At 39.1% G+C, this 116,508-nt stretch overlaps 4 protein-coding genes, 4 long non-coding RNA genes and 3 other non-coding genes across 15 annotated transcripts; 2 read left to right on the forward strand and 9 right to left on the reverse strand.

Moving 5' to 3' along the window:
* Window positions 1–38,448: 38,448 nt before the first annotated feature.
* On the forward strand, window positions 38,449–38,555 carry LOC131321552 (small nucleolar RNA R71). The gene has a single exon (XR_009198583.1). It is a non-coding gene; the product is annotated as a small nucleolar RNA R71 (small nucleolar RNA).
* Window positions 38,556–41,038: 2,483 nt separating this feature from the next.
* LOC131318400 (pyruvate kinase 2, cytosolic-like) lies at window positions 41,039–80,163 on the reverse strand. Its single transcript, XM_058348119.1, has 9 exons — window positions 80,143–80,163; window positions 79,153–80,044; window positions 78,142–78,365; window positions 77,709–77,786; window positions 77,318–77,449; window positions 76,288–76,432; window positions 45,438–45,524; window positions 42,391–42,593; window positions 41,039–41,765 (listed from the first exon to the last, which is right to left on the reverse strand). Exons 2-6 carry the CDS (start codon window positions 79,154–79,156, stop codon window positions 76,397–76,399), a joined length of 474 nt encoding a protein of 157 aa, XP_058204102.1. The 5' UTR covers window positions 79,157–80,044; window positions 80,143–80,163; the 3' UTR covers window positions 41,039–41,765; window positions 42,391–42,593; window positions 45,438–45,524; window positions 76,288–76,396.
* On the reverse strand, window positions 53,925–56,150 carry LOC131318405 (uncharacterized). Its single transcript, XR_009197694.1, has 3 exons — window positions 56,091–56,150; window positions 54,550–54,661; window positions 53,925–53,981 (listed from the first exon to the last, which is right to left on the reverse strand). It is a non-coding gene; the product is annotated as an uncharacterized LOC131318405 (long non-coding RNA).
* On the reverse strand, window positions 58,337–64,165 carry LOC131318403 (uncharacterized). The gene is made up of 5 exons (XR_009197692.1): window positions 63,998–64,165; window positions 60,847–63,824; window positions 60,066–60,221; window positions 59,699–59,778; window positions 58,337–58,448 (listed from the first exon to the last, which is right to left on the reverse strand). It is a non-coding gene; the product is annotated as an uncharacterized LOC131318403 (long non-coding RNA).
* On the reverse strand, window positions 62,526–62,630 carry LOC131321436 (small nucleolar RNA snoR103). Its single transcript, XR_009198482.1, has one exon. It is a non-coding gene; the product is annotated as a small nucleolar RNA snoR103 (small nucleolar RNA).
* LOC131321439 (small nucleolar RNA snoR103) lies at window positions 63,120–63,227 on the reverse strand. Its single transcript, XR_009198486.1, has one exon. It is a non-coding gene; the product is annotated as a small nucleolar RNA snoR103 (small nucleolar RNA).
* Window positions 65,392–66,721, reverse strand: LOC131318404 (uncharacterized). Its single transcript, XR_009197693.1, has 3 exons — window positions 66,334–66,721; window positions 65,781–66,010; window positions 65,392–65,586 (listed from the first exon to the last, which is right to left on the reverse strand). It is a non-coding gene; the product is annotated as an uncharacterized LOC131318404 (long non-coding RNA).
* Window positions 68,703–71,574, reverse strand: LOC131318402 (uncharacterized). 3 transcript variants are annotated; one of them, XR_009197689.1, is made up of 4 exons: window positions 71,386–71,574; window positions 71,079–71,152; window positions 69,585–69,679; window positions 68,703–69,010 (listed from the first exon to the last, which is right to left on the reverse strand). It is a non-coding gene; the product is annotated as an uncharacterized LOC131318402 (long non-coding RNA). The 3 variants fall into 3 exon arrangements; XR_009197690.1 differs by having other exon boundaries at window positions 68,705–69,010; window positions 69,585–69,675; XR_009197691.1 differs by lacking the exon at window positions 71,079–71,152 and having other exon boundaries at window positions 68,712–69,010.
* On the reverse strand, window positions 71,804–76,279 carry LOC131318401 (uncharacterized). Of its 3 annotated transcripts, XM_058348121.1 has the most exons (5): window positions 75,887–76,279; window positions 73,931–74,031; window positions 73,781–73,840; window positions 72,859–72,912; window positions 71,804–72,768 (listed from the first exon to the last, which is right to left on the reverse strand). In XM_058348121.1, the coding sequence occupies exons 2-5, from the start codon at window positions 73,944–73,946 to the stop codon at window positions 72,563–72,565; spliced, it is 336 nt and encodes a 111-aa protein (XP_058204104.1). In that variant the 5' UTR covers window positions 73,947–74,031; window positions 75,887–76,279; the 3' UTR covers window positions 71,804–72,562. The 3 variants fall into 3 exon arrangements, with proteins under 3 accessions (XP_058204104.1, XP_058204103.1, XP_058204105.1); XM_058348120.1 differs by having other exon boundaries at window positions 73,931–76,279; XM_058348122.1 differs by having other exon boundaries at window positions 73,730–73,840; window positions 73,931–76,279.
* Window positions 80,164–101,739: 21,576 nt separating the features above from the next.
* On the forward strand, window positions 101,740–105,265 carry LOC131318406 (protein PSK SIMULATOR 1-like). The gene is made up of 2 exons (XM_058348124.1): window positions 101,740–102,026; window positions 103,200–105,265. The coding sequence occupies exon 2, from the start codon at window positions 103,250–103,252 to the stop codon at window positions 104,969–104,971; it is 1,722 nt and encodes a 573-aa protein (XP_058204107.1). The 5' UTR covers window positions 101,740–102,026; window positions 103,200–103,249; the 3' UTR covers window positions 104,972–105,265.
* Window positions 105,266–107,159: 1,894 nt separating this feature from the next.
* On the reverse strand, window positions 107,160–110,563 carry LOC131318407 (iridoid oxidase-like). The gene is made up of 4 exons (XM_058348125.1): window positions 110,098–110,563; window positions 109,604–109,750; window positions 108,629–109,021; window positions 107,160–108,040 (listed from the first exon to the last, which is right to left on the reverse strand). The coding sequence occupies exons 1-4, from the start codon at window positions 110,476–110,478 to the stop codon at window positions 107,396–107,398; spliced, it is 1,566 nt and encodes a 521-aa protein (XP_058204108.1). The 5' UTR covers window positions 110,479–110,563; the 3' UTR covers window positions 107,160–107,395.
* Window positions 110,564–116,508: the final 5,945 nt, after the last annotated feature.

Genomic DNA, 116,508 nt, shown 5'->3' on the forward strand with positions numbered 1-116,508 from the left:
AACAAGGGTGGAGCCCGCACACACTACACATTCAGTGTGTGTGGGCCCCACCATTATTGTGAGTGTGGGTGTGTGAATGGGTGTGTGAGTGGGTGTGGTGTTAGAATTATTGTTTATAGATATTTTAAAAAAAAATATCCTTAAGGAGAAAAACCAAATTTAGAGAGATTTATTTACAACTTAAATTTAGGAACAATTTAAGAGTGGAGAGATTTGTTTAAGAACAAAGATTAGGGAGGTGAACCATGTTAGTGTGGCATACACCTGATGGCAATAACGACATGCAAATTATAAGAAAAGTAATTTTGTTTTGGAATGAAATTGAATATAGCATGCCATTTCTCTGGAAATATTTTTGGTCATTTAAGGCAACACCGATATTTTGCTACACGAAAGTCATTATTTATTGGAGTAGTTGTAGTTTAACGAGATTTGAAACTATGTCTAATTCATGAGCTTATATAGCACCTACCACTTGCAACACCCTTATCCACCACACATTTTTATGGAGCTCAGTACTACGTTTTTTGACATGCAATATCAAATATTTATTTTATATTTTGGATAATGCAAGGTATCCCTGGCCAGCTTGCGCGTATTTCGGATTAATCCCTACTGCCTCTCTCACAGCTGTTTCACACGCTTATGCGTGGAGTGAGGTGGCCCCAAGAGTTGTTAACAAAGAGAATAGAATATGAGACCTTTAGAATAGAGCAAACACTTAAGTCTCAGACCAACTCCTTGGGGTTAATTTTTTCTATTATTCCCTTCAATGTAATCATATATATCTAAAATAATAATGACCGTCAAACTCAAGGAAAATCACTAAAAATCTGTGGAAATATACATAGGAAAAAAGTGATAAAAAAAAGTGAAGATATCCAAATGGGTCATTTCGTAATATATAAAAAATGTGGTTATTAAGGGAATCTCTATTACTACAAACAAAAACAAAAACAAAAACAAAAAAAACGTGGAATGGAGAAAATGTTAGGTAAAGGTCGCCGAGCCCCAAAAAGAAATAAATTAAGGTCAAAGAGGGCTTACATACTTTAATGGTTGTCCTGCACAAAGTCCAATGCTGATTAAAGTCCAGCATGCATTTTTCTAATCATGAATTTACAAAGATTTTTTAGATGTGAAAGAGAAAATCTTGTTTACGGAGCAGCTCTAAATAAGTGTTTACGAATTTCAATATTGGCCGTCCAAAAGTATTTTGGATGGTTCGGATTTTTAAAAATTTATTCGTGTGAATAGTTAAACTATTATAGCGAATAGGTTTTTTTAAAAATTCGGACCATTGATCGGCTGAGATCGCTCAACTTCGTAAAGAGCCACTTATAAGTTTCTCCAATAAGTCTAGTTTCTCTTTGTATTTAAATAAGTAAATTCGGCAGATTATATCAAAGTTAGTCCTTCATAAACTAGGGCGCCGCTATTCGCAGCCTTTTATTTTCTCCCGTAGCCCACTACATTTCGGTAAATGGTTGTTGAAAATCATAAATAACATTTCGGTAAATTGCCGTTGAAAATATGTTCAACTTTCGGTAAACAACTGCCGAACATGCATTTTCAGTAAACATTTGTTGAAAAAAATATGATATTTCGGTAATTAAATGCTGAAAATATATCTCAATTTCGGTAACTAACTGTCGAGTATAATTAGAAATTTTTAACGGATTACGGGAGTAAATAGAGGGCTGCAAATAGCAGCGCCCATAAACTAAAGGGTAAATTACCAAAAGCTCACCCCAGATTTCTGCAAATTACCGTTTTCCCCCTCACGTTTAGGAAGAAGTACAAAATACCTCCTGTCTCATAACAAATTAAACTCTCGTCGTGATATAGCCGGTCGAAAATTTGACAGTATCTGTGTGACATCATCAAATTCTCATTACAATGGACCACACCATCCTTTTTGTAGCTTGTGAAAGGCTAAATAAGTGTAAAAATCATCTTTCATTTCGGGAAGTTGTGGAAAAGAGGGGACGAAAAGTGAAAATAGGCAAGCAAGTGTGGAAGAAGTATAGAAAAGTCTTAGAGGCCATTCCAGATTCTTAGGAAATGAAGGTTTAGAAAAAAGAAGGTAATTTCAATCTCAAAAATTATGTGTTTATGTAAATAATTTTTCTACCAATATGGATCTTGTTTGATAGATCTCATTGATATCTTTTAAATGGTGCAAACAAAATCAAAAAATAATTTCTCTTTTTCATTATATTTAAACTTGAAATTACCTTCTTTTCATTATATTTGTGCTTAATACTTTGTTTTGCTACTTTCTCTTACAAATATTCGAAAAGTCAAACCTGGAACCCCTCATTTCCTAAAGTTCCAAACAAATCTTTAATGATATGCTTGAGAGATGAAGTGTACAATGACCATGCGGCTCTAGATTGAAATGCATTTGCCGGTGAGCCATTCGTGGACTCTTTTCGAGTTCAATTTGGAATCGAAACTGTTTATTTTTCAGATCTCTTTGTCAAAATTCGTACCGATTGCACGTCCATCAATATGATTTTGAAACATTTTTATCTTGGGAAAATAGAAGCACACAGTGCAAATAAATCTTGTTGTTGCACTGCAAAGTGTTTCGATGATGTAGTTTTTGAAATATGGTTAATGAGATTTTTGAAAGACCAGCACTCTTGACGAGCTCTAAAAGATAAAATTGTTCCAAACATTCAAGTAGACTCGAGAACGACTACAAAAAGCCACGTTGGTATGGTCCAATCCCTCTCCAAGTATAACTAATAGGGTTGGGGGATACGAGGAACCGTTTTCAAAGTCTATAAAATATGTAATAACCATTCAGAAGAACAATTGCTTTAAATTAACCGGAGGAAGAAGGATTATTCAGTGCCTCTGGTGCACCGCCTGTAACGCCCCGATTTTTGGGAACGTTAATTTAATAAATTTTTCACATTTATTAAATAGAAAGAAACATAAAGTCATTACAAGCCAAATTATCCCTAAATTCGCGTTACACTTATTTAAATAGATAAGGGAGGGGTACTAGGGTAGCTTTTACTCCTCTGGACGTTCGTCTTCTTCTGCATTATCCTGCTCAGCACCGAACTCTTCCAAATTATAAAACTCCCCCTGTTCGTCACTAAACTCTGGCATAAGATGCCAGTGTCACAAAAGTAACACCGTGAGCAATTAAGCCCAATAGCTAACTCTTACCCCTATGTCCCATACACTAACAAAAAATAACATATAACAATTTATCAAAAATAAAATTTAGCATCACACAAATAATCAAAGGTGTCGGTGTCTTTCAGAGTTATCGCAGCGTATCATAAACTGTGTCATCATTTTCCAAGTATCAATTTCACTTTCCATTTTATTCTCTCGAGCACTGGTTTCGCTGACCATCTTTCAGGACCTATCAAGCTCCCAGGCTAAGTTCAGATTTTGCCACCCAAAAGCACTGATTCCGCCGACCGTCTCTTTCAGGACCTGCCGGGTTCCCAGTTTTTAATCATTTCCCATTTCATAACGCATACAGGGCACTAGTTCCGCTGACCATCCTTTCAGGACCTACCGGGCTCCTAGGCCACACACACACACTCGAGCCATGATTCCGCCGACCATTCTTTCAGAACCTACCGGGCTCTCATGCTCACACGCGCACACTTGAGCCATGATTCCGCTGACCATCTTCCATGGACCTATCGGGTTCTCATGCTCACACAATCATTAATCTTTTCCACATTTCATTTCTCGTTTCTCGTGTTTCGTAGACATGCATCATTTTCTCGCGCTCACATTATTCTTTCAAAGTTTGCTACAATTATCCAATAATAATAAATCACTAATTTCATGCATTTCTATTTTTGACAACATTAAAATTTTAACATCACAACTTATCAACAAACATGCAATTAATTAAGCATTACAATGATAAAATCAACTTCTCAACTTAAACAATTTAATCATGTGATATCATAAAAATAATGAATAAAATAGTTAAACATATAGCACATTAACATTATACTTAGGTGAGCAGATAAGAGGTTTCTTTCGTTCTTCTTGGCGGTAGAGCAGCTACGGAGTAACGTCGTTTCGGCTCAACCGAAGAATAAAAAGAAAGTAGTTTTCTTTTTTTAGAAAACAAATATTTCTAGAAATTTTAAAAATCGGAATCAAAGGGTGACTTGAATGGTGTAGGAAAGGTGGCAAGGTGATGGTGGAATTGAACTAATTTCTTCCTCTCTCTTTTTTTTTTCTAGTCGAAACCTCTAACTCTTTTGCTCTCCAAACTCACACTAGTGAAGCATGTGAGAAGTGGATGATTGGTGGTGTGTGTGTGCTTGTGAATGTGAATGTGAAAGGCATGCCTATTTATACTAGTGAATGAATAATCTAGATCATATCTAGAATATCTAGCAAAATCTTAACAAAATCTAATCTAATCTTCTCCTAATCATATCTAAGGAAATCCAATCTAATCTTATCCTAACCATATCTAATGAGATCCAATCCAATTTTATAAAATCTAGGGAAATCTAGGAAAAATCTATATCAAATCTCTCTCTCAATCTCTTATAATTAATTCCTTCCTTAGATTGGAGGGAATCAAAATCTTAGATTGAATATCATATCTAGATTTTCTAGGATCCTAACTAAATCTTGGATAAGATTTTATAGGATCCCTTAGGATAAAAATTATGATTCTCTCCTTATCTATATCTATGCACTATGATTAGATTTGGATATCAATCTCTCCACTTGCTAGAATTTTGTACAAAAAAATCTAGGTTAGGGTTTGCATGTACACATATACCTATATATAATAGGGTTTTAGTATTTTCTTTTCTTAAAATTTTTTTTATATCATTTACTAAAAGAATAGTAGATGAAAATATAAGAATTGCAAGATAAATGTTTAGTTTTTATTATGAAAAATTAGGGTTGTTACACCGCCAGGGGCCTCTTATTTATGCTATAGATGAAAATAATCAATGTGGGTCCAATATCAATCATGCCATGTGAAAAAAATATGAATTCCATGTCAATGCTGTTGCTTATCATTTTACCATGACTTTAGAGTACTTCTCAATCTTTATGCTTTAGGCTGTGATATTATTTGCCTCTTGTTCAACTGAAATAGAAGTTCCCAAAGAAGTCAACAAAACCATCTAAAGCCTAGTCAACTATTGCGTTGCTGTCAAAGTAAAAAAGCTCGCTTTAAGTTAATGCATTGGGTGTGTTATTATTAACAGCATAGAGAAAAAGTTTTTTTTTTTCTCCAGCCGATAGATGTCTAACCTACTCATAAGGGAATGGGAAAGAAATACCACTAAGCGGCATACAGGTGGGGCAAGCCCAAGGGCATCAACCACCACACTAAGCATTTGCGCTCCTGACTAGAATCGAACCCTTACCTTCCAAATATATGGAAGAGGTGATACATTTCTGAACTTAAAAAAAGAAATCCCCATTAAATTTATTTATGCTATTTCTTGTTTTTGGTTTTACTCCCACCATGTCCATTTAATAGCCATTTTTGGAAGTTCATGTCACTTTTCAATTGCTTATATCTCATAATATTTTATGTAATTTTAAAAACATTGTCTAATAAGAACTAATTGAACTCTATAAAACAATATCCATATTGCATACAAAATTTATTACCGATTTAAAGATATATTTCTTTTTTTATCCAGTTAGAATGGAACGAAGGACCGTTAAATGGGGATAGAGGGAGTAATTCGAATGGATGTCATTTTGAATTGAACAGACATAGAGAGGGACAATTACGCCCATTTGTCCTGAAATTTCGCTTGATCAGTCAATTCTTTCTCTAATTTTTCATCATCATGTACTATATTTTATGGATGGTTTAAATAGGCTCCTATTATAAAGATAAAGATGTTTGTAGTCATTATTTATTTCTTCAACTCTTAAAACTCAATAATATCCATACAAATTACTCTATTTGAACAGGTCTAAATTTTGTGCTTTTGAAAATATCTCTTTTCTAATCTTCTCTCTTTCGAAATATTACAATCAAATCCTGGATAAAAAATATGTTTATGAATACTTTCAAGGCTAGAATGGGAAACATAGACCTAGAGTAATAAATATATACTCCTCAAGCTGATAACTATAATCAATATGACATCATCAGGTAAGAAAATTTATTGAACAAAGTGTTAAATTATCAAGTTAAAAAAGAAACTTAATAAAATATGATAAGTTTTGTCAAAACAACAATGGAGTATCCAATTGATATAATTTTACCAATTTGCCACATGGCCGATTTCAATAAGAGCACGATTTTTATGTGACTAATATTTATCACGCCCATTGATTCGTGGTAAAAATGCAGTCAAATAGTTTTGTGATAAAATCATTTGTTTTTTTAAAATTTTTTTGAAATGATTATGATTCTATATCTGCGAATTGTTCTCTAATGTAAGTAACGCTCTTTCTATTGGCATGCATGCTTAAAAGGCATTTAACTTCTAAAAAAATTCACAAACGACTTAAAAATGATTATTCGTGCATACTCCGGAAGTTATATAGAAAAACAATTAAAAATCTCTCTACCTTGGACAATCAATATGTTCTATTAAATAAAAGTGGTCATTTATTTCTTTTGCTTGACAATACTCATCAATACCGAACCGATGAGCACGCGGGGCAAGGTGACATAATAATACTATTTAATTAATCGGATAATTATTAACTTATCAAGCTCAAAAAGGAAACTTATCCTAAATTATATAGGATATATCGATGAAGTATTGAACTGATGAAATTAAAATATTTTTCACATGTGGTCAATTTGAACAAGAGCACAAGTAATTACACGTGATCAATATTTATTGTGTCCATCGATTCTTTGTAATAATGAAGTCAAATTATCTTGTAATGAAATCCATAATGATTCTGTTGGAAAATTTCAACATGATCAATTAATGTTACACAAGATATAGAACAGAACAGTTAAGGAATTCAAATTCTTGCATTTTTTTCTATTTTTACAACAAAAAAAAGAGTCAACTAATTTCAACAAAATCCCATCAATCACTCTTCGAAAATCGAAATGGTCAAAATGCAAGAGACATTGATATCTAAATATGAATAAGAGATACTAGCAATAAACTCGCGCTATAAATGGAGAATGGGTTAATGTATAGTAGTTCTACAAATAAAAATGTGTCTGAAGCTGTTTGATGAACATAAAATTCAAGCTTATCGAACAATTGACGACATATTTATGTCCGAACAGCATGTGGGCCAACGAGACATAAAAATTTTTAACTTGTAGGGGTATGGTTAAGGTTAATGGGCAAAAGAAAATAAGAAATCACAGACAATATATTTACTTAATGACGAGAAAAAAATATGCGTATTAAGTAAAGTGTGATAATTACTTCCCTAATATTAACAAGTGGGTTTTTTCAACATGCCTTGGGAAAAAAATATTAATAAGTTGGTATGTGAAATTACCCTCTTACCCTCCTTCAAAACCTCTTGCGGAGTCCCAACAAAAAAAAATAAAAAACCAAATTAAATACAGTAGTACATATCTTTAGGAAGAAGGGAAGCCCATGTGCTTGTTACTTGTTAAACCAAAAATCATAATGACTTGTGAGAGTATTTAGACCTTCTTCTTTTTTTAATGATTTTTTTTTTTTTTTTTTGGAGAGAAGCAGCAGGAAGGGAGGAGTAGGACCACAACAGCTAACTCTAAGTTATTACTAGTTTTCTTTTCTTTTGTTGTCAAAACTCAAAAGAAACTAAATGAGGAGGCATGAAATAAAGCTGCTGCAATGGTGATAATTAAAGTGATACTTAAGGATTTCAAACCCCTTTCGGCTTCTTTCCCATGTGATTTGATTCTGCTAATTCCCAAGTCTCTGCCTTCATTTTCTCAACGGTCCGGCGGAAATTTACATGAAATTGTGTGAGTCTTAGGGATGGGTCCTAGACAAATGATACGAACCGTTCAACTAGTTTTTTTTTTTGAATCAGTCAATTTCATTACACTCGAAGGCGAAGATTACATCGCAAAATACAGGAGTGCACCAAACTATCTAATCCAGGACCCTAGGACACTCTGCAAAAGCAAATCAACACGAGGTGCTAATATGGAAATCCCGTCTGGGACAAGACAGAAAGATCTCAAATGAAATCCCAACACAAACCATTACACTACAAGGAGCAGATGTAATCGAAAACAACAAACAAAAAACAAGCGTAAAGGAAGAAACAACCCTCATGGCCAGACCACACTGGCCACTGGCCGACTGGAACATAGACCATTCCAGCAGAAGAGAAACTCCGGGGAGACTCCATGGCAAGCCTCCGCTGTCACGCGAAGCTCCGGACGCGAGAGCCAAGGCAAACCGCTCAACTAGTTTAAAATACTTATTTAAGGGTCTTCAAAAAATGAGCTCAATTTATTCAATTTTTGGTCCCTGCGAATTACGTGTAATAATTTATGTGTATGTTGCATTTGACGATGTTTTAGAGAGAGAGAAAGAGTCAGTGGTAATGTCCGAAGATAGGATAATTAGTTTTGTAAATACCCATAACTTTATTGAATGTCTATTGATCACTATTGTTAACATCTATGATAAGACCGATTTTAATGAACCAGGCCTTAGAGAGTCGAATCAATAATTATCTAATAAAAAAAAAAAACTGATTTTATCACTCCCTTATTTATTAATGTCGCTCCACTTCTTTTTTTAATTAGGTGAATTTACTAAAACATCCTCGCACTTTATGATCCCAAAAAAAATGCAAGAGTGTTTTAGTAAATTTGCCTGATAAAGTGCAATGATGTTTTAGTAGGAGTGACGTTAACAAATAGGGGAGTGACAAAATTAGCTGCCGAAGAAGAAGAAGGAGGGGATATAAATTGAGAGTAATAGTTAATTATTCCTTTAATTGTAATCAATTCACAAGATCATGTGTACGTTATCTATTTTTAGAGTAGGTAAATGATTATATTTAATAGCACATGATGAATTGTATGTAGCACGTGCCGACACTAGTTATTTACAAAGCAATAATTTCTACGCTTTTTTGGTAATGATTTTCACGCTAGTTTTTTCTGATAAATGTACTCCATTTTTTTGTCCTTTAGTGAAACTTTTATATGTGAGATTTTCACTAAAAGATAGAAAATGGAGTGCATTTATCATAAAAGAGAGAAAATCATTTTTTTTGCATTTTTTCATAATATTTTACTTTATATATCTAGATCAACGATTATAGGGTAGCGTAAAAAATAAAGCCAAAACCAAACTACAAGTAAAGGTTTTTATTTTATTTTATTATTCTTCAGTATTTTTTTTCTCTAAGTAGCTTTAATGGTAGGTAATTTAGATTGTAATAGTAACCCAACAAGTCCATCTATTCGAACTTGAGACCTCTTCAATAGACACTTAATATAACGCCCCGCTATTTTCTATAAATAAACTCCAAAATACACTGTATTTTAAACACTTCTAGGCCCCTATTCTCTCTATAAATAATTTACATCACCAAAATAAATTAAGCCACCAGCTAAATAATCTTCTAGATCCTTCAAAAATTATCAACTCTTCTAAGACCTCTCCAAATTAACAGAAATGATATTGGTACCGACGGGGTCGGTACCGAAATCGTAGGGACGGCCGCGCCGGCCGTCCTCCGGCCACCGGACGGCCGATCCGAGCCGTCTAAAAATTCTAAAAAAAAACAACGAGGGGGCCCTCGCGGGAATTAACGGCATCAGAGGTGTGTAAGGTGCTCGATGCCGTCGGTACCTGTAGCATCACTCCCAAATTAATCCTATGCTCCGATTCAATTTTCACTAAGCCGGCTCCACACCTGAAAAAGAAATTATTCAGGAAGTATACGATATAACAGAATAACAAAGCTCAGAAGTGGAATCAAGAAACGATAATCGACCAAGTCGAAGCAACAATCACAAGGAACCTTATACCATATCCTCCTCAGTACATGACCTGTGATCCTCCCCCAACTCCTTCCTCACCGGGTCATCCTTGACCCATTCTGGCTATTGGATAGGCTATTGGTGCATGAGTTCACTCGATCCATATACGAAACAATTCCATAGTACTCAATCAACAACATCATATTCAATACCAATTATTCTACTTTTCAACAATATTCCACAGGATTGAACGAAAATCACGAGATAATCAAAAGGAGTACAAAGGTGGGAGTGAAGAAAAGATTCCGGAAATAGGAAGCATATCGTATACTACCCGGATTACCTCAAATATGTTGTGAACCATATGAATAACCGAGTATCACTACTCCATACCAATTGAATTCGGTCTATCGTAAAACACCTTGGCTCCTCCCCTATTTTCTCTTCTTTTTCCGACGACTCTTTCTCACTTTTTTTTCCTCTCTCTAAAAACTCAATCAAAGAAAACAAGAAGTGAGGAGGTGAGGTATGATATGCATGGGTGTGAAGCTTGCCTATTTATACTTGTAAGAAGAATAATCTAGATCGTATCTAAAGAATCAAATCAAATCTTTATAATATCTAAACATAATCCTATATAATCTAATCATATCTTATAAAATCTATATAATATCTAATAAAATCTAATCCAATCTAATCCAATCTTTATAAAATCTAGGGATATCTTGGAAAAATCTCTCTCAAATCTCTCCTAGATTTCTCAAATCTTTCTTAGATTGTTAGGATCACGAACCGAAGGTTAGGGTTCCACAATAGTTGGGTACAAGAATATCATGGTTCAAGATACAAAAAAAATAAAAAATCAAATGATATCAAAGGGTTTTTAATGGCTAGCTCATAGAGTTAAATAATAATAATACAAACACTTTAATAAATCATAAAATAATTTTTTAGTAAAAGAATTATAATAAAATATTTAATTAAAAAAAATGACATGAAAATTCGGGTCGTTACACTTAAATTCCTCTTTACGCCATTGAGCCCAAGGTCGTTGGCTCGTAAAACTTTAGTATGATAACAATAGAATGTTCCAGTGAATCCAATGTCAACTAAAATTGACCTTTTAAATAAGACCCAATTAGAAAAAAGAAAAGAAGAAATAATTCATGTTTTACAATTTTTGCAAAATACGGGAAAAAAAAAAAGGGCACAGAAATAAATGGGTTAGCTTCAAAACCTTGTTGGTTTGAGTATGAACTACTTCAGTTGTGCAGACTGAAAAACTGGACTACGGCCCACTTTGTTTGCATTTTAAAATTTCAGCTTTGCAAAAACACTTACAAAACTTGCTTAGGAAAACAAAAAACACATTAGTTTTTTCCAATACTCCATCTTTTATACGAAAAATAGTTTACAAAAACGTATTTAAAATTTTCTCCACAATATGAGCACTGAATATTTTTTTCCCTTTTGGTTTGACGGTTAGGGATAGGTCATCTAAGCCAAGACTAGAGAATTCACAAAAAAATATTTTATTTCGGCGTGACCCCAAGAATTGAACTTTGATCAATTGTGTTAGGAGCAAAACCCATTAACCAACCGGACTAATCATTAGGACCAGTGCCAGCCCTGAGACAAACTTGGGGGGGGGGGGGGGGGGGGGGGGGGGTGTGGGGAATATATTCTTATGGGAAAGGAAAAAAGAGGTGCCTATGACTTGAATCATGTACCTATTGGATAACAAAACTAGGCTTTTCTGTTGGGCTAGCTAGCTCATTTTATATATAAGCGCTAAAGTAAATATATATTGCATACTAGTGTAACGCCCTGATTTTCGGACATGTTAATTAAATCCTTTTTAATCGATTTAATAATTTATAAAACTGATTTAAGAAATAAAATTTTATCAAACAGAGTTTAACAACGAAAATCTCAAATACTAAATTCAAAACTATTTAATTGTCTTACAACTCAACAAAAATAAAATAGAATTTGACAAATGTTACAACACTTTTAGAAACTCAAATAACGGTACTTCAAATTAATAGAGCTTCTAAGGGTAAACATCTAAGACTCGACAAACTTCCCTTCCTTGGATAGGAGGTCTTCAATCTGTTATTAATCATCTTGCGAAGGATTCTATTCTTCGGTCTCCTGAATACCTGACATGAAACACCAGCCCAACAACACTATAATGAGTTTTGAAACTTAGTAGATAATCTCAACCCTACTAACCCCTTACCTTACGATTAGCAAATCAACAATATAATAATTCATAATACACAGAAGGTATAGATTAACAGCACATCGTCCTTTTCTTTATTATCCATCGACTTACATGAAATCTATGGATCATCTCCACAAGATCATTTCTTCCCACATCCACTAATTATAACCGTCTCATGGGTCCACCATTCCTCTTGCTTATCCTATACCAGGGTCTTGGTGAGCACACCAAAATTATGTATCTTGTATGTTCTCACTTAAGACCATAACAGGGGGATCGAGTCCTCCCATGATGTATTGTACATTAGGGTCAAATATCTATGTTACCCAAATTATGCAACCTAGAGGGGGGGTGAATAGGATTGCTAGTAATAATTACCAATAAAAATTTATCTCTAACAATATATGCAAACAATAAGTATGCAATCAAAATAGAGAGATAGAGAGATAGAACCCGTTTATAGTGGTTCGGTCCGGATTTGTCCACGGTCCGGCCCTACTCCACTTCTCCTCAAGCAATTACTTGAAGGTTAGACTAATCTTTAAAAGATTACAACTTGTAAGTCTTGCGGGTGCTTACAAGAACCGAATGCCTCTAGCTTTCCCGAGGAGCTAGCACAACCGCAAGAATTTTCTCCGAAAACTTCTCAAAAACAATAACACCCAAATTCCAACCCGAATTTGGTCTTCTAAGCTTTCAAGTGTTTGACTCAAACACTCACTTAGGAAATACAAGTATGTGAAGAAGGTATGAAAATTATCGCTCACGACTTGTACAAATTTTCTCTCAAGAATAATATGAAAGTGGAAGAACAATGAGAATTTTTGGCTTTGATCTTTTGAGAATTTGCTCTTGCAATAATATGGAATGTTGTAGCTTGTGTGTGTACTCATTAATGAGTTCTTGATGCCTTATATAGCCATCCATATGCTTCCTAGCCGTTGGAAACTAGCCGTTGGAACTAGCCGTTGGAAACTAGCCGTTGGAAACTAGCCGTTGGAAACTAGCCGTTTGAAACTAGCCGTTGGAAACTAGCCGTTGGAAACTAGCCGTTTGAAACTAGCCGTTGGAAACTAGCCGTTGGAAACTAGCCGTTTGATAGAGTGGTCATCCGGGTGGTCGTCCGGTTGTCACAGCTTTCTGTTCAGACAGCCGGCTTGTCAGCCGGTTCGTCAACCTGTGGCTCACAATTTCATCTAAATAAACCGTTAAAGCATGTATTGAGCTCAATAAAGTCTTTGTAAATATAAATCATGAATCCAAGAGACTTTATGCTATATTTCAAGGTCACGAAAATATTTAATTCGGGAATCGACTTTTCGATAATTTTGTATTTGCCGAATAAAAATATCATTGAATTAATCATCAAAATAATTAATAGAGATGCATATAAATTTTCACAAATTATAATGCATACATTTTTCAACAATCTCCCCCTTTTTGATGATGACACAAAATGATAGTTTTTATTCAAGTAGGAGTTATGCCAATCTCCCCCTTAATACATGCACCAAAGCAGTTATCTATGATCAACGAGTAATAGCAATAATCATCAGATCATAGCAAGCAATTTTTTAAATTTGCCCAAAATGGCAAGATAGATCAATTAAAACTTGGCTTTTTCTCCCCCTGTGACATCATAAAAAAAAAACTAAAAAGAGAAAAACAATAGGGCCATGGTTCCAGCACCATGCCGCTCTTGCCCTGTAGCACTCTATCTTCGTTCATTGAGAGCTTGGCGTCCTTGATTTTCGTATTCTCGAATAATGGCTGCTACAACGGCAGCTATAATGCCAATCCAATACCACAGAGTATCCACATTTACATTCCACCCGAACCATGGTGGTATTCTTATTGTAAGTAACGCACACAGCAGAATGAAGATAAAGAGTTGCATCCAAATGGTTTGGATAAACAACCTGAACTCTGCTCGTTCGGCATCTCTTTCGTAAAACTCAAACGGTAACCCTTGCGGTATGTTTGCCATTGCTTGATGAGAGATTTAGGCCGAGAGAGAAGGAAAGATAGATAGATGAGGAGATAGAGATTGTGTTGTTGAATTTATAGAGTATGAGATTGCCGAATTGTTTGAAATGCTGCGCCGAATTGTTTGAAATGCTGCGCCGAAGTGTTTGAAATGGTGCGCCGAATTGATTGAATTGCTGCGCCGAAAGAGAGATAATAGGGGATGCGGCACCGAATAGAGATAGGATAGGGGATGCGGCGCCGAATAGAACAAGAATAGGGGTGGCGCCGAAAAGAACAAGAATAGGGGAAGAAAATTGTGTTCGGGTGTTTATTGTTGTGTCCCCTTAATACATGCTCCCCCTAAAAGAGAGCTTTTTAAAGAATGCGAGGGGTATTACCGAGAATGATTATCCCTGCAAGCTTAGAGACAAGAAATTCATATCGGCGAAGTATATAAGAGACAATTTAAGCACTAAGCCATGAAGTTCATACAAACTAAGTGTAACAGACTTAATAAATCAGAGTTAGCAACGCAAAAGCTTGAATAAGTCTCAATCCTCACGGTTGTCCGGTTGGACATCCGCTTGGACATCCGACTGACTGTCACGACCGTGACCCGCCCCTTGAGGTCTTAATCATGACAAATGCCAGTGATTTCTAGCAGAGGGCTCCCAAAAGACAGATTTCCAAAACCCACGAAATTATCAGCATATAACAGATTTGTTCAAGACTCAAAATAAATGATCAAACTTGATTCTTGTACATCTAACCAACACTTAAACATGTAAAGAAGGTAGGAGATCCCTACCTCGAGGGTTAGAAGCAAGCCCGAACATGGAGGAAACCTCAAAGTGCTCCGATCATGATTCTTCTTCGATCAATAGGAAGATCTCGTCGCGTAGAACAACTTTAGTACTTGGGATTTTTCCGAAATCTCATTCTAAGGCGATGAAATCGAAGAGAGAAGTTTGGAGGAGAGGTGAGAAAGAGAGAGAGTCGGTCGAGGGAGTAGAGAGAGAGAAACGTGTGTGTGTCTGCCCGAAAAAGAAAAGAAATATATGTGGGGGAGAATTATCCCCTACACACACCTTCACTTATACACCCATGCATATTACACTTGCATCCCGAACTTCTAAATTCTAGCACATTCGACATCCGAACTCATTCTCCATTTTATATCACAACTCATGCCTTAATAAAACATAAAGAATTATGGAAATAAAATACGGGTCTCTACACTGACAAATGCAGGTTAAGTCCAGAAAACGTTTAAGAGGAGTAGCATTAAAGACCATAAAACTGTTTTTCTGCATACCAAACACAGGAAAATGAATCATATGATAAAATGTTTGGAGGGTGATTTCTTTATCAAGATCATTTGTACTCTCCATCAAGTATGATATTTACGAATTCAATCAACTCAACATTGAATCCAAAAAAAAAACTTTTGACATCAAGAACACAACTTTTTCATAAATGATTAGACATGCCGAGTTCTCGTCGAATGAAACAAAATTGTTCTTCACCAAGGGGTTTTGTGAAAATGTCCGCCAATTGCTTGTCGGTACTAATAAAGTTAAGTTCAATATCCCCTTTTTGAACATGATCTCTTATAAAATGATGTCTAATCTCAATATGTTTTGTTCGAGAATGTTGAATTGGATTCTTGGTTAAGCTAATTGCACTAGTATTATCACATTTAATAGGAATATGATCATATTGCAAATTGAAATCCTCCATTTGTTGTTTGATCCACAATATTTGGGCACAACAACTTCCGGCCGCTACATATTCCGCCTCGGCGGTAGATAGAGCTACGGAATTTTGTTTCTTGCTATGCCAAGACACTAGAGAGTGCCCTAGAAATTGGCAAGTCCCACTTGTACTTTTACGATCAACTTTGAAACCTCCAAAATCCGCATCCGAATAACCAATTAAATCAAATGCAACTCCACGTGGATAAAACAATCCTAAGTCATGAGAACCGGCAACATATTTAAAAATACGTTTAATAGCTTTTAAATGCGATTCTTTAGGACATGATTGAAATCTAGCATACATGCAGACACTAAACATTATATCAGGTCTACTTGCCGTGAGATAAAGTAATGAGCCGATCATACCTCGATACATCTTTTCATTGACGGCCTTACCATTCTCATCTTTGTCTAGCTTAGTTGATGTGCTCATTGGTGTGCTCGTTGGCTTTGATCCTTCCATGCCAAACTTCTTAATAAGTTCTTTCGCATACTTGGCTTGGTTGATTAGGATCCCCTCATTAGTTTGCTTGATTTGAAGTCCGAGGAAGAAGTTAAGCTCCCCCATCATACTCATTTCAAATTCACCTTGCATACACTTAGCAAACTCTTTGCACATATTATCATTAGTTGCACCAAAGACAATATCATCAACATATATTTGAATAATGAGCATATCTTTACCTTTGGCTTTAATGAAAAGAGTAGTATCAATTTTTCCACGAGTAAAGCCATTGTCAAGCAAGAATGAACTAAGTCTATCATACCATGCACGTGGTGCTTGCTTCAAACCATATAAAGCTTTTGAGAGTTTAAAAACATGATCGGGGTATACATGATCTTCAAAGCCGGGAGGTTGTTTGACATAAACTTCCTCATTTATGAACCCATTCAAAAATGCACTTTTCACATCCATTTGATAAAGCTTGAAATTTTTGAAAGATGCAAAGGCAAGTAATATGCGAATAGCCTCTAATCTAGCTACCGGTGCAAAAGTTTCTTCAAAATCAATACCTTCTTCTTGATTATAACCTTGAGCAACAAGTCTAGCTTTATTCCTAACAATATTTCCGGATTCATCTAGCTTGTTACGAAAAACCCATTTAGTACCTATAATAGTGTGATCAAGAGGCTTAGGTACTAATGCCCAAACTTTATTCCTTTCAAATTGATTTAACTCATCTTGCATGGCCAAAATCCAATTTTCATCATCTTGAGCTTCCGGAAAGTTTTTAGGCTCAATTTGAGAAACAAAAGCTTGATTTTCACAAAAATTTCTATGAGACGAGCGAGTGGTTACCCCTTTCGAAACTTCTCCAAGAATCAAGTCCTTTGGATGGTTTTGCACGAATCTCCAATCCTTGGAAAGATCTTGGTTGTCTCCCATGGCATCTTGAGGTTGATTAATAACTTCATCTTCTTTGATTTGAGAGCTTTCTACTTGAGTATCACCATCAACTTTTTCTTGAATTGTCAAGTCATGAATCTCATGTGTAATTTCTAAGTCATCATTATTAACAACATCCTTAGTAGCACAAGGATTAGATTCATCAAAGGAAACGTGAATAGATTCTTCAACAAGATTAGTGCGCTTATTATAAATTCTATATGCTTTGCTAGTAAGAGAGTAACCAATAAAGATGCCTTCATCCGATTTTGAATCAAATTTACCCAAGTTATCTTTTCCATTGTTTAATACATAACATTTACAACCGAAGGCATGAAAGTAATTAATGTTGGGTATTCTACCATTCCAAAGCTCATAAGGAGTTTTCTTGAGGATAGGCCTAATTAAAACTCGATTCAAAATATAGCATGAGGTATTAACGGCTTCCGCCCAAAAATATTTTGGCAAAGAGTTTTCACAAAGCATAGTGCGGGCCATTTCTTCCAGAGTACGATTTTTTCTCTCTACTACTCCATTTTGTTGAGGAGTACGAGGTACGGAAAAGTTATGACCAATACCATGTTCATCACAAAACTTTTCATATAAAGAATTGTCAAGTTCTTTTCCATGATCCGTACGAATGTTAGAAATAACAAATCCTTTTTCATTTTGAACTCTTCTACAAAGTTTAGTGAAATTAGGATAAGCCTCATTCTTATGAGCTAGGAACATCACCCATGTATATCTAGAGAAATCATCAACAACAACAAGACAATAATAGTTTCCACAAAGACTTGGAGAGCGAGTTGGTCCAAACAAATCCATATGAAGTAATTGCAAAGGTCTAGTAGTTGAAACAACATTTTTGGACTTAAAAGAAACCTTGGTTTGTTTTCCTTGTTGGCAAGGACCACAAAGTCTATCTTTTTCAAATTTGATTTTAGGAAGACCTTTTACCAAATTTTTTCTAGAGAGTTTTGAAATAGCATCCATACTTGCATGTCCTAGGCGCCTATGCCAAAGCCAACTATTTTCACTCAAAGCGGAAAAACATTTTATATCACAATTACTTAAATCATTGAGATTAAAAACATATACATTTTCAAGTCTTTGTCCAACGAAGAGTGTCTTGTTGCTTTTGACATTTTCAATGATACATTTGGATTTTTCAAAGATAACACGATTTCCTCTATCACATAATTGACTTATGCTAAGAAGATTGTGTTTTAAACCACTAACAAGTAAAACATCTTCAATAATAGGAGAATTACCTATATCACCGATTCCTATGATTTTGCCTTTGTTGTTGTCTCCAAATGTGACATGTCCACCATCTTTAGACGAAAGAGAATTGAAAGCCCTCTTGTCACCGGTCATGTGTCTTGAACATCCACTATCAAGGTACCAACTTCCTTCCTTGAGAGAACTTTTGAAGCATACCTACAATAGCACATCAATTCTTGACTTTTGGTACCCAAATCATCTTGGGTCCTTGAAGGTTAGCATTGATACGGTTCTTAGGAACCCAAACCTTTTTTGCATTAGAAGATGAGTATCCTTTCATAGGACATGTAGGAGAAATATGACCAATTTTACCACAATAATGACATGTCAATTTAGAATGGCTAGAAGGAGGAACATCTTTTTCAAAAAGATTTTTGTGTTGAGTGGGATTATAACCAATTCCGGCCTTGTGAAAAGAAACCATTTGTTTTCCAAGAAGAATGTCTAAACTTTCTTTTCCATTAGTGAGTTTTGAAAGAGAATTAGTTAAATCATCAATTTGTTTTTCTAAAGATTCGTTTTTGGAAGTATCCTTCAAATACTCTTTTTCTTTTTCCAAAGAGGTTCTTAAACTTTCATTTTCTTCCTCCAAAATATCTTTCTCTTCAATTAAATCATCTATTTCTAGTGAAAGATCTTTAGCAACCTTTTTAAGAAATTTGTTTTTAGAAACAACCTTTTCAAATTCTACTTTCAACTCTTTATAGGCAATAAATAATTCATCAAAGGAATAGGATGAGTCGAGATCTACCTCGTTTTCTTCGATGGCCATGAAACACAAGTTAGCGACCTCTTGTTGCTCATCGTCCTCATCGGAGCTACTATCGTCACTATTGTCCCATGCGGCCATCATAGCTCTCTTTTTGTCCTTCTTTGAATATTTTTTTGCATATGGACATTCACTTTTGATGTGGCCGGGCTTCTTGCACTCGTAGCAAATGATTGGATCCTTTTTACTATTTTCTTCTTTGCCTCCATCTTTTCTTGAAAATCCTCTGCCTTTGTGAGATGCTCTATTTTTGAGGAGTTTCTTGAACGTTTTTGTGATGAGCGCCATTTCATCATCCTCACTTTCGTTGCTTGAATCCTCCTTGCTTTTTGATTTGCTTGTTGTACTTTTGAAGGCAAGATCCTTAACTTTCTTCTCTTTTTCACCCTTGAGGTTGTGATGCATTTCCTCCGTCATGAGAGATCCCATGAGCTTGTCCATCGTGTATGTTGAGAAATCTTTGGATTGTAGGATGATGGAGGTGGTAATGTCCCAATTGGTTGGCATGGAACGGAGCACCTTCCTTGTCATTTCGGATTGACTGTAAATCTTTCCAAGAGCTTTTAAACCGTTAGTAATACTAGCAAATCTAGCAAACATTTGAGATATAGATTCATCCGGTTTCATTTTGAAGAGCTCATAGCTATGCACAAGAATATCAATTTTGGACTCCTTAACTTGACTATCTCCTTCATGTGACATTTCTAACTTATCCCATATTTCTTTAGCCGATTCACATGCGGAAACACAATCATATTCATTGGGAGTAATAGCACAAAAAAGAAGGTTCATAGCTCTATAGTTCTTTTCTATTGAAGCCTTTTCCAAATGACTCCACTCATAATCTGGTTTAGGCATAGTCTCTTCTCCAACTTTCTTAGTAGGAATAATGGGACCATTTTTGATAATTTTTCATAGATCATAATCCGTGGATTGAATAAAGATCATCATTCTATTTTTCCAATGAGAGTAATTTTCTCCGGTGAACAAGGGAGGTCTATTGGACGATTGACCTTCGATACAAGAAACATTACTAGTGGTTGCCATGGATCTTAACTCTTAGATGGTTAAATCTACAAACAAGAGCCGAGGCTCTGATACCAATTGTTACCCAAATTATGCAACCTAGAGGGGGGGTGAATAGGATTGCTAGTAATAATTACCAATAAAAATTTATCTCTAACAATATATGCAAACAATAAGTATGCAATCAAAATAGAGAGATAGAGAGATAGAACCCGTTTATAGTGGTTCGGTCCGGATTTGTCCACGGTCCGGCCCTACTCCACTTCTCCTCAAGCAATTACTTGAAGGTTAGACTAATCTTTAAAAGATTACAACTTGTAAGTCTTGCGGGTGCTTACAAGAACCGAATGCCTCTAGCTTTCCCGAGGAGCTAGCACAACCGCAAGAATTTTCTCCGAAAACTTCTCAAAAACAATAACACCCAAATTCCAACCCGAATTTGGTCTTCTAAGCTTTCAAGTGTTTGACTCAAACACTCACTTAGGAAATACAAGTATGTGAAGAAGGTATGAAAATTATCGCTCACGACTTGTACAAATTTTCTCTCAAGAATAATATGAAAGTGGAAGAACAATGAGAATTTTTGGCTTTGATCTTTTGAGAATTTGCTCTTGCAATAATATGGAATGTTGTAGCTTGTGTGTGTACTCATTAATGAGTTCTTGATGCCTTATATAGCCATCCATATGCTTCCTAGCCGTTGGAAACTAGCCGTTGGAACTAGCCGTTGGAAACTAGCCGTTGGAAACTAGCCGTTTGAAACTAGCCGTTGGAAACTAGCCGTTGGAAACTAGCCGTTTGAAACTAGCCGTTGGAAACTAGCCGTTTGAAACTAGCCGTTGGAAACTAGCCGTTTGATAGAGTGGTCATCCGGGTGGTCGTCCGGTTGTCACAGCTTTCTGTTCAGACAGCCGGCTTGTCAGCCGGTTCGTCAACCTGTGGCTCACAATTTCATCTAAATAAACCGTTAAAGCATGTATTGAGCTCAATAAAGTCTTTGTAAATATAAATCATGAATCCAAGAGACTTTATGCTATATTTCAAGGTCACGAAAATATTTAATTCGGGAATCGACTTTTCGATAATTTTGTATTTGCCGAATAAAAATATCATTGAATTAATCATCAAAATAATTAATAGAGATGCATATAAATTTTCACAAATTATAATGCATACATTTTTCAACAATCTATTATCTCACGCTAACTATAACCGTCTCATAGGACTCATTCCCTTCTCCAAAGAGAAACTTCCCATGATGTATCATATAGTAACGTCTTACTAACTATAACCGTCTTATGGGACCCATTCCTTTCCTCGAAGAAAAACTTCCCATGACGTATCATACGTTAGTGTCACAACATATGTCATCACTGGGCCCCGCAGGTAACCTTTTTCAACACAGGGCACCATTGGTTACCCTTTTCAACATAGGGCCCCATTGGTTACCCTTTTCATCATAGGGCCCTATTGATTATCCTTGTCATAGCCATAGTTCAAATCACAATCCATAATCTCACACCTGAACACTTTATCAATTTGCCATTTACTTAACTTCGTCTACATGAATCACTATTTGTAAACCACCATGTGAATCTATGTTTGACTAGCAAGTACATCATGATACAATCAATAACCTCTCAATTCATAACATGATACATTTCAATGAGATAACAATACGACATTTGATAGGTGCAAATAATTAAACACATAAGGAATTTGGATTGGGCCAATGCCTTTTGGATTGTTAAAAATTCTTTATCAAACAAGTAGTTAGTTATAGTATTAACTTGAGAAAATCAACAAATTATTTTGTAGGCCCTAAAGTGTTTTAGTAATCTCTAATAATAATACTAATATGCTACGTGTAGCTTGATGAGCTTTTGAGGCTTCTAAGTGTAATCTAATGACTGCAGGGAATTAGTTTCAATTGTACTGACTTTTTGTAGTAATCAAGTATAACTTAATCGATTTCCAAAGTGGTCTAATAAATTATGTAAATCTAGAGTTTAACTGAATGGGTTAGCTTTTAACTTTATCCATAAATTTTGGAAGCCTAGTTGTTTTGATGTCAACTTATAGTAACTTAGTGAATACTTAAGTTGGCTAATAGTTTCACACATTTTACTATTGACTAGTTTTGTATATTAGCCTAGAACAATTATTGATTCTTTTTTTTTTGTTCGCATCGTTTCAATTAAGTTTTCTACTCTCTTTTTTTTCTACTTTATCTTTACAAATAACTTATATACTAATCTTTTGGCCAAAATCGTATACTTTAATACCTTAGGGGTTAAATCTGAAATTTTAATTTAATGGTTTATATTCTAGTAGGGCCGAATTAAAAGACTAAAGAACCACAGGGGGATAACTGTAATATTAGCATCATCTTTATTAAAAACCCAGCGTCCATGTACAGTAAAAGAAAAAAAAAACAGGGGAGAAAGACCAGTTCCGGCTACACGACTTTGGGTAAGGCTGTAAATGTAAATGAACTGAGCCGTTCGTAAACTGTTTGAGGCTCGACTCGGTAAAGGCTCGTTTGAGTTTGATTCGTCTACTAAATGAACCGAACTTGAACCTCAATTTTAGGCTCGTTTCATAAATGAGCCGAACATGAACGCAGCAGTATTCGGCTCGATTAGGCTCGCGAACCTGGAGTATATGTGTATCATGGGAATTTTATATTTGACTCGGCTTGTTTACAGCCCTAACTTCGGGGTCCATTTCTTTCATTCCGAAACTTTAAAAATCTATATGTAAGCACATAATATACTTAGGAGAGAGTAGGAAAGCGATTATTCTACCTCGGTCCCAACCGAAAAAGCGAGTAACGGTATTCCGGACAGTTTCGGACGCCTTCAGAAAAATCGGGCAAGAAGACGGAGCAACGGGATGCTGGCGCTAACTTCGGATGATTGAGGATTCGTTTGGAGGTGCTCGGGGTCGTTCTAGAAGATGGGCAGTCAAAATGGGTGCTCGGATAAGCGTAGGATCGAAACCCACTTTTACATTCTATCTTTGAACCACAATTTTTTTTTGGAACCTAAGCTCTGGCTCTCCTCTCTTTCTTTTTCTACCTATTTACAGTGGTGGTGGTGTTAATGATTTGTGAATTTCGGAGGTGAGGAGGGCTTGTATAGGAGGGAGTGGAGAATGAAGAGAGAGGTGGTGTGGTGGACAAATATTGGAGTAAATAGGGAAGGTAGGAGATGAGGAGGAGTAGGAGATAAAGGTGGTTCGGCCAAAGGAAGGAGAGAGAGAGAGAGAGAGAGAGAGAGAGAGAGAGAGAGAGAGAGAGAGAGAGAGAGAGAGAGAGAGAGAGAGAGAGAGAGAGAGAGAGAGAGAGAGAGGAGGAGGAGGAGGAGGAGGAGGAGGATTGTGGGAACAAAATCCCACAATTTGTGGGATGATTACTAGTATCTATAATATAAATATAAGATATGCATATATAGTTACAAGTTGAATTAAAATTTTGCTAAACTAATTTTAGTCACGAAAAATTAATCTAGGTTCTGGTTTAATCTAATTACATTTTTAAATAATTAATCGATTACTATAAACTATTTGATTAAAATTAATTTCTTTATTCAAAAAATAATAGGACAAAAATTCGGATTGTTACAACCTACCTATACCTATCTGAAACCCTTATTTTGAGCAAAAATTCGAAGACTTGAGTCCGTTGCCTTGTCTGCTTGAACTCAGGGCCGGCGGACTACAAGCACTGAATATACTCTAGAGGCTAAAAAGTGTAGTTTGCTTGCACCTGGGAGTAGGGATTGATTTAATTGAATGATAATGCAAATAAAGCTGGTAGCATGCTCCAAGAAAGTTGACCATAAATCTTAGTACACTGTACACGTACACCAAGGCCTCACTTATTTCAGGTCATAACTTTATTGGGCTGAGATGAATAGCAGCTGGTGTGTCCTGGGAATAGGGATCAAGGATTGAAGAGCAATCTTACCGATTAAACAAAAAGGGAGTAAAAAGCAATCTCCCAAAATAAAATAGGAAAATAATTTTGGCCCACTCCACACTTAGCCATCTGACACTATTTTTTTGTTTTTATTCTATGTGAAATTACCAAGTTATCCTTCATTTTGTTAGTATTCATCCTCTTTCTCACACATAGCAAAGTGTGTCGGATTAAGCAGATTCTTCGCAGAGGCCGTTGAAAAAGTGTTTAACATTTAATGAACAACTTGGAACATCTGTGCATGATCTGTATTTGGAAAGTCTGTGTTAATAGACTTCCCGATCATAAACACTATGTTCTACTTACGACCGCGCATAACACGTCGCGTAAAGCCCTCAGCAAGATAGCGGCCTCCCCACTCTCGAGATGACTGCAGGAGGCAAGGTTGCTGAACATGGTCAAACATAGTACGTTCGTGGCCTACAAAACCAATACGAACCTTGTGGCTCACATACAACATTACCAACTAGCCATTTGGGCATTAATAAAGGATAAGAATTACTTTGCACCTTGAACTTGCACCTGAAAAAATTGAGATTTGTTAGAGCAGCACTCAAAGTATTCTGCAAATGCTAGATCTGATACTTCCAACCAGCCTCGATGACTACTGTCTTAGGGTTGAAATAAGCATTTCTCGCAGCCTCAACTTCTGGCGTCCCAATAAGTTATTGCGCACCTCAAATTCAAGTGACGTAAGGCTATCAACTGTGAAAGCTTATAGGTGAATCTGTTTAAACACAAAACAAACTAAATACCAGGGTGAGGCAAAAGTGTAACAACCCACTCTAGGAGGCTTAGCTAACTAGTCCAAAATTACCTAATATATCAAAGATTTCTCCACAAATGCAAAACAAGATCAACTAAGTAGATTTCAACCAGCTTCTAAGACAAAACAAACAAAATGAGAGCTATACAAGATGTGTTATGTGTCCACGAGTCCATATGTTACAAACTTTTTCTCAAAAATATATCACAATATGTACAAGGCCAAAAAGGACACCAAGTCAACTCCCAACTCAACTCCTAGTAGTAGACCAAACCTCTACATCATTCACCTGAAATGGTTAGTGAGTGTTACTGCTCCATTCAAGCGGAAAGCATAAAAATAATTTATAAGAGCAAACAAAGATCGAGTAACGCTTCTAATCATACATAGCAGGAAACATACTATTTTTCACAAAACTTTAAAGTATGCAACAATATTTCAAGAAGCCATAGGGTTGCTTCCCTCGCAACCAAGTTATGACGGTACCGTGACTGTGTACAGGGAACTTTCAACAATTTATACACCTTGTTTGTGTACAGTAAATAGACAATTTGTACCATTCTTGTGTACATCAAGAAGAAACAAATCCAACAAGCGTTACAGCTATGGCATGCTCTTGAAATAAAAGCACATTTCAAGTACTTGATCCATGTCCACAATCGTCAAAATATTTCAACATTTGCAGAAAAAGTATAAGTTTAATATTAGCTTGCCACTTCAATAAAACAACACACTCACCTTAAAGATCCAAAAAGACAAAAGCGAAAAGCATCCTTCTCAATTTTGAGGCAGAGACATGTCCCACAAACCTAACATATGAATGGCACTATACTTAGTGTATTGCTCATGCTCAATTTATGTCGTAATGCAATTGAAATACATGAACAACCTAACATCCATTCCTAATTCTTATTCTCTATCCCCTAGTATGGAACCAAATGCAACCAATGCAATAAAAATGAGGGATGATGTGTTTCAATACTCCAAAGATGACTCAATTAGGTTAGACACAAGAATTTCCAAGAATGAAGACTTAGTCCATGGCCAACATATACTGTTTTGACCATACCAATACAATAATGTGAATTTAAGAATGACACTAAAACAGTTGAAAAGTAGACTTCTTCCTCTTCGAATCGACAGGTCAAACATCAAAAATGGAGTTCGGGTAACCTTACTGTGAGAGCTCATCTTGGGCATGTTAATCCCACATTGGTAAGATGTGGGAAATGAAAGGAACTCCCTCCGTCCCAATTTGTTTGTCCAATTGTCAAAATTCGTGTCTTTCAAAAATATACTTAAATCTTACATTTTATAATATTTTTTATGATTTGTAAGATTTTGTATAATAAAACTAATTGAGATTTACCAAACAAGATCCATATTGCATATTAAAAACATTACGAATTGAAAATTATCGACAATTTTTTTAGAGGTCAAATGCTCTCAAAAAGTCAAAAAGGGGACAAACAAATCGGGACGGATGGAGTATAATGCAATGTGTCGAGCCACTGTATAACATGAGGTTAATCTTTTGAGCCACGTGGTTAGGCTAACCCAAGCAAGTCAACTGGCGCAGGTTGTTACAGATGGTTTCAGAGCTTATACCAACCGGAAGTGTGAGGCGGGTCCCGCTAAGAGACGTGCTTGGGTGGGCCCAACAAGGAAGAAGCTTGAGGTGTTTGTCGTGCTTGGGCTGGTGCCACATGAGACGAGCTTAAAGTGCTTATCATGCTTAAGCAGGTACTCATCTCACATCGCTTGGTGGGTGGAAGTGGTTGGACCATTGAGCGCAATGAGGACGGTGTGATCCTAAGTGGGGGAGATTGTGAGAACCCACTAGGAAGGTTGGAGTCCCCACATCGGGAATTTAAGGAAGAATGAAATGTTATATAAAGACTTGCGAGCAGCTACTGTACAATCTGAGGTTAACCTTTTGCGCCACGTGGTTAGGCTAAGGGTACGTAGGTCAACTGGCCAGGTCGTTCAGGTGGTATCAGAGCTTACACCAACCGAAAGTGTGAGGCGGGTTCTGCTAGGAGACGTGCTTGGGTGAGCCCGACAAGGAAGGAGCTTAAGGTGCTTGTCATGCTTGGGCGGGTGCCACATGAGACGAGCTTGAGGTGTTTGTCATGCTTAAGAGGTACTCGTCTCACATTGCTTGGTGGGAGGAAGTGGTTGGATCATTGAGCGCAACGAGGACGTTGCAATCCTAAGTGGGGCAGATTGTGAGAACCCACTAGGAAGGTTGGAGTCCCACATCAGGAATTTAAGAATGAAATGATATATAAGGATTTGCAATAGCTACCGTATAATTTGAGGTTAAATTTTTGAGCCACGTGGTTAGGCTAAGGGTGGCGAGGGTCGTTCAAGTAGTATCAGAGCTTACACCAATCGGAAGTATGAGACGGTTCCCGCTAGGAGATGTACTTGAGTGAACCCGACAAGGAAGAAGCTTGAGGTGCTTGTCATGCTTGGGCGGGTGCCAAATGAGACGAGCTTGAGGAGCTTATCATGCTTAAGCGGGTACTCGTCTCACATTGCTTTGTGGGTGGTAGTGGTTGGACCATTGAGCGCAATGAGGACGTTGCAATTCTAAGTGGACGAGATTGTGAGAGCCCACCTTAGGCATGTTAGTCCCACATCGGCAAGATGTGGGAAATGAAAGGGATATATAATGCAATGCGTTGAGCTACCGTATAACCTGAGGTTAACCTTTTGAGCCACATGGTTAGTCTAAAGGTAAGTAAGTCAGCTGGTGCGGGTCGTTACAGGAGCCTCAGGTTATACAGTAGTTTGTTGGAATCACTTATATAACATATTCATTTCCTAAACTTTCCCTATGTGGGACAACCAATTCAGATTTTGGATCATAAGGAAAAAGTTCTTCGAAACAAATCCATACCGCTAGTGAAGGTATTATGGAGGAGTCGTTCAACAGAGTATGCAACATGGGAAACAAAAAACTAATATGCGGAAGCAATACCCTCATCTATTTGGACAAGGTAAGTAAATTTTGAGGACGAAATTTTATTAGGAGGGGAGAATTGTAACACTCGTCCCGAGCATGCACGTGCATCGCATTTGACACTTAATTCCATATTTTATTGGACATGCTATTTGGTACACGCTTTTTGTTATCATCCACATATCATTATCTAGTGATACATGATTAAATTTGAGGGCTTAATTAGGTTAATGAAAAAGATTGGTCTTAGCAGGTGGAATGAAGGGTAAAGATGAATAATGGCCCATTTGAACCCATACACTCAACCACATGGGATAACTTTTCCCTAATACACTTTCTATACGTTATTCTAACTTTATCTTCACGCTTCCTCCACCATTTATTGTATAACGTAGAGTGAGAGAAAGAGAGAGGGGGGGAATAATTGGGGGTAAACCCTATCTTATGCCTAATTTATGTTTTGGGTATTGATCAAACATGCATGCATACTTGTGTAGTTTAAATCCTAATTAGGTCATAGGAGAATGGATTTTACCTTACATACATGCATACTTGTGTAGTTTAAATCCTAATTAGGTCATAGGAGAATGGATTTTACCTTAGCAAATCCGTTTGGCTTATGGGTATGTCAATTAGAGCTTGAACATTAACAAATTTTTCTCACAGACTTTCCGGCCTTAGGTCATAGGAGAATGAATTTTACCTTAGCAAATCTGTTTGGCTTTCCAACCTTGTAATTTTCTGATATTTTTACTGGAGATGGCTATACATCTCCCACAACCACGCAAAACTGCAAAACTGGAACCCAGAACGAGTTTTAGCAGTGTACATGAGACATGGATGTTGCTCAATGAAAGCAATAAATCTAACATCACCAATAAATATGCGTACGCAAATAATCGACACGTAGTCATTAAATCGACACAAAGTTATCATCTCGACACGAAGTCATTATCTTGGCATAAAGCCGATGAATTGACACGAAGTCGGTATCTTGACACAAAGTCAGGAGCACGACACTAAGTCCAGCCATTGGCTGTTATTGCTTATCGACACAAAGTCACACAGTTCAATATCACAAGTTCCATCAATTTGAAGAACATCTATGAATCGAACACTCAACTCGGTTCCCAACAAAGTCACTCGCTATGTGGAGTTGCGGTACTCATTGTCGCCTCCGAACCTAGCATATAATCCACACATATGTGAGCACAAAATTTAAATACTCATAACAAAGAATTGAATAATCGCACCAAATGCTTCTACTGGCTCCAACGCCGGTCTTTACCAATTCTCAATAGCGTAACATCCAATTCAGTCATGTTTACAGCCTAAATTTTACTTCCAACAGATATGTCAACATTTTGGATCACTTTTCCATCGAATAAGATCAGTTTTAAGCATCTATTCACCAAATTTCAGCACATACAGTCATATCCGGCATCTAACTCTTATTTCCAGCAATTATAAACTAGCAATTATAAACACATCACAGCACTTAAAGGCATGTTCACAAGAATTATAGCAAAAAAAGAATACAAGCGTCAAATACACAGTTTCAGAATTCAAAAACCCACTTTCTACACCTAAATAACCATTACTTACAGCTCTAAAGTCGCATTTCCAGCAATTAAGCTTCAGTTTCCAGCACGTTTAGGTCAATTTCCAGCACTTTAAACCATAATTTTCAGTTTATAAATCATGTTTCCAGCTCAAAGGTGCAGTTCAAACAATCAAGAACACAGGTTTCGACATTTTTGGCAACCTAGTTTCCAAAATCAACTCTTAGCATTAAATTATTTTGCTTCCAATCACAAATCTCAGTTCAATAAGGAAAAGCATGAGGAATAGCAGTGATTAGGGTACTTGAACTCAATTGGTATACAAAACCCTTAAACCCAATTCAAGAACATGAAAGTTACCTAGCTTATTCAAACACAATAGGTATCAAGGGTATAGAGGAAACATACCTTATTGTTGTTTGTTCCTCTCTCTCTCTCTCTCTCTCTCTAGTTCCTCTGTTTCTATTTTCTCTCCATCGTTTTATGATTTTTTTCTTTAATAGATATGCATAACACATACGCTAACCCCTCCCACAACAAGCCACGTGCACTCCAGGACACCAAGTTTTTTTTAGTTTTATTACACCTACACCCCTATAGTTTACAGAAACTTCATAAAAACCACACAAATAAACCTCATTTTTCTTTTTAATCCTTAAATAAAAGACAAGGGTCTCGCACTTACTACGGCCTCGCAATTATTACTCAACATAATAGTAAAACTGGTGCAGAGACAGATTTTGGGTCAACTTCAAGTGCATATCTGTTATTGCTCAAACATAATTACAGTGCATGGGCTGTATCGTTGGAAAGCTCTATGTGTCTAGTTTCTAACAAAACAAGCGGAGTGTGTTTTTGAGTCTCGAGCTAGGAGATATGACCGTTTTCCCAACTGGTGTCGGTGCAGTCAGCATTGCAAGTTTCACAATAGGAGCTAGGTGTACGAATTTTAACTTCTTCCCTTCTTTGAGTTAAATTCTAAAAAATTTACCCAATAAACTAGACATATATAGCCATCTCCAGTAAAAATATCAAAAAATTACAAGGTTGGAAAGTCTCTGAGAAAAATTTGTTAACAACATGACAGATTCAACCATGTTCAAGCTCTAATTGACATGTCCATAAGGTGAACAAATTTGGTGAGGTAAAACCCATTCTCCTATAACCTAATTAGGATTTAAACTACACAAGTATGCATGTATATCCATGTTTGATCAAATCCCAAAACATAAATTAGGTATAAGATAGGGTTTACCTCCAATTAGGTTTTTCTCCGGTTCTTCTCTCTCTCTCTCTCTCGCACACACGCACACACCTATAACCTAATTGAAGGGCTTAACTATTAAGGGACTAAATTAGACAAAGCAATTCGGTGCACTTTCTTTCTTTTTATTTTTGATAATCAGGTGCTCGGGCTATGCAGAAATGTTCGTGTTTCTAAAGCAACACATATATCTTGAATGTCTATGTTGGGATACCAATAGCAGGGATATCAAAATCTAGATAGGAGGAAATCACTAGGAAAATTAAGCTTCGATTTCAAAAACAAAAAAGAGTTCTAATTGTAAGCTTAAGATTTGGTACATATAGATTAAAAAAAAAAACTACTTACAAACGAAGAATATAAATAGAAAACAATCCCACTAATTAACTAATGTTCTCTTGTACTCTTGTTACTTCTTCACTTTAAATTTGTCGACGATGATATATACAAACTACACAATTTTGTCCTCTATAAAAAATTATACCAGTGTCTTAAGAACCACCACATGGTGCCTAGGGTTTTTTTTTCCCCATGATATGTGATTAGAAAAATTCATATTCCTCCGAGTCACCGTACCCAATTGTTGGCATCTTTCACAAGTTTTATAGAATTCAAACGCATCATTGAAAAGAGTCGGCCAATAAAAGCCGTATTGAAGGATTTTGGCGGTGGTCTTCTTGGCGGAGAAGTGTCCACCACATGCCTCGGTATGACAGAAGGACAGGATTCCCCATTGATCATCATCGGGGACACATCGGCGGATAATTTGATCCGGGCAATACTTCAACAAATAAGGATCATCAAAGAAAAATCTTTTCACCTCAATCAAGAACCGTCTCCTATCTTGGGGAGTCCAATGGCTCGGGAGTTGCCCTGTGGCAAGATAGTTGACTATATCTGCAAACCATGAGCAACTTGAAACACCTAACAATTACTCGTCTGGGAAAGTTTCGGTAATCAGGAGATTTGAGGAATGATCCTCGAACTCCAAACGAGACAAACGGGTCGGCGACCACGTTTTCCACCCTCTTCTTGTCTTTGATTGTGAGATTAAATTCTTGAAGCAAAAGAATCCACCGAATGAGCTGCACCATAGCATCTTGCTTTGTGAGCAAATACTTAAAAGCGGCACCGTCAATTACAACTACGATAGGAGAGCCAATCAAGTACGACCGGAACTTGTCCAAGGCAAATACCACTACGAGCAACTCCTTCTCCGTAGTGGAGTAGTTCATCTGAGCATCATTCAAAGTCTTGCTCGCGTAGTATATCACACAAGGGTTTGTCCCTTCTTTGCCCTAATACTGCTCCACGGCGTAATCACTGGCATCACACATGAGTTCAAATGGGAGGTTCCAATTGGGGGTTTGAGCAATAGGAGGGGAGGTAAGACTTGATTTCAACTTGTTAAATGCCGCCTCACATGCACTAGTCCATTCGAATGGAGTGTCCTTGGAAAGGAGGTGGCATAAAGGACGGGAGATGGCACCGAAATCTTTGATAGAGCACCGGTAGAAACCGGCATGCCCAAGAAAAGATCGGATATCCTTGACACTCTTGGGGGTCGAGGAATTGGATATAAGATCGATTTCGCTTTGTCCACCTCAATCGCTTTCGAAGACACAATGTGACCCAAGATGATACCTTGAGTTACCATGAAATAAAACTTCTCCCCGTTAAGCACAAGATTCTTCTCCTCGCATTTCACTAAAACTTTCTCGAGGTTATCCAAGCAAGACTTGAAGGAGTTGCCAAACACCGAGAAATCGCCCATAAATACTTCGACGATCTTCTTGATCATTTTGCTAAATATGCCCATCATGCACCTTGAAAAGGTGCCGGCGCATCACACAAGCTGAACGGCATGCGTCGATAAGCGAACGTCCCGAATGGACAAAGTGAACGTCGTTTTTTCTTGATCGGCCAACGAGACTTCAATTTGGCTGTACTTCGAATACCCATCAAGAAAGCAATAAAAGGCATGGCCAGCGACTCTTTCCAGGATTTGATCAATGAACGGGAGAGGGAAGTGGTTGTGGGCAAGACGCCCGGAAAAATGATTTTTTTTCGTTTTTATCGCTCCTTTTTGTATTTTTAGTTTACAAAAAGGAAAATGTTGGTTCGTTTGAGAGTCGCCACCCGGGTTTTGAAAAGGATTATCACCTGAGAAACCGTTTATTGAAAAATGTGACTCTTTTGCCCTTTTTTTTTTGAAAATGGGATTGGTCTTTGAAAACAGAGAATTTTGGGTTCAGGAGCCAGGTTATGAGAAGAGAAGGTTTTTTTGGAAAAAGCACCCCCCTCGCCCGATAAAATCGATTTCTACTAATACTTGTGGGATTTGAAATTCATTTTATTGCCTAACTTTACTCATGTAAACAGTTTATATCACGTAAGGAGATTAACTGGCATGCTTCAGACAAAAACAAGTAGAGAGATACTTGCATAACCATTTGATTGCAAAAAATAACTAAAACAACATACTGTTCCACGCAAAACTCCACCGCACGGCAGAGGTGTGTGCCATATGGTACTCATTCTCGTGGTTAATATTGCACAAAGGACAGCTTTAGCATGTGAACAGGTTATATCAGAAACAAGTATTGGTAAGCATGCTTTGATTAAACACTTAACAGAAAGAAGTAAATAAAGAAACTTTTCCACAGCAAACACCACCGTATGGTAGAGAGATGCACTGTACGGCACTGGTTCTCGCGGTCCACAGCATCGAGTGAACTAACAGAGCATATAGAGACCTAAACAGGCATGCATGCTTATGTATTAAGTAAACTATACTCATGTCAGAACATGACAAATGACTGATTTAATAGCATGGAATAACATATTGATTTTAATAAATCAAAAGAGGAAAAGGAGCTTGAGACAGAACTGTTCCCTTGGAAACACTCTACCGTGCGGCAGTCATGTGTGTTGTACGGTAGAGATGCGCGGGATACCAACTTTGATTTCTTGCAGATGTTTGAACCTTTTAGGCCCAGGGCTGGTATGAGGAACAAGCCTGAACTTAGTGGTTCCCTTCAGCGTTTAAAAGCAGAAACTCATACCTTTTGGATTGAGAGCCTTTCTTTGGAGAGTTGGGATTCAAGTGGTGACTTTGGTGCGAACTTGGATGAGTATGCAAGCTTTTAGTACACTGGAACAGTAGTATGCCAAGGTTTTTGGAGTGCTTTGGCATCTTTTGAAAGGTTTTGGGCTTGGTTTTTGGAGTGGGTTTGGTATTTGGAAGAAGTATGGAAGGTTGGTATTAATTTTCAAGGCATTTGAGGTATGATGGACAGCTTTCTCTCTAGTTTTCTCTCTGTTTTTCCGTATATCTTTCTCTAAAACACCCTAGGTATTTATAGGAGACCTTTTCAAAGGTTTTTGCTTGGTCTTCAAGCTTATACCGACCTGCTGCAGGGCTATGGCGGGCTAAGGGATAGAGAATGGCTGCCTAAGATGCCTTGGTTGTTAAGTTTGAAAAGGCGGCACAAGTTCCCATGTACCGTATGGTGGACCATGTATCGTACGGTGGACATATATCTACCGCATGGTAGAGTTTTTAACCGCCTTAACTTAAGTCGGTTGGTATGTGCCATACGGTGGACATATGTCTACCGTGCGGTAGAGATGACTGATCAGCAGGCCGAACTTCGCGAGGACGCCCCGGACACTCCCGAACTTGGTTTTGGTTGTTTTTTGAACCGTTGGAAAGCTTGTCCAGTCTACTTTCTAACCCAAGTGGTTTGGATAAAAAATATTTTGTACATCAAAAAGATATGACAATTTTACCCTCAGGTGGTCGAAAAAGAAGTCATTTAGGCAAAATCCTTGTATCTCCCTCATTTCAAATCGGATTAAGGCTTATCATATATCGATAAAGAGGGTTTTGAATGTACTAAAAGATGTGGAATCCAACCATAAAAATAAGAAATTTTGATTTATGAAAAATGGGCTGAAAGCAGACTAAATTGAAGACTATTGGTGCCATGATGGCCAAAACACGTACTCACTCATTCTAAGTGTCACTTGGCACGCTCATACCAAGTTCTAAGGTGTTTCCTAACTTCTTTGAGTACAAAGAGCATTGTTTGAAGCTTTCAAGGCACATTTTCGTTATTAGGAAGCTTATCTGCCACTTGTCTACTGTTTTTGAAGGGTAGTACTCCAAAAGGTTTAGATCAATCCAAAGGTTTAAATCATGATTTGTTTATCATCATTGGGGACTTAAAAGGTGTCCCGGATTTCCAAATTGGGGTGTCTACAGTGGTCTTTGCTGGTGCATGCGTTGAGCTTTCGATAATCTATGCAAACACACGAACCAGTTGTGACACGGGTTGGAATAAGCTCATCCTTGTCGTTTTTAACCACCGTTACCCCGGATTTCTTTGGAACCACTTGGATTGGGCTCACCCATTTGCTATCCGCGATAGGGTAGATGATCCCACATCCAACAACTTGAGAACCTCCGCCCGCACCACATCTTTCATGATTGGATTCAAGCGGTGTTACGGTTGGCGGGACGGCTTCACATCATCCTTAAGATAGATGTGGTGAGTGCAAAGAGAGGGACTTATCCCTTTGATGTCGACAATAGTCCACCCGATGGCCTTCGTGTGCCTCTTCGAGAGTGTAAGCAATTCGGCTTCTTGGTGATCCTCGAGAGTGGAGGAAATCACCACGGGGAAAGTTTCATCTTGGCCTAAAAAGGCATACTTCAAAGTATCCGGGAGGGTTTTCAATTCAAGTTTTGGCTGTTGGATGCTTGAGGGAAGGATCTTACACTTAAGAGGAGGCAACTCTTCAACTTTTGGAGACCACACACATCTTTTGTATCTAGCAAGGAGTACAGGTACTCCACCTTCGGTGAGTCTAGAAAAGTCGCCTCTTCGGCAGTAAGCTATGTAGTACGAACACGAATACGAACATGGCAATTCTAAAAAGATAGAATTACAGACACGGCAGGGAATACGTTACGTGTATAAATAAATAATAAATATATATAAATTTTTTTATGGACCATTGTATATGAAAAATTTCACAAATTGTATAATTTTTTTTTCAAAGGCTTGATTACAATTTAACCCAAATATTTTAAATAATTTCATATTAACCCCTAAAAATAAAAAAATTAGATTGACCCACAGCGGTGTCCTTGGCGTGTTCCCCGCATGTCCCCCATCAAAAAAAATAAAAAATATTGGACACGCCGCGTGGTGTGTCCAATACGTGTCCTCGCCGTGTCCCAGTGTCCAGTATGTGGATACGACGCCCTTTTGGAGTGTCGGTGCTTCATAGGCGGTAAGGCATACTTCCAACGGGTCCTTGTACAAGATAGTGTCCACATGCTTCTGAACCAAAGAGTCAATAAGATTGACTTCATAGATAGACTCGTCATCCCCCATTTGGCTTCTGATATTAAAAACATTCACCTCCATCTTCATGTTGCTGAAGGTCATGTTCAATAACCCGTTCTAGCAATGGATCACCGCATTGGATGTTGCAAGGAAAGGACAATCGAGAATGATAGTAGTCGATGCTCGGGCGGAAGGTACGGGGCAAGTGTCCAAGACAATGAAGTCCATTGGATAGACCAAACTGTCCACTGGCACAAGTACATCTTCCACCAACCCTCACAGAATCCAACACTTCGGTTGACTAACGGGAGAGTAACCGGAGTTGGCTTCATTTTCCCCAATCCCAATTGTTCATAAACAGAATAAGGCAACAAGTTCACGCTAGCCCCAAATCCAGAAGAGCTCTCTCAATCCGCTTCCCCCCCAATCATGATGGATATCGTGGGACACCTGGGGTCTTTGTATTTGTAAGTGACATCGGTTTGGATTATGGAGCTAATTTGATTAGTGCACAAGTCCTTCAAAAATTTCGCATATGACGGGATTTGCTTGATCTCGTCCAATAAAGGGATGTTGATCTTGACTTGCTTTAAAAACTCGTATACCTCCGCATTGTAAGGGGATGGAATAGAAGAGATGGGCACATTTGGTTCCTCCACTTGAGGAGCTCTAGAATTCTTACCAACGGGAGAAGGCTCCGAGGTTGGTGAGACAATAAGAGGAACCGAAGCTTGCAAGACAAATGATGTAGCCGGAGGATTGATAAGCTTGGTAGGAATAGTCTTATCAATCTCCTTGCCACTCTGCAACGTGATAATAGATTTGGCTTACTCAGGGTTTGGCACCGAAGAGCTCGCCACGAAGTGTTGACCTTAGGGATTTGCTTGGGGTTGAAACGTAAACTTCCCCTTCTCTTGTCAGAGGACCCCTACAGAGGTAGTCAACCTTCAAAAGTTGATTCTTGAGATCTCCCATCATTTGGGAGTTAAGCTCATTGATGGTTGTTTGTCCTGGCATGAAAAACTGCATTGTATCCTCTAAGGATTGCCTCTGTTGCGGTTGGAAAGAATTCGGACCTTGATGAGGTTCGGAAGGCGCAAACCCTGGAGGTTGTTGATTTTGATGGAATCTTGGCACTCTTGAGCTTGAGGAGGCCGAAAAACTTGAGATTGTTGAGGCAAGGTTTTGACGCCACCCCAGTGTTTTAAATGGCAAAAGACGCACCGAGGCGTTAAGGTCCCTTGGAGCTTTAGCGCAAGGCGAGGCGTGCGCTTTTTTGACGCGTGGTGCAATTTATTAGAACAAGTTTTCAACACAAACACTTAATTACATGTCATTTACGATGAACAAATAGAAAAGATACCATAAACGAAAAAATACCATAAACTGCAAGTAGAGAGCCGAAAACAAAATCTGTAAAAGAAACAAAAATAATAGTAGTAGGTGAAAAAGAAAAACAGAGCTGGAAATTATTTGTGAGAAGAAGAAGAAAAGGAATTGGAAACAAAATTTGAAAAAAAAAATAGTACCAGGTGAAAAGAAGAACAGAGTTGTAAAAAAAATAGCAGCAGGTGGAAGAAGAAGAAGACACAAGAGAAGAAAGGAGGAGGAGAAGGAGAAGAAGCTTAGGCGTTGTCGCTGAGGCTGCTGTTATGATCGATCCTCTCTAGGTTGAGATTGATTTACATAGAATAAAATTATTCAGCGCATCAGAACCTTTTTGCATCATAGATCTAACGGCTGAGATCGATTTTGGCTGGAAAATCAAAAGGCAATCGCCTCAGTGCCATGCGCTTCAGTGCCTTTAGTGCACTTTAGCGTTCTGCGCCATAGCCCACCCCCTCGAAGCGCAGCCCTTGCGCCTCGCCTCAACGCCATGGCTTGTAACTCCACAAAGAACACATATTTCCTCTGCCTTGGCCACAGAGGCCACTTCGGCAATTTTATTGAGTTTCGATTATGAGTGAGCTGAGCAACCTTAAGAGATAAGTCGTTTTGCTCACTCAGGTTAAACTTCCCGGAACCACTCAGAACCGGATTAACAACGTTCCCTTCGGAAAGGTCCGAGTAGTCCCAAGATTGCATGTTTTCTGCCAAACCTTCAAGATAATCCCACGCCGCATCAGGGTTTTTATCTTGGAATCCTCCATTGCACATTGTATCAATAAGTTGTTGACTACTTATGGAGCATACTCCCAAAAAGTAGTCGATCTTTTGAAAATTTACGAATCCATGATGTGGGATTGAATTAAGCAAGTCCTTAAATCTTTCCCAAACCTGATAAAACGACTCCCCCTCCTTTTGTTTGAAAGTTTGGATTTGAGAGATGAGAGCCTTCGTTTTATGTGCGGGCAAAAACTTCCCGAAGAATTCCCTATATAAATCCAACCAAGTCCCCAATGATTGAGATTTCAAATTATTTAGCCAAGTCTTGGCTTTGTCCTCGTAGAAAAAGGAAAGAGTTTTAACCGTGCAGACTCTAACTGATCCGGCGTGGACATTATTGTGGCCACGATTTCTTCGAAAGCCCGCATATGATTGTACGGGCATTCTTTATCTTTACCATAGATAGAAGGCAACATCTGAATGTGACATGATTTAACTGTGAAAGTATTGGCGGCGGTTGTGGCTGGCAGGACTATGGTGGGTTGTGGAGCAGCGCGACCTGGATTCAAATAATTCCTCATAATCTTTTCGACCACAGCTGCCGGTGTGCCATCACCCTCAGTCTGTGTTACACGGATCCATGTTTTTGGGCGAAGTACCTGTGTCGACACGACACGACACGGGTACGGGTACTCGTGCCGGATTTGTGGGAAATAATCGGACACGTTCAAAGATTATGGTGATAGTGAAGACTGAAGAGTGAAGACAGAATAAAAAAAAGCTTGAGAATTCGATGAACTCTACCTCCAAATCTCTAAATGGGCTTTTCTGGTGGTGCTTGTGTGAGGATATGGATGCTCTGGCTTTCTTTTTGAACGGCCATGTTCGTCGGAGCAGATCATCGCCGTCGAAGGAAGAGCCGATCGTCACCGTCGAGCGAGAAAGCGAGAGAGAGAGACCTGGACGTCGAAGAGCTGCTGCTAGGGTTGGGCTGCTGCTGCGTGTAGATATATGTTTTAGGGTTCTGTAATTTTGTTACTATGTAGTGGGTCTTTCTTTGTTTGGGTTGGGCCTAAGTGGGCTGGCTCAACTAAGACTTGTATTTCTCACAGAGTTGGCCATAAGACATCTCATTTATTAATGGACCATTAAAACATGGGTTTATCCTTTATTATTTAGTATGCATCTTTTTTGTATTTGTTGGAATGAATAAAATTTCAAATTAAATGATTATATTTTGGAAAATAATTTTATATATTTCAATAAATAATATAAAAAATTCTATATATATAAATATTCAGCAGATCCCCGCACCCGTGTCCAAATTCGGATACATATCCCCGAATCCTCTATTTTCAGTTTTGAGGTGTCCGACCCTTGGATATGTACCCGCACCCAATTCTCGTACCCGTGTCCGTGTATCATAGCCCTCAGCAACCATTGCTTCCATTACTTTCTGGGCGGTTACATGCTCCAGTCTCCTCCACCGATTTCTGCAGTAAACACCGCGCATGCACTAGAGGTTGTACCTTCCCCAATAGTTCACAATGCGATAAAAGGAAAGAAAAGGAATACTTACAGTGCGTTACAAAGCTTACACTCTGAAGTTTGCTAAATTTGGCTCCCTGACAATGATGCCAAAAATGCTTGCGACCTAAGTATGCAATGTAGAAGTTGTTGCCCCAAGAGTAGGGCTAGGTCAATTGTAGCATAAAAACTGAAAGTCCGAAGTCGAATCCACAGGGAGCACGGTCATAGCTTGACCGGAGGTTTGCTTTAGGTAGGCGGTTTAGCATTAAGATGACCAACTTTTGGGTTTGATTTGAGTGGCGGAATTCTCTCTATAGCTCCAAATTTGATAAAAACGAAGTTTGACTAGAAATTTAAAGCGGTAAGGTCTAGGGGATCAAACCACCCATGATTTAGCCGTTTTATGGCTCTCTTTTATAACTCAAGTGAGAGCCGCAGTCAAACGCTCTCACTCGGTGGATTTAGCATTGAAATCACGTGTATCTCATAAAAGGGAGTCTGAAAATGGAACGAAACTCATTTAGACATTTTATCAAACAGATGAAGTGCCATGGTTCCAAGCATCGTGTGTGCCAAGTGAGCTTGTCTACACACGATCAAAGAAGTTAACTACATGCTTTGATCAAAGATAAGAGCTTTAATCCATTCACAAACTAACATTTAAGCTCTAGAACAAGAGAAACCAATAAAACAACCAAGTCATGGGTAGAAATCACCCCATGACCAAGCCTAATCAACTACTCAATCATAGAACAAGAACAAAGCATAGGTAAAAAGAGAGAAACGCAATTCATGGACGAAAACGAAAATAAACTTTAGATTAATGAAGATCTCAACCGTACCTACAACAATAATGAAGACGAAAGGCTTGAAATCCCAAAGTCTTCAATCTCTTTTGAAGAGAGATGAAGAAGATGAGATGAGAGGGAGGTAGAGAGAGAAAGCTCTAGATTAGGGAAGTATAACCTCTCAAAATGAGGTTAGAAACTATTTATAGTCCCAAACATGCCCCTAGACTAGTTCTTGGTCGAGCACAAAAATGCCAAAAATTTCCAGGTTGGTACCGGTAACGAGTTTTGAATGGTATTGGTACCAAAATCTCTGATGTCTAATTTCTATTGACCAGTACCAGTACCAAGTTTTGAATATGGTACTGGTACCCAACTTTCGGATGGCTAATTTGTTGTTTTGGTACCGAAACCAAGATTTGAGCGGTACTAGTACCACCTAGGCAATTTCCCCACTTCCTTACTTCTTCGGCCATTGACTCTTGGGGTCCCCGAGCATGCTTCCTAGCTTTAATTCATGACTTTTGGGACTTGGCAATGAGGTACCACAAGGCCTCGGGCCTTGGACGCTATTGGCAGCCATCCATGGCGTCAACACATGCCTTATTTCCTACAATTTACCTGTAACACAAAAAACACAACCTTCCACGCAATATCAAACAAATCTAACAAGTTAGGCGCATGTGTGGCAAAAATGAGTGAGATAAGCCCCGTTATTTACACTATTGAGGGCTTATCAGGTGCCCTTTGGTAGGCCGCTTGATTGGAAGTATTAGGGTAGTTAGGTCGTGGTTGTGCAAAAGAGGGGCCGTTTGGATCTTATGGCCTCAAATAGAAATTTCGGTGATCTCTCCAACCAGGATTGTATGTGCTAGAAATCAGTCATTACCTAGCCTGGAGAACCCTTTTATAGCATTAATTTGGTCTTACACACATCCCCAATATTGGGAGGCAGATGCGCTGACGGTGATGTAATGCATGAGACTCGCACAAATCCTACGTGCCTTCTAAAAAGTGGGCTGGTGTTGTCTCACAGAAAGAGGGTTTTGACCCGAAGTGATGAACGGCATAATAATTGACAACTGATGTTTTCTCGTATGCAGCAAAGCTTCTTATGACGCTATTCAGAAATGCGGACAGAAGGTAACTCGAGAGGTATAAATTATGGATTTGCTTACATGGTAAGTGTGATGAAATAAGGGATCATAATTTTTCCACTGCCATAAACTGTAGAAAAAGGACGAAATTTTTCCACTACATTGTTGAGCCCATTTCTTAACTACTTAAACTTTTGGGACAATTGGCAACTTAACATGGTATCAGAGCTAGGTATCAAAGATTGGTAGGGTGCGTTTCGCTGGCCTGTACGCGATAAGTGTTGTCGAGTGAGCACGTTACGCGTAAGGGAAGGTGTGAAGTGAAGTCCCAAATTGCCTGAATACCAAAGTAATATGAAGTATATAAGCGTGAGGGCACCCTCATTTCAATAACTAGCTTTTGGGATTGAGTTCTACCCATGGCCGTGTAACTAGTACCACTCTCCATGCAACTTAGATAAAAACAAGAAAGAAAGTCACGCCAAACAAAATCTTGCCATTGTGTAATTATTGCTCCTAACCCAGCTAGATTTCAAAATGGTCCATTTACAAGGAGACAATGATAACCAATTGTTGTGCATTAGAAAATGAATTAAGGGAAACAAAAAAGAGGATAGAAAATTATACGGGTAAAGAAATCAGGCTTACCTTTAGCTCTGTAGGCGGCAGCTTTCCTATCTAACACAGAGATTTTCTGAAAACATGGGAATGTAATAGATTCCAAACATTTTCAATAACCCCCCTCGACAAAGCATGAAATGCTTGTCTTCCTACCGCACGACGTGCTTCCAGAGCTGTCGAGTTCTTGAAGAGTTCACCATGAGCCTTTCAAGCTCTAGTTTCCCGGAAACCTGCAGATCAGTGACACTTTAGAACTTCTCAAAAAGGAGGAAAAATAATGAATGGATATATAAACAAACAAATTACAACATAATAATGAACAGTGAACAACTGGATACAAAAAAGAAAATATGCGGACCGATAAACCTTGAGTAGACCACTGACAAACTGGTTACTTTATAAGTACAAATTCAGAGACTAAATTTCTATGGAGAGGATACACAGAGAGAGTATAGCATCTGTAGATAAATATGTAGATAGGCATTATCTGCAATACCATCTGCTCATTTTCTTGAAGGAGAAAGAAAAACTGCTCCGTTCTACGCTATGAAAGCATATACTTTGAGCTTCAAAAGAAATTAAGGAAAGCAGAGCAAGACACTGAACTAGAGTAGATAACTTGTGTCATATCAACAGTGCTTTTAGACCTTTCACTATTCCACTCATATTTTTCGATAATTGGAAAGTGCTACCTACTAATACAACTACAGACTAACTACCAGCTCCCGAGATGAGACTTCCTTGGACATGAGATGCCCATCATACATTTTACCGACACAATTCAGAAACTTTGGAAACACTTCTTGACCCCTCTGAACACGTCTTATGAGTGAAATCCCACATTTTTGGGACACTAGAAGTGTGAAAAGCCATACAAAACCAACGCATGCTTGCTACTAAGTCACCTGGGCTGAAACATTTTCAGTTCTGTGGATAGACCAACTTTTTCATGTTACTGGACCCAAGAGCAGATTTGCTTGACAATTGGGACAAGAGCCAACCCTAGCCCCGTAGAGGCTCCAGAGCGTAAAGGCTCTAGAGATGGGTAGAGGCCTTGCGTAGTGTACCCTGTACACATTATAGCTTGCTTGCTACCAAGTAACTTGGGCTTACGCATTTGGGAAGATATTGGCAACCCACTTTATTCAGGTTACTTGGCAAGCTATGGTCGTGATGCTATATGACGAGACTCTTCATAATAATTGCGTTATGTGTACTATGAATCACAACTTATGTCCCTCCAAATAAGTTTCGAGACATTATCATATAATACTCACGTATTCATGTGTAGTTGAACATTCTGCATTTATTTTGCTAGTCTCAAAATGCAATTGTCAAATGAATGCTATCTTGCGTGTTCAATTACTGATATGTATAAGAGGTGGCAAACGGGTGGGTTCGGGTGGATTTGGGCGGGTCAAAAAGGGTTATGGGTTGAATATGGGCGGGTTAAATATGGGTCAATAGGCGGGTTAGATATGGGCGGGTCAAATATGGGTCAAGTCATACCCATAAAAACTCGACCCAACCCAATCAGCTGCCATTTCTTTCTCCTCTTCACAATGTTCTTCATCCCCTGTTCGGCTAAGTGCTAAACATATTGACTTCCAAACAACTACGATCATGACAAGACTTCCCATATTCAGCCCCATAAATTAGAATACCCACCGAAGTCCTTGCCGGAGACCGATGGATTCCAGCCGTTCTTCGGTAGCACAATCTTCTTCCTGAGCAGCTTGATCGCGGTGTCCCTTGTCTCCTTCATAGTTTTTGCAAATTTCACAAGCATAAAATCATCACTAAAAGTTGGTGATTTTGATGCATGCATTCTAGATTTTTTATTTTTGATATCCAATAATTTGAACGTGGCTTCCAGATGAAATGAATGAGAGATCCTTGCGTCTTCAGATAGAGAGAGAGAGATGAAGGAAATAATGGGCTGGGCCAAAAGCTTCACTAATTTTGGACAATTGGTTTATTTTTAAAACCTTGGACCCCAAACCAATGTAACCCATTTGTAACCCACATAAACCCATATATAAATGAGTTTCTATGGTTTAACCCAATTACAACCCGTAATGAAATATGGGCAGATATGGGCAGTTATAAGTGGGCGGGTTATCAAAAATGGGTTGAGATTGCCACCTCTAATATATACGCCTTTGAAATTAAGTAGTGTTGTTCTCCGTAATTCCTCACACTTAATTAAAGCATTTATAAGTTTCCAAAGTGTCGCACAATTGTCGTGTCTTGCAATTTTCCTGAATTGACCCGTCCGTGTGTTGTGTTCCATGTTTTGTGTTTGTTTGGTCGTAGATCATGCCAACCAACATCCTCATCTAACACCATTTTTTCAGCATTTATAGACAGTTACAAACCAATTGACAAACAATTGAAAATCCAATAACATGTTATTGGATTTTTTAATAGGACTTGATTAGGGCTTGGATCGAATCAACTCCAATGACAAATTTTTTATTGCAACTATGCCAAGAATCATGTTCTTAAAGGTCTGTAGTTGCCAAATACAAAATCCCAAAGCAGACTTCAAGCATCATGGTGTTTAGCTATATAGAAATTCAGATTGCCCAAATAATTTCTCCCTATACAAACAGGAAAAAGGTTTATTCGCACCAGGAGAACTGACAGAGGATTTAACTGTCTCATTTCTTATACCATATGGGCGAAATGCCCAACATGATGACTTGTACAGAAAGCTCCTAAAATTATCAAAAGCACGTATGAAAATGAGAAGGGATTTTAAAGGAAAACTAACCGGTCAAAACAGCACACCCAGCTGCAACTGCTTCTGAAATGTTATGACCAGTTAAATCAAGAAAGAAAGAACCTCCAATAACGGCAATTGGTGTTAACCTGTAAAAATATCTTAGTTCGCCACCAAAAACGAGACATGATCGACCAGAATAGTTAATGTTTTGTCACATGACAAAGATTTTCACTTCTCAAGTTGGTCATCAGATAAATGAAGAAATGAAGAAGGTTAAAAATGCATGTGCAACATGAGAGTGAGAAAGAGAGGGAGAAAGAGAGAGAACAAGTCAACAACTACTAACCTAATGTGTCCACCACGTATTTGTTCCAGGCATAAGCTTGTCAGCACTAGAACTTAGTGCTACACTCACTCCCTCTTTCTGTAGTTCCTGTATTATTAAGGATGTCCCAGATTCTATCATGCATCAAGGGAATTATTCCATAAAATAGAGAAAATAAAATGAGAATACGAGCTTTATGGCCTTGGGGTCATCCTTATGTTCATGCAACAAAGAGAGATCAAGACTAAGAATATGATGCTTCCCGCATTATAGCATTATGGTGGATACTGGATAGAGATGCTAAAACAACAGACTTATTTCATTCTGGGGATGAGTAGGAGTTAAGCAATGTGACATTTTTGCAAGCTTGGGAATTCAGTGACATGGAGAGTTTCTTAGCAATTTTATACCGGGTGACTACTTGGGCAACAAAGGGATGTTCTAATATGAAATCTTGCTAAATTAGGCAAGTTTGAATTCTTTATTTCTCAATGATAAATAGATTAGACATGTTTGAATTTGAAATTACTAATTGCTTTGGTGGAAAGGTCAGATTTCTTCCTTGAATCCTTGGAAGGAGATTTGGCATGCCAATTCTCCCTCTATTGGTTAGCCATAGCATGGGAGGAACTTTATGTTAGATTAGGTCATTTCATTCAGCTCAAGTGTTTGTCGTCAATAGGTGCTGCATGTGTAAGCAGTAAAGATGATGTAGTCCTTGAATCACAAACTCATTGCTAGATATCTACTTTGGAAAGCAGGCATAAAAGCTCAAATGTTCAAGCTAGATAACACATGCCACTTTGAAACCACGGCATAAATGTTGGCAGGATAAGGCACATGCATCTTACCTGTGCAATCTCTTGTCCATGCTGTGGATGACGAGGCACAACAATGGTGACTACATCAGGATGCACTTGGTTTAGCACTATGTGAAGTCCTAGCATTACTGGGGATACATTCTTTGTGAATTTCAGACAAAAATTTCAAAACTAACAAGCTTCATTAGTTAGTCAGCGAAAGGAAGATTTTTAGTTGCCCGTGCAGGAAAAAAAAAGAAGCTCTATGACATGCATAAGAAGGCTCCCCACTCCCCACCCTTTCTAGCAAAGAGATAAGAGAGAGAGAGGCAAATAAATAGATAAGAAGATTGGATGGAAGGAGGAAACATAGTGATTTTTTTAACCTTTGTCATTGCTATTATGCACCAAAGAGCCATGCACAACTCAAGAGAAAGTATTGTGCTGGAAATATTGCAAACTGAAAATGTTCAATTTCAACAAATATGGACGTTTGGTGGATATAAATTTGCATACACACACACACACACACACTTTATTACAACAATATAAGACTTGACAGAAGTTCCACAATTCTATCAGATTTCTGAGTTAAAGATGCTATTCCAGCAAAGAGCAGTTGCTACATAATGATAGTGGAGAAAAGTCACTAGACTCACTACTATAGAAGAGGTTGAACAAAATTTAAAAAAAAAAAAACCAATCAACCTTGAATAAGAGAGACAAGTAAATAGCACATAGCTTCGCAAACAGAAGGTCTCAAAATCATGAGATGTAGCCAAATTTCAGCCTCAGACTTCTATAGGCATTAAAATTTCAAATGCCATATTGGCGACACCCTTCATTAGCTGTACATCAGCCAAAATTCCAAATAATTCAGCATTGAAGGTGCTAAATGGGTCACTCATCAAATTGTTTGCTCATACAGGAATCAGACATTATACAGAGTAAACGATTACATGAATATATACATCATACACGCATACAAAAGAGACAAATTTATATTTTCTTACTTGCTATGTGAACTTATATGTACAAATATATTTCCCTAAAAACATGTACAAGTAGTTAGTTACTAGATTGTCAAAACTCAAAAGTATAAATACCATCACAGGGACTCAAAATGAAGGATCCATAAGAAAGCACAAGGGAGCTTCGCTTAGGTACTTATACAGATGAGTGTGTGACTGGAGACCAGAATGCCAAGACAACGCTGTGATTGGCCAGATGGCCTAAAGCGGTTCTCTACCTCAAACAGTTAGAAGGTAACCCAGCTGAGTCCAATTTGTCTAATGGGCTTATTAGTCCAGACTCCAGCCTTTCAGACCAGGCTAGTTTAGTTTAATGTGGTAAGCTAATTTGGCTAGGGGTCAAAGCAATACAGTCATTTGGCCAGCAGGTCATTCAGCCACTATGGTAGTTTGCCATCATTTCATGAATACTTTTAATACGACCCTTGCTCCTCACAGTTGCCATTCAGGTTTCGTTGAAACCACTGAATCCCAAAGCTTTTCATATTGGCGACACTTTTCATTTGGCCATTCCAAGTTCCAGCTATCTCTACTTTAGAAGATTTAGATTTACACCTAAACCTTTGTTCGCCTTTCAAGAAAGATTGAGCTTCACAATAAAGAAGTGGGAAGGTGACTTTGTAAGGGGTCAACTAGGCTCAACTCAAAGTCTTTTAGCCTCTGCCCAAGAACACCCAATAGTAACTTCAACTCAAGCTCATACAGTTACCACATGCATTAGAGCTTACAAAGACTAGGAGAGGTTCAATCAGACATGAAATAACCCCTTGATTGCTGATTGAGTAAAATTACGCCATGACAACAGAAAGAGGGAGCAACTCACTCCATTAACATTTCATGTTAGATGACAGAACGTGAAAGTTAGAAAATAATATCCCCCTTATCATGATGAATTTCTTTTTGTGATAGCGAATAGGCAACATTAGATTGTGACCACAAAATTAATGAAGAAGAACCAGAAGAAGAAAAAAAATCAAATGGAGCACTTCCAATAACTTACTATATATTTTATAGTAACATTCTTGGACACAATAGTGGAGGAAGCATGACCACAACAGGGGCAAGTGCCCTTGGGCCCCCACTAGAATTTGTTTTTACTTTATTCATTAGTCATGGTTTGCGCCTGCTAGATTTGTTTTACTTTTAACAATTAGCCAGAGTTTTACCTAAAACTTTCTCAACATTCTTAAAACTATAAGCAGAATCAGTGGCGCAACTGGACGCTGACCAATGGACAAGTGATAGCATGATTGCATACATTCAGTGAGAAATTTGCAAGCAATGACAGTGAAAGTAGCATACCAAGCTTTCAAAACATGAATACTTGTCGCCGTCTCTTGTAGAAACTTACATTAGCAACCTTATTTATAAATATCAGAGTTTCATTAGTATTTTCATGCTTAATTGCAAGGACACCCCCTCAACTATCCCAGTTTGTTAACATAACCCCCTCAACTAAAAAACTCATCAACCTCACCCCCTCTTTCGTCCAATTCTGTTAAGAAATGTTAACTTTATAGTCTAAATTGGAAGGAAAAACAAAATTTGACCCGAAAATACCTTGGTTTTGGGCGGTAAATAGCCATGGGGTATTTATACCTCTTAAATGTGCATTACATACACCAAAACCCATACCTATACACACACAGACTCTCTCTCTCTCTCTCTCTCTCTCTCTCTCTGAAAAATGAAAACCCACCATCTCGCTCTTATCTCTAATCTCTACTGCTCTCTCTACTCCCCCATGATTTTCAAACCTGAGATTTTGAAAACCAGATTTTATCCTCGCCTCTCCTCTCCTCCACCTACCCTCCCCACTCATCTCCTATCTACTTCTTACGGTTTTTACAGTGTTCGTTCACAAAGGTATGCATATATATACGTAAAATATTTTTAAAAACTCCAATATTTTAACTTTTTAAGTACCCAAACAAAACCCCCAATTTTTTAAACCCATAATTCGTACTTTCAGGGTTTGAGTCCACAATTGTATGCACGTATACATAAAATAAGAAAATCCCAATTTTTTTTGTACTTTTAGGGTTTCAGTTCACAACCCCAACATTTCGAGTAAAAGCACGTACTTTTCTAGCAAAACATTTAACAACTTCGATCAAAGATTTATGGTTCAAAATCGTACTTAAAATGAAAAAATATGTACAGATATATACATAAATGGTGGATATACAGACTTACGGGGCGGACATCGCAAAAACGAGCTCGTTCGTCCAAGCTTTAGGGTTTTCAAAGGTGTACCAAATTTGAGCGAGAAGATGAGATGAGGATGCAATTTGAGGGTTTCAAACGATAAGATTGAGAGTGAGATTGATTGATTTCATGTGGGTTTAGGTTGATGAGTTTTTTAGTTGAGGGGGTCATATTGACAAACCGTGATAGTTGAGGAGGTGTCCTTGCAATTTAAAAATATTATTGTTGTCATATTTTCGATTAATAGGGCACGAGATATTGGGCTCTACTAAGAAACAATATGAGAGTACAATAAGCATAGCTGAAATGAGAATGTTGAGATGGATATGTGGTAAGACTTTGCGAGATAGAATTAGAAATGAGAACATTCCCAAAATGTCAGTGGTAGCACTGATAAAAGATAAGATAAGAGGACATTGATTAAGGTGGTTTGGACATGTTTACTGTAGATCAACCGATGCAGTAGTTAGGAATGATATGGTTACGGTTGGAGGTAACACCTAGGGGAGGAGTAGACCAAAATTGACATTAAAGACGGTAGTCCGAAAGGATCTAGGTTTCTTGAATAGCATGGAACACGATGCCTTCGACATAGCACAACAGAAAATACGGATTCATTTAGCCAACTTAAGGCATTATTTGGTTTGGTTTGAGTTTGTGTTTCATAGCACCCCCACACCACAGATGCATAATCCTTGCTATGCCACTACTTGAAGCCTAAAATACGGGAGTGTCCCTTGTTGTATTCATATTCCATTTAGTAGGTTGGGGTTCGCTTCATAATAGTTTGTTCAAACAATGCAATTAGTCAAAAGTTTTAAAGAATTAACATATAGCTCTCTCCCTCATAGTCTAAACACTCCATTACTTGTGCACACCTCAAGCTTCATGAGACTGTTGCCAATGGGTGGAGCTAAGCTAATAAGGCCCAGGCCATGGTTTTAAATCGCGGTTGCAGGTAACGGGTATTGGTCAATGTGTAACGGGAATCGGAGACCGCAGTCGTGAATTTTTTTAAAGCACTATCAAATGATTAAAAAAAAAACCCACTGATAAACCTGTTCTAACCTTATTTTTGAAAAAACTGAATGTTTTTGGAGATATATGACCAATATTTGACATTTAGAAGCAGTTTTGCAAGTAAGATTGGATCAAAAGTCACGTTTTGAGGCAATAAGTGCTGAAATTTTCTTAGGAGATGGATTTTCCTTGTCTAACAAACTAGGATTGGTACTATGATAGATGATTTATGCGATAAGTAAGGGAATACTATGTCAATTGTTAAATTAATCCAAATTCCAATGTCAAGAAAAAACTTATACATTATGAAAATAATTCTAAACTAATGGGACACAATAATTTGGTACACAACACACACCCTATAAAATCTCATGCATTAAATATCCCTACATATGTTTAAAAAACAAATACAAGTATTGAAGTGTCTAAAACAATTATAAACTAATCGGTAAAGGTAATTTATATGCTTAATAATGATAATGGTACACATTACACAATAATTTGGGTACGAAAAACGTACTCATAAAATCCCACAATATAACCATAACATTATATACAATGACGTTCCCGTCCTCCTCCCTCGATCAGTCGAAAGTTGAAACCCAGTTCCCAGCCAGGTATGTCTACTCTCTCTCACACCCCTATTATCTCAGTTGAACAGTACTTACAAAGAAACCCAGGAAAAAACTCTAACCTACAAAAACCTCAATCCAACGATTCAAACCCTAAATAATCCCTCTCTCTCTCTCTCTCTCTCTCTCTCTCTCCGCTTTTCAGCAAGCAGTGGAAAACCGGTGTACATAACGATAGGAATATTAGTTGATACTCTTCATAGTCACGGGAGAAAAATTTACATTGGGTAATATGGGCGGCGTGCCATAAAAGCTCATTCAAGCAGCTCTTTGCTAGTGTCATCTTTGTGAACTATCCTTGAAGCGCGATACGGAAATAACAAATCAAGTACTATTTTGATCTATGTGAAGTTCAAATAACATAACATGAACAAAGAAGAGACGAAGTCACGAAAGGTTAGGGTATGGAAACTTACTCAAGTTGTAGCCCTGAAAGTTGAAACTGTGAGATAAAATGTAGGTCTTCTGCTTCTCCTTCAATCCATTTGTTCAAAAACGTCTTTTCCACACATATACTCTCCTCAAATGCATCAAAATTCCCTTTCCCAACCAAACCACAATATGCAATACCTTAACTTTTCAAATGCAACTTGCCTTTTATATGATAGTCAATTATGTTATTATGTACCCATAATTAATTGGACAATTGGATACCATACTTAAATAGGATATCTCTACATAGAGATGATGCAAGAGTGGTTGCACTCGAAAAAATAAATTTCAATCATTTTTTCGGCTTCCTTGTTGCATGCAATGCATAGAATGGTGACATCTCGAACCTTTCCCAAGTTGTGAATTAAACAGGATAAAGCCAACAACCTTATGGGTGAATCAAGCTCATCCAATCACAACACAAACAACTAAGACATTATGGGATTGACTAAAGCAATGTCTAAAAGGGCTGACAAAAACAACTCCAGAAGTGGCAGCTAAAAACAAGGCTAATGCGTCTATCAAGAAAAGCAAGTCAGGTAGGAAAAAAAATCCACGACAAAGCCACTTAAGCTTAAATTACTAGATATTGCACGTTCCCAGATTTGTAAGAATAAAGAATATCGCAGAACCCACAAAATGAAGAAGTCACCAAGACGGTCATAATGGAGCAACAACAGCATAGTAGACTAAAAAATAATGGACTTCACACAACAAACGTGTGGCAAAATAACATTTATGTGAGGATATAGATAAAACTTTGACAACATGCTAAAATATTAGCCAGACAAAATTTTAAGTGTTAGTGACATAACCGACACAAATAACCACAAATGTTTAAAGTAAACCAAGTGTCAGGACATTTAGAAACCTCAAAACATAATTTCCATCAATAGATGATATTTCCTAATTGAAGTTCGGCCATCCTTTTATTTTCCCTTCTATATTTTATTTAATCGATTCGTATAAAAAATGGATTACAACATTTTCGAAGAAACAAGATTCCACTGCCTTAGCCCTGTGTAAGCATCTGAAACACCATAATATGGCATGGATGCATACATCACACCATCAAAACATTGGTCACACAAGTCACAAAATCACTTATGATTCATCAAGAAAATATTCACTAAAGAGTTAATCCTAACTGCAGAACCAAATGATATGCCACATAAGTACACAACAATGTTGTGCCGTGTTCGAAAGCATGATTAGGAAGAAAAACAAGGCTTAAGAATGAGGATGCTTCATAAATGAATTGGGATTTTGCAACTATAAACCTAGAGGCTTATAGAAAGGATACATTAACAAATAGATGACTTCGTATGATATTATTCAGAAGGAAAGAATACTCACCTTAAAATGATTATTTTCATCTAAAAGATTAAAACCATAGAGCAATTAATAAAAAGTCGTGATTCTCCAACAAGTTCATGTTCTGGTTCACAATAAATAGACCACTATCGTAGCTTATCATCCTGCAATGACATCAAAGTCAAAAACCCTCAATAAAAAACTCCTAATTAACAGCGAGTTTCGTAACTAAACTGAGAATTTGGAGAGAGATGAGTACATACAATACGTGTTTTTCACCAGATTCAAGTTGCATTCGAATTGCATCATCTTCACTTGAACTTTTTAGTCGCAAGAAGCAAGAGTACGTCTTTGACGACATTTCAAAATAATTGCCTTTAGTTAGAGTTGCAAGGAAATACACAGTTATAAGCATTCAATGGGCTTAGTAAGCCAATAATCAAAACAAAAATGAGTTAACTACAGGAACCAACTTTTCATCGATCAATCAAGATCCACAATAGGCCTATTTCATTGTCTAATAATGCCATGATAACAAGACATCCATAGATTAAAAACCATGCAAACCCAAACACCAACTGTAAAATAATCAGGATAATTAATGTACCTTCAGAATAAGTTTTCAGAAAACTGTTTTTGAAAACGCAAATACCCATCATTTTCATAGTGTATTTACTTTACGAGGACAAAAGGGCTTTGAGAATTTGGAAACTCCACTCATTGTATTCTAGGAACGGCTTCTTTTCAAATATCCTTAAAATAATGTTTGAAATCTATCATCCAAATGAGTTTTTTATAATATTCCAAAAAACTCATGTAAAGAAGTAATCAAATAGAGGTAACAAAATTCAAGGTGTTTGAACTACTCCGAAAAGGCACATCAAAGCTAAAATCCTTACCAAACACAGAATAGGTGATTGAGACTGCAAAGACCATAAATTTCTCATGTGTAGGGTCTACGTACCTTGAACAACTTCACAAGAAGACGAACTGTTGTGCAGAGTTGTTACACCAATTCAGGGTTGGCCCAGATGTACCTATGCGTTCTCATATTTCAATCCACACTACACATTCAATTCACGGCACTTCCAAAATCTCTCACAGTAGTCCCTTTTTGACCAATAAACACTAAAACAAAAAGTGGGTTACGACGGGATTTGAACTCTAACAAACTGTGTGGACTGAGTTTATCTTACTGCTGAACCATAAGAGTTATCACGCTTGTGTTGCAAACCATTACTATTTATTATTTATTATATTACTTATAACGGGAGACCTTATTTTTTGCCCAAAATTTGGAGGCCTTAGGCGCAGGCCTCTTGGGCCTTGCCCTAGGGCCGGCCTTGCACCAATTTTCAGTAGTCTAGAAACCTGTTTCGCATACTAAGTGATGGGCTGAACATATGCCAAGCTAGCGTGGAAAGGAACAATTTGGAGGAAAGCGAGGAACAAAATGGAATTTTCGAGGTGTTTTCCACCCAGTAGAGAGTGTTGATTGTAAACTATAAAACCAATATTGAACAAAATCAATATTTATCTGTGGTGCCCTAAGGGAGGAAAAAGTGCAGCCTTTGGTGGGTGGAAAGAGCCATTTTCACCTTTCGGACTACATACATTGGTGATTGGTCACACATCGGAATGGTCAATTTCCATCTTTTCTCGGTTAGAACGTCAAAGATAGGAAATCAAATATTACCTTGCACCTTCATCCATCCAACCATTTTCTTAGGTTTTAGGGCAGTTCCCTCGCCAGCAATTTCAGAAGAGCGCTTTTTCATTAGTTCCTCTTCTGACTGTAATAGCACTTGCTGCATGGCGTGAATGCAAGATATTGAGACACTAGAATCAGAATAAATTTTACCGTCTTAGACTAGAAACAGTGTCCACCCTATTTTACATTATTTGAGAAAAAACACCAAACAAATAGGCCATCCGCATATGAGCAGGACTTATAGGAACACACGCCAAAAATATTTAAGCATTTCAATTTGAATACTAAACAGCTACAATATGTCACACTAACATCGACTTTTGCACAATATTAGATATAATAACTATCACCTTATGAATTCAAAACTCTATATCAGGTGTAATTTCTGTAAATGATTAGTAGTTGTGAAGAATATGCTTCTCTCCAAAAGCTACAAAGAAACTAAATACAGAAGGAATCAAAATAACTTAAAAGTAACCACACTATTATACCTCAGCCAAATCACTCATCCAAAAATTGTGAAACTACTTCAAACAATAATTCTGCTCCATGAAGAGCTACTATTTTAGTTATTGCTATGATCCCTATTATTGGGGTTCTTACAACACTAATATTTTGAGATATCAGGAGAAATTGCAAAATGATAGCATACTGGCAGCAAGAAAAAGAAAAAAAAAATGAACTCCCCCAAAATTGTTGCGCAATAGTGCACATTCGTTCTCCAAGAATATAGGAGCTTCGATGCATTGCTTTGCCAACATGGGAAGGCACAGCCGAACACATGCATTTTAAACAATCACAGCATTCCATGGCCCTTGTGCACTGAATTTGATTAATAAAGCATATAAGAAAGTTATGTACTAGTTTAATGGAAGAAGTAAATCTGTAATAGTCAAACAAAAGCAAGTTATGTACTAATCTACAAAAGCCCAAGAGAAAGGAAAGAACGATCTCGTGTGTGACCTTTTAACTTTAACAGTAAGAGTTTGAAAACCTTTAACAAGAGATCTAAATTTGTGGAAAATATTTGATACAAAACGATACAAAAAGTGTTGTATTTCCGGTCAGCCCAAATCAAAATTACTTTGTATGGACGGGTACTTCTTTATGATAGCCATTTGCTTGGTCATTAGGCATGGATATCCTACAATTAACCAAGACAAGGAAAAAGGAGTAATTACCCATAGATACTTTCAAAAAACCTTGTGAAGTATCCTAAGAGTCTAGTATGTATCCCGAGAGATTGACATCTATCTGATGAACATCTCTCCACATGGGATCCTTTCGCAAGTATAGGAAGTAAATTCCCTTTTCTGACAATCCAAGTATCCATGCTTATAAATTTCATAAGATAGTCAATGAGTTATTTATTCAAGGAATTAAATAACTTGAAACCCTTTTGTGAACTATCCTCGAAGCACAATATGTAAATAACAAATTAAGTACTGTATTGATCTATCAGAAGTGCATAACATAACCAAAGAAGAGAGGCAAGCTTGGTCAAAAGCAGAGCTACGGAAACTTACTCAAGTTGTAGCCCCGAAAGTTGAAATTGTAAGATAAAATGTAGCTCTTCTGCTCCTCTCACTCCATTTGTTCAAAAAAGTCTTCCCCATACATATACTCTCGTAAAATAATATATGCATCAAAATTCCATTTCCAACCAAACCATAATATGCACTACCTTAGTTTTTCAAATGCAACTTGCCTTTGTTACGACAGTCAATTATGTTATTCTTTACCCATAATTAGTTGAACAATCGGATACCAAACTATAACAAGATATCTATCAAAAGTTGTTGCACATGAACAAACAAATTTCTATCATTTTTTCAGTTGCCTTGTTGCATGCAATGCATTGAATCATACAGGATAAAGCCAACAATCTTACAGGCGTATAAAGTCTATCCAATTAGAACACAAACAAGATAGATGTTACGGGAATGATTATTCACATATATAAAAAAAAACAAGTCAGGGAGAAAAAAGAAAGGCAATCCACAACAAAGTACGTCTATAAATAAAATTAAGTCAAGGAGATAAAAAAGAAATAGGCAAAGCAAGTAGAACACTTCAACTTAAATTACTAGATATTGCACATTGAAAAAATAGTGTGTAACCGACTTAAGACACTTTCTTTCGTGTCCGCACCATCTGGAGAAAAGTGACTCCTCCTGTCCAAATGAGAATTTTCATGATGTCTCCCAAGTTGGGTTTGTCCAACTAAAACTCACATGGATTGTTTCACCCAATTTATAGGCTCTCGATCATTAGACACATGTTTAACTCTTATGGTTGCCCAACAAGGGAAGAACAGTGGCCAACTAACTATTTACATGCTTTATGAGTTGCTAGCTTGTCCATTAAACTACATCTTTGTATGTATGTGTATGTATATACATATACTACTTGTCTTTTCTTTTTGGCCAACTAATTATTTCGATAAATTTATTATTTTTAAACTTGAAAATTATAAATAAGTACTTACGCCTATTTTTTAAGAACACTATGAGAAGGCTCCATACTTATAAACAAAGAGCAGATTTCCAATTCGAAAGTTGCAAGACCAATATGAGTTCATTTGTTTTTGAATGTAGGATACCAAGGTTTGTTACAAGTTTAGAATATTTTATTACTATGGATTGTTGAGTTCGCAATTTCAATTGTCATAAAAAATCACCAAGAGAATCATAATAGAGCAACAGCAACATAGCAAACTAACTTCACACAACAAATGCGTGGCAAAATAATATCCATGTGAGGAAATAAAAGACAAAACATTGACAACATGCTAAAATATCTGCCTATCAAATTTTAAAAGTGTAAGTGACATAATTGGCACAAATAACCACAAATGTTAAAAGTAAACAAGGAGTCACGACAAATAGAAACCTCAAAACCTAAGTTCCATCGATAGAAGATATCTATAAATTGAGTTTTGCCATCCTTTTATTTTCCCTTCTATATTTCATATAACGTAAGGGTGAACAAAATGACCAACAAAACACAAAGGAAAGAGTAGTTGAGCAAGGGACTTTACACCTAAATAGTCAAGGCCAAAACTTAAAGTAGATAACTCGCTGTTTGAATTCTGCATAGGTGTTCATTCCAACCATATATAGTCAACAAATTATCATGCCTTACTTCAATGGCCAATTGTATCACTACAAATTTTTATCATGAATCAGTGCTTATAAATCTATCATGCCTTAATTCACATCCTAAGAGTTTTTCAGGGTTTTAATCATAGTTTCATTTTCCTACGATCCCTATTATATTGTCTGGGGTTCTTCAAGCACTAATATTCTGAGAGATCAGGAAATTGCAAAATGATAGCATACTAACAGCAACAAAAAGAAAAAGAAATGAACTCCCCAAAATACATTGCGCAATAGTGCACATTTATTTTCCAAGAACATGGGAGCTTCCATTCATTGCTTTGCCCACGCTCAAACCAACACAGCTAACAGAGCAAGGAAACAATTAAAGGAATCTCGAAACAAGATCAAAAAACCATTCCACAAGCAGCTACTAAAGACAAGGCTAGTGCATCAACAAAGACGACAGAAAGAAAAAGAGTGGAATCCAAAACAAATCCACCAGCACAACTAAACTAATATTGCCAATTCCCAACTATAAAGATGAATCTCAAAAGCCATGAAATTAAGGAAACATCAAGATACTTTATAATAGAGTAGCGGCTATGGCATGGCAGCGCAAAAAACTAGGAAGTTTACCCAACAAACGCTTCGTAGCTATAGCATCCATGAAAACAAAATTATAAAACTACCTTTCTTTGCAGGCTAAAGTATATGTCGGTCTAACTTTAACTTTAGAAGTCAGCACTATGGTGCTGAAAAAGGGACAAAGTAGGCACAATTAACCTGAAAATACGAAAAGAAAAGAATTAAAAACCTAAATAAGAAATATATGTGCAATATTTTTTAAGTTCCGCCACATTTCCAAAGGATTTACGGTTTTTAGCAGGCAAGCACATAAAATTAATTGATTTCCCTTCAATTGTAAGAGTTAAAATCATTCCAGTCTTAACAACCACAATAGCACGTGGAAAAAAAGTTCCATAAACTTCTTGTAGTTAGAGAACAAAAAGAAACAAATCGGAGATAAACAAGTGAATATTTTCTTCATGCCATTCAAGTAAAATCCACAAAACGATTAAAAAACACTTGCCATCAAGGTAGCAAACCTACGTGCCTATGGCATGAACTTGTCCAACCAGTGGTTCAACTACCACGACTATCTCATAGATTGTCAGTTGTGATCCCTCTAACTTCCTATTGTGCTCATCTAGTACATGCTCATAAAATTCAGCCCCCCATACTCTACCATTTGTGTTAGGAAATGGACACGCTGGATGTACTTGGTTTAGCCCCATCCCGAGACGACAAGGGTAAGCTGCAAAACAAGACTTATTTCCAAGAACTTGCTCAAGAATTTGATCCCGTCAAATTATTCTTACCCTCTCGTGCATATTTATTCTAAAGAGTTTCCATCTTTCCTATTTTTTAAGTACAAAGAGTTTCCATTTGCCCCTATAATTAGTGAAGAGTTACCAAACCAAACAGAACCTTAAGTCTCAATCACTTGGGGTCGACTACATAAATCCTTTTCCTCCATTGAGCTCTGTCAAGAGCCATTTGTTCACACAAACCTACTATACTAATAATTAGTGAAGAGTTACGATTGAAAAAAAAAAATTTGCACAATGTAACAATGCAAAGAAAAGTCTGAGAAGCTCATAATGCTACAAAGTATTGGTGTTTAATCAACCATTTAAAACTTGTAAATCCGTAACTTCAAGTTTGATCCTCACCGGTAATAACCGGTTCCAAACACACACCCACATAGAAGCACACAAACAGTCGAATATCCACATCCCACACAAATTGAACACCCACAAATAACAATTCGCCCAAAACACTCGTACTCCCTGATTTTCAAAACCACACACTCAACCAGATAGAGATTAGGAGGAGCACACTCACAAATAACAATTAACATACCCACTATCACGAACTCCAATTCACACACACGCTCAACGATTCCGAAAAAATCTTGAGGAAACATAAATATGTTGGATGATCCTCTTCATGGTACCGTGAGAAGAACTTACATTGGGTTATGTGGCTGGCGATTGATGCCCTAAAATCACATTCAAACAGCTCTTTGCTAGTGTCATCTTTGTGAACTATCCTTGAAGCACAATACGAAAATAACAGACAAAACGTTGGCAACATGCTAAAATATCAACCTATTAAATTTCAAAAGTATAAGTGACATAATCGGCACAAATAACTACAAATGTTAAAAGTACACCAGGAGTCAAGACATGTAGAAACCTCAAAACCTAAGTTCCATCGATAGATGATACTTAATAATTGAAGTTCGGCCATCCATTTATTTTTCCTTCTATATATTTTTTTAATCGGTTTGTATAGTAAATGGGTTACATCATTTTGGAAGAAACATGATTCCACTACCTTAGCCTTGTGTAAGCATCTGAAACACCCTAATACGACGCAAATTCAATCAGCAACCATTTCTATGGGCCATGCAGCAGCAAATTTCTTTGTTGAAAATGTTGAACTTTCATTGAGACCACATCATATGCCCACTGTTTCTGCATCAAAGCCGCACTACCAACCGAAAAAAGGACAGGCAGCAAAATCAATAGACAAATTGGAGGACATTGAATGGTGCTAAAACCATACAATTGAACATCTTGAACAACTATCCCTTTCAACAAAAGATGCACGTTAAACACAGCAGTATAAAAACCATAAATGCCAATCTTGGGGACATTTAAAATGAGATATTATGTCACACTAGAGCATACATCTGTAGTTTCTTGATTTGATGAAGAAAGTTGAACCCACTTACAAGATACAACTAAAATTTCAGCATTAAAGAATGTGTGCTATACTCCCCACGGCCAAAACCCATTGAGCTATTGGGAATCTTCGTATAGAAGATACGGCATAGATGCATACATCACACCATTAAAACATTGGTCACATTAAGTCACAAAAATCACTTATAATTCATCAAGAAAATAAACACTAAAGAGTTAATCCTAACTACATATCCAAATGATATGCCACACAAGTACACAACAATATTGTGCCGTGTTCGAAAGCATAATTAGAAGGAAAAACAAGGCTTAAGAATGAGGATGCTTCATGAATGAATTGGGACTTTGCAAGGATACATTTACAAATAGATGACTTGGTATGATATCATTCAAAGGGAAAGAATACTCACCTTAAGATGATTATTTTCATCAAAAAGACTAAACCGTAGAGCAATTAATAAAAAGTCGCAATTTTCCAACAAGTTCATGTTCTTGTTCACGATAAATAGACCACTATCGTATCTTATCACCTTGCAATGACATCAAAATCAAAATCCCTCAATAAAAAACCACTCATTAACAGCTAGCTTCATAACTAAACTGAGGATTTGGAGGCTTTACCAGATCTCTAAGATATAAGCCACTTGGAAAAGCACACGACACAAAAAAATTTCCCTTGGGAATCCTGGACTTCAACGGTTAGATCATCTCCTAGGCTATCTGGTAAGCTGTGAATACCTTCCCCAAATAAAACAAGATAAAAACAGATGCAGAATAGCATGAGATGAGTACATACAATACGTGTTTTTCAACAAACTCAGGTTGCATTCAAATTGGATCCTCTTCGCTTAAACTTTTCAGTCACAAGAAGCAAGGGTACGCCTGTGACGACATTTCAAATAATTGCCTTTAGTTAGAGTTGCATGGAAATACGTAGTTATAAGCATTCAACGGGCTTTGTAAGCCAAGAATCAAAGTAAAAAGAAGTCAACTACAGGAACCAATTTTTCATTGATCAATCAAGATCCACATTAGACCTACTAGTGAGTAGGCATCATGCGATGACGTGCCCGTTGAATATATGCGTGAAGCTTTATGGTTGTCATGTATATGTGTGATGAATTATGTTAATGTATGTGTTAAAGTAGTTTAGGCAAATTATATAGTCCAAAAGATTTGCCTTTTTGCTTTATAGCGCTTGGTTCCCTCACTCAGCAATGGCATAGAGTACAAAAATGGCAAAATCAATGTCGTACAATACCACAAATTAGCGAAGCTTCACTCAAAGAGAATGGTACATAAATATAACCAACCGTTAAAACTTTTTATCTCTTCTACAAGTTTCTCATTTGTCTCCTTGAAATGTTGGGATTCAGCTCGCAACTGGTTCACAACTTGGATGGCGTCCCCACGTATGGCCAACTTGTCATTTTTGGGAGGTCTCTCAGGTTCCAATAAAGAGTTCAATTCTACAAACCTGCACAACAGACATCATTCATCATTTTAAAATCCCCAGAGAGAGCTACAACGCAAGAACTCTATATAAGAGGGCATGAAAAAACATGGCTAACATACACAGCACAATGAATATGAGTCATAATAGGCAAAGTCAACAAGGAAGCTTAAGGACATGTGAACACATGAGTTGAGCACAACAAATAGGTCATACATAACGGCAAACCTACATGCACGAAATATAACTTCCATAATACCATCAAAGCGTATGGCTGAAGTTTCGACATGAAATAGGAACTCTGTAAAAGCAAATAAGTGAAACTCCATGTTTGTTATGAGACAAATAAACTAAAGATGCAAAATGCAAATGTAACATTTGCCCAAAAAATTAAATCCAATTAATAATCAGAAAAAACTTGGATGATAAATTCTCTAAAGTATTACCACAGGATATTCACCGGCTGTCAAATGGGTCATGAACTGATCCCATGCCACCAATCACGACAAAAAAAAAAAACCATAACTATTAATTAAGTAAATGCTTGACGATCATGATTGGAATGAATCTAAGAAAAAAAACCTACATCACAACGGTGTAATCGCCTTCTACAATAAAATCCCTTGGAAGAGGCTTCCATGTATGTAGGTTCTTTATGGGCAATCTGATACTAACTTCATGCCCACCTAAAGCCTACAGAATACTGTATGTCCATATTTACAGCAGAAACACACCTTAAGCGCACTGCCAAGAATCAGGACAATTGAGTCTAAAAGTTTCCATTACATTCCCTTCAAAGGACATCATATCCGAATTTATTGAAAATACTTGGAGTTCTAACGACCTGTATTCTCTTTGTTTCCTTTCCACATACTCATGAACCAGGAGTACTGGAATAACTCCTGAAACATCACCTATGGACAGATATCCAATATGAAACATTCCAATAAGGCAATCACTACTTCATCAAACAGAATGACCACGTGTGGTCATTTTCAAGAATTCAAAAGTATCTCTTCAATGCTTCAATAAAAATTGGTCCTTTTCAGAATCTCGCCGAAAAACAAGCTTTGAGAAAAGTCACCAGAACTGGTTTTGGAAATACCAACAAAGTAGAGCATATAAACTTCTAAGTATCCGTACAATAATACTACTGAAGAAAAAAACAGGGCTACACCAAGGCCCAAGAGTGTAATCCCCTTCTTGAATAAAATCTCTTGGAAGAAGCTTCCATGTATGTATATCTTTATGGGCAATCTCATGCTAACTTCATGCCCACCTACAGCCCACAAAAAAAATAATGTCTGTCCATATTTACAGCAAATACACACCATAAACGCACTGCCAAGAATTAGGAAATTAATGTTTACAAATCTCCATCTAATTCACTTTCAAAGGACATGGCATCCAAACTTGTTTTAAAATACATAGTCTTCTCCTACCAAACTGTATTATCTTTATCTCCTCTCCGCTCACTCATTAACCAAGAATAATGCAACAACTCCAGAAGATGTCCCCAATGGCAAGATGTCCAATATGAAACATACCAACCTTCTTGAGAAAACACAGTGCCCTTGTTTGGTTGCCGTTTCCAATACCAATAATTCATAAACATATCTTAAATGCTTTCATAAAGATTGATCCTTTTTCAGAATCGCATAGGTAAACAAGTATTTAAGAATAGCCATCATAACAGATTTCGGAAATAGCAACAAAATATAGTACTCATACTTATAAGTTCAAAGTATCAGATCAATACTATTGAAGCGATGCCAAATATTACTCGTGCAACTATCCGTGTTAAACCACGTATCTACTTCCTGTTTGTAGCTATCCTGTAAAATCTCAATCCATATGTTCCTTTCAGCGAAAATGGATTCATACAAGTCAAACCCAACTTAACAACACCAAGTTACACGAGCCAATAACCAAAACCTAAAAATATCACAGATTAGCATCCAAAGCACATCAAACCAATAAACTAAAATATGAAATCGAGATCCAAGCACGAGAGGAAATTTGGAGTAACAAGGCATAAAAAAACCCTAGATCCGGGGGAGGAGAGAGAAAGAATCGACCTTGAGAGAGAGAGAGAAGAGCAGGAGCACCAGCACCGCCATGGGGACGAAGGAGGGGAAGATCTGAAGAAGAGGAATAGAAACGGGGTCCCTCGATTGCCGCCTCCACCAGGTCTCAAGCTCAGCACTATATGATCAACCTGCATAATAATACCTCTATCGCCGCTATCCGATTACGGTTCCCTTGGTTGTTAGTCATGATTTGTTACCAAACTCCGAAGCACGAGTACGTCATTCCGAGATCTATTCCAATCGATGGTCCTTTCCCTTATCGGCCATAGCTTCTACTTTTTCTCAGTTGCATTGTCGGCTGGAAAGGAAGGAGAGAGAGAGATGAGAGATGCTTTATGTATGTGATGGAGAGGCACTCTCTCTCCCCGATCGCCGACCTCCTCCTCTGTCCTCTCGCACTCTCTCTCACCTTTGTCTAGGGCATTCAATGAGGAAGACGAAGAACCAAGAGAGATGAGAGAGGGACGTGAGCAAAGGAATTAATGAATGTTCTTTTGGAAAAATGTAGAATAATAGATGAGAAGGAAGTAAGGTTTCCGACCTAGTCCGCTCACTGCTCTCTATCTCTCCCCCCCAATCACTGACCTCTTCCTTTGTCCTCCTGGAAGAGGGTAAAATGTATACGCATCTTTCTATACGAAACTTTAAAAGCCCAAAAATACCCTGCTCAAATTTAAAATACCATGCACACAAAAAAAAACAAAAAACAAAGGCTTTTCTGTAGGACACAAACGGAATTGTAAAGAAGCCAGAAAACCTAGTAAAGTAATTTGGAAATAAACTAAACAGTGCATGGATAGTACCTGGTTCCCACCATTAAAACTAACGAGAAGACTAAACTACCCCCCACCCTATAACCTCATTCTACCTAGCCGAAGGACTTAATTGGAAAAATCAACCAAAATTGTCCAAATCGATATTAAGGCTCAACATCTTATTATGTCAGGGCATGGATTTCACTATCTAATAATGTCATAATACCAAGAGCATCCCTAGATTAAAAACCATGCAAACCCAAACACCGACCGTGAAATAGTCAGGATAATTAATGTACCTTCGCAATAAGTTTTCAGAAAAATGTTTTTGAAAACAGAAATACCAGTCATTTGCATAGGGTATTTACTATTTGAGGACAAAAGGACTTTGAGAATTTGGAAACTCCACTCAGAGTATTCTAGGAATGGCTTCTTTTCGAACATCCTTAAAACAAGGTTTGGAATCTATCATCCAAATGAGATTTTTTATAATATCCCGAAAAACTTATGTAAAGAAGCAATCAAACAGAGGTAACAAAATTAAAGGTATTTGAACTACTGCAACAAGGTACATCAAAGCTAAAATCCTTGCCAATCACAGAATAGGTGATTGAGACTGTAAAGACCGTAAATTTCTCATGTGTAGGGTCCACATACCTTGAACAATTTCAGTAGAAGACGAACCGCGGCGCAGAGTTAGCCCAATTTTCAGGAGTCCAGAAACCAGTTTCACATACTAATCGCTAGGCCAAACATATGCCAAGCTCTGGCATGGGAAGGAACCATTTGGAGGAATGCAAACAGAAACGGATTTTCAAAGCCTTCCACCCAGTAGAGAGTGTTGATTGTAAACTGTAAAACCAATATCAAACAGAATCAATTTTTATCAATGGTGCCTAAGGAATGAAAAAGTGCAGCCTTTGGTGGGTCGAGAGAGCCATTTTCACCTTTCAGACTGCATACATTAGTGATCGGTCACACATCGGAATAGTCAATTTCCATTTTTTCTCGGTCAGAACATCAATGATAGAAAATTCACATATTACCTTGCACCTTCATCTATCCAACCACGTTCTTAGGTTTTGGGGTAGTTCCCTCGCCAATAAGTTCAGAAGAGCGCTTTTTCATTAGTTCCTCCCCTGACTGGAATAGCACTTGTTGCATGCTGTAAATGCAGGTTATTGAGACACTAGGGCTTAAAGTATCAATCCGTCTAATTTTAGCTATAAAGTCAACACCATGGTGCTAAAGAAGGGGCATAATAGGCACAATTAACCTAAAAATATGAAAAGAAATAATTATAAATTTTAAGTCAAAAGAACATATGAAACATTGGTTAGTTGAAGTTCCGCAATATGTGTAGCTTTCCAAAGGCTTTACGGTTTTTAGCAAGCAAGCACAGAAATTTAACTGATATCCCTTCAATTGTAAGAGTGTTAAATCATTCCAGTGCTAACAACCACAATAGAGCATAGGAAAAAACTTGCATAAACTTCTAGTAGTTACAGAACAAAAAAATAAACAAACTAGGGATAAAAGGTGAATATTTTCTTCATGCCACTCAAGAAAAATCCATAAAACGATAAAAGAAACACTTACCATCAAGGTAGCAAACCTACATGCCGTAGGCATGAACTTGTCCAACCAATGGTTCAACTACGTCTACCTCATAGACCGTGAGTTGTGATTCCTCTAGCTTCCGATTGTGTTGCGATCAGCTAGTACATGCTCATAAAGTTCTTGAGTCCCCCTCCTTTGGCCTTTGCGTTACGAAATGCATAAGTCTTCCTAACGAAGTGGATGTACTTGGTTTCGCCCCATCCTGAGACCACAAGGGCAAGCTGAATAACAAGAGTTATTCCAAAGAACTTGCTCAAGAACTTGATCCCGTTAACTTAATATCATCCTCCTGTCCGTATTGGTTCAAAAGAGTTTCCGACTTTCCTCCCTTTTAAGTACACAGAGTTTCCATCTGCTCCAACGATTAGTAAAGTCTTACGAGTGACAAAAAAGTTATTGCACAACGTAACAATTTATGAAACTATCCTTGCAAGTTTCTTAAATGAAGCTCCGCAGGTCCAAATGACCCATGTGACATCTCCACGTTGTTGTCTTGACATGCTCTGCATTTCCAACTTCCACTACTTTTCACATTGTTGTCTTTTAACGCTGTTCTAAAATGTTACTCAATTGCCCTACTTTCCAATAAACATCCACAACTCTAACATTGTCTCATGTGTGCTACATTTTTTAAACTGTTGTTGTCCTTCAACAAGTGTTGCCAACATTTTCATAAAGCACCATCTTAAAGATGCTCTCCAACGTTAACAGGACGTCAGCTTAGTTGAGTTGATGTGCTTAGTTGAGTTGATGTCTGGGTAGATACATATAGTACCTCTCGAGTAACAAGACTGTAAATTTTTATAATCTCGAAAATGTAATCTTTATCATTCTTACTCCTACTTTCTCTCAACTTATCATGCAGTCGAATTTGTGTCTAAATTGGATTTTGAACACGAGCAATCTCTTAGAGTTCAGCCTCATGAAAACAAGAATAAATTTGACTAAGCCTAAAAACACCCAAAAACGACGCATGAACAAAGAGGATTCTAGAGAGATGAAGCATGAAATAGAGAATGGAGAAAGTTTTCACATATTTACTAAAAGAGAGCCACATATTTGCTAAAAATGCAACACCAAGAAATAGAGAATCGGGAAAGTAAATCTAGCTAAAACTGCAAAGAAAAGTCTGAGAAGCCGCATTGATGAGTACTCAACCATTAAAACTTGACGATACGTCACACTAAAATCGGAATTGTACTATACACAAACATAGACTTAATATTATGAATTTTGTGCCCGTGATTTTGTAGTAGGTTTCATGAGGAAGTTTTTAGGTATGTACATTGAGGTAAACATAAGCCTGCACTTTCGACACAAAGCTCTTAACTCACAAACTCAGCTACCTATTTCATAACTTTAAATCCGAAAACACAAAGTCCCTGTGAATAGGGATAAACAACATGAGCATTTCTTTTAGCCACTAAGATTGTTTTAAACATGGAGGGGTTAGCGCCGATGAAGTGAAAGAAATAGATTGATTACCGACTAGAAGAAAAGGACCAAGAAGGAAGCAAGCGCTCGTTTAGAGCTTCGCTTTCCAACTCAAACTCATAAACCAAGATTCTCATTCTTAGAACTAAACTATGACCAAACAAAAATGAGTGTCACTCTTTTTCACATACACCCGTTTACTCCTCGGACCTCTCTCTAACCACACTCTTGCTTTACCGGAAGCTCTTCCTTCAACAAATCTTGTCCTTGAAAGCCCTTCGCTGCCTCTAACCACTGCCAACAACCATCAGCTTCCTCCAACTCAAGCGCCAACAACCAGTGTTGCCACCGCCAACCACCAGGTACCGCCACTGTTTGGAATTTGAGTTTGAGTTTGGGTTTGAGTCAACATCAAATTTTGGTTATTTGATATTATCGCTCGTGCCTGTAATGTTTGTGTTAAGAGAAGAAATTATTCATTCTCAAAAGATACTGCTATGTTACATTGACTCGGGTGCGGGTGCGAGTCCAAGCGTCGGACCTTCCTAAACTTAAATCTTAGGATATGTGGATGTGTCCCCAACTTGGGTATAGGTACGGGGATATGTCCTGGACTCGTTTTTGTATTATATATTGCATAATTTTCTCAGATTACGTACCGTAAACTATTTTTATAAATGTAGTTAAACAATAAAGTGTTAAGAAAATTATGTTTTTGCTATTTCCCTATTTCTTGTCTATGTAAAATACTCGAAATAACGCTTTTCTAGCTAATTTGATAGTCCTTTTCTGTAAGTATCTTAACAATTAGAGGATCCGAGTGTCCAAAAGGATGGGTGTCGGACACATCGACACGGGAACTTGAGCCAAAATGAAGGATCAATGTAACATAGAAAGATAGTAATTTAGAGTTTAATCAATTGTATGAGAAATAGGAATCAAAACCTGGAAGCTGATTACAAAAGGGATGCAAATTATACAAAGCAAAAGATCTGTGAATCAAAAGTTTCAGCACCTCTTTGTATCCATTGCTGAGAATGCTCCATCAAAATCTCCGATATGCTTTGTGCCCAATGTTTCTTGTGAGGGCAACCAACAAATTGGACAGGTAGACTGTTTTCTCCACCACACATTGATGCAAGAGAGATCAAAACTGTGGCGAAACTTAAGCATGAGTCTGAGTACTTGCTTCTCTTAGTATTCTTCTAAAAAGATTGAGCACCTGTAAAGTAGAACTAAATTAACTTTTATCACCCAAAAAGAGAATCTAGTGAAAGCTCAACCATCTTTCATGTTGTCGAGAAGTTGAAGGATGGGAGAATGCAACAAAGCCAACTCTGTATTGTATAAGCACGAAAGGGGCATCAACTAATTACGAATAACTCTTTATCTACCGTGAAAAAGTTCGTAGAAAAGTATTGAGAATTAACCTGATCCACATAATTTATTCTTTAGATATTTTTTCCGGCTTTCTAGGCCAAAAAGCATCAAGATGGAAAAAATCTCATACTGAAAGCAAAAACCCAAAAATCATCAAAATGAAAGTCCTAAACAATAAGCTTTCCTCAGCCTTTAATTTCGCCCATAAGCCAAAAATTTCAAGACAAAAAAAGACATAAATTGTGGCACTTGCATCAAATACCTCCATTAGATTTCTTCTATTAGCATTCAATAGAATGAAAAGGCAATGAAAGCAATTAAATATTTAGAAGTTCTCTTCAGTTAAGAATGGGAAAAGTGACACAAGCCCATGTTCAACTAATAGCATTTGGCAACAATATAGGGGATACACTTACTGTGCATTTTTCATAGAACTGAAAGCCTCATTGTTGAACTTCATTGTTCAATTTGCAGCAACTACTGGTTCAACGCCGCTATTCTGATGCTCTAGCTATCAATAAAAGATATTGGAGGGTTAAAATATCAAGCTCCAAAACTTGAACTTCTGACGCAATAACTTCTCAAGATAAAGGACAAAAAAGATGCAAATCAGGCAAAATTCTAGTCCGTAAAGTGTAAAGCCACCAGTAAGTGCTACATAGGGTGAAGTTAAAAGGCTTTTGAGGAAGTTTTTTCAGTCATAACTCATAACCTAGGTCATATAATCCACTGGTAGGATACTCCGCTCTCACTTACAATTCGTGCTGCCCACTCTTGCTTTCAAGTTTCAATTCTCTATCTTATGAAATTTAGTAGTATGGGTCCTATCGGTTGTTATTGAAAGGCATCCTATGGGTTGTTATTGAAAGGCGTTTTCACGCTCAACTCACTTTCATTCACGTGCCCACCTTATGTGACTTTAGGTCATAAGAAAACGTGGCAGTGAAGAACCAATAGTCAGGAAATGGTGAAATGACATCAACCTTTTGTGGCAATGTTTCCTTCATGTGGAATGCAAAAAAATGCACGATCATTATTCAAATCAGCTCTGAACCATGGATTCCATGAACAATAATTCAGAGCATATAAAAGAGAAAATAAACTAATGATTTTTTGTAAACATGATTCCTACCTAATACTCCAAGTTCCATAACTTCCACTTTGTTCAAATGCCAGGTTTCATGGAAAAAACGATTATTGATTGCCATAGTTTTCGCTATTGTATATAAGTTGAATTCTTTATCCTATAATGTCCTTGGTTTATAGTTCAAGATCTATATTCAGAATGTAATATGAATAAACATAAAGTGCACTCTTGAGCACACCCAAGCAATAAGCAAGCAAACCAAATAGGGAAAACAAAAATTTAGAATCCAAAAGTACGAAAATATTATGACCATAATGCTTAAGAGTCTAAAAATTTACAAGGGAAGAGATCTGACTATATATCTTATCAATGATAAGAACTGCGATGAACAAGCATAAAGTCCAACATGTGTTAGTGAAAACGGATACATAAATAAATTGTAGCCTGCCTTAAGACTTAATTTTTATAGCTCCAAACTATGTATTTTTGAACACCACAAATGGCAACATAATTGATAAAAGAACATCCCTCTTTGCCAGAAGGGAACATGTAAATGATACCAGGTTATAAACTATGCCGGTAAAATAGTTTCAATTTGGGTCAAGCAACAAACATTCAACAAAATCGACTTTTGGCTAGATGATTTTGTAACTTTCCGCAGTTCCTCTCAGCAGCAGCTTAGTAAATTTCTTCGTAAGCAAGATCGAAAACATAATAAATCCAGTTCAATAAGCAAAATGAAAAATGGAAATCGAACAAACCCAGTTACGTATGCATACATGAAAGAGTAAAATCATAATTTCGAGATGGAGCCCAATTGCACCTTCCTCAAGTAAAAAACAACTACCAGGAAGAATGACCCGAGATTCCACTCGCGTGTGACAATTGCATCAGGAACTGTCTGGTCTGGAAATAAGCGAGAAATTTAGGACTTCCAATGAGATCAATAAGAAAATAAGAAATCTGAAGAAACGAAAAAGAATCATCTAGCAAAAAGTTCAATAAATTCTTAGGTCAGAGAGAGAGATAGGCAGATAGCAAAAGGAGCATATGTCGATTAAAGCCGTAATCACACTACCAAATAACGCTTAAGATGAGAACCAGTACATGGCGGAAAACATGGATAGAACCTGGCAACGTAGGTGCTCTAAGGCATGATGAGTTGGTTCTCGATGGCACGGTTCTTGGTTGTCCTTTTAGTTTAGTTGATTTGCATCGTTCGTTCGTATGTCCTGCTTCTTCTCCTTTGTTCTACAATATGGTTTATTCCACCGCCACCGCTTTCGTAACTGTTCAAGCTCATAGGACAATTTTTGTTCTCTCTCATTTGTACATGAATATATAAACTAAATTAGAAACTGAAATGCAAAACACAAAAAAACACCTATGCACGTATATCTAGAACAAACAATATTGCAGTTTTGAGTTCAGTGTGTACGAAATCCAGACAATGTCCTACCGGAAGACTGCGTGCAAAACGAAAACCTAAATTACACAATAAACACGACAACCGTTGCAAACGAATTTCACTTCTGATTCAGAAATCGATCACGCCGATGATTCATTTGAGATTTCGACAACGGAAAGAAATTGTCACGCCCTAACCCTAATACCGACGGGTCTCATCTCAGATAGATGAGAGAGAGTCTTCTGTGATCAATAGTTGTTGCGTAACTAGTCTAGAAACATCTACAAACTCTGAGAGGCAGAGAGAGAAACCCCAAAAATGTTTAGATGCTGACACCACTCAAGGACCAAAAGATTCTTAGGTTGATGGACGTCATTACCCCTGACCAGGACACAAATCTACCAAAATGCACCCCGACGAATGTAGCGAGGGGCTCAATTGGAAAAATCGAACAAAAAATTGGAAAGCCATTCAATTGGCTTCAAGGTTTTTAGTCTTTACGGGAGAGAGATAACTAGCACCTTATGGATTCAAAACTCTATATTAGGTGTAATTTCTTCCGCAAGTAATTTGCTCCAAGGTAATTAGTTTAGAACATATGCAATAGCCCATATGGTAAGTTCAAAACTGGAATACGTGTGAGATGAACGTAAAGGTTGGACATAATGCTCACGTAAATGATTAGTATTTGTGAAGAATATGCTTATCTCAAAAAGCTACAAAGAAACTAAATACAGAAGGAATCAAAATAACTTAAAAGTAACCACACTATTATACCTTAGCCATATCACTCATCCTAAAATCATGAAACTAGTTCAAACAATAGTTCTGCTCCATGAAGAGCTACCATTTTAGTTATTGCTATGATCCCTTTAATACTATCTGGGGTTTTTAAAACACTAATATTCTGAGATATAAGGAGAAATTGCAAAATGATAGCATACTGGCAGCAAGAAAAAGAAAAAAACATGAACTCCCCTAAATATGTTGCGCAATAGTGCACATTCATTTTTCAAGAACATGGGAGCTTCCATGCATTGCTTTGCCAACGCAAGAAGGCACAGCCGAACACATGCATCATAAGCAATCACAGCACTCCACGGCCCTTGTGCACGGAATTGGATTAAGAAAACATAAAAAATATCTAAGAACTAGGAAGTCATGAACTCAACAATTTACAATCAGCAAGAAATACCTGGCATGAAAGGTAGGGAGGCGAGCTCGGACAAAACCAGAGGGTGAAGCACTCCTGTAATACAAACAAAATGCCTAAGTCCAACCTTCATTCAAATAAATTCAGTTATAAAAGCTTGAAACAACTCAAAGCATGGGTCTTGCTTATTGGTATATTCCAGAATCTAAACTCTAAAAACCATACACACGAATAACAAAATATGGCAGCAACTGAAAAGAAAAACCAGCACAACATTTTACAAGCTTCACGGGCTGGTCACACTTCTACAGTCCAGTATTATCTTGTGATTCAACCTAAGGCCTGATTTCTCCTGCAGAACCACAAAAAGGAGATGCACTAGGATTTTCATCATTAGTAGCGTGTGAAACCTCCAAATTTGTTGGATACTCCCTCCGTCCCTATTTAATTGTCCGCTATGGTTTTGCATGTATTTTCAACGGCTTATATCTCTCGACGTATATTGCTAAAAATATGCAATATGGATCTTGTTTGATAGATCTCAATTTTTTCTATAAGACAATAATTTCAAAAACATAAAACATAATAGAAAAAATTGAGATCTATCAAACAAGATCCATATTGCACATTTTTAGCAATATACATCGAGATATAAGCCATTAAAAATGCACGCAAAACCGTAGCAGACAATTAAATAGGGACGGAGGGAGTACTTTCTTATCTTTTCTTTTTTGCTTTGTGTGTTAATGGAAGAACTATACTTGTAATAGTCGAACAGAAGCAAGTTATGTACTAAAATACAAAAGCCCAAGAGAAAGGAAAGAACAATCGTGTGTGACCTTTTAACTTCAATAGAAGAAGAGTCCGAAAACCTTTAGCAAGAGATCTATAGTTTGTGGAAAAAATTTGATACCGAAACAATACAAATAGTGTTATATTTCCGATCAGCCCAAATCGAATGTACTCTGTATGGACGCCAACTTCTTCTTGATAGTCATTTGCTTGGTCATTAGGCATGGATATCCTACAATTAACAAAGACAAGGAGAGAGTAGTAATTACCCATAGACACTTTCAAAAAACCTTGAGAGGTATCCTAAGAGTCTAGTATGTACCCCGAGAGATTGACATCTATCTGACGAACATCTCCCCACATGGGATCCCTTCGCAAATATAGGAAGTAAATTCTCTTTCTCAACAATCCAAGTATGCATCGCTTATAGATTTCATAAGTTAGTCAATGAGTTATTGAGTCAAGGAATTAAATACCTTCAAAACACTTTTGTGAAGAGAATGTACCCAACGAACAACCTCGAAGGATAATGCAAGCCATTCATCCAATCACAACACAAACAGCTAATACAGCAAGGGAACAATTAAAGGAATCTCAAAACAAGATCCAAAAAACTATTGGACTAGCAACTACTAAATACAAGGCCAATGTGATACTTGTTTCACATGTTTTCAAGTTTCGAGAATTATTAGATGTGAATTGCGGCTTGTGAGAGCACTGAGAGGCTTTTGGATGGTTTCCAAAAAGGTGGAAAGCCTTGGAGGAGATAGAAGAAGAAAAGCAAGAAGTCCTGGATATACTCGAGATCTGTTGAGAAAGTACTGTATAAAACAATCCCCATTTGGAAGGGAAAAACCAAAAATTTGGTTCCCAAATTCAAAGTGCCTCAGCAGTCTTTTGTCTTTGGAAAGCACAAAAGAGCCACAACTTTGGGTGAAATAGCGATTTCCGAATTCGGACGTTTACTAGGTCAAAACATGCCCTTAAGCAGAGTAAAATATGCAAAAATCAGACGGAGGTCACCGCCGTTCGAACGCTCAGCATACAATTTTTAGGCCAAAACAACAAGGGCTGAATTTTTTACGAAGTCAATATTTTAAAGGGTTTTGAAGAACAAGAACTATGACAGTGCAACCCTAGTTTGTTTTTTGGAGGGGTGGAAAGTGGAAACTACTGTGAGAGGTCTAGAGAGCGGCTAAAATCAAGAAGAGATCCCCATGGCTCCCATCAGCGAGACCTTGAAGATTCCCTCCATGAGTGGCTAAACACCCTAGATAGGGTAAAGATGAAGCTTCCTTCCAACTTCCCAAGTAGCTTTGTTTTGTAATGTTTCTAGGTTTTCTATTCATATAAAATTGTATACAAGAACCCTTTTTCAGTCTATGAAAATGATTTCAATATTTCTATCTATTTCGTGTTTGTTCAAGATTTCAAACACAGGTCATGCAATGATTTTCTTGCATATGAGATTTGAGTGATTGAGATGAATTATACCCGTAAGACAAGTCGCGCTATCAGACAATCTGTGTATCGATACAGGTCGTACTAGTAAGACGATTTGTGCTATGTGAGAGCCTATGCCGGCTCACAAATTGAGATTATTTTCTTGCCAATTATCGGCAGGGATTGCAATCCCTGGCTATAATCATATTAATCCGAATAGTGAACCAGAAGAATATATACTAGATAGGCGATAGAAGTGGATTCAAAACCCTAGATTTCCTTCTCATCTTTTCACAACATTACGTAGTTGGTTTTAGTTTTCTTAAATCAAACTTCCATTCACTCTAAAAATTATATTAGAAATATATGGTATCTACCGTAACTTGGCTTTTTATTCCCCGTGGACGATCTCGGACTTGACGGCTATTCCACGGAGTAATTGTTGGTGTGAAATACAACCAACCATATGCTACCACAAGCAAAAGCTTTTTGAGATAGACAAAATATTTGCCAAATCTACCACGTAACAAACTCACAATCCAAACATCGGAAATATCCGTGCAGCATCACATAAGCTAGCTTTCAGAATTTAGCAGCTGACAGGACCACGAGAGGTCGAATAATGTAGCAAGATTGGCAATTAAACAGGACAAACAGATGGACAAAAGAAAAAAGGGACAGAGCTTTCAAAAGTAATGAAATCCAAACTTTGAATCCAGATTCCTAGGAGTATTAGCTAGCACTCACCCAAAGAAAAAAGTATAAGCTTCTTGCAATTAACAACAAATCTAATCAAGCAACATAATCTTATAGACACATTGAGGTGGTAATTTACCTCCGCACAGATTTTACCATGGAAATTGTCTCAATAGGGTATAATCCACGCAAAGTCTCAGCACCAAGAAGAATCCCATCACTTCTTGAACACATTAAGCACAAGTAAGAAAAGACAATATGTCCCAGACATTCAAGCATTGTACTTGTCAATTGTCATAGATATCAAACAACTACCTTGTCCAATTTCTAAAATACCTATTAAATTTTACTAGACTATAAAGGGAAGATTTAAGCATACATCTCCAAATCATAGTCAGCTTACTAGAATCAACTACGTGATAAGGTTATGTTACATAAGCACACAGAATGAGATGCAGAACATGAAATGTTTAGGAGGATCTTAATGTGCAGCTAGCAAAGGAATCGCAAGTAGCACCTTTGATCAGGAAAGAAGCTTACCATCTAATACAGCATTGGCAACATCAGTTGGTTCTGTACAAGTTGGCCTACGATTTCCTGTCATACTATCGACAACTCGAGTTACCATAGCAGGTTTTCCACCCATGTTTCACTTGTAAACAGCAACCTTTTGAAATAAGAACACCTGCAAATCACACAACGGTATACATCACAAGAATTCATACCAAATAACATGTGCAAATACTCCATCCAAAATATCACACGAGTAAAAAAACGATGTCCAAACTATAAAAGATGTTGAAATTTCTCACTCATGAGTAAAGTAATATCAGACGATAGACACTACCACACATAACCCTACCATTTCATAGATTACTCCTCGATACATTGTGCAACAAAGTCATGGCAGCAAGTGAGGAACACAAGCGCAGCACATCTTAGATGCAAATTATCTAAGGGGTAGTGATTTTCATTCTGCCCTAATTTATACTCTCTTCTTTACGTTATTCATGTGAAATTACAATATTGCCCTTTTGCTTGTTCAGTTTTCCATACATGAAAGAACGTTGTAAATTCACGTTACTGCAGACAAAAAAGCAGTGCAAATGGTATAAAGGGCAGTGTGAAAATCAATTACCTTACATAAACTGGTTACTTTAGATAAATCATTGTCTTAAAACATGAAAGAACCTTAATGACTAAAGGTCAGGGTTTGAATAGGGGGTCAGATAAAGCATATAATTGCACTGTCACAATCAATGGCAACAAACAACGAATTTAACCCATTTTATTTGAAGTTTCTGCATGACTAAACTTACATATCCCCTCGCAAACAAAGATACGACAAATATCTACTCCACACTCTAAAAGCAGTGCATCAAAGTGGAAATAAATCGCAAATGCAGTAGCCTTCATCTTAATGGCAAGCAGTGAGCTAAACACGCAAACTCCACACAAATTCTGCACAGAATGGTATCCATTGTTCCACATTCATGTATTACATCCATTTCCTCTGCATGAAAGGTTGCACAAACAGAAACAGAATTCAGTGTTTAAGAGCAGGACTCATCTCCTTATCTTTATCAGAGAGGGTTGGCAAATCAATATGAACTTGAGAGGCATGCAGGGTGAACAATGAGCCTGTCAATGTTGCAATATTCTTTATCACGCAAACCACGTCTTCCTCTCTCACTTCATCTACCTGCTCAACCCAAGTCAATGATACACACAAGGACAAAATTATATATTCGAAAACTATTGTTGACTTCTAACTTCATAATATCCAAAATACGTTGACTTCAACTTACTAGCAACTAGCAAATGCTGGATTCAGATTTTGAGTTGAAATATAATGCAAAAACATTAACGTACACCATAAGTACCCTACCCAATACACAAAGGACATGCACACAAACAAGAAAGCCTATTCTATGACAACCATTGGACAGTTTTCCTCCTACCTCCAGCCAAACAGAAGTAGTTTCACTTCCGGTACACAGGTAATGACCAACAAAGATGGTGTCACCCTTCTTCACTGCCTGAAAAACACATCAAAAGCCTCGTAAGGATGGAGTTTGCACTCTAGTATGATGAGATGGATAAAAGTATACAACACCAACACAACCATGTGACTACAATGTGATGGAACCATGGTCCCAATTGCGTTCCGGTGATTACGTGCACATTCATAAAACAGTCAAGTGCGTACTAACTTTTAGTGGACAAATAACTCCTGAAGTAACAAAAACAAGACTCGGAATGGACCATTGGTACACGTTTGGATGCCAACAACATGCTTTTACTATATCCATGCAGTCAATTAACTCATTAAGGCATTGTAAAGGCCATAAATTCTCATTCCAGATAATGTTCGAGAGATGCAAGTATTCATACCTTTGACAGTCCGGAAAAGTTGATTGGTAATATTTCAGAAGAAGCTTCCTGGCCATGATCAGGTGTCAGAATAACTTTACCATGCTCCTGAAGCTGAAGAGTTTTCTCAGTGTTGTTGACAACCTGCAACTCCGAACCCATTGTATCTAGCATAACCTGCGTTGACCAACAATATAACCTCAGCTCCTTTCCTTTGTTCCGAAAAAGAATGCTTGCCCAGAATCCTGGGGGAAAGGAACAACTAAGAAGCTATAACAGCAACTTCCAATGTTTTAGATGTCATCATACATAATCTCAAAACTACTTCGCTAAGCATTCTCCTGTAGACCAAAACCAGCAGTACCTTCAAATTTCATTTTACTCATGTTATTAATTCAGCCCTATGGCGTAAGTGGCTGGCTTTCACAATTCCTTTGACAAAAAGAACTCCCGATCGCTAACAACTACTTGTATATTATAAGGCCCAAGGATAAGTAGAGCTAAATGAAGAAGGAGAAAGCCACATAAAAAAATAATCAGTTACCTTTTTATTTTAATTCTCCATTAGTTTTCTCAGCAACCAAATGCGGGGCCTAAACAAAACTAACCAATCCGACTGTCATTAATGTCATCACTGGGTAGGGTTTTAGAAACCGGAAAATATTTTGGACAAATATTGCAATCAGAGAATCCTGAATTTCAAGAAATTTCTGGAAACAAACATATAAAAACACACACAAACACGCATGAACACATGCAAAATTTTGAACGATTGATGAGCATGTAAACCCTGAATTTCAATGTGGTTAAGAAAATTCTTATCTACAATCATATGAACACACAAAAAAACACACACATTTGTATCTATCTATCAATCGGAGAGAAGAATGTGAACACATAGCGTATGTAAACCCCTCAGTCTCAAACTGATAGAATATTCGTATAAACAATCATACGAAAACACACATACGTACCCACACATGTAGGAGAATGTGAACATATTGAGTATTAAAATAAGAAAACCTCTCTGACCCATTGGAGGACACTGTTGTGGAGACCTTCAGTGAACATCTTCCAGGGGGAATTTAATCACCTGCAAACCGTAAACTAACACCAAACTTGCATCAAAATTTGTACGGCACCTTTTACTCTACCCAAAACCACGCAGAAACACCAAGCAGAGCAATTTTCCTTTTTTCTTTAAACCAATGCAGGCAATGTAGTAGGGAAAATATCGAGAGAGTGTGTGTGTGAGAGAGAGAGTGCGCTCGCTTGTGTGTGTATTTTATTCTCGAAGAAAGAGAAAGTACAGAGATATCTGATTACACTGTGGAAGAACGTGAGAGAAAAGTAGAATGTGGGAGAAGAAATAGGAAACCCAGAGAGAGAGAGAGTGCACCGGCCGCGCCAGGTTGAGATAAAACGGAAATACTTACAGGTTTCTGAAACCTCGACATGAGATCGTTCCGACAACAATCGTCGACCACCGACGACGAGTCGCAGTTGCTCCGGCACTCCTCCGGCCGAACTGGCGGTTTAAACCGATGTTCTTGCTGAGCCGCCCTCATCGACCGCGCCGTAACCGAGGGCCTGGGCCCGCTGGACGACTCCACGGTGCTTCTGAGACTACTCGTGTTGGGACGTGATTGGACCTGATTGTTTGTTTATCAGGTGATCGTTCCAGTTGGTTTTTTGTTGGTAATAAGATCGGGGATAGGGGAGGGCAAAAGGGAAAAAGTTGGTCTTGGCCTTGGAGCCGCGGAGGGAGCGGGCGGCGGAGTCGTAGGCGCGGGCGGAGTCGAAGGTGCCGAGCCACACGCGGGTCTTCTTGAAGGGGTCCCTGATTTCGGCCGCGTACCTGCCCCACAGCCGCTTCCGGACGCCCCTGAGTATGTGCGCGTGTGTTTTTTTCTCGAAGTATGATCTAGAAAGAGAAAGTACAGAGAGAGATCTGTTTAAATTGTACGAAGAATGCGAGAGAAGAGTAGATTGGGGGTTTACAAGGAGGAAGAAATAGGAAACCTAGAAACCCCTTTTTTGCCTCCCGCTCTGGTTCAAGAACTTTGTTTTTTGAACTGGGAAGAGCGTTTCAAAAGTAAAGCTATGTTGCAAGAATTTTCTCTCTATAATCTCTATATTATTATTATTAAAATAAATAAAAACTTGTTTTTGGTAATCAGCTTGTTTGCAAATTGAAAGAGCGAATATCTGTCCGTTGGGTGGATTATTTTTTTCTTTTAAAAAAAACAGAAATGACTCTCACACAGAGAATTTTGCACATATCTTGTACATATATTTTTATGAGACCCATGTCAGAGTCTCACAAAATGATCTGAACCGTTCATCTTTTTAAAAATATTTTTTGGAGGGTTCTTGTAAAAAATCAGTTCCAACGAATATCGGTAAGAGCTTTCTCAGAAATCGTAGGGCGAATCATTTTGTTTTGCTTTACGAATTCTGAGAAAGTCTTTACTGATATCTGTTGGAGTTGATTTTTTACAGGAACCCTTCAAAAAATATTTTTAAAAATATGAGCGGTTCGGATCATTTTGTAAGACCCCGATATGGGCCCCACAAAAATGTATGCGCAAGATATGTGTAAAATTATCTGTGCAAGTACAGTTGAAAAAAAAAAAGACGTCGAGATGAACGAGCTAGTGGCGTTTCCACGACGCACCAACAGCAATTTGATTTGTTTTTTACTCCGGTATTAATGTATGACGGTGTTTTGACTACTCTCATAATATATCAATTTTAATTTAAAAAATAAGTCAAATAAATAATATTTATTTTAGTTAGTGAAACACATTCTAAGTCTCATAAGACAAATACGTGTGCTCAATCGCGAGTGTGAAAGCGTCTTCAAATACATCTCAAACAATTAAGGTTTGCGAGAGCGAGGATTGAGAGCGCAAGCGCAGTGTGAGAATTTGTTGTAATTTCAAATAGAAATAAGACAAAAAGTTAAACTCAGCAATTGATTTTTTATTTTTTTTTGTTGAGCAAAAAAATTTGCCAAAATCAACTCCTAATAAAAAAGCACAAATATCTGAAACATCAATATACAATTGCTCAAAGGTCACAAGAGAACCACGTGAAAAAAAGCTCCTAAATAAAATAAACACATTAGTGTGTGATTCATCACAAAAATGTGCGATTTCTGTAGGGGTTCGATTTAGGAGGAGGGACCTTGGCCTGAACTAGTACTTCTCTTCCGCTGCTCTGTTCCTCCGCCGCTGAACCTGCAACAAGTCACTAAGGCTGGAATAGCCTAGTGACCCTCCGACGATCAAGTTAAATGTAAGGAGAGTTGCTTTTAGGTCTAGGGTTAGGAAAGATGGCATACCTCTCAAAGATGAATATCCCTTTGTATTTATAGACCTAGGTTAACTTGGGCTCCAAGCCAGTGCGTGGAGGTCACGCTTAGGTAACCGCCCTTGGTGACATCATAGATGACGCCACGGGATAAGACGGTTACGAAGCACATGGGCAGATGATCCTTTTCGCCACGTATCGCTCATGGTCCCCTCCTGCTATGCTGCATTCTGCCAAAAGTCCCAAGCGGAATGTACACCTCGGTAACTAGCCGAAGTGTAAACAGGAGACTTGACTCCGAGCGAGTAAATAGAAAGATATACACAGGCCCATGTCAATATGAGGCCTCGGTTGATGGTGGTCCGGTTATATTACCGAGACGATTACCGAAGCCTCCACAATAGCCCCTCAAGTCCCTGGAGCGTTGCACCTCTGCTTCAGGGTCTTGATCCTATCGTATGAGACATCAGGCCTTGATCTTTCTTTTTAGAGAATAACCGAAGGGTGAAGTTGCTTCGGTAGATTTCGTTCAACCCGCGCCAGAGAAGAGCCACGTGTCAACTGTTGCCGAGATCTCAGAATCAAAAAGCTGCCTCGGCACGTGCCATGCCAGTTGATTGGTACGAAACGTCGCTTCGGTGACACGCGTCAACATGCCTAAGGTCCGAATATCCGGCGCCTGTCCTCGGTGCAGAGTCCTTGATACTAGTCGTTCGATGATAACACATGTCGATGATCTAACGGCTCAATGCACGACGCTTCGTTTCCCGCGCAGCTTTCCATCTCTATCAATATAAATAGGAGAGACAGAGGTGAGACCGTCACCCTTTCTTCTGCTTCTGAAGTCGAACCGCCGCCGCCGTATACTTCCAGCTTTCAGTCGAGATTTCGATCGTTTTGGTTGGGAGATCTTGCACAAACTTGAGGTATGTCGACCTTCTTGCTTTATTCTTCACGTTTTGACCATTGTTTTGAGTTTTTCGCCGTTTTCTTGCACTTGTTACGGCTGAGCAACCGCTCGCCACCGTCTGGTTCAAGGCGGCGCTGGGCTTCTCCAGCGTTGTAAACGCTATTACCGAGGTCTAAACTCATCCCGAGACCTAGATTCATCCCGAGGCCAAAACTCATCCCGAGACCTAGACTCACCCTGATCCCAAGGGAAAGGACTTCTGTTTTTAGAAATTCTTCCGAGAGGGAAACGCCTTTATAGGAAACGATTGTCCGAGGACTCCGGGGAGCGATGACCATTCCGCACTGAGCGCTAGACATTGATTTTTTCCCTGAGCACATAGCTAACGGGTTTTTGTATTCCTTTCCTTGGTTAGGCAGAAGCGAATGGTCATCGAGCTCTCTTCGGACAGTTCCGGTAGTTCAGGTTCTTCTCCTGTTGAAATTCCCGAGGACATTCGCCAGACACTTCGGGAGAGGGCATTCTTCCGGACTCCAATCGACTGCGTTGAACCATTTGAACCCTCGAGAGCTCCTCGTGAGGTGACGACGTTTGACTCCCAAGATATGGAAGCCCCAAGTACCTCGAACCAAGGTCCGGGTCCATTCGCCGATGCCCCCGAGGAGGTACGGGGACGCAGGAGGGCGATGAGGCCATGCCCATACCGAAATCAATACTTTGACGGCTCCTCGGCTTCTTATGCCGAATTTAAGAGGGTATACAGCGTTCCTCATGACGTTGACATTCGGATCTTACCGAACAGCGACCCCAAGGACCTTCCACACCGGGAGGGAGCACTCATATTCCCCTTGATGGCTATCACAGAGGGGGGCGTTAGATTCCCCCTTCATCAGTTTGTCCGAAGGGTTCTCCGAGCTCTCTCCCTCACGTCTTCTCAGCTGACGGTGAACTCCTACCGGATCATCACGAGCATTATAGAGCTGAGGAGACAATATAACCTGACGTTCGGACTCGAGGAGCTTTTCGGTGTATACCTCGTTGGAGTTAACCGGGAGAGCGACCGTCACTACCTCTCATGTAGGACGGGATACGACACCTTCCTTATCGACCATCTTCCTGACTCGGAAGAGTGGGCGAGTATTTATGTGTCGGTCACCGGGAATTTTATGTTTGGACCCGGGGAGAGCGCGGACACAGCCACCACAGTTCAGTTCGAAACCGGGGCTCCTGGTCGGTAGAAACATCTTCTTAGCTTTATGTTTGCACATTTTTCTTTCCTCATTGTATACTGATTCTTCCATTCTCTATCTTTCAGCCGAGGGCATCGTTGCAGAGCTTCGGGCAAAAGCTAACCGAGCGCAAATAACAGCGGCCTACGCAATCCCTATCACGAGTCGGTATGCACCCGATCTGCTCGGATACAAACCGACTTACACCGGTTATTTGAAAAAGAAACCGAGGCAGCAAGGAGTTTCTCGAGGGGGACGAGGACGTGGCCGAGGAAGAAACCAAGGAAGAGGAGAAGGCAGGAGAGGAGGAGCCGGGGCGACAGAAGACGAAGTTGGTGAGTCTGTTCCCCGAGGCGTGATCCGGGAAGAAATCGACCGGGAGACCCCAGAAAGGACGGGACTTAGTGGAGAGATGACCGGTCGTGGAAGGGAAGTGCTCAACCTTCGGCGCCAAAGGCCACGAGGGCGGGGTGCTGGCGTCAGGGTTGGCTCGCCGGGGACCGGAACCTCGAGGGTGATCCTTGTTTCTCCTCAGGAGCCGCCGGAGAAGAGGGCTCGCACCGAGGAAGAAGGCTTCGGACAAGGGAGGGGCGGGGAGCCGATCTTGATAGATGAAACAGGGGCCCGAGGAGATGAGGGGGATGTGGAGAGCCGGGGGGGAACCGAGACGAGGACTCGCGTTCCGGCGAGGGAGGTCCCCTGGGCCCCCGAGGTTCGTCACTACTCGGGGCGCCTGATTCATCATGCTGATAGCGCGTCTTCTAACATTGGGACGGCGTTTGGGCTGCTTCGGTCGTGTATTCTTCCGAAGGATGCCCGAGCTGTTGAGGGGTGCACCGTGGATCTGACAGGAGAGATAGCGCAGGCACTTCTGAAAGTAAGTTACTTCTGAAAGTTTCTTTTCTTACTCCTTCGATCGTTTTATTGGAATTTTGATCAATTTTAATTGTGTTGGTAGGCCGGCGCTCGGGTGCTCGCTGTGAACGAACAGTGCCAGGCACGGGAGCAGGAGATGGAGCTGCTGAGGAAGACACTTGCTCAGAGAGAGGACGACCTGAAAGTGGCGAGGGAGACTTGTGACCTCTACCTAGCCGACTTTCAGCGGTGCGACCGGGAGCGGGTTCTTGCCGAAGCGAAAGCCAAAAAAGCTGAGGAGGATGCTGACACATTGAGGGCTGCTGGGGCTCGGGAGGTCGAGTTTGCAAGGAACAAAGGCTACGATGAGGGCTGGGATGCTGCCGGAGTAGAATATAAGAAGCAGGTCCGGGAGATAGAAGCCGAGCTCTTCAGGGATCGGTTCTTGGACGGACTTCGGTACGGCCACGAGGCCTTGATAAGCAAGCTTACTCTGCCAGAGGGTTCGGAGCTTCGAACCGTGCCTGAGCCCCCTCCTGAAGAGCTCGTGCTACCGGAGGAGGAAAACGAGCAGGTGCCGATCCAGGAGCCCCAAGCGACCGAGGAGCCAGCTGACCTTAGTGCCCCTGTTCCCTGATGAAGCGTAGGAACTTTATATTTTGTAACTGAAAAAGTACTTTAATTTTTGCTTGAATGGTCGGTTTACTGGACGGCTCCGGACATTTGGAGTTTGCCGTTCCAGGAATTGTAATTGTTTGATACTTGAAGCAGTACCCCTTTTGTTTATTGTTCGTGAATGAATGCTCTTCTTTTCTTGAATGTTTTTATCTTTGAAATGCTTGTTTGATTGGTTTGCTCCTTAGGTTATGATGCCCCTGCTTCGGTGGGACTTAAAAAGTTTGTAGAAACAAGTTTAACCGAAGCGTTAACCGAATCGTTTTGCCAAGCATAAAAAAGATGTTCAATCAAGAAAAAGTGACTCGTTCCGAAGCCCCAGCTTAGTAGGACCGAATCAGAACCATTCATTGTAATGAACTTTTGACATTGCACGCCCCTGCTGATTAATAGAAATGAGCTTATCGAGCAGGCGCGGGATTGTATTACTGCTAGGGACGTAGGCCGGCGTAATGAAGTGGTATGGCTTCTGCCATAGGTTCGTGACGCGGCGAGTCCGAACAGTGAGAAATTGCTGATGGGTCGGTGTAAGGGGCTCGGAGAAAAAGGCCGAGTATCCTTACAGCGAGTGACCAGAATTTTAGACGACCGAAGAGGCCCGGGCGACTTGGTGGGGATTTTTCTCCGAGGGTATCACCTATGGGAGAATAATATCCCTGAAGTCGGTATAAAATGGTCCGGGCAAGAATAGGCCAAGTATAAGTAATTTAAACAATCAGTGTACGAATAGTGCCAAAGAGCATTCTCATTAAAACTCGGGGTATTGTCAATACATAAGCAGATTGCTTTCAAAACTTTCTTAAAAGAAAATGCAACGTAATAAGGACAAAACGGGCTTCGGTGGCCGAGCACTATCCGTAGAACTTCTTCAGATTGTTGGCGTTCCATGACTTAGCAATGGGGGAACCATCCAGTTTCTCCAATTTGTAATTACCCGAACCGAGGTGCTTGAGAACTCGGTAAGGACCCTCCCAATTGGGCATTAACTTTCGCTTTTTGGACTTCTCCACCACCTTTTTCCAAACGAGATCGTCAGGCTTAAACGACCGGAGGCGCACGCTTCGGTTGTAACCCTTTGCAACCTCCTGTTGGTATGAAGCGAGCTTTATCCTTGCGTTGTCCCGTTCTTCTTCGGCTAAATCTAGGTCCGAAGCAATGGTGGTGTTGTTGACCGACTCATCAAAATTTTCTGTTCTCATTGTTGGGAGTCCGACTTGGAGTGGGATGACCGCCTCCATTCCGAATGCCAAGGAAAAAGGTGTGCGACCGGTTGATCGCCGAGGCGTCGTACGATAGCCCCAGAGTACCCTGGGCAGCTCTTCGGCCCACTTTCCTCGCCGTGACTCGAGTCGTCGCTTTAGCCCGGATGAAATTGCTTTGTTTGCCGCCTCAGCCTGTCCGTTGCCCTGGGGGTAAGCCGGAGTGGACGTGTCCCATTTGATACCGTATTCGTCAAGCAGAGCCCGGTACTTCTGTCCTGTAAACTGCCCTCCATTGTCAGTAATTATGGCGAACGGCACACCGAAGCGTGAGATGATGTTGCGCCACACAAAGCGGATGACGTCTGTTTCTTCGATGGTTACCAGGGGCTCGGCCTCGACCCATTTCGAGAAATAATCTGTTGCGGTTAAAAGGAACTTGAATCCACCCGGAGCGACTGGGAGCTTTCCAACGATATCCATGCCCCATTGGGAGAAGGGCCAGGGGCTGGTGAGAGGGCTCAGGTCCCGGGCCGGTTGATGGATAATGGGAGCGAACATCTGGCACTTTTTGCAACGCTTGACGAACTCTTCAGCGTCCTTCTTCATTGTCGGCCACCAATATCCCTGAGTGAGGGCTCGGTGGGCGAGCGATCGTCCACCGGAGTGACAACCGCTGTCACCGGCGTGAAGCTCTTCGATAATGCCCGGAACTTGATGTGGGTGTGCAACCAATAAGTACGGCCCGGTAAACGATCTTCGGTAAAGCTTGCCGTTGGGATTGAGCCAGAAGAGGGCAGCTTTGTTGCGGAGTCGGTGGGCGTCCTTTTTGTCGGTGGGAAGGGAGTCTTCCCTTAGGTAAAGGACGATTTCATCCATCCAGCTCGGACCGAGCTCTATGTTGAGTACTTCCTTCTGTAGGTCTTCGAGTTCAAAACTGGGCTTGTCAATAGAATTGAAGGAAATGGATCGGTGCCCAGTGCATGAGAATGCCGAAGCGAGACCTGCCAGGGCGTCGGCGTGGGCGTTCTGTTCCCTTGAAATATGCTCGACTCTGATTGCTTTAAAGCGTTGAATGAGCTGGACAGCGGCGCTTAGGTAGGTACGCATGCGGTCATCCCGAGCTTCGTATTCTTCAGAGAGTTGGTTAACCACCAACTGGGAGTCGCTGTAAACGACGAGCTCTTCGATGCCAATGGCTTCGGCAGTCTTGAGTCCGGAGATTAACGCCTCATATTCGGCCTCGTTGTTAGAGGCTGGGAAATTGATGGAGAAGGAGCTTTCGTGCAAGACACCGGAGGGTGAGAGAAGAACCACGCCCGCACCTGCGCCTCGGCTGTTGGATGCGCCATCGACGTACATTTTCCATACATCTCCGTGAAAGAGCTGCCAAGCTGTGCTAGGGTTGGCCTGGAGTACTGCTTCGGTGCTCGGTGGGGGTGCCGAAGCAGATACGTTGGGCGGTGTAAGCTCTGCGATGAAGTCAGCCAGAACCTGAGCCTTTATTGCTGTCCGAGGCTGAAAGTGGATTTCGAAATTGGCAATCTCAACGGCCCATTGTGAAATTCGGTTGGAGAGATCGGCCTTTCGGAGAAGAGATTTGAGGGGGAACTCGGTCAGGATGATGATGCGATGAGACTGGAAATACGGGGCAAGCTTTCGGGAGGCTGAGATTAGGGCGAGCACGAGCTTCTCCAGGGGGAGGTAGCGCGTCTCGGCGGGAGTCATGGTTTTGCTGGAGTAGTAGATTGGCTGGTGCTCCCGACCCTCCTGTCGGACAAGCACCGAGCTGACGGCGTGCGGGGAGACAGCTAGATAGAGGAACAGGTCTTCCTGGTCCCTTGGAGTGACGAGGAGTGGAGCCGTGGAAAGATACTCCTTTAGTCGCTGGAGGGCTCGGTCACATTCTTCTGTCCAGTTGAAGCTTCGTCGGCTGCCCTTTAGTAGAGCGAAAAATGGCTGACATTTGTCCGAGGAGCGACTTATAAACCGATTCAGAGCAGCAGCCATCCCGGTTAGACGCTGAACATCGCGCTTGTTGTGGGGAGCCGAGAGCTGATCAATTGCTTGAATTTGGGAAGGATCGGCCTCAATACCGCGTCGGGAGACAAGATGGCCGAGAAATTTGCCGGAGCTGACGCCGAAGACACATTTCTCGGCATTGAGGCGGAGTTTGTGGCGCTTTAGTATCTCGAAGACTTCGGCAAGGTGGGTTAGATGATCACCGGCACGAAGACTTTTAACCACCATGTCGTCAATGTATGCCAGCATAGTGTCGCCCAGTAATTGCTCGAACATCTTGGTTATCATTCGCTGGAAGGTTGCTCCGGCATTTTTCAAACCGAAGGGCATTACGAGGTAACCGAAGATCCCGTGGGGGGTAATGAAGGCGGTGTTCTCGATATCGCCTTCGCTCATGGCGATCTGGTGGTAGCCCCGGTATGCATCCAAAAAGCTGAGTCGCTCGTGGCCAGAGGTGGCGTCGACAAGCTGGTCGATTCGGGGAAGAGGAAAGAAGTCCTTCGGGCAAGCATCGTTAAGGTTGGAGTAGTCGACGCAGACACGCCATTTGCCATTTTTCTTCTTGACTACGACGGTGTTAGCCAACCACTTGGGGTACTGGACCTCTCTGATTGCCCCAGCGTTTAGGAGTCGGTTGACTTCTTCAATGACGGCCTCGGAGTGAATGGGAGAGGACCGTCGTGCCTTCTGTACGACCGGTCGCTTGGCTTTGTCGATGTTGAGCTCGTGGCAGATAAAAGAGGGGTCGAGCCCCGGCATCTCGTAGGGAGTCCAGGCGAACACTTCAATGTTTCGGTTGAGAAAAGCTACCGTCTCGTTCCGATCAGTGTCACTAAGTGAGGAACTGACAAGGAAGAAGCGGGAGCCGTCCTCGGTGATTGGGATTGTGGCCACATCTTCGACGGTTTTGTCGTCGGGGGATCTGCCGACGTCCTCCAAAACTGGGGCTTCTGGTGCTTCAATGAGATTCACCCGGGGGGTCTGCTTGGTGCTTCGGACAGCGTTGACGTAGCACTGCTTGGCCGCGGTCTGGTCTCCGTACAGGTCTTCCTGGTGCCCGTTAGTGCCGATGAAACGTACCACTTGGTGATAAGTGGAAGCAATCGCTTTAAGCCTATGCAGCCAGGTTCGACCGACAATGGCGTTGTAAGGGCCAGGGACGTCGACCACCACAAAGTCTATTTCAAGCGTTACCGAGCCGGTACGGACAGGAAGAGTGATCATACCGATGGGCCAGACAGGAGCTCCGTTGAAGCCGATAAGGGGAACTTCGGAAGGACGGAGGTCGGTCTCGGGAATCTTCAGATCCTTGAAAAGGGAGTAGTACATGACTTCGGCCGAGCTGCCCTGGTCTACGAGGACGCGACGGACATTGAAATTTCCGATGCGTAGCGTGACCACGAGGGCGTCGTTGTGGGGAAGTTGGACACGGTCGAGATCCTTCTCGGTAAACGTTATCGTCCATTTGGAGCCGTCGTCGGTTCTTGGGCGCTTTGGTTCGGGGCCAACTATCATGACCTGCTTGGAGGAGGAGGCTTCATTCAATTCTGCCCGGATGACTCGAGCGGCTTCGGGGTTCAAGGGACCATGTATGACGTTGATTGTCTGTACCTCTTCCTCGGTATGTGATTCGGTCCTCTGTGTCCGAGCCGTCGTCTTCTCGTGATCGATGAAGTTTCCGAGGTGGCCACCAGCAACAAGCTGTTCCAAGTAGGCCTTGAAGGGCTTGCATGCTGTGGTGAAGTGACCTTGCTCGCTATGGTAGCTGCATCGAACGATGGGATTCTTGATTTTCCCATTTTCGGTTCCGAGCTTTTGATTGGGGAAGGAGAAAAAAGGCTGATCTTTCACTTGATCAATGATCCGGTAGATGGGAATGGTGAAGACGGTCTTTTCGGCGTTGAAGTCGCTTGGCTTCGGCCCCCTCCTCGGCGACTGCTTGATCGTGTTGACCTGTTTCTTCGAGGTTGAGACAGGTGCGGGGGCCGGTATGGATACCGAAGTGTTCAACGCTTTTGAACTTGTAGGCTTCCCGATGCCTCTCTCTGCCTTGGACTCGATGAGCTGACACCAGTTCTCGATTCAAGTCATAAGGTCCTTCATAGAGTTCGGCTTATGGCGAGCGAGGTCGTCGTAGACTTGCTCGTCCTGGGATGTGAGACCGAGCTTGAATCCTCGGGCAGAGATGACACCGTCGCAACCTTCTATCTCATTGAACAACTCCCAATAACGGCCGGCGTACTGCCGAAGCGTTTCGTCGTTCCTCTTACGGAGGGCTAAGAGGGAGTCGATCTCCTTCTCGTGCTTGTTGCTCGTTACGAACCGTGCCATGAAGGCGTCACAGAGGGAATCGAACGAGGAGATTGACCGAGCCGGGAGTTGATTGAACCAGGTGAGGCCCAGGTTGCCGAGGCTTGCTGGAAACACTTTGCACAGGAAAGCATCATCCGAGGGTTCATTCCGAAGAAATAGAGACATGACGGTTTTATACTGGACCAGATGAGTGTACGCCTCGGTCTTGCCGTCATATTTTGCGAACTTGGGTTGGGAGAATCCTTTGGGTGGGGTAACCGAGTCGATCTCTCTTGTGAATGGAGAGGTCGAGAGTCGTGCAAGTCGCGCATCGCGATGAGGTCGGATCGAACGGTCGGGGCCGTCTGGACGCTCAGTCGCTGTACGCTTCTTGGGGACGAGTTTGTCCAATCGTTCGTGCTCCTTTCTCTTTGGATCGATACTAACCGTTTTTCTGGGAAAACGCTCCTGGCGATGATGTCGGTAGCTATCCCGAGCGGAAGCCTCGAGGCGCTCGGTGACCGGGCTCCTGCTGTTTGCGCCGCCGGGGTGCGAGATGATGGGACTTCTGGCTCGGGGGCCCTTCAGGCGCTCCCGGTATCCTCTAGTCTGGATCTCGACAAGGCCGTCATCTCCCCTGGATGCCCTTGTGAGGCTAGGGGTAGATTCCCGGCATGTCCTGCCCACAAGGACGGAGTGGGTGGAGGAGGCAGAGACGCTCCCACCACCGAGCCTGTCAAAGGCCGATGGCCTCCTTCGAAGTTGCGCAGGAGAGCGAGAATGGTCCCTGCGCGATGTTTCTTTTGGGGCTCGTGTGTCCACCGGTCTTGGTGACTCAAGACGATCCTTGACTGAAGGACGGGATCTGTGCTTTAGCAGGTGACCGGCTTCGTGACTGCGTGGGGGGGTGCGACGGTTTGTTCTTCCGCCGCGGCTCCCGGAGGAATGAGATGGGGAGATGAGGAGATGTTTGATCTCTGCCAACTCGTCTCGGACGTGTCTGTCGCGGTCTACAACCGTCGTGAGATCATCGATTTTGCGCTCGAGATGGCGGATGTAGGAGTGGAGCTCGGAGGATGGGCCTGCGTCTGGAGCTGATGCTCCGGCGCCAACTCCGATGGATATGTGGTTCTTTCCATGGGCCGCCGCTCCTCCAGAAGCCAGGCTGTGGTCCACGAGGGAACCGAGCCCGTGGGCGGTACCACCGTGATGTGCGTCGTCGATCTCCACCATGTTTGATTCTGGATGTTTTAACGGAGCAGATGGGGGGAAGTGAAAGTTGAAAGGATGGCTAGGTCCCCAGCGGAGTCGCCAATTGTAGGGGTTCGATTTAGGAGGAGGGACCTTGGCCTGAACTAGTACTTCTCTTCCGCTGCTCTGTTCCTCCGCCGCTGAACCTGCAACAAGTCACTAAGGCTGGAATAGCCTAGTGACCCTCCGACGATCAAGTTAAATGTAAGGAGAGTTGCTTTTAGGTCTAGGGTTAGGAAAGATGGCATACCTCTCAAAGATGAATATCCCTTTGTATTTATAGACCTAGGTTAACTTGGGCTCCAAGCCAGTGCGTGGAGGTCACGCTTAGGTAACCGCCCTTGGTGACATCATAGATGACGCCACGGGATAAGACGGTTACGAAGCACATGGGCAGATGATCCTTTTCGCCACGTATCGCTCATGGTCCCCTCCTGCTATGCTGCATTCTGCCAAAAGTCCCAAGCGGAATGTACACCTCGGTAACTAGCCGAAGTGTAAACAGGAGACTTGACTCCGAGCGAGTAAATAGAAAGATATACACAGGTCCATGTCAATATGAGGCCTCGGTTGATGGTGGTCCGGTTATATTACCGAGACGATTACCGAAGCCTCCACAATTTCCATAGATCATAACAATGTATACCGGAGAATGTCTGTAGAGCACCACGTGAGAGTGCGCAAAAAATATAGAATATCACTCGAAGTTAGAACAAGTGTCGTATTCAACTGTACATCAGTTTGTATATATTCGTTTAGTTGTACTGTTTCTTTCGTATCTATGATAAGTATACTGCCTGTTGCAGATTCAACAAGATTTTCCTCAAATTGTTAGTTGGGATTTTGTCCAAAGAACTTTAAAAAATTCTGATCATTGTTGGCCGGCTACCAAGGGTCTTGCTATCGGAAATTCATTGAGCTTTCATTTATGTAAATCCTCGCAGCGTTCTAAATACGACCTGCTGAGTCACATGTACACCGCACCCAGTGATCTTGATCGCCAATGACCTTGAATCCACAAGCCCTCCCAAAAAAACCTAACCAAAATCTTCCTTAGAAATAGCTCTAAAAACACCAGTTGCCTACGGTAATATGACTTCACCCTTTTTCTTTTGCCGTCACTTTGCTATATATCCTGTGATCCAAAGTCCGAACCTAGGAAGAAAGAAGAACAGTCCATATATAGATTTCTTCTGTCAAGTTGCTTTTTATTTAAAATTATTTAAAACTAGTGTATACCCATGCCTGAGGCACGGCTCGATCAATCAGCACACACACGGAAATAAATATTGAACTCGCGTGTAATATGCGGCTCAAACAATCACTACACGCAAATTAATACTAAACTTGCGTGCAATATACAAACCTGTGTCCAACAGATTCAACTATGCGATAAACAATAACGCAATATATATATTGAAGATAAACATCATAATCTTAATGAAAAGGAAATGGGTAGAAAATATACAAAGAATAATGGAAGAACTCACCTCGGTGGTTTCAGTGAAGTAGATTTTGGTGGCATTGAACTTCCCGCGAGAGAGAGAGAGGGGGGGGGGGGGGGAGGTAGAGAAAGTAAAAAAAAAATATGTGAAAATGATATGAATGATGTATATATAAAAAATTATATTTTCGTTGATTTCTGTGATGTACGTTTAACAGCTTAGAAATTAGATAACGAATGTTGGCTTTGATTTCAATGGTCTCGGTGGTTTTGATTTCGGTTTTTCTACAAAGGTTATATATGATTTTGGTTTTCATTTGAATAATGCTTTAATGAGTGGTTTTGAATACAATGCATTAATGAAAGTAATTTATGGGAGCGAGAGAGAGAGGGAGGGAGGGAGAGAGAGAGAGTGAGAGTGAGTGAGAGAAATGTAAGTTAATACATTAGGAACCCTGCCTTAATGTGTGGTTTTGAATACAATGTCTTAATGGGAGTAATTTATGGGGGGGGGGGGGAAGAGAGAGAGAGAGAGAGATGTAAGTTAATACATTAGGAAATCTCCTTAGGTTAATACATTAGAAAACCTTCATTCCTTTGATCCAACGACTATAACTTTATCACTAAATACAATTGAACGACTGTAGATGCATTTATATTTGTATGCATATATATTTTTGATGAAAAACCGCTCTGTTTTGTAATTTACTGTAGATAACTGGAGGTGCCGATTGATAATTAATACCTCCATCAAGCCAAAATTCGTCTCGTTATAGTCGACCTCATTTTTTATCCAAAACGCTCACTCTTAATTACAAAAAATAATGAGTCATTCCACTCTAATCCTGTAGAAATTCACTAGCCTATAAAAAATAGTAAAACTAAAACTCGAATAAGGTATGTGTTTTGTTGTACGGAATTACGAATACTGTAACGACCCGGATTTTTGACCCAATTTTTTTTAATATAAATTTATATTGTTAAATTTCTAATTCAATAATTAATTAGATTGAATAATTAAAATATATTATTATGTGTACAATTGATATTATTTGCACTATTGAATAAGATATGTATTTAAACTTTAGATATACAGGGAATCAGTGATTCATATTCATCTCTTATCTTTCCTATCTAAACCCTAAGTAGAACTCTATTCAAACTAACTCTCCACTTCTCTCTCTCATCCTATACATAAAAGCGTCCAGATACATTCTCACCATGTACATACATGCGTCCACATACATTTGAATTGAAAACCCCCTCCAAATGTGGCACTTGTCCCCCATCTTTTTATCATTATCAGTATCACTCTCCTTCCTCATTCCACCACTTCTACACTTATCCTCTCACCTTCTTACTATCTTATTCTCTCTTATTATACATACCCACACAATCCGAAAATTGAACACCAATATATTATTTCACTCCCAATTCTATTGTTGAGTCTAGAATAGAGAGAGAGAGAAAGAGTTGTGACCGTAGGTGTGTGCACACCTTGAGTTTCGTTGGCACACCGCTGCTGCGGGCCCTATCAGAGTGCCGTCGGACGTTGCCTCGAGATTTCAGAACCACCATGGCGATCTACGGACACCGTACAACACTTATCCGAACTTAGAATCGCGTTTGAGGTAGTTTTCCGAAAACCCGAAATCTTAATCTGCATTTTAATGGAGTTAAGACTTAGATTTAAAGTTTATTGAAGATGATGATCTGCTGTTAAATTGTTAATTTATTTTTAGTCATGTTTATATTAAAATTCAGTCCGGTTGTGCTGGAATGATTAGTGTTATACCCTGTGAAAATTTATGATCGTTTAACAAGTGTTTGATTGTGAAATTATTATTGATGTTGCATTGTTAATTTGTATTTGAGTGAACGTTTACGTGTTTAATAAATTATTGGGGTAAATAAATGTTTATGAAATATTCACAAGAATATTTTACTAGTAAAAATTTATTTAGATTAAGAAATATTTTAGATTATATATTAGTTAATCTTTAACTCTAATAAATATTGACTTGAATAGCCTCTCATAATTTTGTTGTTATAAAAATCTCATATTAATATTTAATATAGTTAGTAAATACTAAATTTTGCAATAAGTATTTTTTTCAATAAAAAAAATTAGTTTGTAAAATCTATAAATAGTATGAGAGTTAAAGAAAATGTTTAAATAGTAGAAATGTTTTATAAAATTTCTAAATGAGAGAAATAGACTTGATTTTAAGTGTAGTAATTAATTGTTTGACTGAATATTATTTTGTTACTCGCATGATAAATTCTATGACATTGTAAATTTTATCGCATGGTTATGTGTTGTTAGTACTTTTAGTTGAAATGTTAAACCGTGTGATATTTTGTTGTGGCTGTAGATTGGACAAATAGGTTCCCTGGGTGGTTACGAGTAGTGACTCATGTAGACGATATTAAGTAAATGGAAATTGATAAAGTGTTGGAAGTGTGATTGTGTGGATTGTGATTTGAGCCATGGTGATGGCAAGGGTAACCTATGGGGCCCTGTGTTGTAATGGGTTACCTGAGGGGCCCGGTGTTGTGACGCTAACGTATGATACGTCATGGGAAGTTTCTCTTCGAGGAAGAGAATGGGTCCCATGAGACGGTTATAGTTAGTGAGACGTTAATGTATGATACGTCATGGGAAGTTTCTCTTGGAGAAAGAGAATGGGTCCCATGAGACGGTTATAGTTAGCGTGGGGTAGTGGATGTCCGACCATAATGTACGATACGTCATGGGATGACTCGATCCTCCTGTTATGGTCTTAAGTGAGAACATACTCGGTACATAACTTAGATGCGCTCACCTAGGACCCTGGTGCAGGATAAGCAAGAGGAAGGGTGGACCCATGAGACGATTGTAGTTAGCGGATGTGGGAGGAAAGGATCTCGCGGAGAGAATCCTTAGATTACATGTAAGATAATGAATAGTAAAGAAAAAGACGATGTGTTATTATTTTGTACCTTCGGTGTATTATGAATTATTATATTGTTGATCTGCATATTGTGGTATTGGGTTTTAGGATTTCTACTTGGTGAATTATCACTCAGGATACGTTTGTATCCTGGCAAATCGTTTGCTTCGGCGTTCAATTTGCCAGAGTGTGCAGGATTCCACAGTGGAGCAGTTGATACAGGTGGGACCCCTGAAACGGAGTCTGGGCCAACATTGATTGGAATTTCGTGTCAAAACTAGAGTCGCTCTGGAGTTGCTTTTGTTAAATAAATGTACATAGATTTTTGTATTATTTTGAAATTGTAATTTTTGTATAAGGATAAATAAGAGCCTAATAGTTTGTAAAATTCAGTGTATTTTAGGGTTAATGCTTCCGAAATCCCTTAAGAAATCGGGGCGTTACAAATACAATTAATACTTCAGAATTTGGTCTTTACAATTTAAGCTAAATAAAATGACCAAAAAAAAAAAAAATTCCAGTACACTTTTCACACATTCTAATACATTTTTTTCAAACTAAACAAAATTTCACTGGGCTCTTTTTTAGCATTTTCCTATTAAAATGCAGAGAATATACAGTATACACTATTTTCGATTCAAAAATTAGTTTGATTCTCTATAAGCATCCCGGCAACCGGAAAAAGGAAGAAGATGGACAGGGTCAAAGCCGGTGGTTGTAGTGAGAAGGCTAAGCAAATCCCCATTTGGAGAAAGCGTAAGCGGGAAATTCTTATTGAAGACAGTTGTGATGACCCTCACATTTTTCGTATCCCTCAATGTCGTGTTTTATCTTGTTTAATCTCGATCTCTTGTTCCTTGTCCTTGTTTGCAGATATTGTTGTTCGCGTGTTCGACCTTGAGTGTAACGCCCCGATTTTTGAGAACGTTAATTAATAAATTTCTAACATTTATTAAATAGAAATGAATATAAGGTCATTACAAACTCCATAAATCCACAAATTCAAATTTCATCTATTTAACAGATAGAGGTGGGCTCTAAGGTAATCTACTTTTCGTAACCTTCTTCCTTCTCAGCAAGTCTCTGATCAGCACCGTACTCTTCGGACGGATAGTACTACTCCTGTACATCTCTAAACTCTGGCATAAGATGCCAGGGCCACAAAAAGTAGCACCGTGAGCAATTAAGCTCACTAGCTAACTCCTACCCCTATGTCCCATACTTTAGCAATAATATATAAAGTAAAACTCAGAGATTTAACAGTTCAACATATAAATAACAATTCAACAAAAATGTCAATGTCTTTTCAGAGTCAACGCAACGTATCATAATTCATGTCATCATTTTGTCAGTATCGATTTCACTTTCCATTGTATTTTCTTGAGCACTGGTTCCGCTAACCATCTCTCAGATTCCATCGGGCTCCTAGGCTAATTTGTTCCACCCAAAAGCACTGATTCCGCTAACTATCTCTTTCAGATTCCATCGGGTTCTCAGTTTTATTTCATTGGCTCTTTCACCATTTTCACACGACGCTAGTTCCGCTAACCATCATTTCAGATTTCATCGGGCTCCTAGGTCACACACCCGAGCCATGATTCCGCTAACCATTTCAGATTCCATCGGGCTCTCATGCTCACATACGCACACCCGAGCCATGATTCCGCTGACCAGCTTTACTGATCCCATCGGGCTCTCATGCTCACACAATTATCAATCTTTTCCACATTTCAGTTTCTTGTCTCTTTTCGTCTTGTTTCTCGTGTCTCGTAAATATGCGTCATTTTCTCGCGTTCACATTATTCTTTCAAAACTTGCTAAAATATGCGATAATAAATCCAAAATTTCATGCTTCTCTTTTTTTTTTTACCATTCAAAAATTACAATAGCAGGTAACATAAGAATAAGGGAAAGTTTTCAATACACACTCATTTAAGGTGTGTACCATATGCACTTATTGTGTGGTTCATATTATGACACCTCATAAAAAATTACTTGTAGTACCGGTCATTCATAACATTTTATTTCATATCATAACTTTTATACTAAAAATTCATAACTTTTCATCAATATGATTCATAACTTTTTAGCAATAGATTCATAATATTTTGAGAATCATAACATTTTAGTGTGTTTTAATGAGTGTGCATATGATACACACCTAAATAAAATGTGTGTATTGTAGCACTTCCCTAAGAACAATATTTCCAACACGTTCTCGGTAAACACCCTTACATGTAATAACAGTCAAATTCGATTTCCATTTACAGAACTTTAAGTCATGCTTTTCCTAATCTACGAATAAATAATGGTGGCAGCAGCATTCCTTTATTTTAACAGTAACAAAACTATTTCCAAGTTCCCAGGATTATACTTAGGTGAGCAGATAAGAGGTTTCTACCGTTCTTCTTGACGGTAGTAGTGGACTACGAAAACACCGGATCGAAACGTGGGCAGCATAGCTTCGTTCGGCTTCGGATTGATCGAGTAATCGTAAAAATCTTATACTGTTATATATGAGAAGTTGGTGATAAGGTGGCTAAAAGGTGGTGGGTGTATATAGTAAATTTCTTCCCTTTTCCCTTCTCACTCTTTCGGCTCTCTCTTTCTTTCTAAAAGTGGCAATGGGTGAGGTGGTGAGAAATGGCAAAGAATGGATAGCTATTTATAGGCAACTCATCTCCTCTCTCTCTCTCTCTCCTCCCTTGGGCCCAAAGAAAAGGGAAAACATGGCATGTGCCTGCCATAAATGCAATCTTATCATCTCCCTCTCTCTCTCTCTTTTTATTTTTCTTGCTCTCCACACTTCTAGGCTTAGGTCCCGTTCCGGAACGCGAAATAAGTACTTATTTTTTAAGAAGACAATTTCAAGCTAAAAAATGGTGGGTTTATTAAAATCTAAAAATATACATTATGGATCTTGTTTGAAAGATCTCATTGAGATCTTTAATACGGTGCAAAAAAAATTGAAAAATTATTTTTCATTTATATTATTTTTGAGTTTGAAAATGTGAAAGAAGTACTTATTTTTTAAAAAAGTGTTCTGGAACTCTTAGAAGACTACATATTATAGGGTTGTGTAGATGCAAGAGGACAAACCAAGTCCAAATTTTCTCTCTCTCGGCACATGCATGTCTCTTCCTCATTTTGAGGGATGTTGTCCCTAGTTAGGTGTAGGTGTAGGTCTATAATATAGGATAGCATGGGAGCATGTGATGAGGTTTTGGATAGACAACCCAACCCCCTCTCTCTCTCCCTCCTCTCGGCACATACTTTTTCTCTTTTTCTATATCTTCCAATTATTTCCCAATATTTGCAAAGATCACATAGGTGTAGGGGTAGGTGTAGGTCGGAAGAAATAAGTGTGGGTGGCAAGGCAAATCTCCTCTCCCTCAATCTCGGCAAACACACACTCACATGAAATCTTTTACAATTCATGGGATCTCGAGTACCCTCCATCTTCATGTATTTATGGGATTCTCTAGTTTTTTTTTTTGGTTGAGCTAAAGGCTAAGGGTAGTACATGGTGCCACTAATGGGTATCAAGAGTTAAATCTTCTTCTTCTCCTTTTTGTACATTCACGGCACACATATGCATATTTTCACTGAAATTTTAGTACAAGGGTTTAAATGATAATTAAGTAAAAGAATTATAATAAAATATTAATTTTACTCAAAAAAAATATTGGTCGAAAATTCGGATTGTTACATTGAGGGCATGCTTGTGTTCTTCTCGTGAATTTTTGTGGGGGCGGTTTGTTTGGCCTTGTTTAGTTGTTCGATTTTGTTGGGTCTTGTTTTGTTGAGTTGATTGTGCCGGTTGTATGGTGTCATTTGTATTCATTTGGTTGTACAACTTTTTTACTATCAATTATAAGTTGATGATTTCTCAAAAATTAATCTAATTCAGCACCCAACGAATACACAAAATTTTGACGCAAAAATAACAAATACAACAAAAATTGAATAGAGACAAACCACAAAGTCAAGTTTACATGTTCGGTTTGGGTTTTGAGGAAGGTTTTTAAGAGTAATGAGTGGAAAATAAATTGATAGACAAGAAAATTTATGGGAAAATGACGGCCAAAGACGTGTTTTGATAATTAATACCCGCCAAAGACATTTTTAGCATTAACAAATATTCTTAGCATGTTCTTGGCGGATATTAATTATCAAAACACGTTATGGGTTGTCGTTTTCTCAAAATTTATTGGAGATCGCCCAAAAATTTTGAGAGCTCAAAATGAACAAGGTTGTTTTCTTCCAAAACCACCCTTAGGCCCCAGTCCGCCAAGGTCCACCCAAAATAAGTAATGAAAAAACAAGAACCTTAGCAGAACGGCCGTGACTTGCCCATTGCCATCTACCATGGTCTTCCAATACATTTATATGTTTTAACCGGGTAGAGCTGGCCCTAAGCTTAAACAAGTGTTGCGGCCGCTTTAGGCCTTCAAAAAATTATGAATTGTAAGGGTCACTCATACTTTTTTATCCCTTATTATAGAGGAAAATGACAGCTAAAGACGTGCTTTGATATTTAATACCCGCCCAAAATATTTTCAGCATTAACAAACATTCTTAGTTTGTCATTGGCGGGTATTAATTATCAAAATACGTCCTGGACCGTTATTTTCCCTTATTATAGTCCAACAAATTAGATGCCCTATTTTTAATTTTTGCTTTAAGCCCCAGAAAAATCAGGACCGACTCTGACACCAGGCCCAATTGCTGCGTAGGTGGACTTATTAATGTGTGGTGAAATCGTGGCTTCAACTTTTATAAAGAGGAAATTGACACTCTTGTTAATTTGCCTGGTATAAAAATTACTCAAGGATGATGAATGAGCTTAAGAATTGATGTTAAACAGACTCTTTTAGAATTTGTTGTTGAACTTGACTCTTTTAGAATTGTTTTTTATGGGGCACCAATTAATATTAATCAGTTCTGCCCTTTCGGATTACATTCCCTATTAATATCAAATAGTTTGGCCCTTTCTGAATAGATTTCCTTCTCATCCACCGGTCAAATAGTTTGGCCCTATTAATATTAAATCACTCTTTATCCCACCATATCCAAACATATTATAACTATTCCCATCATATACATAAAAATAATTGATCGTCCAACTCCATTTTTCTAAGGAATATACTCTCATTTTTGCCCTTTTGACATGTGAATTTATAAAATTGTCATGTGTAAAAAAGTCTGCAAATAGAAGAACAATTTTGTAAATTAACATGAACAAAAGAAGAAGAAGAAGGTATAAAGATAAAAAAGGTGCGGAAAATCAAATCTATTATTCTGTGGACCCTATATATTTTGGATATCCCAACTTAAATATCATCTTTTTCAATCTTTCTCCCAATTAACTCTCAAAAATTTCTTTGATAAGCAATAGAATGGGAATGAACAACTAGTGTAGCAACCCTCTTGGACATGTTTCGGGCTTTCATCGGCTATAGAATGTCCGATTAGAACCATAAGTACCGGCTCCCGGAAGGCGATTTGTCAGCGCAACCCCACCAAAGTGTTAGAGCTGACCTTCCGCACAGTATCGGGGAATTCGAATCAATTTAGCGGAGGAATTAGGAAAAGAAAAGAAATACTCCTGCCAGGAGAATGTTCTCAATTATTGCGATCGAGCAAACACATTAATGGTGAAAGACGCTGGAAGTGGTGCACCTCTTTCAACGCGTCTTTCCTCTCTCTCTCTCTCTCTCTCTCTCTCTGATCTGAGATGTCAATGCTCCATCCTATTCGTACAAAAGTTCCCTTCGGCAGGTATGGATTTTTTCCTCCGTCCGTTTATTCTGCTTATTTTAATTGCTGCATTTCGTTCAGAAAGTGTAATTCAGAAACAGCTTTTTCGAATACGTTCTGTTTGTTTACTCAGAAAGTTTAGTGAAGGTAAAACAAGCAAAAGACTGTTAATTTTGTGTTAGTATTTGATGCTTCAATTATTGGTGCATCATAGGTGATCAATTATAAGGAAATCGCCTTCTTTTGGTGGCTTTGGGAAAGTAACGGTAAAGGAAAGAATAAGGCATTATTGGTATTGATATGCTTTGCGATTTGGTACTCATATTAAAACAACAAATTGGGCGTGATCAGACTAATTTTGCTTAGCTCGGGTGAAATTTTCTTGCAAATTTTTTTTTTGATTGGCAAAGGTTTTTTTTTTGGTTAGAATAATTAAAACCTTGGAGGAGAAGGAGTTGAACTCCTTACCTCCTTTTCTTTCTCCTAACAGCTATTTTCACTTCAACTGCTGTCGAGCCAGAGCCCAGAGGCCTTTTGGCGATTTTGTTGAATTTTCTTGCTAACCAAATGTTCAGGGCTCAGTTTATGTTTCCCTTCATGGTCTTGTTTAGTCATGCTCGTCAATCGGAACATTGCTCTTCGCCCAACCCGCTTTAGCCTTAGACTTAACTTTAGCTTCAGCTGATGCATATCAATTAACTTGTCAAATCGCTCCACTTACAAAGTAATCACGCATCAGGAACCAGATTTGAACAGCGACACAAGAATTTTCCGTCACCAGGGAACTGGAGAATTCCCACTACCGCTGGCAGGCCAGCCTGGCCGAGCGCGGTGGGAACCAGCTTCCCTAAAAGCCAGACCGGGCTGGGGTCTGCATAGAATGAAAGGGACGGCCCCAATGTTGTGTTGGCAAAGCCAACTTCCTGGGTTGCTGGTGGAGAAAAGCAAAAAAACAGAAATATCGAATGAATTGATTACAAATTATGAGATTTTACCAGTCAATTTTATTGTCATTAAATTGTAGTTGCAAATTCATTTCTCTCCCTGAATATATACTGAGAGAGAGAGGGGAGGGGGGGGGGGGGAGAGAGAGAGAGAGATGTATTTTTACCGTGGTGATCTACAATTGATAGCCATATAAGACTATACGTGTATTGGTTTTGTTTAATTGTGGTTAGGTTATTTTTGACACAGGAGCTGCAATATGTATTGAGATTGAATTCTGACATGTTCTTTTAAGAACAATGGGAGTTGAGGCAGCCACAGAGTCATGGTTTAGTAAAATGTGGAGAACTTCACGTAAGAGCAAAGTGTTGGAACCTGAAAAGGCCAAGATTGGAATTCTGGCATTTGAAGTCGCAAGTTTGATGTCTAACGTGGTTAACTTGTGGAAGTGTCTAAGTGATGGGCAAATTGTTAGGTTGAGGGAAGACATACTGAACTCACTTGGTATTAGAAAGCTTATATCAGAGGATGATGATTATCTAATGGATCTTTCACTTGCTGAAATAATGGAGAATTTGGTATGCTTGACAAAATCAGTAGCAAGGCTTGGGAAAAAGTGCACAGACCCACTATATCACCATCTTGAACATGTTTTTGATGACCCCATTGCGATTGATCTCAAATGGTGTGGGTGGGAATACAAGTCGAAGAAGATGGAGGGGAAAGTTAAGAAAATGGAAAGATTTGTTGCAGTCACGGTGCAAATGTATCAAGAGCTTGAAGTGTTGGCTGAGCTTGAGCAAAGTCTCAGGCGAATGCAATGCAGTATGGATTTAGATCAAGTGAAATTGCTTGAGTTTCAGCGCAAGGTTATGTGGCAGCGGCAAGAAGTGAAAAACCTGAGGGAAACGTGTCCGTGGGTTAGGACATTTGATTACACCATCCGGCTTATGCTAAGATCTCTTTTTACAATAGTCGCAAGAATCAAACATATATTTGGGATTAATCAATTGGCGTCTGTTGAAAAAAACTATAATAGTGAACACATGGATCCTACTTGTCTTGTTCGCAGCCATTCGATGTCTACTCAGATGCATACTTTGGTTCATCCATCTGAAAATAGCTTGTCTAGGTTTCATTCTGGACTTGTTAGCAGGTCAGTCTCAAATTTGGGTATGAGTGGTTATAAGATTAGATCAAGAAAGAAGCAATTTCAAAATCATCACGAATCATTTCATGGTAGGCCTCTCTCATTGAGAGCCGGAGGATTTGCTAATGTTGGACCCTTTAAAGGATGCATGACAGGTGGAACTGAGTCCCCTATTCTGCAAAGCTGCATACTGGCAAGCACTGGCTCTTTGAGGTGTACTGCTTCTTTGTCAAATGACATTAACAAAATGAAAGATACCAACAGGATGCCACTTCCTTGTGGTAACCTAATTGACACTAAAGTGCCCGTTTTCATTTCCAAGCACAAGTTACTGGATGGCCTTCCGTGCACTCTTGGAGCTGCTGCTTTGGCTCTCCATTATGCAAATATTATCATTTTGATCGAGAAGCTAGCTTCATCTCCACATTTGATAAGCCTTGATGCAAGAGATGACTTATATAATATGTTACCTACAAGTATCAAAGTCTCTCTGAGGGAAAAGCTGAAGTTGTTTGCCAAATCTTCAGTCTCATCCATTTACAATCCTGGCCTTGCAGCGGAGTGGAGTTTTGCATTGTCAAGAATACTAGAATGGTTGGCTCCACTTGCTCATAACATGATCAGATGGCATTCCGAGCGGAATTTTGAGAAACAGCATAAGGCTCCTGGGACAAACATGCTTCTGGTCCAGACTCTTCACTTTGCAAATCAAGTACAGACAGAAGCTGCAATTATAGAGCTTCTCATGGGTCTGAATTACCTCTCGAGGTTTGGAAGGGAAATTGATGAAAGGGCTTTTGTGCAGTGTTCTGGTAGAAGTGCTTGTGGTGATCATTTTGTCCAAAGGGATAACGTCGTCTACACTACATGACGAACAAAGAAGAGATCTCTCACTACCTGTCAATCAAAGGGGTACTGCTTGGTCAATCAAGTGGTATATTTTCACTCTTCCGAGTTCTTTGTTAGTGGGAAGGCATTTTCCTCCATCTATCTAAGCTACTGTTTAAGCACTCCATCAAATCCTTTCATTTCAGGGTTGCCTCTGTTGTGATTAGTTGTGTAGTTTTGTTTTGTTGATAGGTTGTGTAGTTGACATCCACAAATTTGTTTATAGAGGATATATTCAGGTTCACTTCTAATTCAGTGAAAGTGCACTTCGTTTGTCCATTGTGATTTATATGGTCTCTTCAAAAGCCTATGTTCCATAACAGAAGCCTTTGACATTTTCTTGATCTCAATGAGGCGTCATTCAGATTACCCATAAACTTGAATTAGAGTAGTAGGATTAGAATTATTCTTAAAGGCTGTGATACTTCTCCAACAAACTTTTAGGAGAGTGTAATGCAAGTGAACTTTATGCTCCCTGGTAACTTACATATAGTTATGCTTCAGCATGAGGCTCTTGATATGGTCTCTTGTTTTTCGCTATTGTTTTTTCCCCCCTTTCCTCAATGGTTCAAGTATTACATGTAATTTTGGCAAAAACTTATGAATCTACTATCTAGGTTTGTTTTGCTTGACAGATCGTTGATTGGTGTGACGGACCAGCTGACGAAAAAAGGTATCAGACCTTTGTCACAGTGAATAAATGGTGTAGGTGATGATTTTCTGGTAATTGCCCACAAAACTTGCTTGCATTTGTAGATTTATGAAAATAGTAATTTTATACCCACAAAACTTTGCAGCAAAACAGGTATAGGGAGGCCATTGTTTTAGTGGTATTCTGAGAGCAGCCACTTCGTGCATATTGTCAAAAGTTAGGTCTGTCTCCAATCCTCCCCATCCATACTCCTAATGATTGGGGACTACATGGGTTCTGTTATTGTTGTTGATGTTGTAAAACTTTTCTGAAAGTAGTAATTTTACGCATTTGTTGTCAAAAGTTAGGTGTGTTTCCGGTCTTTCCTGTCATACCCCAACCAATTTGGGATTGTATGAGTATTGTTTTTTTGTTGTACCAATTGGAAAATGCACTGGAGACAGATGTCTGGAAACACGTTCAGGGCCACAATGCATCGTTTGAGATTCACGTTCAGAATGTTTTGTACAGAATGGTATTTGGTCCTTTTATTTTTGGATTAAAACACCTGACGGGGCAGAATTTCAAAAGATTCACTACCACTTTTACAGACACGAAGTGGGTACAAACACAAAGTAGGTTAGGATCGAAAGAGTAAGAGAACACAAGACACAGGCTATGTGAAGCACATAGGATATAATAGGAAAGTATTGATTCTTACTCGCTTGCCTTTACAACGGGGAGAGCCCCCATTTTATAGGCATAAAAGGGTCTCTAGCTTACATCATCGCTTAACATTACTCCTGACAACCTACCTTTTCACCTTTCGTACTATTATACAAATACAACCACTTATGGACAGTACAACAATAATATTCAACAGTACCAAACAGTACACGCAAATAATATCCAACAGTACTAGTAATAAACATCATTCTACCGGACTTTTGGTATTTCATTTGCATCGTGGATCATTTTTCTCCCTTGTGATCACATGTCCTTGCATTGTCCCCCTTACTGAAGTATATTCCTTTTTGGAGTGTTATAGTTTCTAATTGCCTGTTGTGAATAGTTGCTGTTATTTTGTTTTATTTTTTTTGTGGGTGTGTTTCATTGTTATTGTTTGTAAGCAGTAACATATACTACATTTGCTAATTAGATCATCTTTCCCCAAAATCGCTGCTCTCCTCTTCAATTTATCCTCGGCTTTCCTTCATTCTTTCAACTTTCTTCTACCACGGTTGTGGTCAATGCTCGTGTTTGCAGGGAACACCCAGAATTTGAATTTAGCAATCTTTGGAAGCCTCTGAATCTTCTTTAACCTAACTAATTTTATATGCATTCATGGACATTAGAAACAAAAGGAAAGGATCTGAGAATGGTGATTTCGTAGTTCTCTAGAATAAGGTGTGCAGCGAAGCCAAGTCCACATATGGTAGTTTGATGAAGGTTTCGGGTAAGTTTGGTTCTGAAAGGTGGGTTAGGGCAAAAGTGACACAGATAAGTGAGTATACGAAATGTAGGCTAGTACATATACCACTGGATCCAATAAAGCTCAAATTCCTTTTGAAACAGGGTTTATTTCTTGAAGTACATAGAAAAACTTGCGGGCAATAACATTTTTTGCAATAAACTCCGACCATCGATGCAAATGACATCTATAACGTACACAACCTGTGTAGAATCGAATAAAGAACCATATAAACATAATATTGAACCATTTTCTACGATAGGCGCTCTACGACTTCAAGTTGTTAGAGAGCCGTGCAACTTAATTTATTCATCACCACTAGATTGACCAAGTTTCCAACCTCTAATTCGCTTTTTGGGTATTGCTCTCACTGGTACTTTCTTCCTTAGCGTTATTCCCAATTTTTCCTGCATGTCCATGGTCTCCGGAGTCACGCCGCCGCTGAGCTCCCAGTCAAACGTCTGTGCCAAGGTGGCTAGTTCAAGGTGAAGCACGCGGTGTGCCAAGGGAAGCCCAATGCATATCCTTCGCCCCGATCCGAAGGGAATCAACTCAAAATGTTGACCCTTGTATTCAATATTCGAGTCCAAAAACCTCTCAGGCTTGAAAGACAAGGGGTCTTCCCAGGCTTCTGGGTCTCTCCCAATGGCCCATGCATTCACAAACACTTGTGTGCCTTTGGGTATGAGATGTCCCATGAACTCAGTATCCTCCATTGTATTACGGGGAATGAGTAGAGGAACAGCAGGGTGTAATCGGAGCGTTTCCTTCACCACGGCTTGTAAATATGGCAATCGATCCATGTCCCTCTCCTCGACTTTCCTGTTAAGTCCAACCACACGGTCGATTTCCTCTTGTACTTTTTTCATGCAGTGAGGGTTTCGTAACAGCTCAGTGAAACACCATTCGATGCTGATACTAGTAGTTTCTGAACCCGCAAAAAACATTTCCTGTGGCAATGATGCAATCATTGATAAGCGAAATCTCAAAATAAACTTCTAATGCAAATCGTTCCATTATTAAGAAGAAAACGAAAGGCTTCCCATAGACTTCCTCCAAGGCAGCAGGCAGTGCCTCTGACGTGAAATCCTTGAGATAAACAATGTGTCCCCTTACTTATCGGGCAAATATTGGAGCATTGTTATATGTTGTTTGAAGGCTAACGTACCTTAAAGCACCTATTTTTTTAACTGGACTAATAGTGAAAGAAAATATTATTCGCTACGGGAAGTAATTATGTCAAACTAAGATTGTGAAGATATATAACACCACATCCCTGAAGCTTTCATGGATCCCATTCCTTGTGAGAGGATATATCCAAGGGATATCTAAACCTGATTGCAAAAGTTCCAACCAAACACAGGATATGTGATCCACTTGGTTATAATTCCCATTCGATGTTTTAGTCCAGACGACAAACGGGGCCTTAAAGGCTTTTGAATATCATGTGAATTGGCATAACTGTCGGGCACATGGATTGTTCTAAGCTTTAGGTATTGTTAGACTTTTGTTGTTTGTAATAGAATGTGATCACATACCATAATGACAACATTCACATTGTGCACGGTGAATTTGTCAGGCCCATCTTTTCCATCACCTTCATACTCCAACAGCACATCCAAAAAGTCCTTTTTCGCCCTCTGCTTCCCGGCCTGATTCTCCTCGATCCTCTCCTTCACAAACTTAGATACGATCTTCATGGTTTTTGTCATGTCTCGCACCATGGTCCTCTTGATTTTCATCGGGTCAAGCCATTTCAAAAATGGCAAAAAGTCTGCCACATTCGGCGTCCCCGCCAGCTCCAAAATCTTGTTCATGCAATCGAAAAACTCTTTCCCTTCCATTGACTTCGTATCCAAGAGGTCTCTGGAGAGCATTAGGTTTCCGACTAGGTTGAAAGCCATGAGGAATAAAAGGCGGTTGAGCTGCACCTGTTTGAAAGATCATGCAAGAATTTGAATTTTACGCAAATCAAACAAAACAGGCACAATCTTTTTAAAGATCTTTTAGTACATAATATCGTAAACCTTTATATATGAAACTATTGAAATTTAGAAATTTGGAAACATATAGCTTAAGAATGAGAGGCGCGTGGTCACTATCTTAAACCCATTGTTTCAAGTAGAGTATTATGGCTCCTAGATACATTCCAAGTGCTGAAAACCTTATTTGTCTAGTCTTGTTGTTCACTAGGACAGTTTATGAATGAATCATGATAAATAATTTGCCCAAAACACAGAAAATAGAACAAAGCCCTCGTAGGAATATTCTATATATATATCTCTATGCAAACGTCGATCTTTTTTCTTTGACTCTTGCTAGCTAGATGGCACACACTTGTACGTCAGTCGTCAAACCATTAAATGTTGTTATACTCAGCAAGTTATTTTTGTACTACACGGTTTGTAACGCATAATGTTTAAGCCGCTAGATTCATGTGCGTAGAATAATGAAAGTCTCTTTAAGTAATTGTTTTTCTATTTCTAATTTTATTTAAAAAAATCTGGCAGCACCTCCCCGGGTCCGCCGTTTGCCCGAGACTCTGCTGCCTCCTCCTCAATCCACCGGACCAAGTTGTCAGTGCACTTCCGCCGGATGTCCTCTGTCTCGTTCATTCGCTTGTTCACCGAAAACTCCATTGAGCAGATCCGTCTGAGTACCTATTTGTGAAAAGAGAGACAGAGTTAGGTAGTTAATCAAACGGTTACCAGTAAGGGAGTGACACTTGGTTGCCATTTTCAGGATCAGTTTTGCAGATTTCTTTTCCCTAAAATACAGTTGAAAATTGTAAAGACACGTTTCATATTTTTTAGTAGATCAGTTTTCGAGCATCGGAAAACTTCTTTTCGAAATAAATAAGTTCTTTTTCTAAACAAAATGCAGGGAACAAGTTTCAAAATTTGTTAACTAAACGATTTTTTTGGGGTGTGTTTCTGGATAATGAAACCAGACAATATTTATCTGTGCTATGGACTCTTCCCCCTCTCTTCAAGAAAGGTTACAGTACCCGCCAGTAAGAGCCAAAAGTGTTCATTGACAATGCGCTTTGATTGAAGTGGAAGGCGGTTAGTGCATCAGGTACTTTTCGGTCAGCAAAAGGGACGTCGTGGTTCTTGAAAAGCTCGGCGGCGACTTTTGGTGATTGCACCACCATGGTGTTGACTGAGCCGAGTTGGAGCCAAAGAAGGGGTCCGTACTTGGCCTTTAGCTTGTACATGGTTTGATGCGGCATGTCTCCAAGGTCAAACATGTTGCCAACAAGAGGCCATCCGGTTGGTCCGGGAGGCCGTCTGGTGGCGGAACCACCGGTTTTGGCCTTTGTCCAGATGAAGAGGAGGAGAATTAGAGCAGCTGGAAAGGTGAAAACCAATAAGGTATGAGAATCCATTCTCCTCTTGTAGAGATCTACAACTTTGTTAAGTATGCTTGCATATATCCAGTGTCCTGGTGTATTGTTTTCTACCGTTGGATCCCATGATATCAAGTGATGCTTTCAATAATTCACATTTAATATAAATATGGGCCTGCATAACACAATCACCTCCATTGTTTATTGCATTAGATTACCCGGGAAAAGATTTTAATCATTGGAGTGGGTTTGAGTGATGCTTGATACACTACCTACACTACACATTACATTGCATATTGCATTTTATGTGAGGCCCATTTTGGGTCTCATAAAAATTCAAAAAAATATTCATAAATTCTAAAATATTGTTTTGTAGGGTCCTGCAAAAAATCAGCTCCAATGGATATCGATAGTATTACTTCTTGATTTGTAGGGATGAAATTGTTCATCTGCGCAGTTTCTTCACTACAAATATTTGCATAATTGCATTTTTTTTTCCCAGTTTTACCCCCTCTCTCTCTCTGTTTGGTTCACAATCACCTCCATAGTTTATGGCATTAGATTACCCGGGAAAAGATTTTAATCATTGGAGTGGGTTTCCATATTGATAGGGAGTGTATCTTTGTTTATTTGCATAATTGCCATTTTTTTTCCAGTTTTACCCCCTCTCTCTCTCTGTTTGGTGTTAAATTACTTGAAAGATGGACTCTGCTCACACATATTTTTATACAAAAAATCTTAGTCACTTATTTCAATGGCTGAGATTAAAACACACACTCTCCTCTTTCTCCCCTCCTCACCCTGTCCCTCCCTTTCTGTCACGTTTCCCGGCGAGTTCCATTACCGGCGACACACCCCCCCCCCCCCCCCCCCCCCCTCTCCCTCTCTCCTTTTGTTTAGACTTAAATTAACTTGACCCAAAATGCAATCTACAAATTTCCTACGCCATATTTTCCGTCGCCGACGTATAGCAGGGCATGGTCATCGATGTGGATTTTTTTTTTTGTCATGGCTGAATCGATTCATACCAATTTCTTGCTTAAGATTTGTTTTAGGGATTGTGCCAACAAAATCCAGTTTTTTGGGCTTGATTAAATAGATCTAATGGATACATATTGATTAAATTTCCTAGCTGTCTATAGTTGGACAGATTTGTTTTTCGATACAACTACAAATTAAAGAAAAAATTGAAAAAATTGAACTTGATGAGAGATGGGGAGGAGTACGAGAGAGAAAAAGAAGGGTGGAGAGAAACGTGAGTTTCTGGGTTGCCGGAATTTGGGTTGCCGTAAAATGAGGTAATGAAAAATGTATCGGCGGAAATGAGGTCCTGGAAAAAGCCCGTGGGGGAAACGGGGGAGGAATACAACAAGTCTAAGTACACTACATTTAACCACTACATCATTCACTACATATTTTATAAGGCTCACCCTATGTTCCAAAAAAATACAGAAAAATATTCATAAATTTTAAAATAATATATTATGGGGCATTGTAAAAAATCAACTCCAACAAATATCGGTAAATATTATTTTTTGATTTGTAGTGGCGAAACGGTGCAGTTAAACAGTTTCGTCCCTACAAATCAAGAAATAATACTTACCGATATTCTTTGGAGCTAATTTTTTACAGGGCCCCATAAAATATTATTCTCAAAAATTTACAAATTTTAGGAGCCATTACATTTTGAGATAATACTGGGCCGGTCCTATTTTTTTAGGTCATAGCCTGAGAGATCCTTCTCCTATAAATCCAAAGCTGTGTAGGTTCTCTAACATGTGTTTTTACATTAGAGGAGTGCTAGGTACAAAGAAAATAGACAAAGAATTGACCCTTAAAGTGTACATGAACGGCTCAGATTCAGTGTGCAGTGCATCTGAGCCGTTCATGTACACTTTAAGGGTCAATTCTTTGTCTATTTTCTTTGTACTTAGCATTTCTCTTTACATTATTACCCCGATGCAAGTGGAGCATGTGTTTTTAACATTATTAACCCGATGCAAGTGGAGCACAATAAATGCACATGCGCCCCTCTCTTCCCACACACCCCCCCCACCATAAATGCACATGCGCCCCTCCCCCCGAATCTCAATTCATCATGATACTAAGGAATGCACATGCGCCCCTCTCTTCCCACCCCCTACTAAGGAATGCACATGCGCCCCTCTCTTCCCCCCCCCCCCCCATAAATGCACATGCGCTCCTCCCCCGAATCTTAATTCATCATGGTACTAAGGAATGCACATGCGCCCCTCTCTTCCAATAGTTGAGATTGAGTGTTAAAATATGTGTTAAAATAGGTCTGAATAGAATCGACCACTCTTCCAAGTAATTTACGAGCCTCACGAGTCACAAGTGTCTGTTTTTTCTGATTAAAAAAAACCTCGGAATTGTGGGATCAGTTCAATAAATTAGGAAGAAAACAAATAGGCAGTGCCGACGCCATTGGCTTACCCAGGCATGCCCATGCCCTGACCCCATCCTCGTGACAAACTTCAAATCATTCATGACTTCTTGCAGAGTAGGCCCTAAACTACAATTATTTTACCATCACACTTATATCTGTTCCAAAAATCTTCTTAAAAAATATACAGCTTATTTTATATTTTTAAACTTAAAAGTAAAGTAAATAAAAAATAATTTTTTTAATTTTTTTTGCATTGTATAAAAGATCTCATTGAGATCTTCCAAACAAGATTCATATTGCATATTTTTAGATTTCAATAAACCCATAATTTTTGAGCTTAAAATTGTCTTTTTAAAAATAAAGACTTATTTTTGGTTCTGGAACGAAACCTCATTCACACACACATACTCACAACAAAGATGGAGCCCGCACACAGTACACACTCAGTGTGTGTGGGCCACACCATTGTTCTGAGTGTGGGTGTATGAATGAGTGTATAAATGAATGTGGTGTTAGAATTTTCCCCTAAACTAAAGCTAGGCTGTGGTCGCTTTGCAAAAAAAGTCATTTTTTGCGCTAAAAATGTAAATTTTCAAAATATTTGGGTAAAAATAAAAAAATATAGGTAAAAAAAAAAAATATTTTTTCGATTCTTCTCGTCGAGACGAATTAATAACTCACAAAAATTTGATGCAAAACTAACAAATACGAAAAAAATTCAAATAATAACAAAATTTTCAGATTTAAGTTTAGTTCATAAGAACACGGCCTAAAGCAAAGCTGCGGCCACTTTGGACTTCTAAAAAATTTACAAATTTTAGGAGCCATTACATTTTGAGATAATACTGGGCCGGTCCTATTTTTTTAGGTCATAGCCTGAGAGATCCTTCTCCTATAAATCCAAAGCTGTGTAGGTTCTCTAACATGTGTTTTTACATTAGAGGAGTGCTAGGTACAAAGAAAATAGACAAAGAATTGACCCTTAAAGTGTACATGAACGGCTCAGATTCAGTGTGCAGTGCATCTGAGCCGTTCATGTACACTTTAAGGGTCAATTCTTTGTCTATTTTTTTTGTACTTAGCATTTCTCTTTACATTATTACCCCGATGCAAGTGGAGCATGTGTTTTTAACATTATTAACCCGATGCAAGTGGAGCACAATAAATGCACATGCGCCCCTCTCTTCCCACCACAACCCCCCCCCCCCCCCATAAATGCACATGCGCCCCTCCCCCCGAATCTCAATTCATCATGATACTAAGGAATGCACATGCGCCCCTCTCTTCCCACCCCCTACTAAGGAATGCACATGCGCCCCTCTCTTCCCACCCCCCCCCCCCCCAACACAAATGCACATGCGCCCCTCCCCCCGAATCTCAATTCATCATGATACTAAGGATTAGTGTAGATTAACAACATAAGTCTTTGTACGGACATTGCATTGCTTAAATATCATAGGAGCCTACAAAATATTGGAGTTTTGCTATGCATAATTTCACATTCAATATGGAATTTGTTTGGAAGATTTCGTCAAGTAAATTTCAAAAATACATTTTTTAAAATCGGATATACAGAGAGAGAAGAAGAAGAAGAATGACAGAAGACAGATAGGAGGACCGCCAATGATTGAATTCGATTCACGTGGACTATTATCAGACCCCATAATGATGAATGTTTGTTTCATTAGACTCGTGTACATTAGAAGATTTTGAATAGTGGCGGCTCCAGAAAAGCACTTCAGATAGTACAAATATCTTATAGTAGTTCAAGAATAGTCTTAATCTTCACTTGCAAATTTTCAGAAGTTAAACATTTTTTGACAAGTTTATTTGATAGGAACATAAACAAGTAGGAGTAATTATTTTTTCACTTTTGTTACCTTAAATTTTCATTCTATCATCCGTACGTTTTATCTTTAGTGGGGTATGGGATGAGTTATGAAAAGTATACTTATCGGAACTCCCCATCTAATAGCTTAAGTATTCAGGTTGGACATGAAGTATCTTCATGGCTTTTCATGTTTGACATTGGTTAGGTAGCTTCAGTAAATGGAAGGAGCACTGCAAGAAAGTATACCATGTGCAACCATATTGTTCACAACGGAGGTTTTGCCGTTGCAAAAGGCCACTTTTAGCGACAGAGAGCTGTCCTATTGCAAAAAAAAAAAAAGAAAAAGAAAAAGAAAAGAAACTTGATAACTATTTGCCAAGGAATTACTTCCTGTGGCAAATAGGTGAGCAATATTGTTCGGCTCCAAAATGGCTCAAGGACTGAGCGGGCGTGCCAAGACTTGTCGTGTCTAACGTAAAGGGCTGAGCGTCCCTTTTCTGACTTATAGATTTGAAAGGGCGATAGTGCTGCAACCTAAGGGCTGGATTGCAGTGAAGGTCTGTGGTTTTGCCTCTTCGTGCGAGGATTTAATAATTTCCTAACCGTATAGGAAAGAAGTAACAGCGTAGAATTATTTTACTATATCGTAATAATAAAGTAGGGGATGAAGAGAGATAGAAACCCGAATTACTTGGTGAAGTAATTGAGTGAGAGTGAGAAAATAGAGATAGTTGCTTCGTTGGGAAGGCTTTGGTTTTAAGCGTTAAGCTTGATTGGTGTGGGGACCTTTTTTTCTTCTTGAATTCTTGAATTTATAGGCAACAGCATCCACGGTTTTGCATGTGTATTTTCCAGCCTTGCTTCATATGATGACAAGTGTCCCGAGTTGGTCTTTAGATGTTGCCAAGTGTCCATATAACTCCCATGGGTAGTTAATATATGTAAAGCATATTTACCACATGCTTTTCTTATTCGTGGGCAGCTGATGGAAGTTAGTGGGCTTCTCCCACCTCCTCTTTTTGTGGGCACTGATGAGTCATGGGCCACTTCCGTTTCCTATTTCCATGGACGTCAGAGGAGAATGGGCCTATTTCTTCTCCTTCTCTTGTGGGTGATAAAGAATCTCAAGCCATTTGACTCGGTCAAATGGCTTTCATCAGGCAACAATTCCTTTCTTTCTTTCCACTTTTCATGGGCCACTTGGGTACTGTACCATTTAATTAAATTAAATGGCATATTAACATATTTAGCCCATATCAACATTTGGGCCAGCCGAACTCTTTTACAAATTGGCCCAAAAATTCCAAACTCACGCCCGAACCAAACTAAAATTAATTGGGCCCACCTAACATGGGTTTGGCCCATTGATTTTAACCCCATTCATCTCTATTTTTTGGCCCAATTTAATTAAAAGATAATTAAATGGCCTTCCAACGCTTGTCCAGGACTGAGTGCCAAAAACGGGTGTAAACAAATATATAACACAAAACTACGTCATTTGCGACGTGATACATCCTGTGGTAAATGGGTGAGGGAAAGGTGGCTTCTATTTGCAGCCCACAATTTACTACATACGACCCATTAAAAACTAAGAAAATTCAAGACAAAAATGCCTCATTGTGTAGGAATAAAAATGCCCTAATGTTTAAAAACTTCTAATCTTCATCTTCCTCCTCGCTGGCGCCGTCCGACTCCTCTTCCTAATACGAGGAAATGATGTAGAGAATTCGATGATTTTGGAATCTTTAGAGTTCATGGTTCTGCCGTTAACAAAAAAATAGAGTGAAAATGGTTTGACGACGGAGAAGAGAATTTTCTACATTAATTGATT

This window comes from Rhododendron vialii, chromosome 3a (genome assembly GCF_030253575.1).
Source record: "Rhododendron vialii isolate Sample 1 chromosome 3a, ASM3025357v1".
In the NCBI taxonomy this organism is placed as follows: Eukaryota; Viridiplantae; Streptophyta; class Magnoliopsida; order Ericales; family Ericaceae; genus Rhododendron; species Rhododendron vialii.

What these genes read in the sequence shown, in the direction of transcription:
- LOC131318407 (XM_058348125.1), bottom strand. Translation starts at nt 110,478, where the DNA reads ATGGATTCTCATACCTTATTGGTTTTCACCTTTCCAGCTGCTCTAATT. An exon ending in CAAACGGCGGACCCGGGGAG is followed by an intron (nt 109,022 to 109,603) that starts GTGCTGCCAGAT and finishes TCTTTCAAACAG; the next exon opens with GTGCAGCTCAACCGCCTTTT. An exon ending in ATGTGAATGTTGTCATTATG is followed by an intron (nt 108,041 to 108,628) that starts GTATGTGATCAC and finishes TCATTGCCACAG; the next exon opens with GAAATGTTTTTTGCGGGTTC.
- LOC131318401 (XM_058348121.1), bottom strand. An exon ending in GAAGTTGGCGTCCATACAGA is followed by an intron (nt 72,913 to 73,780) that starts GTACATTCGATT and finishes TTTGTATTACAG; the next exon opens with GAGTGCTTCACCCTCTGGTT. An exon ending in CTCCCTACCTTTCATGCCAG is followed by an intron (nt 72,769 to 72,858) that starts GTATTTCTTGCT and finishes TCCGTGCACAAG; the next exon opens with GGCCGTGGAGTGCTGTGATT.
- LOC131318406 (XM_058348124.1), top strand. Translation starts at nt 103,250, where the DNA reads ATGGGAGTTGAGGCAGCCACAGAGTCATGGTTTAGTAAAATGTGGAGA.
- LOC131318400 (XM_058348119.1), bottom strand. An exon ending in CTACTTCTGTTTGGCTGGAG is followed by an intron (nt 77,450 to 77,708) that starts GTAGGAGGAAAA and finishes TGGGTTGAGCAG; the next exon opens with GTAGATGAAGTGAGAGAGGA. An exon ending in TCTCTGATAAAGATAAGGAG is followed by an intron (nt 76,433 to 77,317) that starts ATGAGTCCTGCT and finishes TGTGATTTGCAG; the next exon opens with GTGTTCTTATTTCAAAAGGT.